At 42.0% G+C, this 144,179-nt stretch overlaps 3 protein-coding genes across 15 annotated transcripts; 2 read left to right on the top strand and 1 right to left on the bottom strand.

Moving 5' to 3' along the window:
- The first annotated feature begins 20,775 nt into the window (after window positions 1-20,775).
- Window positions 20,776-22,522, top strand: HSFX4 (heat shock transcription factor family, X-linked member 4). The gene is made up of 2 exons (XM_024240448.2): window positions 20,776-21,359; window positions 21,829-22,522. Exons 1-2 carry the CDS (start codon window positions 20,877-20,879, stop codon window positions 22,402-22,404), a joined length of 1,059 nt encoding a protein of 352 aa, XP_024096216.2. The 5' UTR covers window positions 20,776-20,876; the 3' UTR covers window positions 22,405-22,522.
- A 3,074-nt stretch (window positions 22,523-25,596) lies between these two features.
- EOLA2 (endothelium and lymphocyte associated ASCH domain 2) lies at window positions 25,597-35,204 on the bottom strand. Of its 2 annotated transcripts, XM_063720986.1 has the most exons (6): window positions 34,599-35,204; window positions 33,820-33,884; window positions 30,747-30,942; window positions 30,381-30,507; window positions 29,995-30,276; window positions 25,597-29,135 (listed from the first exon to the last, which is right to left on the bottom strand). In XM_063720986.1, the coding sequence occupies exons 5-6, from the start codon at window positions 30,245-30,247 to the stop codon at window positions 28,912-28,914; spliced, it is 477 nt and encodes a 158-aa protein (XP_063577056.1). In that variant the 5' UTR covers window positions 30,248-30,276; window positions 30,381-30,507; window positions 30,747-30,942; window positions 33,820-33,884; window positions 34,599-35,204; the 3' UTR covers window positions 25,597-28,911.
- Window positions 35,205-35,422: 218 nt separating this feature from the next.
- LOC129053094 (uncharacterized) lies at window positions 35,423-102,762 on the top strand. 12 transcript variants are annotated; one of them, XM_054545185.1, is made up of 6 exons: window positions 35,423-35,498; window positions 37,339-37,520; window positions 38,073-38,130; window positions 42,207-57,267; window positions 58,899-59,032; window positions 88,873-102,762. In XM_054545185.1, the coding sequence occupies exons 2-4, from the start codon at window positions 37,393-37,395 to the stop codon at window positions 42,663-42,665; spliced, it is 645 nt and encodes a 214-aa protein (XP_054401160.1). In that variant the 5' UTR covers window positions 35,423-35,498; window positions 37,339-37,392; the 3' UTR covers window positions 42,666-57,267; window positions 58,899-59,032; window positions 88,873-102,762. The 12 variants fall into 12 exon arrangements, with proteins under 12 accessions (XP_054401160.1, XP_054401159.1, XP_054401161.1 ...); XM_054545184.2 differs by lacking the exon at window positions 35,423-35,498 and adding an exon at window positions 36,152-36,248; XM_054545186.1 differs by lacking the exons at window positions 35,423-35,498; window positions 58,899-59,032; window positions 88,873-102,762 and adding an exon at window positions 40,363-40,402 and having other exon boundaries at window positions 36,553-37,520; window positions 42,132-42,218.
- Window positions 102,763-144,179: the final 41,417 nt, after the last annotated feature.

Genomic DNA, 144,179 nt, shown 5'->3' on the forward strand with positions numbered 1-144,179 from the left:
CCCACAATCTCTGGCAACTACCTTTCTACTTTGTTTTTATGAATCTGACCACTCTAAGTACCTCATGTAAGTGGAATCATACAGTACTTTTTTGTGACTGACTTTTTTCATTTAGCCTAATGTCCTCAAGGGTCATGTGTGTTGTATTCTATGCCACAGTTACCTACCCTTTTAAGGCTAAATAATATCACTGTGTGTGTGTGTGTGTGTGTGTGTGTGTGTGTGTGTGTGTGTATACATATATATACCCTGCAGTTTGAGAATTGTGCATATACATACATATATATCACATTTTTAAATTCATTTTTTAATCAATGGACACATGGGTTGCATCTACATTTTAGCTATTGTGAATACGACTGCCATAAATATGGATATACAAATATCTCCTTGAGAGTGTTCTTTCGGTAATCCTGGGTATATACTCAGAAGTGAAATTGCTGACTCATATGGTAATTCTATTTTATATTTTGTAAAAAATCACATATTGTTTTTCACAACAGTTATATCATTTTACATTTCAACAACACAAAAGTTCCAGTATCTCTACATCCCTGCCAATACTTGTTATTTCCTGGCTTGTTCTTGTTCAATAGTGGCCCCTTCTAGGCCCTAGGTCCTGGATGACATTTCTAGACACAACCTGTGCCAGAAGGGAATCTGCTGCCTTGAAGGGAAGTATCCAGTCCAGGCAGACTCTATCAGCTGCTAACCAAAGATCCCTTTGTCTCTGAATAACCAGCAGTGATTCCCAGGTAGTATGCCATGGGCCTTACATGAGACTCTGAGACATGCTGGCTTCAGGTGACACCCAGCACATTGCCAACTGTGGGAGTTATGGTAAGAGACTCCTTATGCTTGAGGAAAGCAAAGGGAAAAGGGGACTTTCACTTGCACCTTAGGTACCAGCTCAGCCACAGTGAGGTAGAGCACCAAGCATGCTCTTTGGGTCCCTAGTTCCAGGTCTTGGCACTTGGATGGCATTTTGGGGCCTGCCCTGGGCCAGAGGTGGAGCCACTGCCCTGAAGGGTACGTTCCAGACATGGCAGAATTCACCACAAGCTGACTAAAGAGCCACTGGGCCTAAGTGAGCATCAATGGTAGCCTGTCAGTACTCCCGTGGGCCTATAGAAGTGGTGGCCATGGGATGAGGCTCCTCTGCCTATGGAAAAGGGAGAGATCAGGTAGGACTGTATCTCATGGTTTGATGGCCAGTTCATCCACAGCAGAGGAGAATGCAAGGCAGACTTCTGAGGTTTTTTACTCTAGCCCCTAGGTCCTGGACGGCATTGCTGGACCTGCCTGGGGCCTGGGGGAGCTCACTGCCCTAACGGGAAGGATGCAAGCCTGGTCTGCTTCACCACCTGCTGATTGTAGAGCCCTGGGGCCTTGAGTGAATTTAGGTGGTAGCCAGGTAGTGATTACAGTGGGCCTTGAGCAAGACTCTGTGCTGTGCTAGCTTCAATTCTGGCCTAAAACAGCCAAATGGGTGCTTGTGTCACCTCAACCCCAGCCCTAGGCAGCTCAGCAGATACAGAGAGAGACTCTGTTTGAGAGAAAGGAAGAGAACAAGAGTCTCTGCTTGGTAATCCAATGAATTCTTGCAGATCTTATCCAAAACCACCTAGGTGTGGTACCTCTATGAGTCTGCAAGAACCACAGCATTACTGTGCTTGGGGTGGCCCCTAATGCAGAAACAGCTTAGATTACAACACCCAAGTCATTCTAAATACCTGGAAAGCCTTCCCAAGAAGGAGGGGTATAAATAAGCCCAGACTGTGAAGAATACAATACCTAACTCTTCGATGTCTAAACACAGGCAAACATCAATGAGCATCAAGATCATCCAGGAAAATACGACCTCAGCTAATTACCTAAAAAGTCTCCCAGTAAAAATAGCCCAGAACTCACTGGCTTCATTGCTGAATTCTACCAAACATTTAAAGGAGACCTAGCAGGAGTATGAGACCAGCCTGGCCAACATAGCAAAACCTCATCTCTATTAAAATACAAAAATTAGCCAGGTGTGGTGGCGCAGGCCTGTAGTCCCAGCTACTCAGGAGGCTGAGGCAGGAGAATCGCTTGAAACTGGGAGGGAGAGGTTGCAGTGAGCCAAGATCCCACCACTGCACTCCAGCCTCGGCAACAAAGGGCAAAACTCCATCTCTAAATATATATATATATATATATATATATATATATATATATATATATATATAAAATAAAGAAGACCTAGTACCAATCCTGGTCAAACTATTACAAATCAAAAAGTAGGGGAGGAAGGAATACTTCCAAACTCATTCTACAGCCAGTATTACCCTGATACCCAAACCAAAGACACACAAAAATAAGAAAACTACAGGCAAATCTCACTGAAGAATATAGATGCAAAAATCCTCAACAAAATATTAGTAAGCCAAATTCAACAACACATTAAAAAGGTCATTCATTATGACCAAGTGAGATTTACCCCAGGGGTGCAAGAAATAGTTTAGCATATACAACTAAATCAATGTGATGTATTATATCAACAGAATGAAAGACAAAAACCACATAATCATTTCAACTGCTGCTGAAAAACCATTTCACAAAATTCAACATCCCGTCATGATTTAAAAAAACACCCCTCAAAAGGTGGAGGTTGCAGTGAGCCAAGATCGCACCACTGCACTCCAGCCTGGCGACAGAGCAAGACTCCGTCTCAAAAAACAAACAAACAAACAAACAAACAAACTCAAAAATCTGGGTATTGAAGAAACATGCCTCAACAAAATAAAAGCCACGTATGACAGACTCACAGTCGGTATCATACTAAATGGAGAAAAACTGAAAGCTTTTCCTCTAAGATCTGCAGTATGACAAGGATGCCCACTTTCACCAGTGTTATTCGGCATATCACTGGAAGTCCTAGCTAGAGCAATCAGACAAGAAGAAATAAAGGGCATCTAAGTGGTAAAAGAAGAAGTCAAATTATCCTTGTTTGCAGATGATACAAACTTATATTTGGAAAAATCAAAAGACTCCACCAAAAAACTATTAGAATTGATAAATTCAGTAAATTGCAGGATACTAAATCAACATACAAAACTTAGTAGCATTTTTATATAACAGTAAATAATCTGAAAAAGAAATCAAGAATGTAATCCTTGATTACAAGAGCTACAAATAAAATAAAATAACTAGAAATTCACTTAACCAAAGAAGTGAGATTTCTACAATGAAAACTATAAAACACTGATGTAAGAAATTGAAGAGGACACCAAAAAAATAGGAAGATATTCTATGTTTATGGATTGGAGGAATCAATATTGTTAAATGTCCATACTATTCAAAGCTATCTATAGATTAAATGCAATCTCAATCAACATACCAATAATATCTTCACATAAATATAGAAAAAAATCCTAAAATTTATATAGAATCACAAAAGACCCAGAATAGCCAAAGCTATCCTACTAATAAAGAACAAAACTGGATTAATCACATTACCCAATTTCAAATTATACTGTAGAGCTACAGTAACCTAAATAGCATGGCACTGGCATAAAAACAGACACATAGATGAATGTAACAGAAAACAAAACCTAGAACTAAATCTATACATCTACAGTCAACTCATTTTTGACAAAGGTGGCAAGAAGATACATTGGAGAAAACAGTCTTTTCAATAAATGTCTGCTGGGAAAACTGGATATCCATATGCAGAAAAATGAAACTAGACCTCTATTTCTTGCCATATATAAAAATCAAATCAAAATGAATTAAAAACTTAAATCTAAGACCTCAAACTATGAAAAGACTAAAAACATTGGGGGAAACTCTCCAGCACATCAATCTGGGCAAAGATTTCTTGAGTAATCTTTGCAAGCACAGGCATGGGCAACCTAAGAAAAAATGGATAAATGGGATCACATCAAGTAAAAAGTGTTCTTCACAGCAAAGGAAAAAAATCAACAAAGTAAAGAGACAACCCACAGAATATATCTGTAAACTATTCATCTCATAAGGGATTAATAACCAGAATATATATGGAGCTCAAACAATTCTATAGGAAAAAGTGTAATAATCCAATTCAAAATGAGTAAAAGATCTGAAGTTTGAATAGATATTTCTCAAAAGAAGACATACAAGTTGCTAATAGTATATGAAAAGGTGCCCAACATCACTGATATCAGAGAAATACAAATCAAAACTACAATGAGATATCATCTCATGCCAGTTAAAATGACATTCATCCAAATGCTGGTGAGGATGTGGAGAAAATGGAACACTGTTGGTGGGAATGTAAATTAGTACAACCACTATGGGAAAGTTTGGAGGTTCTGCAAAAAACTAAAAATAGAGCTATCATATGATCCAGCAATCTCATTGGTTGGTATATACCCAAAAGGAAGAAATCATTATATTGAAGGAGATATCTGCACTCCCATGTTTATTGTAGCACTATTCCCAATAGATAAGATTTGGAAGCAACCTAAATGTCCATCAATGATAGACTGGGTTAAGAAAATGTGGTACATACACACTATGGAATACTATGCAGCCATAAAAAAGGGTGAGTTCATGTCCTTTGCAGGGACATGGATGAGGCTGGAAACCATCATTCTCAGCAAACTAACACAAGAACAGAAAACCAAACACCACATGTTCTCACTCATAAGTGGGAGTTGAATGATGAGAACACATAGACACAGGGAGGGGAACATCACACACCGGGGCCCGTCAGGGGGTAGGGGGCTAGGGGAGGGATAGCATTAGGATAAATTCCTAATGTAGATGACGGGTTGATGGGTGCAGCAAACCACCATGGCACGTGCATACCTATGTAACAAACCTGCACGTTCTGCACATGTATCCCAGAACTTAAAGTATAATAAAAAAAAAAAAAAGAAAAGAAAATGTGGCACATATACACAATGGAGTACTATGCAGCCCTAAAAACTAATGAGACCCTGTCATTTGCTACAACATGGATGGTACTGGAGGACATTATGTTTAGTGAAATAAGTCAGGTACAGAAAGACAAACTTTGCATGTTCTCACTTATTTGTGGGAGGTAAAAATAAAAACAATTGAACTCATGGAGATAGAGAGTATCAGGATGCTTACCAGAGGCTGGGAAGGGTAGTTGGGGGTGGAAGGGGGAAGTGAGCATGATTAATGGATACAAGAAATAGAAAGAATAAGATCTAGTATTTGATAGCACAACAGAGTGACTATAGTAAAACATGATTTAATTGTACATTTTAAAATAACTAAGAGTATAATTGGATTATTTATAACACAAACAGTAAATGCCTGAGGTGGTGAATATTCCATTTACCCTGATGTGATTATTACATGTTGCATGCCTGTATCAAAATATCTCATGTAATCCATAAATATATACACCTACTATGGGTACTATGTGTCCATAAAACATAAAATAAATGAAAAATTGTCAATTTGAAACAACTGTGTATCTCAAACTTCATTTAAGAAGTCTCTAGGGAAACCCAAGATGACAGGGGCAGACCAAAAAAAAAGGAAACCAGAAGAAAGTTCAACCTCCAACACCTCTAGCTTCACAAAACAGCTCTGCCATATGCTGAGTCTGTTTCTGATACTCATTCTTTCCAACCTATGTTATTTTTCTTTTACTATGCCTTGTAATTTTGTTGTTGTTGAAAACCAGACATCTGGAGGTCTCTCCATTCAAGATGCAGACTTCATCCAGTCCCCTGGGTCTGGTCTGGTACACCATGCCCCACTCTGTGCCTTGTGTCTCTATATCCAGAGGCTCTCTTTTCAGTTTCTCTGAAGGATGCCGTCCTGCTTCTTGCTAATAGGACTGACAATTGGGGGACTCTGTCCCTTACATAGACTCACATAACTCCCTTGTTTTCAGCCTGCACTTCTTGCTCACCTTCTGCAGTAGCTGGTGCCTTGGGTTCCTGAGCCTTTCTTCAGACACTTGGTTTGACCTTTCCTGCCACTGTCCTCTGCTTGTACAACAGAGTTCTGAGTTACAAATGTCTTCTGGTGTTGTCCAAAATTGAGTTGTGATTCTGGTTCTCATTCTCTTGTGGTTTGGGGGTGAATTCAGTAGAAGAAGGCAGAAATATCTTGCCTTCATAAATCTGGAAGTTTTCTTGAAGTGCCTAGCTGCCTGGAAGATAGCCTCCATGGAGTGATTTTGCAATGAGACTGAATTATATAAAAATACCTTCATAATTTTAAAATTACAGTACCATTATTTTAAATATATAACTATCTAAACCTATGAAGAGAATGATTTGGTTTTATAAACATTGACAAAATGTGGGCTTTCTTAAAAAAGTTTTTTGTTTTAGTATGTTATTATCAAAGCTAGGTGATTTTACCTTTGGATTGAGGAAGATCACTTTTGAGACCCCATCCTAAGAAAAATAATTCAAGACAAGCACTAAATGAAATTGATCACTACAATGTTAAATATAATTGTGAAAAATGGGATGATCTAGATGTCTAATGAGAAGAAAACTGATATGTGAATATACTGGAATGGTCTGTTCAATATGGAAAATACATCATTGTACTAAGTGAAAGAAGCTTAATGCAAAGTTGACTTCATGCTCTGGTTATAAGTGTGTACAATACCCATTATTATCTTTGTTTTGCAAATTCTTCATCCATAAAATGAGATAGTAAAATAACTATCTTACATAATCGTCATGGGAATGAAAGGAAACGATGCTCCTAAAGTTTTTAGCTTGTGCCTTGCACACAGTAAATGTACAATCAATGCTAGCTACTACTACTGCTGTTACACAATGCAATGGTATATGTGTAAAGGTTGTGGGACTATGTGTGTTCCATTACCATTTTTTAATATTACTTGTTCAATAAAAAAAAATCAACACACAAAACATTACCTCCATAAAGAAACATTTCTATTATTTTTTAAAAACATATAATGTACTGGGTAAATGGAATTGAGGAAAATAGGCCTTTACAGTGATAGTTTATTTTTATTTGACTAAGAGTTAGACTGTGTTTACTGTTTTGTGGAGCTAGAGGCATCAGAGGTTGAACTTTCTTCTGGTTTCCTTTTTTTTGGTCTGCCCCTGTCATCTTGGGTTTCCCCAGAGACTTTTTAAATGAAGTTTGAGATGCACAGTTGTTTCAGTGCCATTCTGCTATTATACAGGAGCCCTCCTGACGTAGTGGTAAGGCGTGGAGCAGAGGAAGTGTTCTACACACCTATGAGTAGGCCTCAGTCTTTTTGTTAGCCTGTGCCCCTTGCTGTGACCTGCACAAGTGCTTTTCATTTCCTCCTTGCAATCCTTCCAGGGTTTTTGGATGAAATTTCTTATTAGAGAATAGGAATCACTGCCTGGAGTGTTTATGTGCCTGCCCAGCTGTGGTTGATGCTGCCGCCACAGGTTACAGATTCAGGACAGAGGCTGGCCTGGAGGCAGAGCAAGCAAGATAAAAAGGTTCTGTCCCTCATTATCTGTATGCTGTAAAGGCCTGTCTTCCTAGCTGTTGGTCAGTAAAGAAAAATCTTTCTCATAGATCTCTTCCTGTCCACACCTCATGTGCAGTTCTCATATTTGGGCTGCCTTTGTCTCTAGGCTTGGAGATAGAAGAGGAAAACATGGTACAGGAATTGCACCACCACACTGCTCTTACTGCAAATTCTGGTTTCTTTCCCCAATGTTCTTGTTACCATTTACCTTTTAGAAATCTAAACTTTTTGTTTTAGAACAGAGTTGGATTTAGAGAAAAGCTGCATAGATAGGACTGAGGGTTTCCTTCACAAAATGGGTGGAACAATAGACTCTATCTCAAAGGGGAGTGGTGAGGATTAAATTAGATGTTTAAAAAGCATTGAGAACAGGACTTGAGACCTAAGAAACATTCAAACAAGCTTGTCCATTATGATTCTTCCCAGCAGTGTCCTGATCTGCAACCTCCTGGAGTGGGAGATGGATGGGCTGGATGGGTGTGTCAGGGTCCCAGAAATGGACCAAATGGGGGATCCCAAACCACTGAATCAGGTCTAGTAGCTCACTAGGAGAACTCATAGGACTCATGATATAGTCCTACCCACGACAACAACTTACTACAGTGAAAGGATACCAAGCACAATTAGCAAAGGGAAAGGGTGCACAGGGAGAAGTGCAGGAGACCAGACACAAGTTTCCAGAGTCATCTCATCTCCCAGTAGGGTCACACAGAATGCACTTAATTCCCCCACAACAAGTTGTGACCACACATGTAACATGTTGCCAACCAGTGGAGCTCAGTAAAACCCATGAGTTGAACTTGGGCTGGTCACACGAGTAGTTCTTCCTGGCATGAACCAAAATTCCAGACTCCCAGGAGGAAAGCAGTGTGCAGCTTTTTGTTTGCATATACAGTTTAGGTATAAGGAGCCACTCTTGTCAGTTCTGAGGAAAGTGGAATCCCTCCCAAATCCAAGTCCTCAGAATCCAGCCAATGGACAACATTGAAAGATGCAGGCTTTCTAAGGAGAGCAATGAGGCCTGCTGTGTGAGCTCTTTTCTGCATAGCGCACCCCATTAGCCAAGGGATATTATAGGATATTATCAGTAGGACCTGACACACCAGGGTGACACTGAGCTGCATACAGATGTCACTTATGCCTGTTAGGGGTCCTGGACTGAAAAAATTATCAACTCCATTAACCACACAGGTCTATCTTAGAGAGCCATGTGGATTGTCTTAAATTTCAGTACTAATCTGTTCTTTTTACCTGGCTGAGGGCATCAATTCAGGTAAAACACAGCTCTGGCCAGCAAGTTGGAGCTGACCTGAAAGCCATCCAGAGCTGAGGCAGTGTCATGACAGGCAAGGGACACACAGGATGTACGATGCCAAAGGGCACACATGGTCCCCTTTCAAACGCCGAGTGTACCATAGTTTCAGCACCCCAAGAGGGTGTACTGAAGTCAGTCAACACACGTTAACAGGGCCTCACCACGGCCTCCCACTGTGGCACCTTCTGCCAGTCACAGGGTTTCCAGTACAGGACAAATAATCCAGTTCCAACCATGGTTTCAGTTGCAGACAGTTTGGCTTGTCCATGACCGGTGCAGAGGACACCTACAGGTGCTCTCAGGGAACATGGAGAAGCCAGGGCCTCTCCCTCTGTCCCCTGCTCAGCAGCGTCAGGTGTTGTCGTGGGTGCAGCATCAGTTTGGAGTCACAGAACTTGCAGCAGCTTGCAAAGGAGGCATGGAGAGTTTTCCTTCAGCAAGAGGAGAAAGCTTCCAGGAACAGTTCTGCAACATCAAGATCACAATGCCCTCCTCACACCTCCCAAAATGTCTTGTTATATTTTTCCTCCATCCTTATAAAATCAGCATGGCCCACTCAGTAATAAAAGCTTTACACTGCTTCAATCATCCCCTACCCTCCCCCAGGCCTTCTCACCTGGCAGGGCTGTATGTCACAGAGACAAAAACATTTTCATGGAAAAATGCTGTCATAAAACAAGATGTGAATGGAAAGACCCATCATGTTTAGGAAGCAGTCAGGACAAAATCCTAGAATTCCAAAAGATTCCAAAATGGGTTTTATATACCCCTTTGCATCCTGCTCATTTATGCAGTGAACAGTGGAGAACAACAATTTTTAAAAATCCATCCCTTCCTGGGCCCAGCTGCATTTGATAATCCCACTGCCTGGAGTGTGGACCAGGAGGGAGAGGAAGGACATGAAGTAGAGTCAGGCTGTCACTGTCCCAAAGTGCAACTGGTGTGGATTGTTGGACACAAGTCACCACCAGTGGACATCCCAGAGAGGGGGTCTGAGACTGATCTGTCATGAGTGGGTGGAGGTATCACAGTCCCTATGGGGTGCCCTCTTCCGATGTGCAGCTTTCGCCAGACATCACCAGTTAGAAGTGCAACCTGTCTGCATCAGAAATGCAGTGCCCACGAGCAGCTCAACTCCAGCTTGCCCCATCCGAGAACAAGCCCTTCATCATGGGTATCTGAAACAGATGCAGATGGTCCAGGGCATCATCCAGAATGTGATAGTTTTGAACCCCTGAACAGGGTTGTCCAAAACCTACCACAGTCCCAGAGTCAAAGACCCGTTCAGTGCATTGACCTATCACTGCTTTCATTTTTCTTTCTTTCTTTTTTTTTTTTTTTTTTGAGACAGAGTCTCGCTCTTGTCACCCAGGCTGGAGTGCAGTGGCGCAATCTCGGGTCACTGCAACCTCCGCCTCCCAGGTTCCAGCAATTCTCCTGCCTCAGCCTCCTGAGTAGCTAGCTGGGATTACAGGCGCATGCCGGCACGCTCGGCTAATCTTTTGTATTTTAGTAGAGACGGGGTTTCACCATGTTGCCCAGGCTGGTCTCGAACTCCTGAGCTCAGGCAATCCACCTGCCTCGGGAGCACAAAGTGCTGGGATTACAGGTGTGAGCCACTGTGCCCAGCCCCTATGTCTGCTTTCTATTCAGCACAGCTTGTGGTGAGTCTGAAACAGCCCAGAGGGGATAGTTTCGAGTTTCAGCAGAGTCTAGATCAGCCTATTGAGACTTGTGAATTCAAGATTCCAAAAGAGTCAGAGAGTTTTCTGTAGCCACAGGAAAGCTGAAATGCCTGCTAGACCAGACAGCAGCAGCATTCCAGGACCCCTTGAGAAGCCCACCTGGTGTACTTTCCTAAGGCCTTTTGGCCTTCTCAGTCTTACAGCTCAAACAGACCTACTCAAATCATGTACCTCAGCTCAATCCTCAGCCTCTAAGGATCAAACATGAGTTGACAAGAGCTCACTGCAAACTGTTTGGTATTAGGGGGTTAATCAAGGAAAACAGTATGACCACCAGTGGCAGTATCACACAAGGAGCTTTACTGAGTTGTGCTTGGACAAGGTTGGAGGAGAGCGCATATCCTCAGAGCAGAAATCTGTCCGGAGTTTATGGGGCTGGGGTCGACATCAGAAGGGGAGGAAAGCACAGAACTACTGGGTGAGATGGGAGTTGGAAAAGGGGCTTATGGGTCTAGGGGATGTTGCTTAGCAACTAGGCAGAGCGGCTTGGGAATCTCCTAACCACAAGGCTGTATCTTATCTGTGGTTAGTAGATTTGGGGTGAGTTTTATCAGGGTATGGAAGCTAGGAAGGCTTTCAATGCCTAACGATCTGCTTGGCTGAGCTATGTTGAAAACAAGTTGGATGTGTGAAAATCTGAGTTTTGTGTTGGTGGGCTTTGGAACCAGCAGGTCTCAGTGTGGTGGAGAAAAGCAATAGAGAAACGTCAACAGTGCTGCAGGAAAGCTGACACGCTGCAGAGCCCTTTGACAGCAACATACCAAGTACAAACAACAGGCAAGGCTTTCCTCCAGCCTAGGGGTTATACATGCAGGTAACCTCTGATCCATTTAGAACACCTGAAAGGTGCTTTTAAAATCTCTGAAGATGTTATCTCCACCTGGAGAATGCCTCTCTTTTCCACGTGGATTTCCTTTTTTTCCAGGGATTCTAGTAGGTGAGAATTATCACCTGAAACATTTTCTAGTTTCCATGCTTGAAAAGTTTGCAGGGCGCAGTGGCTCACGCCTGTAATCCCAACACTTTGGAAGGCCGAGGCAGGTGGATCACAAGGTCAGGAGTTCAAGACTAGCCTGGGCAACATGGTGAAACCCCATCTCTACTAAAAATACAAAAATTAGCTGGGCGTGGTGGCGTATGCCTGTAATCCCAGCTACTCGGGAGGCTGAGGAAGGAGAATTGCTTGAACCCAGGAGGCAGAGGTTACAGTGAGCCGAGATCATGCCACTGTACTCCAGCCTGGGTGATAGAGCGAGACTCTGTCTCCAAAAAACAGAAAAGTTTAACACATACACACACACACACACCCCTAGAGAGAGAGAGAGCATGAGCGAGCAAGCACACAAGCACTAAACAGATATTGATTCAGAAAAATTTTAACACAATTCCTTATAGACCAACTTTCCTACAAAAGGATTTTAACATACTATAGAAAAGAAAACCAGTGGAATGGACAGAGGGAGGGGAACATCACACACTGGGGCCTTTCAGGGAGTGGGGGGTTAGGGGAGGGATAGCATTAGGAGAAATACCTAATGTAGATGACAGGTTGATGGGTGCAGCTAACCACCATGGCACGTGTATACCTATATAACAAACCTGCAAGTTCTGTACACGTATCCCAGAACTTATAGTATAATAATAAAAAAAATAAGAAAAGAAAACCAGTAGAAATCATGAGCATCCAATTGTCACTGTCTACAGCAAGAGAGAAAAGATGGCTGATAACCAAAGCTAGCACAGCCTCCTTTAGAAAGGCTCATTAACCCAAGAGCCTCTGTGAAACAATGTTCAGGGGAGGCCATTGCTATGAACTAGCACCCTTCACTAAGCCCCAGCCAACCACACCAAACTAGAATGGGGTCACTTGTGCTGAGTGTACATAATCATACTGAACTTTCAAGTAGGCCAATTTTCAAAAAACAAATACAAAAATCCCAAAAGATTCAATTTAACTTAAGTCAGCATAATAAGGAAGTTCTCTCTGCTTTAATCCTAGATGGAAAGTAACTTTGAAATGATGTTCATCAGTTTCCTGTTACTATAAAAGAATACCTGAGGCTGGGTAATTTGTCATTAAAATAAGTTTATTTTGGCTTATGGTTCTGCAGGCTGTATGGGAAGCATAGTGTCACAATCTGCTTCTTGTGAGGGCTCAGGAAGCTTCCAATTATGGCAGAAGGCAAAGGGGGAGACAGTGTATCACATGGTGAGAGAGGAAGCAAGAAAGAAAGGGAGGAGTTTCCAAGCTCTTTTAAACAACCACGTATTAGTCTGTTTTCATACTGCTATAAAGAACTGCCTGAGACTGGGTAATTTATAAGGAAAAGAGGTTTAATTGATTCACAGTTCAGCATGGCTGGGGAGGCCTATGGAAATTTACAATCATGGTGGAAGGTGAAGGGGAAGCAAGGCATCTTCTTCACAAGGTGGCAGGAAGGAGAAGTGCTGAGCAAAGGGGGAAGAGCCCCTTATAAAAACCTCATATCTTGTGAGAACTCACTATCACGAGAACAGCATGGGGGAAACTGCCCCCATGATTTAATTACCTCCACTGGGTCTCTCCCTTGACATGTGGGGATTATGAGGATTACAATTCAAGATGAGATTTGGGTGAGGACACAAAGCCTAACCACATCATTCTGTCCCTGGTCCCTCCCAAATCTCATGTCCTCACATTTCAAAACCAATCATGCCTTCCCAACTATCCCCCAAAGTCTTAACTAATTTCAGCATTAACTCAAAAGTCCAAGTCCAAAGTCTCATCTGAGACATGCCAAGTCCCTTCCACCTATGAGGCTGTAAAATCAAACACAAGTTAGTTACTTCCAAAATACAATGGACGTACAGGCATTGGGTAAATGCTTCCATTCCAAAAGGGAGAAATTGGCCAAAATAAGGGTCTACAGGCCCCTGCAATTCCAAAATCCAACAGGGCAGTCATTAAATCTTAAAGCTCTGAAATGATCTCCTTTGACTCCATGTCTCATATCCAGGTCATGCTGATGCAAGAGGTGGACTCCCACAGTCTTGGGCAGCTCCTCCCTCTGTAGCTTTGAAGAGTACAGTACCCCTCCCAGCTGCTTTCCCAGGCTGGCGTTGAGTGTCTGCAGCTTTTCTAGGTGCACAGTACAAGCTGTCAATGGATCTACCATTCTGGGGTCTGGAGGATGGTGGCCCTCTCCTGATAGCTCCACTAGGCAGTGCCTCAGTGGGGACTCTGTGAGGGCTCCAACCCCACATTTCTCTTCCTCACTGACCTAGCAGAGGTACTCCATGAAGGCTCCACCCCTGCACCACATCTCTGCCTGGACATCCAGACGTTTCCATATATCCTCTGAAATATAGGTGGAGGTTCCCAAACCTCAATTCTTGTCATCTGCGCACCTGCAGGACCAACACCACATGGAATCTGCCAAGCCTTGGGGCTTGCAACCTCTGAAGCAATGGCCTGAGCTGTACCTTGGACCCTTTTAGCCACAGCTGGGATGCAGGATACCAAGTCTCAAGACTGCAAGGCCTTGGGCCTGGCCCATGGAATCACTTTTTCCTCTTAGGCCTCCAGGCCTTTAATGAGAGGGGCTGCCATAAAGACCTCTGACATGCCCTGGAGACATTTTCCCCATTGTCCTGGTGATTAACATTTGGCTCCTCTTTACTTACACAAATTTCTGCAGCCGACTTGAATTTCTTCTAATAAAATGGGTTTTTCTTTCCTAATTCATCGTCAGGCTGCAAATTTTCCAAACTTTTATGCTCTGCTTCCCTTTTAAACATAAGTCCCAATTCCAGGCCGGGTGTGGTGGCTCATGCCTGTAATCCCAGCACTTTGGGAGGCCGAGGTGGGCAGATCACGAGGTCAGGAGATCGAGACCATCCTGGCTAACACGGTGAAACCGCATCTCTACTAAAAATACAAAAAATTAGCTGGGCACGATGGCAGACGCCTGTAGTCCCAGCTACTCAGGAGGCTGAGGCAAGAGAATGGCGTGAACCTGGGAGGTGGAGCTTGCAGTGAGCAGAGATAGCACCACTGCAGTCCAGCCTGGGCGAAAGAGTGAGACTCCGTCTCAAAAAAAAAAAAAAATAAATTAAAAAAATAAATAAACATAAGTTCCGATTCCAAACCATATCTTTGCGAATGCAGAAAACTGAATGCTTTTAAGAGCACCAAGTCACATCTTGAACATTTTGATGCTTAGAAATTTCTTCCACCAGATATCCTAAATCATCTCTTCCAAGTTCAAAGTTACACAGATCTCTAGATCGGGGCAAAATGCCATCAGTCTCTTTGTTAAAGGATAGCAAAAGTCAACTTTATTCCAGTTCCCAACAAGTTCCTATCTCCATCTGAGACCACCTCAGCCTGAACTTCATTGTCCATATCACTATCAGCATTTTGGTCAAATTCAACAAGAGTCTAGGAAGTTCCAAAGTTTCCCAAATCTTCCTATTTTTTCTGAGCCCTCCAAACTGTTTCAATCTCTGCCTGTTATCCAGTTCCAAAGTCGCTTCCACATTTTTGGATATCTTTATAGCAGCACCTCCCTCTCCATGGTATCAAATTACTGTATTAGTCTATTCTCATGCTGCTTTGAAGAAATACCTGAGACTGTGTAATTTATAAAGAAAAGAGGTTTAATTGACTCACAGTTCTGTATGGCTGGGGAGGCCTCAGGAAACCTACAATCATGGTAGAAGTCGCCTCTTCTCTTCACAGGGCAGCAAGAGAGAGAATGAGTGCAAGCAGGGAAAATGCCAGACACTTATAAAACCATCAGATCTTGTGAGACTCACTCACTATCATGAGAACAGCATGGGGGAAACTGCCACCATGATGCCATTACCTCCACCTGGTCCCACCCTCGACACATGAGAATTATGAGGATTACAATTCAAGGTGAGATTTGGGTGAGGACACAGGGCCACCCCCATGACCCAAACACCTCCCAATAGGCCCACCTCCAACATTGGAGGTCACATTTTAACATGAGATTTGGAGGGGACACAACATCAAAACTGTATTATTTTGCCCCTGGCCCTCCAAATCTCATGTTCTTCTCACACTGCAAAACACAATCATCCCTTCCCAATAGTCCCTCAAAAGCCTCATCTCATTTCAGTATCTACTCAAACTTCCAAAATCTCTTCTGAGACTCGAGGCATTTTCCTTCTGCCTGTGAGCTTGTAAGATCAAAAACAAGTTATTTAATTCCAGGATACAATGGTGATACAGGCATTGGGTAAATATTCTCATTCCAAAAGGGAGAAATCAGCCAAAATAAAGGGACAACAGGCCCCAGGTAAGTCTGAATCCCAGCAGGGCCGTCATTAAATTTTAAAGTTCCAAAATAATGTCCTTTGACTCCATGTCCTGCATCCAGGGCACACTGGTGCAAGGGGTGGGCTGCCAAGGCCTTGGTCATCTCTGCCCCTTGGCTTTGCTGGGGGCAGCCCCCACGGCTGCTCTCATGAGCTAGAGTTGAGTGCCCATGGCTTTTTCAGTCTCAGGGAACAAGATGCTGGTGGTTCTTCCAGTATCAGCCCCCTTCTCAAAGTTCTACTCAGCAGTACCCCAGTTGGGACTCCATGTAGGGGCTCCAACCCCATATTTCCCTGGGTCACTATCCTAGAAAAGTCTGTCTGCAGGGGATCTGCCCCTGCAGCATGCTTCTACCTGGGCACTCAGCCCTTCCAACATATCCTCTGAAATCTAGTGGAAGCTGCCAAGCCTCTTTCGTGCTTACATTCTGTGCTTCTGCAGACTTTACACCATGGGGAAGCCACCAAGGCTTACAGCTTGTGCCCTTTAAGGCAGTAGCCTGAGCTGTGCCTTGGGCCCTTTAAGCCATGGCTGGAGCAGGAGGGATGTGGGGAGCAGTGCCCGAAGACTATATAGGGCAGCAGGGCCCCAGACTTGACCTCCCCAAGCCATTCATTCCCCCTAGCCCACTGGGCCTGTGATGGGAGAGGCTGCCTAGAAGATTTCTGAAATGCCTTCAAGGTTTTTTTTCCCATTGTCTTAGATATTAGCACCTGGCTCCCTTTCAGTCATGTAAATCTCTCTAGCAAGTGGTTCCTCAGCAGTCCACTTGTATTCATCCTCAAAAATGCCCTTTCCTTCCTTACATCATGGCCAGGCTGCAAATTTTCCAAACTTTTATGTTCTGCTTCCCTTTTAATTATAAATTCCAACTGTAAGTCATCCCTTTGCTCCCACATCTGAGAATATGCTGTCAGAAGCAACCATGCCACATCTTGAATGCTTTGCTGCTTAGAAATCTCTTCAACCAGATACCCTAAGTCATCACTCTTAAGTTCAAACTTCCACAGATCCCCAGGGCGTGGACACAATGCAGCCAAGTTATTTGCTAAAGTATAACAAGGGTGAACTTGCTCCAGTTCCAATAAATTCCTCATTTCCATCTGAGACCTCATCATTCTGGCATTCACTGTCTATATTTCTATCATCATTTTGGTCAAAACTACTTCACAAGTCTCTAAGAAGTTTGAAACATCCCTTCATCTTCCTGTCTTCTTCTGAGATCTCCAAACTCTTCCAACCCCTGCCACTACCCAGTTCCAAAGCTGCTTCCACATCTTCAGATATCGTTATAAGCAACACCCAATTCCTGAACGAGTTTTACATGTTAGTCAGTTTTGCATTGCTATAAAGGAATACCTTAGTCTGGGTAATTTGTAAGGAAAATATTTATTTTGGCTCACAGTTTTGCAGGCTGTACAAGAATCATGGTGCCAGCATCTGCTTCTGGTGAGGGCTCAGGAAGCTTCCAATCATGAGAGAAGGCAAAAGGGGAATCTGTGTATCACATGGGAAGGGAGAACAAGGAGCTGCCAGGCTTTTTTAAACAACCAAATCTCATGTGAACTTACAGAGTGAGAAGTCACTCATTACCATGAGGACAGCACCAACCCATTCATGAGAGACACACCCCCATGACCCAAACACCTCCCACTAAGCCCACCTCCAACAATAAAGGTCACATTTCAGATGAGATTTGGAGGGACAAAACAGCCAAACTACATCAATGACTAGTCTCTTTGTTTTCTGTTTTTGTTTTCTCCAACAATTTTCTACGTACAATGCCCACCTCTTCTGCTCAGATCATTGGAACATTTATTCTACTTGAGTGAGGTTGTGAGTCTGAGAGTTTGACCAGGTGGGCCTATTCTGGCCCTGTTGCTTCCTCACTGTGGAATCTGCACCATGGCTCAATCCCTGAATGGCGTAGGTTGGCTCATTGGAGAGATGGGCTAATTCCTAACACTCATCTGAGAGACGGTTGTGTACAGTAAATGACACAGACCAGCGGAGTGCTTAGCAAAGTAGCGTGACATAGGAGCTCACAATAACTGTCCTATCATCACTATTCTAATGCAGAGTCATGCCCAAGGATGCTAAACCCCACTCAGCTACTTATGACACAGAACTTTCTTCACTCCAACTTGTATGTATTGAAGGTCACATTCACACCATCATCTTGGCCATACTCAAGGACCTCCTAGTCCAGAGGGGAGACAGCCCATCAACATGCCCAACTTCACAGGTACTCAGGATCTACCCAACCAATGTTGGACAGCTGTGCTGTGCTGGGCCAGCCCCTGGGAACAAGCCTTGCCAGGTGACCTCATGGAGTGACCTGGACCCTGACACACTGAGTGGCTTCTGGGTGGAAGGGCGTTTCTGTAGGAAGGGCAGCACAAGCACCAACACCAGCAAGGAAGTTCACAGTGTGCTCAGAAAACAGCACCGGGGGAACCAGAGTTTGAGAGTTGTCTTACCCAGGACCCAGCACCAAACAAATGCTGAGTGAAGGAGGGTTAAGGGCAGATGGCATGGCAGATGCCTAAGTGTGTAAGAAAGAGGAGCCCAGTGGCTAACAAGGCTGGGAAAGGAAGGCCTGGGAAGTATGAGGTGTTGGTGCCTAAGCAACTGATAAGTTCCAAGCCACAGTTTAGAAAGACCCCCCCAAGATGGGATGAACCAACTGCACGGACACATCCTGGAGCTCAGAAGAGAGACCAGTAAGGAAGAAGCTCCTGGGAAGCCAGTGAGAGGATGAGGGAGGCCCTGGAGGAATATGTGGCAGGCAAGGCCTACACAGTGAGTCTTGCCTCATGGCTAACTCCAGGTGTTAGGACCCCATAGTCAAGAGCTCAGCACTGTTCTCCATCACTGCACAGCTACATAGAAGTGGCAGTGAGTCAGGACTGAGACCACTTTCTATGGGGCCACTGGTCCTCATGCCTGAGTTAGCTGTGCTCTGCTTGGGTTGCCTGACTATGGTGATTCTATTCATAAAGTGGCAACACAGAGAGGCCTTCGGTGCATGAAGAAGATGACTAATATTTTCCTCAAAGGTGCTTGCAGGTGGCAGGTCCTCATAAAGACCTTCGGTATAGGACTGAGCATGCTTAGCAGAAGGAGGCTGGCTTTCCCCCCATGCCTCTCTTTCACTAGACTCAAGTCAGTGCCCTAAGTATTTCCTCCAGGTGACAAGAGGGGTTTGGTTTCTTAGACTTGTAATCCCAGTGAGCATTCTGTGACTTTTAAAACAAAGAATGGTTGCTAATGGTCCTACAGAAGTCACATGACATAGTGTTACCTAATCAAATCAATACTGGCTCTGTGCTGAAAGCCAGCATATGGTTTCCCTAGTCATTTTCTTCATGACTGTTCCCCTCCCACCCAATGGCCAGAGACTTTTATATAAGGAATCAGCAGAGTTCATAAGGTCACAAAGGCCACAACAAAATGTCATTCTTAGTCTTAAGAATTCCCTCAAGTACTTTGTTATGTAAGTAAAGATGTTTGCTATGTAACTGAAAACTCTAGGATCCTCCTTTAGAGATGTCACCAATGGCCTCCATTTTAATATTTAGCCTCAGAGTGCACGTGCCTGGAGGTTACACTGAGTTGGACAAGACCTTTGTAAACCTGTTTAAAAAGCGTGATGACCATGAAACAAGCCTGCATCCAGGTGTGGGGGGCACTATGAATGATTAGAGAACCCTGAGACTGAAAGGCACCTTGGGAGAGCCTCTTCCAACCCTGCTCGTGGTCAGGGCTGACCCTCAAAGAGGGCAAAGGGTGCTACTCAGTGGGATGAGGACCCAGGGTCCTTTCAGCCTAGGGCCTTTCCACTGTATCACTCCATCTCTTTATACAGAGTGAATATTAAGAACAAAGTTGGCTACAATGCCTAGAGAAAATATATCACCAAAAAGACTGTTGTATCCTCTCATCTGTGGTTGAAGATGACTTTCATTCGGGTTTTCTCTGTCCTCCTGACCATCCCTCATCACACACCCAAACTTTCATCTATTTTCAAATATACAATAATGGGCAGTTTTGTGTTGGATTACACGAAGTGAGCATGTCTTGGGCAATGAGAACAGTACCTACAGGCAAGAATAGAAACAAAGGTAATCTCCTGTTGTGATCTGCAAGAGGGTGAGATGCAGGGGCAAGCAGAGCTCCACAGGAGACTCCAAAGCACAGCTGAAGATGTGGCCATCCAGCCACAAATGGTGCTCTGGGTAACACAGTGGTAGAGGAGTGAGGGGAGTGCTCTCACCATGCTCAGGCACAGCACCACTCTGGGGACAACTTGACCAAGTGGAATAAGAAACACTTTATCTGGGCCCACTGGAGCACACCCAACCAATCATTAGGAGTACTTGGAAGGGACCAAGGCAGGAAGGAGATGGGGAGGCTGGAAAATGGGGTGCTACCAATCCAGAATAGGCCAGTCTGGTAGGGACCACCATCTCCTGGAAGGCACAGTCACCTGTGAGGGGCCCATCTGACTCAGGTAGTCTTGGTGAAACCCAAGCTAGAGCTAATTGGTGGCTGGCCCTTGAGCAAATAAGAGAGACTGGCAACAGACCTCCCCTGTCTTTAGGGTTGGGAGTAGCCATAGAGCCATGGTTTCTCAGCTCATCTGGGGCAGGCCCTATGACACAACGTGACTGTCAGAAGATGGGAGACTTTTCTGGGAACTTGAACAATACCTGTTTATACTTTTATAAAAAGGAGACGCTGAAGGCCATGCCACCTGTCTACTCCCCCAACACCTGGCCACGGCCCCCCCCCCTCCAGATTGGCTGAGAGCCACCTTTGTGACACCGTGTGACAAATACGGCAGACGATGAGTTAAGCTGCTGGTTGCCCCGATACCGAGACTCTAGAATTTTGTGGACAGTATTTATTGGGCACACCTACTCTGACTGAAGTCATTTTGGACTTGCTAGGATAGTGATAAGGGCCTTGGGTACAAAATGCTCCTGATTCTGGTGTAGCTCCATGGCGAGTCAGAACACTGAACAGGAATATGAAGCCAAGCTGGCCCCATCTGTTGGTGGAAAGCCGACAAGCGGGGGCCCATCTGGTTCTTCACCTGATCCAAATCCAGATTCCAGCGAGGTTTTGTACAGGCACGAGGACCAAGCCATGAGCCAAGATCCAGGCTCCCAAGACAACTCACCACCAGAAGACCGAAACCAACACGTGGCCAACGTGGAAGACAACCACAACCTTTTTAGGCTCTCCTTCCCAGGAAAGCTTTGGATGATTGTGGAGGAAGACACATTGAAGTCTGTGAGCTGGAATGATGATGGAGACGCCATGATCATCGAGAAGGATCTCTTCCAGAGGGAGGTTCTTCAACGGAGAGGTGGAGAGAGGATCTTCGAAAGAGACAGCTTGAAGAGTTTCATTCGCCAGCTGAACCTCTATGGATTCTGCAAAACATGCCCAAGCAACTCTCCAGGAAAGAAGAAAATGATAGTAAAGTAGAAAGCATTTCTGTAATCCCTTTTCTCTTTTTCTCAAACATATCTTCATAGGACACCAATATAAATAATATACTGTAAGAGCTTAAGTGTCAAAGATAGCATTTGAAAATGTGAAATATTGTTTATTGAAAGATGAAAAGTATAGAACTTAAAAAGTATGGATTTGGATATTAAACTACAACCCCCTCAGAGCTAATGTAAGCATCATATTATGCAGACCTGCATATTACCTCTACGGGGTTGCAGTTTAATATCAAAATCCATGCTATTTATATATTACTGCCTTGACCTATGAATCGTTTATCTTTAGTCAGGTCATGCTGTAGAGCATAACCACACTTGCTGCCACTTAAAACATTCTTTTCTCCATTGTAAAACAAGACCATCATTTTGGGGGTGGTGGGCACGAAAGGAATGAATAATTTATCCCAGAATTACTAAAATGTTTCATTTTGTTTCAGATCTACCACAACTCCAATTTTCAGAGAGACATGCCCAGGCTACTTGAGAATATCCAGATTAAAGATGATCTCAGAAACACTGCTCAGCAAGAAACCCGTATCCCAGCTCCAAAGAGGAAGAAGCTGGTAGCTACAAGACGCTCCCCACGAATTCATCACAATAATGCCATGAAAGAATCCAACAATATTCAGCGACCCAGTAGCACCCAGTCCTTCATGTCCCCTGGTATGTGTTCCATGAACAGTATCACTCGGCATCCCCTGGGAAGTGGGCCCCCTCAGGGGCCAAATGACCCAAGTGGGGAGGGCACCTCTGAGGATGTCACATTTGCATCTTCGACTACTGCACAGGGGAACTTCACGGGGATGGAAAGCACAGGGGAAGTGCCTAGGACCCTGGTTTACCCAGATTATGATTGTGTAATGTCTTTGTATAATTCCCATTACTCTATTCTGTCGGTTGCCATCTCGGTCACGTCTCTAAATGAGCTCCCTGATGAGGAGGAGGAGGAAGGCCCCTCAGACTACAAGTGTGTACGCTGTGAACACGTTGGGGACAATCCTCCAAGCCCGTGAACTCACAGGCCACTGATGACTGATAAAAGTTGCCATTTTCTAGTGAGAAACACATTTTTGGTCCTAATAAGAAAAAAAAACAAAATTCTATGAGATAAATAAACAATTTAAATGAGAATCACAAGTCTGTGCTCTTTCTAACCTACTATCCTATACACATCTCATTGGTACAAGCCAGGGGAGGCTGAAAATCCTGTCCAAGAAAGGCTTTGGTCCCCATTATCCTCATTCATTCGGAGAAGCAGCATTTTCACACACTCAGCAGAGGATGTTGCTAGGGAACGTTGAGGCCAAGCCCAGGAAGATGCGGTCCCCTGAGTCTGGCCTGCTGGTCAGGAGACAGAACAGCCTTGCTCCTGATCCTGGCAGTATCACCTTATGTGATTCCTGTATCTTTAAACAGGAGATTCTATCCTCATGGGTCCCTTCCAACGTTGCCAGGAAGTGTCTGATCACTTCCTTATCAATAGCAGCTCAGCATCCCTAGCCTAGCATCCAGGGGCCTCCAGAGGCCCATCTCAAAGTCAGGCCACCCCATCTGCCAAGGGATGTACGACCACTATAACATCCTGGCTCAGAAGAGAAAGGCCACTGCAGTCAACGCCTGGGGGAAAAAGCCCATCATCCTCATAGATAATAACCACTAGAAACTTTGCTAAGAAATTACTGAAAAAAAAATTACTAAAATATGAAACAACACTAATCAGTTTTCAAAGTTAACCTCACTCTACCAGAGCTGTATTTTGGATGTATTGCTAGGATAGGAAGTAGCTGTGTGATGCAGGTGACATACATGCTTCAGAAACTGACAGACACTTTCATAACAGAGCAAGAGTAACCTGAAAGGACAGACAGCTGCTCTAAGTCTGAGGTCCTCTTTATCCTGGATGAGTTAGTCCATCAATGGCTGCTTACTATCAGGTCCCACACTTTCCATGTTTCCTGGATGTTAGTCACACATTTGATGACTTTTGACCAGAACAAAGACAGGGGAAAACACACTGTTGCAGGACTTTTCCTTAGTTCAGCTAAAGATGGGGTCCTTATCACACAGCCACAAAAATTTAGGCTCACAGATGATTTCAAGGGTGGGTAAGGCAGAGTTTTATCAGGTGAAAAGGAAAAAAAGGGGGAACAGGGACCCTCCCCAAAGCCAGAGTCCTTGCTGGTATGCTTCCCGCCTCACAGATTGAATCCAAGGTTCCACCCAGGAAGAGGAGGAGCCAGGATCTTCCCCATGGCAAATGGAGTGAACTTCTGTGGCTCCACCCCAGTGTGCACTCCTCCCAGTGCACAGGCTGGTTGGAGTTTCTCTGGGGAGCCCCTCCCACCTGGCTGTCTCATTCTTTCCTCTAAAGAAGTCCATCTAACTTCCATTAGAATAAGAATAAGGACAAGGTCTGATCTTCACTGCTTCCTGCTGACAGGGACCACTGTTTTGGAAAAATGGCAGTCAGAGCTCCTTCAGAAGCCAATCTAAGCATTCCCAGGAGAAAGGGCCATCGTCAGGGGCTCCAGTTGCATGAGCATTTGGAGTTTGATGGCTTGAAGTCAAGAAGAGACAAACCATGTTATTGGAAAACATGCATCAGAATGAAACAAGGGGAGTGTTAAGGACAGCTACAAAATCCTGAGGCCTTTTACCAGTTTGCACAGGGAGAGGGAGGCCAAAAGCTTGACTGGGAAAAAATACTTTACCCTTTTGCTAGCATGTTGGGCTTCTGGGTTCCCTTCCGCTGAGCCCAATCCTGAGCCAACCAGCTAAAGGTTCAGGAAATTAACTCTTTCCAGTTTGGAGGATGTATCTAAGGGGAGTGTCCCATAGTATGGAGGCACAATTACCTATCTGTGAAGAGAGAACAGAGGAGAAAGGAAAAAAGGTGTTTTTCAAAGGAGCCCCAGGAGTTCAGGATACATTAGAAAGGGGTACAGACTGTAGATGAATGGCTACTCATCTAGAAAGAGGGGAGCAGGCGTCCTTGGTTCCCTTCTCTTCCAAGCAGATACCCAGGGTACGTGAGGGAGAGAGGGAAGAGCGTTCTCGTTCCCTCTTCCATCCTTGCCTCCCAGAGTCCTGGCAACCTTGGCAGGTGCTTCCATGGGTGCCAAGGTGGCTTGTACTCGTGAAGCAAGGGGGCTTACGGGGTAGGAATCATCTACTCTTACCCACGTACACCCTGATGTCAGAAGCTTTAGATTCCTTAGACCTCATTTATGCCATGGATGCTAACATGGCCTTTGAAGCTTGCTTAATTGGCAGGAATCAGCCACGATCACCTGTGCTGTGCCTTTTAAATTCCATTATCATCTGCCTCTGGATTCCTCAGATCCAGTTTTCCTTCCTAGGGCTTTGACCCGAAGCTTGGAATTGAGTTTGGGACAACAATGTGTCTCAGGGGGGACTGCATGGACTCCTTATCATAAGCTGAATGCTAAGGTGAAGCTGTGGAACTGAATCCTCCGAGGGACAGAAACAGATGTCCTGGGATACACCCAGACAACTGGTGGCTACAGTTATGCTTGTAGAGTTTGGGTGCACGGTGCTTGCTTTGGTTAGCTCCCCTGGTTTTACTTTCCCAAAAGGCGACCTCTGAGAGATAGGCATCCTATTTATTCCATCCTCTGGCAGGATTTGCAGGATATTTCCTCAGAAGTAGGATATTGATCCAGAGTTTTACATTACCCATCCCTTTTGTTCTTTCTGAACTGCAGCCAGAGATTGCTGGTTGGTTCACAGGCAAAAGCAGGGTTAGTCTAAACTGTAGGTAAACACCTAAAAACAACTAATGAGTTTAGGATTTAATGACAAACATGTAAGTTTTAAAACATAATTTATCTCTCTCCAGTCCTCAATTTTTGTTAAAAAAACAAATCATAGGACTGAGTGGTTTGCAAAATAGACTTTAGTCTTATACTTGGCCTGATTATTTGCATAAAGTGCAGCAAGTATTTCTACATAGGCCTTTTGGATTGGTTTTGATAGAACTCTGTTCTACAAGGAATCTTAGATAAGACCTTTTAAAGCCCAGCCCAGCCATGGGTTTCTATCCTCAAATACCGGCGAGTTGGGTGATCCTCTCCTCTTACGGTCCCAAGATAAACTTGGAGGTCCTGGACCTGTTAGAAAGTGACATTCTCTACTGACCATAGGTCAGGAATCCTGTACAAGGACTGCACAGACAAGGGTACGAGGCCAGTTTCCCCACTCGGCTTTTATTGGCTTTGCAAGTCGAAATTGACTCCTTAAAGTGAAGCATACCCTTCCAGTCAAAGCCTTGGTAAAATTATCAGTTTTTCCAATTGCATCCTGTTGCAAAAGAAAAATGGATTCTTATTGCACTGATGCAAACAACTATATTGCCATACGTTAAGAATATTCACAGATAGTTTCCAAATTCTACAGGAACCAGACAGAGAGAAACAAACATGCTCCAAATTTTGCTCACCAGAATATACCTTGCTTAATTATTAAAGGCCATAAATAGTTCAAAATAAGTTTCTTTGACTCTGAAAAGCAAAACAAGGATCAACAATATTCCAAGTAAAAGTCAAAAAGGTTGCTTCAGCTTTCTGAGTTCAGTCCATTTAGTTCCTGTTTTGCTTCAATTCATGAACATTTCAGCTATTTATGAGTCCTGTACATTTTTCTTTATTCCAATGTCACAATCTCCAAAGTTATCAGACAGAAGCCTGTATTTGAGAGCACCTGTCAAAGTTCTATATCTTATCATAAGCCATCTTTTGAAAAGGATTAAAACAAGACAACAATTGTCTGTGAATAGCAAAATGTCCAGGATAATTACAGTTAGAAACATAATTGACAAAGAAGTTTGGTTATCTCTGTGGTTTACAATAACATAACAACCTTAATTATGATTGACAGCATATACTTAGACATTAGAATTTTAGAAATCCCATACACTTTTGGAACATATATTAGCATTATTCATAAAAATATAACCTAAAGAAGACTGAACATCATTTTGGCAATCCCATGTACCTAAACATGTCAAATAATCCTGTTTACCTCTTTTCTGGATGCTTCAGGGGCCCTCTGAAGTATCCGAAAAGCCAAGTGTCAGTAAAGACAATTTTGAAATTGAAGTTTGATTTTGCAAAGGCTGTTAAACATATTTAAAGCACTTGATATTATGAAATAGAATTCCAGATTACCATGTTATTTATGTTGCCAAAATGACTCAGAAATTTTAAAGCAAAAACCTTTTAAAATCTTTTACAAATTTTGCCAAAGAGCAAATTAGCACCTTAAGAAAACCTTGTTTTTATTTCAATGATTTACAGAAAAACCATGTAATACCTTTCTTGAATTTAGTCAGTATGTTCACACAGAGAACCTCTTCTGTAAGATTAATTTCCATAATATTTCCTCCACTTGTTTGAACCTTCCGCTTTATCTTATCTAATTTAAAACAATCCTTTAACCCTAGGCAAAAATTTACATTTCCGTGCCTTCTTATAACCTTTCACTAAAAAACACATTTTACTATTTTTACATATCTTGCATGTACATCTATTTTTCAGTAGTTTCATTTACATGTTATAATGCTAACTCCTAGCAATTTTCAACTCTAATGTAAAACCTGTTGTTTTAATTGCATGCTAGGTGCCGCCAAGGTTTACCTTCTTAATTAAGAGCGTGGTTAGTTCCATATATCTCCAGGCCCTACCAATTGTGAAGCAGGCAAGACAGTTCTCAAAACACAAAAAGTAGTTTATAACCTTAAAGCATTTAGCAAACCTTGCATCTGACCTGCATAATTTAGTTCACCTATTTACATTTTAATGACACCTGCATTTTACCAATAATCTTTAAGACTATTTTTATTTCTCAAACATTAAAAACATGTGAACTGAAAGGTACCACAGCTTTTATCTTCCCTTTAAAAAATATTTGATCCAAACACTTGTCTTTCTTTAGGCCAAATTAGAGCTCTTTTTACAGATATCTCACTCACACATATATAACTACACAGACAGGCAGGAAAAACCCAGTCCCTGGGTGGGGTTAAGAGACAGGGCTAGGAAAATATGCAGATATCAAAAAAGAAAGGAACCCATTCCCTAAAGCAGGGTTGCTAAACAAAGTCTTGCCACCTGAGTTACAAGCCATGCCCCCAGGATGTAAAACAAAACAATAAGACGGAGGGTTGCAAGGAAGTTTGCTACCAACCATACAGGCAAGCAAAGCGCACCAGATTGTGTACAATTTAACACATCCTTTTTCACAATTAAAGCTTTACAGAGAATATAAACAAGGATCCTTATCATCCCTAGCCTAGCAAAACATCTTCTAAAGGCCGTGCGGGGCGGGGCGGGGGGTGCCGGTTGTGGGGGAAGATGGACCTTTAAAAGCTAACTGCTCACGGTGTGGAGAAGAGGGAAAAAAATGCTTAAAAATGCCGGGAAGAACCTCTTATTCTTATGCAACTGGTTCCTCCACCAGGAGAAAAGCTTAATTACTGTCCAACAGAGTTAAACTCCTTGGCTTGGGAAGAAGACTCCAGCAGCTCACGGCATGGACTGCCAGTCAGCCACCCAGGGCGCCTTGAGCCATGTGTCCCAGCCCTGGCAGGGAGGGGAGGGCGGTGGGGAGCCGCTGCTGGCCAGTCCATCCCCCTCAAAAAACGAAAAGGCCATAAAGACTAAGGCCGACCTTCCCAACGCCTGGCAGCAACAGGGGTGGGGGCATGGTTTCCCACAAGCTCAGAAATCTGAGGATGGAAAGGTTTAGATGCACAACAGTGAGAGGTTTTGAGCCCCAATGTTGCACACCAAACATGCTGCAGGACTTTTCCTTAGTTCAGCTCAAGATGGGTCCTTATCACACGGCCACAAAAATTTAGGCTCACAGACGATTTGAAGGGTGAGGCAAGGTTTTATGAGTGAAAAGGAAAAAAGGGGAAACAGGGACCGTCCAAAGAGCCAGAGTCCCTGCTGGTGCACTTCCTGCCTCACAGACTGAATCCAAGATTCCATCCAGGAAGAGGAGGGGCCAGGCTCCTCCCCACTGCAAGTAGAGTGAACTTCTGGGGCTCCACCCCAGTGCACGTTCCTCCCAGTGTATAGGCTGGTTGGAGTTTCTCTGGGGAACCTCTCCCACCTGGATGTCTCAATAGAACGGGGCCTCAAACACTAACCTGTCATCTACAACACGTTTATTAGTACAATCTAGAAACTAGCAGGACCAAATTAGAAGCAATGCCGAGACATTTACTGGCAGCTTTTCCTTCTACCCTAAGGTCAAAGTACTTGAGACATTGCCTGTGTGTCTAAAAAGGCATCACACAAGGAAAGCCCCACCCCCTACTTCCTTCATCTGAGCAAAGAAACCTGTTTACATGCACAGTGCTTAGTGGGTGGGATTCTCCAAAGCAGTGGAAATTCAGATTTAACCTAATGTATATAGGTCTGCGTCATGCTGGCGAATTGAAGGTGTCATGATTTAGCTGGTTTCTCTGGAACTTTCCTTTCAGGAGCCCACACTTGTCACACTTCATGCCCCAAAGGGATCAGGTGCTCTGGGATGTCTACCTGGAATACATCCCTGCCTCCTTTCCTAGGTATGGGCTCCAGTAACCACCTGGGGTTTGAAATCACTGTCAGGTACTTCTGCTTCAGGTTGGTCAGTACAGCTTGATTTTCTAGTTCCACAACCTCATCGGGAGTTAAGTCTTCGGGGCATTGCAAAGTTTCCCCAATATCAACGAGTCCTGTACACAAAGAGAGATACACATGAATGCCTTTCACTTCCATAGCCCAAGGCCTGCCCATGTGACAACAAGGTTACTCAAAGTCACAATCAATAGAGAGTAAGCCGGCATCAGCAAAATGACAAGAAGGGAGTCGAGTCCTTCTTCCGTAGCTTTGATAACAAACCAAACCCGATACAGGAAATCCTGGGAGAGGCAGGGGGAGGGCTCCAGAAAGGCAGAGGAGAGGGCCTTGTCCTCAATGAAGCCACACAAGAGGCAGGTCCAAGACAGACTTCTGAGGGCAGTGGTTGCAGACTGGAAGGGCACCAGCCACTGCCTGGGAAGCTACAGGTGATGCCTGAACAGGTCACCAGGGGACAGGTGCTGATGTCGGGCCTCAGTCACCTAGAGGTTAGGGGACTTGCCCAGGGTGCTGTGAGTGGTGGGGCTGGGGCAGGTTCATGAAGCCAGGCAGGCAGCCCAACTCTAGAGGTCACCTGACCCACTCGGCGGGCTGGGCTGCTTTTCATGGTCTCTGCCACACATGTGCACGCATACACGTATGCACAAACACACACACACACAAGCCAAACACCACAAACACCATGTGCACATGGACCTGACCAGGCTTCTCACTGAGATCAGAAATAGGAACTGAGGCCCAGAGCGGAGAAATGATTTACCAGAGCTCGTGGAAGCTAGGTATGCCAACCCCTAGCCCAAGGCCCTTGCTGTCCCTTTGAAGGTGTGTTGCCAAAAGGAATTGTGTTATACACACCAATCAGTTCAGACGACAACAGAAGCCCCCAAACTCCCAAGCAAGATCTTGGGTGGCAGCTCTAGGCGTTGTCCGCGCATTTGGTACGTTGTCACTTACCCGCTATCACTCCTCGACCAAACTTTTCCCCTTCCCTGAGCAAGGCCTGAATCTGAGCAGGAGTCATCCCGAACCTCTCCACCAGCAGCTCCCACCAGGCATCGCCTTCCCAGTCCCTGTGAGCAATGTGGATGGCGATGGTACAGTTCCGCTGGCTGCTCAGCAGGGGACGCCAGCGTGTCTCCACAGTCTTGACTCCATTTAAGACAAAGCCAGCATAAGGCTGCCGGAAGGAGAGGCAGCCAAACTTCATCTTCGCAGGCGCCCTGGGCCTCCTGTGGCCTGCAGAAGCACAGAAGCGCATCATACGCCAGCCCTCCAAGCTCACCTGCAGTGGCCTGACCTTCCCCCCACCGTGTCTCTCAGATGGCCTAAATCGCACTGACCTTGATGGTCTGCTGCTTCCGTCTGTCACTGATGTCCAGCACCACAGCAGGCTCAAGGGAACGGGCTGGGATTCGGCTGACTCAGCCCATGGAGTCTTTGGGGTGGTCCGGAGTAGGACGGGGACAGCTAGAGGAAGGCACAGGCAGGATAGCATGTGGTCAGTGCTATGGCAGAGGTCAACGAGCCCTAGAGCAACACAGAGGACAGAGGGCCCCCTCGGCCTAGCCAGAGTGGAGAGTCGGGGCTGGTGTTAGCCCTCTTCCAGCACAGAGGGACAGTCCCATGCTCTGCTTCTCTTCTCTTTCCCCTGCTGTGCCCTGCCAATACTCTCAGTGCCCTGGCCCTGCCGCCACCAAGGCACTGACCTTCCCGGCTCCTACTCCAGGGCTGCTGAACACACATCGTTGATATTCAATCTCAGCTCTGTCCTCAGGATGCACCGTGACCTCAGATGGCCCTCAGTCAGACATCTCCTCTCCACCCCTCTGGGTGCCACCTTCCTCAAGCCCCTTTCCCCACCACTGCTCTCCACTGTCAGCAGACGCCCCGTCCCGATCTGAGCTGAGAAAACAAGAATGATAATCAGAACAACTGGCAACCCCCAACACATGCCTTCACGTGCCAGCCTCTGGGATGGCATGATCCTCGGATCATCAAATTCAAACTTCAAGTAACCCAGCAGGGTCAGTGGTACTGTGAAGGCCCACTCTATGGCTGAGGAGAATGAGGCACCAGCCCACAGTCACATGGGCTCTGACTTCCCACAACTCTTGCCCAGCCTCCTGCGTGTGTGGCTTGGGAGAGGGTCCCCTCCTCCTGCATGGAGGACAGCCCTGTGCCTCGGAAGGAGCCCTGGGCTTGAAGCCAGAGCCTCAGCCCAGTCACAGACTCTTGAGATGCCTCAGTTTCCACATGGCTGTGAGGATGGGAGACAAGGCACCAAGAGCACTCAGCTCAGTACTTGGCACCTAACAGAACAGTCAGAAATAGTGGCTGCCCTCACCCATCACCGTCGTCATGATGATCATCAGGCCTGTGGCCCTGCCCCCGGCCCTGAACTCCACCCTTGAGCCGCCCCCCTCCACTCTGGTTAGTATCTCTCTGTCCTTCCTTTCCGCACATAAACTCGACCTCTAGTACGTCCTGTGATTTTAAGAAAATATACCCACCCTCACGAGACAAAGCCCTGATAGGGCCAAAGCTGCCTGGTATTCACTCCTTTCCCAATCTGTAGTGCAGCCTTCTGAGCACCAGATCTCCTGCTCTTCTCCTGCCTCTGGGGTGAGCTGCCCCAGCCAAGCCGGTTGCCTGCTGTGCTCTGGACCCTGCTCCTCTGGCTCACTCCGGGCCCTGGATGCCACCAGCCACCATCTATGTTTGCTCAGCATCCCTACTCTGAGCACACACGCGCCTCCCGCTCTGCCTCCCTTCTCTTCAACCCTGAACAGCCGAGACCTCAGAAGAGCTGTCTACATGCACAGCATCTACTTCCTCTCTGAACCTTCTGCCCCCACCCCCACCTTTCTCCCTTTATTCCCCACCCCCCCACCCACTCCACTGACTGACCTATCCCCACAAGCACCCATGGCCGGCCTCATGCCAGTCCTGTCTTCATCTTAGTCCATACTCAGCAGCCCCAGCATGGCTGGGCACACTCCTTCCCTCCTTCTGGGACCCCCACGTTGCTCACCGTCCTGCTCTGAATCACGTGGTGCAGGCCACCCCCCGTCAGACTCAGCCTTAGGTGGACAGGCCTGTACACACTCAGGACCCCAACCACCACCACCAAGTCCACCTCCCTTCCACCTCTGTGAGTGGCATCACCAGCTACACAGTGTTCCTGCCCCAGACCTAGCTGCTCTCTGCCCTCCCTCTCTTTCCCACATCTGCGGCCCACATCCCGTGGCACTGTGTCCAAAACCGAAACTGAATCCGATCCCTCTCCATAATCTCTATGGCCACAATCCCAATCCAATGCCCTAAAACCCCCTGCCTTCTGAAGAAGTCTCCTGATAGCACCCCCACCCCCACCTCAGCACTTGTCCTCTGCACTCTTGTGACCACACTGCCATCGGAACGATCTTGGTACAGGGACAATGAGATTATGTCACTCCTCTACTGAAACCTTTCAAGGGCTCCCTGCCCCAACTAGCACGGAATCTACACTTCCTCTCAGGGCACTCAAGGTCCCTCCTGATCTGGCTTCCCACCCCAGCCACGTCCTCTCCTCTCCCCTTTATTCACCACCCTGCAGCCACACAGGCCTTCCATCCCCTGAGGGAACATGCCAAGCTTGTTTCTACCTCAGGGCCTTTGTCAGTTGTGATGGGTTGCATTGTGTCCTTTTAAAATGCGTATGTTGAAGTCCTAAACCCCAGCACCTCAAAATGTGGCCTTATATATAAAAACAGACTCATTACAGAGGCAATCAAGTGAGACTGAAGCCATTAGGGTGGACCTGCATCCAATGTGGCTGGCATCATTATGAAAAGGGGGATTTCAGAGACAGTCATGCACACAGGGAGAACACCATGAGAAGATAAACGCAGAGATAAGGGAGATGCTTCTACAAGCCAATGAGTGCCAATGATTGCCAGCCAGCCGCCCACAGCTAAGAGAAAGGGGCAGACTAGATTGTCTTTCACAGCCCACAGAAAAAATGAACCTGGCCAACACTTTTGATTTCAGACTTCCATCCTCCAGAACTGTGAGACAATGATTGTCTGTTGTTTAAGCCAGCCCCTTTATGGTCTTTTGTTTCAGCCATCTTGGCAAACTACTGTTCTCAACACATCTCCACAGGATAGGGCATGAGTTTTCCATCTAACAGCGCATCAAGCCCATTCTTTCCACCTGATAATCTTCATCTACCTTGTTTTTCACTGCCTGTGTGATATCCCATTGTTGGTCGTCTCATAATTTGCCTGATCATTCCTCCACTGACGGAGAGTTACAAGTTGCTTACCAGTTTTGCCACTAAAAATGACATTACCTCTAACATTCGCTGTGTGAAGACATGCTGAAGGAAATGCCTCGGCCGCCTGGCACGCCCATCTAAGATGCTGATATCTGCCAGCAAATGACTTTCCAGAAAGACTCACCCGTGTACCCTCCACCAACCCATCCATGGCGCCATTTCCTCACACACTTGTGGCCCCTGAGCATCATTATTCTTCTGATGGGTGACAAAAGACCACCAGGTTCCTTGGTTCCGGATTACTTCTGACAGAGGCTGAATGTCCCCCACAGGGCCTGGCCACTTCCATCGGGATATGTGGCTACAGTAAATGCCTCTTTTCTGCTGCCCAGTTTCTTAGCCAACCCTTTTCTCATCATCACCACAAAATCAGAAGAAACGCGGACTGTGTGTGTGTGTGGAATCCCCAGCAGGAACTGATGTAACTGAAAAGGCAAGAAGGGGGTTGAGTCCCCTCCTACCTGGTGCTGCAGAGTACCGGCTTTACGGCCAGAAAAGGAAACACTCTTCCACTTAGCTTCTTTACCTGCACAACAAGGAAGATAAAGAGGAAAGGTCATCAAGTGCAAGCCAGCAAAGCTGGTTAATGGCCCTAGGACGGTCTTCTACTCAGCAGGCATTGGAAACCAAGAAGAGCTGGGAGGGCCGGTCCTAAGAGTAACACATGTGCACCTCACTCACGGTTTGGTTCTGCTAATCAGAGCGGTGGGACCCTCCGCACCTGTGTGGGTCACAGGGTGCACCAGCCCGCAGGGCAGAAAATCATTTCAGCAAGTTGAGTCACATTCCTACAGCTGAGCACGCTCCATCCGAGGGGAGAAAAATGCCACTTCCCCTCCCATTGTCATCTGGCGAGGATTTGGGGGACCTAAATCCCATTGCCCACTGCTTAATTCTGGTTAGGTCATGCTGAGCACGGGGCCACAGGCCAGAGAGCTATGCACCGCCCGGCCTGGGGTCCAGGCGAGCTTACAGCACAGGGGCCAAGCGGGAGGCAGGGAAGACCGGGCCGAGGTGGGGCCGCCGTGTGTGGAGCAGCACTTGCAGACGCACGTCGCGGGTACATGCGCTTAGAAGGAGGGGGCCGAGACCCTGGCGAGAGCAGGGGACACGAAAGGGCGATTCGGGCGCGCCCCGCACGGGTTCCCTGCCCCAAACCCAGGGGAACGAAACCCCAGCCCGCAGGTACCGTCCGCAAGAGGGCCGAGCACACGGGCTCCGGCATCAGGGGCCCTGGTACCTTTCAGCCGCAGCCGGTCTCACGGTCTCCGGACCCTGAGAGTCGTGGGCGTTCAGGGCCGACTCTGGCTTTTGGCCTCAGGGAAGAACAGTCCTCCGCCTCCTCGCGACCCAGCGAGGCCACCGGAGCCAGCGAGACGTGGGCCGCGGTGAGAAGAGAGAGCGCCCGGTTCGTGTCAGGGCTGCAAGGTAGCTGCCGCTTACTCCGAGAAACCGGTGGCCAGTGACAGGTGCTAGCAGTCCGTAACTCTTCCGCTTTCATGCACCTCCCGTCGTCCCCTTCATGAAGAACGTACGTGCGCGCGTAATCACGCAGTGCGTACACCGCGCACGTACGCAGGAGGCACGTACTCAGCCATGCCTATACACCGCCAAATCGCTAGGAAGCCACGTATTCACGAAGCCACGCAGTGATGTCATCACGCATGTACGCACGCACTGGCCGCGAGGAGACGCTGTTCATTACCGGATCCTGTCGCGCGCCAGCCAACCAGGACAAGGGCAGGGGAGCTCGAGACCAGCAGCCTGGACCAAGAACCGGAAGGAGGAAAAGGAACCGGAGGGAGGAAGAGGAGGGGCGGGACGAGGCCACCAAGCAGGATTTTTAAGCCCAGAGCTTCGAGACCAGCAGGAAGGAGCTGGGAGAAACCACTGCGGAGGGGTCGGGGGCGGGGCTGAGAGGAGGAGGGTGGAGCTGGGGGAGGGGAAGGGCGGGAGTGAGGAAACCGCTGGGGCGGGGTTAGGAGCGGGGGGGGGACTTGAGGGGGTGGGGCGGGGACTTGTGGGTGGGGCGGGGCTGAGAGAAGCCATTGGGGGCGTGGCTATGGGAGATGTGGGCTAGGAGAGGCTGCAGGAGGCGCTCGCGAACTCCTGAGAACCAGCGCGGGGAGGGAGGGGGCTGGTGAGAGGAGGAAGGTGGGGCTGAAAGAAACCAGTGGGGAGGGGTTGGGGGCGGGGCTTTGGAAGCTGGTGCTGGTGAAGCAGGGCGGGGCTCGTGGTGGGGCGGGGCTGAGGGAACCGCCAGGGAGAGGCTGGGGGGCGGGGCTTTGAAAACAGCCATTGGAGAAGCGGGCCTGGGGGCGGGGCAGGGACGAGGGGAACCTCTGGGGTGGGGTTGGGGTTTGGACGCAGCCACAGGAGAAGTAGGGCGGGGCTCAGAAAAGGGTTGGACGTGGCTGAGAGAAACCGCTGATGGGGGTGCTGGGGGCGGGGCTTTGGAAGCACCCGCAGGAGAAACGGAGGAGATGGGGAGAGGCGGGGCTCGGCGCGGGGCAGGGCTGAGAGAAACCGCTGGAGTGGGGCTGGGGGCGGGGCTTCGGAGGCGGCCGCGGGAGAAGCAGGGCGGGGTTCGGGGCAGGGCGGGTCTGAACGAAACCCCTGGAGAGGGGCTGGGGGCGGGGTCTTTTAAACAACCGCGGGAGGAGTGGGGCGGGGCGGAGCTGAGAGAAACCGCTGAGGATGGGCTGGGGGCGGGGCCTTGGAAGGAGCCGCTGGAGGGGCGGGGTGGGGCGGTGCTGAGAGAAACCACTGGGGGGGGGGTCTGGGGTCGGGGCTTTGGAATCAGCCGTGTGAGGAGCAGAGCGGGTTAGTGGGAGAACTGAGCGAGGAACAGCTGCGGGAGGACTCCGCGGACTCTTGAGAACCAGCTTGGGTGAGCGGCGGCTTGGGGAGGTGTAGGGTGGAATCAAGAGAAAGCTGTGTGAGAGGGCCTGGTGCACAGCTCAGCTGCAGGGTAGAGCTGAGGGAAAGCTGGGCGTTCCTGGAGGAGGAGCAGGGCGGGGCTGTGGCAAAGCTCTGTGGGAGCAGATGGGGCGGGGCTGCGGGAAAGCTGGAGAAGGAGGAGCCAAGCTGCACCAAGGCTGGCGGGTGCGAATGGCGGGGGAGGAGCTAGTGCAGAGCTGGAGAAAAGAGCTGAAAGGTTGTTGGGGTGGGTAGAGGGGTAGGAGAAGCGGGACGGGGCTAGAGGAGGCGGAGCTGGGAGCGGTGATGAAAGGGTAGCAGGGCGGGGCAGTGGGAAAGAGCTGTGGGAGGAGGAGCTGGGGGTAAGAAGTTGGCTGCAGCGGGGACTGGGTCAGAGCTTCTGGAGGAGCCGCCTGCAAGAGGAGGGCGTAGTTGTGGGAGAGAGCTGGCGGCGGAACAGCTGGGGCGGAGCTGCTGGAGGAGGAGCTGGGGGCGGAACTGTGGGAGGAACAGCTGGGGTGGAGCTGTGGGCGGAGCAGTTTGGGCGAAGCTGCAAGAAGAGAAGTTGGGGACGGACTTGCAGGAGGAAAAGCTAGGGGTGGAGATGCTGGTGGAGCTGAGCCGAACTGGGGGTGGAGCTGAGGCCCTTCTGTGATGCACCCTTAGGCAAGACTCCAAACTTGCCCGCAGGGACCTCACTGCACCTCCAGTGGCTACCCCCAGAGGGCACGGAAGCAGCAAGAACGGCGGGAACACTTGCCTGGCGTCCATGCAGCTCTAGGCTGAGTCTTGCAGGGCTGAGCCCCCCAGGCCTGCTCTCCTGTGTCCTAGCCACTCTGTCAGTGCCTGCCAGTGGGGTCCAGAGGGACCGTCTTTTTAACCCTTCTTTTGCAGGTGATGAGAAACATCCCCAGTCTTAATGTCTTGCCTCCTCCGACCTAAGTCGCCCAGCACACAGCCCAACTTCCCTGGCAAACTTGCTTTTCAAACTCTCTCTCAGTCACGGGCTCAGGTTCTGTAGTGCTGCCATGCTTTACTCCTCTGTCCTTCCCCTTATCTAGTCTCCCGCAATGACTTCATAACCAAGTTCTGGGTCCCTGCCTCTGGAGTGCCTGATGAGACAAAACGGCTCCTCGTCCTGCATCCCCGCTGCTACTTCAGAATTCAGGCCTCGTGGTCTGGAGCCTGCACTGTTCCATGAGCCTCCTGACCAACCTGGAGGCCTCTGTCTTTCTTCCCTCAGGTCTGTCGTCCACGTTCCATCGGCTCAGTTTCTAAGTCACAAATCTGTCCCTAGCAATCCTCTAGTGAAAACGCTGCCGGGCCTTCTCAGGTTTAAGTCCTAACAGTTCAGGGAGTCAGCTCAGCTCTCCCCACCCTTAAGCCGAACACTCTCTGGGTTCACGCTGTGCTGTTTAGTCACTGGTCCCCACCAGCCTGCTGTTCCAGGTCTCCTTGCTTTGCACAGGCGGTTCCCATGGCCTTGTCCTGGTGCGTTCCTGGCCTCCTTCAGGGCACAACTTTAACGTCACTTTCACAGCCCCACCCCAAGTATTAGGGACTTTCATCTCCAGCTCTGATAGCATTTTGTACCTCCCCCGTCCCCACCCCACGTTAGGCTCTTGCAACCCAGGGTGGTAATTGCTCTGTAAGAGTCTGTGGCTGCGGCAGGGTCTCTTGAGTTCCTTGAAGGCAAGGCCGGTGTCTTACTCATTTCTGAAACTGGGTGCCCAGGGCACAGTATCCGCTTAGTAAGCGTTGAATGAGCAAAGGGCTGCTTTCTTGTTTTTTCTAGTGAGATGTGCCTACTTCTCCCTGGAGAAGCTGGAGGAAGCAGGAATGCTGGAGATGAGGTGAGGAGGAGAGGGTCCCTCTTTATGGGATGTGGGCCGTAGGGCTGCAGGGGACCTTCAGATCACCAGTTCCAATTCCTATGCATGTTAGCATCCCCTCCTGGGTTCCTTCCCCCCAAGAATGGTTGCCAGCTTCTGCCGAACACCCCAGAACCTGCTGGGAGTGGTTTCAAATCATGAGTGAGGATCCCCGGGATGGTGGGTTGCCGTTGCTCCTCCCGTGGCGTCTTGTTTGAAGAACTAGAACTCGCATAATGAGCTGGATAGTCACCATGTGGCTGCTAGCAGGGAAGCCCGTGGTGGCCACATAAGGGCTCCCTTTTCCAACTCTCCCAGCTGCTCCTCACTCTCACTCCTGGGTGTGCTGGGCAGTGGGGTGCAATGCGCACGTAGGTGCACACTCTCCCTGGGCGGCAACGAGCAGCAGAGGTCTGATCTGTGGTCGGGTGAGGAGAGGAAGTCCAAGTAAAGCAGCTGCAGCGGTGAGTGGGCCTAGGAGGAATGGCGTCACCAGGCCAGGTAGGGATGCGGGTGGTGTTCGGCTAACCCTGAGAAAGGGACCAGAATGCTCCTGAGTCTTGATTTTCATTCCCAATAGCAGGTCAGCACCAAACCCAAAAACGCTCTGATTTCTGCCTTCCACGCCACACTCTCTTCACCTGCTGCCTCCTCACTCCTCTCATTAACAATGTCCTGGCAGGAACAAGACTTTTCCCTCCCTCCCTTCTCGTCTCTTAGCAGGTCAGGTCGGCCTTCATCTCCCCAGACCCGTCCTGCTCCTGGCTTCCCCTGTGGGGCCCTCCCTGGATGCTCTGGAGTCCCGGGCAGTAGTCAGCCAACTGCAGGCATGCGGGGCCTTCTCGGGTTCCTTGCTGTGCTCCCATGAAACCGCTGTGCCTGGCTGCACCCCACTAGCACACACTCAACTGACCCCCACTCCTGGGGCCAGAGGTGTGTCTCCTCAAGTTCTGCTTGCTTCTTCAGGCCTTGCTTGCATGCCTGTCGTGCCACACATCATATCTCTTTTAGGAAGTCCTTGCCGTTTCTGAAGATCCTTTGCAGCTGACTGTATCCTCTGCCTGCCTCCCCCAGTATACTGCCTCCTTCCTGAAACCACAGCCCCCGCTCAGGTCTTCCTTCCTTCCTCATCACCAGGGAGCCCCCTGCAGAGCTCCCTGTCCATCCCGGTGGCCTTCTGAGCCTTGCCTCCCCTCCCTTCCCCTCCCCTCCCTTTCCCTCTTCTCCCTTCCCCTCTTCTCCCTTCCCCTCTCCCCCGTTCCCTACCCTACCCTACCCTGCCCCCCCCACCCCCTGCCCCCACCCTGCCTTCTCCTGCTCTGTCCTCTCCCTCCATAGCAGGCTAGCCTCCCTGGCTGGAGCTGTCCCCTGGGAATTTGCCGTCACCTTCCCTCTCAGTGCTCAGCATCCCTGGCTGCGCAGTCCCTCTCTTCCACCCACATGCTCCCCTAGGGAATCATTCTTTTTGCTCAGTGTAATTTCCGTGCGACTCCTCCTGTTTTCTGAGCCTGTCACCCCCTTCCTCTTTCCTTGCCTCCCCACTGACACTTTCCAGAGTGCAGCCACCTCCCCTCGCTGTGCTTTTTTGACTCTGAGGCCCAGGAGGAAGTTGCCCTCCTCTGGAGAGGGTTCACTTTTGATCCTGCCTAGTGTTCCGGGACATGGCCAGTCTGGGACCGCTTTGACCCTGATTCATGGTTTCCCTTCAGATGCTTTTTGGTCAGCCTGCTTTCCTCGTCTAGGAAATGGCTTTTGCCCATTTTTCTTTTTCTTTCTTTTCTTTTTCTTTTTTTTTTTTTTTTAGACGGAGTTTCGCTCTTGTTGCCCAGGCTGGCGCAATCTCGGCTCACCACAACCTCCGCCTTCTGGGCTCAAGCGATTCTCCTTCCTCAGCCTCCCGAGTGCTGGGATTACAGGTATGCGCCACCACGCCTGGCTAAGTTTGTATTTTTAGTAGAGATGGGGTTTCTCCTTGTTGGTCGGACTGGTCTCGAACTTCGACCTCAGGTGATCCACCCGCCTCGGCCTCCCAAAGTGCTGGAATTACAGACGTAAGCCACCATGCCTAGCTTGCCCATTTTTCTAGTGAGTCACTTGCCTTGTTGGTATGGAGTTGTAGGAGCTCTTTCTGAATTCTGCCTCTAACCCCATGTTGGCTTTTTGTATTTCAGAGGCCTCGTCTGCTCAGGGGCTTGTTCTTCTGTCTCTTTGCAGGGCTGTTTTGGACTCAGTATTCACCTAAGCACTCCAAATTGTAAGTAACCCCGGAGGTCATGGAGTGTCCCACTGCCCCTCCATCTGGAGGCTGTGACCCCTCCCCCAAGGAGGAGGTGCTCGAATGTGTCCAGTGCCCTGCCCATTAGATTAGAGAGGGTTCCCTTCTTTGCTCTCTTGCACTCATTTGTCCGCCTTTTAGCTTTCCTTTTCTGCCCTGACTCTCACAGGGTCGTGTGAATGTGCGATGTAGCAGGAGGAGAGAGGTAAAGTGGAGGAATAGGAGCTGGAGGGGAGGAGTAGAGAAGAAAAGTGGAGAAGGAGGAGGAAGAGAGGGAGTGGGTTGAAGGAGGGAAGGAGGAGGAGAAGGGGAGGAGGAGGAGATGAGACCAAGGAGAAGAGGTGAAGGAGGAGAGGAGGACACAGAAAAGAGAAGAAAGAGGAGAGGAGGAGACGAAGAAGAGGAAGAGGACTAGAAAAGCAAGTAAGGAGGAGGAGCGGGGAGTAGGAGGAGAGGAGAAGAACAGAAGGAGAAGGAGAGGCAGATGTGGAGGAGAGGAGGCGGAGCACAGAGGGGATGAGAAAGAGGAGGAGAAAAGGAGAGGAGAGGGATGAGGGGGGAGGAGGAAGAGAAAAGAACAGGAGAAGGAGAAGAGGAGGAGTAAGAGAAAAGAGGAAAAGGAGAGAAGGAGGGGGGAGGACAGGGAGGAAGGGAGAAGGAGAGAAATAGCAGGAGGAGGGAGGAAAGGGGGAGAGGTGTAGGAGGAAGAGAGGACGAGAGGAGGAGCAGAGGAGGAGGAGAAGGAGAGGAAGAGGAGGAGATTTGGAGGAAGAGGCGAGGTGGAAGAAGAAAGGAGGAGGCGGAGAAGAGGAGAAAGCGGAGAGGAGGAGGCAGAAGAAAGGAGGACTAAGAGGAGAGGACGAGGAGGAAGAAGAGGAGTAGAATAAGAGGAGCAGAGGAAAAGGAGGAGGGAGTGGGGGAGGAGTGGAGAGGAGAGGAGGAGGAATAGAGTTGGAGGAGGTGGAAGAGAAGAGGAGAAGGAGGAGAGGAAGAGAGAAGGAAATGAGAAGGAGAAAAGTAGGAGGAAGAAGAGAGAAAGAGGAGAGAAAGAGGAGAGGATGAGGAGGAGGGGAGGAGAAGGAGAGCAGGAGGTGGGAGGAGGAAGAGAGTAAGAGGAGGAAATGAGGAGGAAGAAAGAAGGACAGGAGGGGGAGAGGAGGAAGAGAGAATTAGGAGGGGAGGAAGAGGGGAGGAGAGGAGGAGAAGGAAACGAGGAGGAGGAGGAGGCTGCACCATCCTTATCAGGTTCCAGTTCTCGGTGCGCCCCATTCTGCAAGACACTCTCCTGTGGTCAGCCCTGGCCTGCAGAGGATTCCCGCGCTGGATCTCTGAGGGATGCTGGCGCCCTCTCTCCAGCACATTCCTGGTGCCCTTGCTGACGCATGTGTCCTCTGGGCCCTCACCTGAAACTTGATCCTCCGGGGTGTCTTCTGGCCTCACCTCTTCTGGCCAGTTCCAGCAAGCTCACTTTGCTTAGCCTTTGAATCCCTTCCTTCACTGTCTGCCGTGACAATTCGGGCCTTTCACCGTCACTCAGGCCTGGACCATCACTGTTGGCCATCCCATGCCATCAACAGGTTTGCCCCATCCGTTCGGCTCCCTACTGGGGCATTCAGTTGTGTTGAGCAGCAGAGTGTCTCCAAGTCCCTTATCTAGCCTTTGTTTTCAGCCCCCACTGGTTGAGCTGCATCCGGATCCCATCCCACAGGGACCCCCCCGGCCACTGCAGGTGCATGCTGATCCTGCAGCTCCTCAAGGGTGTCATCGCTTTCCCCCTTCCCAGACCCAGCACACCCTTCCTGCACGGCGCTGTGCTGCACCTTCACTCTGGTCACGGGTCTGGCAGTCGGCTCACCAATTCCTCCTACTTTCCTGGGACTCGCCGGCTTTTAGCACTGCAATTCACTCAGCAAACTGGGACTGTTGGTCACCCTACCTGGCAGCCAGTGATAAGGTGAGGGCCACTCCTGGGAGGGAGGACACCTGTGGGGAAAATTCTTGTGTTATTTATTTCTCCTTCGGGATAGGGTGCCTGCAGCGCTTCATGGGAGGGGGTGGGCTGATGCTGCGGGCTCAGAAGTTTCAAGGGCATCTGGGGAGACCAGATATTCAGACACCTTCTCCTAGATGTGCCTGTTCCATGTATCAGGGACGCAGGTTTTTCCAACAGGGCTTGTGTCATTGGCATGACAGACCTGCCTTGGCTGAGCGTTCATCTGTCTTTGGAGTTCAGCCACCTTAGCAAGTCCTGGGTTTGTTCTTCAGACTTTGCTGCTCGCCCATTGCCTGGATCGGGGGCTACTTTGTAAACCACCAGGAAGACTCCAGTGTTTCTGCTTAATTTTTAGATGTTTGTTCATTGCTCTTGGCCTCTCATTAATCCCCTGTGGGTCATCCAGGAAACATACTCACCACTGTCTGTTCTCTGAGTTTTCATTTCCAGGCATCCGCCCTGCCTGGATCTCCTCACCTGCCAGGAACTTCCTCTCCACAAGCCGGCCATCCCACCAAAGGTCTGGCAACTAGCCTGCCATCTTGTGCCTGGAGCCGCCTGCGTGCCACCTACCCCCGAAGATGGGAACCTTGTTGCCAGTTGGGCAGATGCAGGGCAATCCTGTACCAAGCCCCCATTTTACCACTTGCTTTCTCAGACCACTCTGGAACCCACTGTCTCAGATTATGTCCTCCAGGAAGCAGACCGTGAGAGGGAGTTGGCAGGGCCAAAGGTTTACTGGGGCTAACTAACACTCAGGAAAGGGATAGGAAGGAAACAGGGCTGGAGAGCAGGTTGAGCCCGACCTGACAGTCTCGAGCAGCCCAATAGGGAGGTGTGGAGCAAGGGTTGCCCACTAGAGGGGCCTGCATTGGGCACGGGTGGTGGGGTCCACATGGTACCTGGCACATAGGCTGTGCAATCCGTGTTAACTGACTGGATGAATTAATGCCCGGAAAAGGCGCCCTGGAGAATGGGTGCCTGCTGAGCACAATAGGGAAGGGCCCAGCATCTGCCTTGGCATAGGCAGAAGTGTGCTGTGCCCTGCAACAGGCCACCCGAGAGCTGCTTTGATCTTGTGTGTGCATTAGACAACTGCCAGGGGCATGAAGGGGATGTGCTTCCAGGGCATTTGCTGGCAGGGCGTCTCGTGATCTCTCGGTATTGGTGTGAGCACAGCCTGGCAGGAGAGGGCAGATCTCAGTGCAAAGTATGTCAAAAAGCAGATGGAAGCCAGGCCCCCTCCTGAAAGAGGCTGCTTGAAGGTAGGTGCACACTCATGTCTTTGTTACTTGTAAGGGGGCATCTTACAAGCAAGAGGAGTTAGGTGAATGTGAAGAGGAAGGAACTGCTCACTCTGGGCAGGGGGCTGGGGGAGGCTTCGTAGAGGAGGGGCTGTTTGAGCTGGGCCTTGAAGGTCGAAAGGGTTTTGTTAGATGGGAAACGGGGGAAGGACAGCCTGAAAGGGTTAGGTACATTCAGGGAGCCCAGAGAAGGTTCGTGGCTGGAGCAGACGCGTTCGTAGAGTGAAGTCATGGGAGAAGAGGCTGGGAAACTAGATTGGGTCCAACTCATAAAGGAACACTGAAGGAGTGTGGGCTGCACGCTGGGTGCAGCAGGTGAGTTTCCTCCCTTGGGTTTCACTGTCAGCATTTTTAAAAGGCAAACTGGTTCTCTTCCTGAGAAGAATTCATTGATTCACTCGTGGCCAGTAAGTCATCTGGGCCAGAGGTTGGTGGGGAGATGATAGGGGTGCAAGTGTCATCTTCAATCACAGCATAACTGCCCTTGCTGTCTTACCTCTCATTTAGATATTTCAATGCTTGCTCAGGTCCCCTGCGTCCTCCTCCCTTCTCCCTTCCCAGCCATACTACTTATGGGGTGACTTTCTCTTTGTAAAATGACCGTTAGTCTTATCAAATTAATCCCAAAGTAATACCATCAATTTCCCCCTAAAATACCAACAAGACCCCTGCTTGAAACTGCTTGTACATTAGGGACAGAGAAGAGTCCATGAGAATCAACATTTTCTGAGGACTCCAACTGTGTGCGGAGAGAGAGTTCCCCTGCTGGTGCCTCCTCTGTAGTAAAGCAAAGGTAACATTCCTGCAAGGCTTTGAAGCTTACAGCGTGCTTGCCCTTAGATTCTTGTGTTGTGTTCTGGGTCAGCAGGAATGCCTCTCCCGGTCCTTTTTCTCATTCTAATGTGACACTGAATTCTTCGCGGGCTCCTGGGACCACATTATCATTCTCTTTGCTTGAGAGATGAGGACACTGAAATTCAGAGAGGGGAAGTGATTTGCCTCAGCTTGTACTGTAAGTGATCAAGGCAGGACTCAACCAGTCTTTTTGACCCTGACTATGGTGATTTGATCTGTACACCAAAGATGTTGGTGGAATGGTGGAATATGGTAACTAGAAGGCCCTTTCTAGCTCAGGACACATTTGATGCTGTGACTGTTTGGGAGTTCAGTCCTGACCAATTTAAGAGGTTGTGTTTCTTAGCTGTCTCTGGCTCCTGGTTTGCCCAGTTTAATTCTGTGCCTGCCCAGCAAAACTTCTCTCTGTCTGTGGTCCAAGAAGCCTGACATCTGTGAACTAGTCCTCCTCCTGTCCACTCAATATCGACAGAATCTCATGGTATGTCCTCCTGGCTCAGCCATGGAATAAAGCCAGCTCTGTTGTTTTTGTCCTTGTGTTGTGCCCCAGCTTAGGAAGAATAACTCTTCAGGCTGCCTCTCCCATGCTAGGTCACATGCAGGTCACACATTCCCAGGTAAATTTTGCACTTTGTTTATCTGGAATTTGTCTTAATTTCCTTGTCCTTGTTTCTGATTGTGTACTCTCTTCCCTTGTGTCTCATTATCTGGGCCTTATGTCTTTTCTCATGGTTTCTCTTCTGTAAGTCTGTAGACCCGATGCAAGTACACAGTGAAGTGAATGAAGTTTAAGATAAAGCTTCAGTGTCTCTTGCTTGAACAGCCCTGGAAGGAGCCCTAGCATTGTGGTCCTACAGTTGTATGGTTTGGAAAATCTACAAAAGATATTTTAACCACAGTTGGTTCAGGGAATCTTTCTTTCCACTATGCTGTCTCTATCCCTCTTGCCTGTGTGTTGGGTAGCAATGCAATGACCATGGTCATATTGAGAATTCAACTGAGGGGACATTAAGTTTAGGATATATTTTTGAGATATCTTTCAGGAGTCCACAAGCAATTCCATATATTTCCCAGTTATTGCCAGCTGCCCTTTATTGGAATAGCTTGCAGGAATACTTCTGCTTACTGTGCTGATGCATCCAGTGTTAGGACAAGAGGGGTGAGGCTGGAGGGTACATTGTAATGTCACTGTGACTTGCAGCACTTGGCATCAGGGGTATGTTGGCAGTGGAGGAGAACCAAGATTCACAATGTACAGCACCAGAAGCTAGTCTGTGGAAAAATCTTCTAGTCATCAATCAGATGTGTAAAATTGTAAGTGAAGGATTCCATTTTCATTGAAAAGCAAAAGTGCTCTCTTGTCAGGCATATACCCAGCATGCAGTGTACGCAATTGTAAATACAAGATACATTTATTTGCACATTTGGAAGGGGGTTTTGTAAAATGGCATTTTTCAGAATTCCTGTGATTGTAGGCCATGGACCTATAGAAGGACTAGAAACATTGAGTAGTATGCAGAAGAGTTTTGCTGGGCAGGTACAGAATTAAACTGCGCAAACCAGGAGCCAGAGACAGTTAAGAAACACAACCTCTTAAATTGGTCAGGACTGAATTCCCAAACAGTCACAGCATCAAATGTGTCCTGAGCTAGAAAGGGCACAGTCACAGTTCCTGTGACTGCTACCCTTAGAAAGACCTGCTTGGAAGTTACGCTCCCTGCTGGCATGTGGAAACTTGACTCTCAGAATTTCCCTAGTCAACAGTTAACTGATAAGATGGCTCACTTTGCCTTGACTGTTGATACAAAAAACGTAGTTGATGCTGAATACCTGCTTTCCTTCTGGGAGTCTGGAATTTTGGTGCATGCTAGGCAGAGGATGTCTCTGTTACCAAACCCCAGTGTAAAGTGTGGGCAATGAGTCTGGGCTTCTCTGGCCAGAAACATCACATGTGCCACTGCATATTTGTTGCCGAGAGAAGCACGTGCTCTGTGTGGCCCCTCATGGGAGGGAGAGAGCATAAGGAAGTCTGTGCATGGGCTCCTCCAAACTTTGCCTGTGTCTTTTCTGCTTGTGATCTGACTGTGTGCCGTAACTACATTGCCGTAATAAATCTTAGTTGTGATTATAACTATATGCTGAATCCTGTGTTTCCAACTATAACAAACAAGAAAAGCAGGAATAACATACTACAGAAGTGCATGAGGCAGTTAAGTACTAAAGATAAGTAGGTATTTATGTTATTTTTTTCTAAATTTTCAGATGTTTCTAACATTCGTCAACGTTTTCAAATGTGTGTTCTTTTGTTTTTTTTTTCTCATTTTAAATATTTGCTTTTGTTCCCAATTTTATACTGGTAATTTTGCATTCTTATACTTAAAGAAGGCCCCAAATGTTACAAGCTTCAAGCCCCACAAAACCTGGATCTGTCTCTGTCTTGGATCCAAGACTTGCTCCCTCATGTCGGTTTTCCTATTGTCACTTCATATTACACAGATGGGGAAATTAAAGCCAAGAGAGGGGAAGCTAACCTTACTTGGCAAAACTGGGACAGGATCCAGTTCTTCCAATTCCCAGTTTAATGAATGCTCTTTCCCACTATTCTGTAAAGTTTTTTGATAACTTGTCTGTAAATATCGGTCATGGTACATTGTCCACTGGGTGGCACTCAAGAGATTGAAATTCGAGTTCCTTCTCTTTGAGTAGATAGGTAATCTTGAACAGATTTTCCCAGTTTGTAAAATAAAGGGGCTGGATTTAATGCTCTTTACAGACCTTTCTGTCTCAGATATTCCCTGAGTTTTTCATTCTAGAAATGCTGGAATCATATATTTGTAATTGAAACTAGTAATCTTCTTGTTCTTGAGTCTTCTTCATCTCTAAAATGGACATAAAATACATACGTCTCGTGGTTGTTGTGAAGCCCCTGGCACTGTTCATGGTAGAGCAGGTGATCAAAAGTTGCTTGCATCCTTCTGTCCAATTGGGAACAAAAGCTTTCATGTATAATTCTCACTCCTCTCCCTTGGAATCAGACAATCTTATCAGAAAACCTGAAGATTTTTTTCAATCAATTTAGAAGTTTATTTTGCCAAGGCTAAGGACATGCCTGTGACACTGCCTAAGGAGGTCCTGGTGACATGCCCAAGGTGGTCAGGCCACAGTTTGGTTTTTAGGGAGATATAAGACATCAACTGATATATGTGAGATGTACATTGGTTTGGTCTGGAAAAGCAGGACAAATGGAAGTTGGAGGACTTCCAGGTCATAGGCAGGTTCAGAAATTTTCTGACTGGTATTAATAATTGGTTGAGTTATTATCTAAAGACCTGGAATCATTAGAAGGGAATGTCTGGTTTACGATAAGGAGTTGTGGAGACCACAGTTTTATCATGCAGATGAAACCTCCAGGTAGCAGGCTTCAGAGAGAATAGATTGTAAATGTTTCTTATTAGACTTAAAGAGTCTATTCTATCAGTCTTAAGGACTGTGTTCATGTTGATGGTAATGAGGCATGTCCAACTCCCCCTTCCTCATCATGTCCTGAACTAGTTTTTCAGGTTAACTTTGGAATGCCCTTGGCCAAGAGGAGGGGTCCATTCAGATGGTTGGGGAGCTTAGAATTTTATTTTTGGTTTACATTCTTTCCTTCTGGCCAGGATTTGCCAGAGGCAACATCAATGGACAAACTTTTATTTTGTCCCATAGCATTGTGGAGGTGGTTTAGCTGCCTGCCCCAGGTCCATCCTGTCCCTTGGTAGGACCTCTATGGCCAAGAGACTTACAGCCAAAAGACTTATAGACAGTTTAAATGTTCTAGGCCAGACAGGAATGGACGTGGACAGGCATTTATTACTCCTTAACAATTTTGAAGTAATGTAAAAGCCAACAAACAGAAAGTAAAAGGTGAGGTTACAAAATTGGCTTATCTATCTTTAACTTCTATGCGTTGAGCTACTGTAATCTTGGTTTTAGTTACAGACTTACAGCAATTGGCTATATAAGCAAACCTAAATTTTAAAAAGAAAAGAAAATGAAGCATACATTTAAAAGTTTTTAAACTTTTTTTTTTGAAACAGAGTTTCACTTTGTCACTCAGGCTGGAGTGCAGTGATATGATCATAGCTTTCTGCAGCCTTGACCTCCTGGGCTCAAGTGATCCTCCCACCTCCGCCTCCTTAGTAGCTAGGACCACAGGCATGCACCAGCACACCCAGCAAATTAAAAAATTTTTTTTTTAAAGATGAGGTCTCACTGTGTTGCCCAGGCTGGTCTGAAATTCCTGGCCTCAAGCAATCCTCCTGCCTCAGCCTCCCAAAGTGCTGAGATTACAGGCATGAGCTACCATGCCTGGCCTAAAACATTTTTAATGGAAGTATAATTTGCAAACAGGAAACATGCCCAAATATTAAGTGAATGCATTGATGAACATTCACAACTTAACAAGATAGCCAGCACTTAAATCACAAAATAGAACACCGCTGGGACCTCTTTGTAATACCCTCCAAGTCACTACTTCTGCCCAAAGGTAATCGCTATTTTGTAACATTTTTTATTACTTTATATAAATGGGATCATACACTATGTAATCTTATTACTGTCTGGATTTTTATATTAAATATTGCTTGTGAGACTCATCCATGTTGTCATGTGAACAATACTTTATTCTCATTGCCATACACTATTCCATTTTTATCAGTATATCATGATTTATTTACCCATTCTGCTATTTGTACATACTGGAATTGTTCCCAGGTTTTTGTAATACAAACAAAGCTGCTATGAACATGCTTGGATTTACTTTCTTTGGTGAATATGTATTACTGTTATGTATATGTCTAGAGGTAAAATTGATGATTTATGGGATATGCATATGTTTAATTTTAGCAGATATTGAAAAACAGATTTCTAAAGCGGCTGTAGCAATTTATATTACCACCAGCAATGTGTGAGTTCCATTTGCTCTCCATCCTTGACAGCACATGTTGTCACGTAGGTGGGTATGCAGGGGGATCCTTTTTTGGCATGTTTACTTATTTTTTTACACAGTGCAAACTGGTGTGGTGTACCGTTTTATGGCTTTTGCCTAATGCCATCACTACAGTTAAGTTACCAAACGATTCCATCACCTCAGAAATTGCTTTGTACCGCCTCTTAGCATTCAACCCCTTCTCCATTCTCAACCCTGGCAGCCACTGATCTAATTTCCATTCCCATAGTTTTCCAGATTATCAAAGAAACAGAATGATATGGTTGTAACCTTTTGAATGTAGCTTCTTTCAGGTAGCAAAATGCTTTTGAGGTTTAACTATGTTGTTGTGTTTTCAGTAGTTCATTCCTTTGTGTGTGTGTAATAGTCTCGCTCTCTTGCCCAGGCTGGAGTGCAGTGGTATGATCTCAGCCCACTGCAACCCCTGCCTCCCAAGTTCAAGGGATTCTCATGCCTCAACCTCCCAAGTAGCTGGAACTACAGGCGTGCACCACTGCACCTGGCTAATTTTTATATTTTTAGTAGAGACAAGGTTTTGCCATGTTGACCAGGCTAGTCTCGAACTCCTGGCCTCAAGTGATCCACCTGCCTCTGCCTCCCAAAGTGCTGGGATGACAGGCGTGAGCCGCTGCACCCAGTCAAGGAGTTCATTGCTTTTTATTGCTGGGTCATATTCCATTGTATAGATGTATCACATTTTGTTTATGAGTCCTATAGTTGAGGGATATTTGGTTTGTTTCCATTTTTTCTCTATTATGGATACATTGTTAAAAACATTTGTGTACAGGGTTTGTATGAACATAGTTTTTATTTCTTTTGAGTAGATAGGAGTGGGATTTCTGGGTTACTTGATAAATTGCTGGGTTATAGTTCTTTTTGAGAACTTGTCAAACTTTTTGCAGAGTGGCTGTACCATTTTGCATTCCCACTAGCAGGGCTTGAGAGTTCCCAGTTGTTCCACATTCTTGCTAGCACCTGGTACTGCTAGTTTTTCTGTGTATGTTTTTGTTTTGTTTTGCCACTCTAAGGTGTATAGTGGTATCTCTTTCTGGTTATAATTTGCATTTCTCTAATGATTATTAATGTTGAACATCTTTTAACATGCTTATTTGCCATCCATCTAACTTCTGTGGTCAATTTTCTGTTTATATTCTCGTCCATTCAAAATATTGGGTTGCTTGTTTTCTTATGGTTAATTTTAAAAGCTTTATTTGGAAATAATTATAGATTTTAAGGAAGTTGCAAAGAATTGTATTCTCTTCACTCACCCTTCCCCAATGTTAACATCTTGCCTAACTATGGTACAATATTAATTTCAGAAAATTGACATTGGTGCAATCCACAGAGCTTATTCAGATTTTACCAGTTATACATATACTTGTGTGTGTGTGTTTCTATACAGTTTTATCACATGTATAGTTTTGTGTAGCTTCCACGACAATCAACATACAGAACTGTGCCGTCACCACAACGTTCCTCTCATATTACCTCTCCACAGCCTCACCCACTTCCTACTCTACATCCCTTACCCTTATCAACCACTATTTGGTTTACCATCTGTATAATGTTGTTATTCCAAGGATGTTATATACGTGGAAGCATACTATATAGTACGTTTCCTTTTCATATTTGCTTTTTTCCCACTCAGCATAATTCCTGGAGGTTCCTTCAAGTTGTGACATGTATCAATAGTTCATTCCTTTTTATTGCTGGATACTATTTCATAGTATGGATGTACTATAATTTAAGCATTGTCAATTTTGGTAGTTTCCACTTTGAGCTATTCCAAATAAAGTTTCTGTGAACATTCATATACAAGTTTCTACATTAACATAAGTTTTCACTTCTCTGGGGTGAATGCCCAAGAGTGCCATTGCTGGGTCATTTGGTAAATCTGTTTTTTTTTTTTTGAGATGGAGTCTTGTTCTGTCGCCAGGCTGGAGTACTGTGGTGCGTTCTCAGCTCACTGCAACCTCCAACTCCCTGGTTCAAGCGATTCTCCTGCCTCAGCCTCCTGAGTAGCTGGGATTACAGGCATGCGCCACCATGCCCAGCTAATTTTTGTATTTTTAGTAGTGACAGGGTTTCACCATGTTGGCCAGGATGGTCTTGAACTCCTGACCTCATAATCTGCCTGCCTCGGCCTCCTAAAGTGCTGGGATTACAGGCGTGAGCCACTGTGCCTGGCCAATCCATTTTTAGTGTTTAAAGAAACTGCAAACCACCATGGCACATGTATACCTGTATAACTAACCTGCACATTCTGCACATGTACCCCAGAACTTAAAGTATAATAAATAATAATACTAATAATTTTTTTTTAAAAACTGCCAAACTATTTTCCAGAGTGATTGTGCAATTTTACATTTTGACCAGCGATGTCAGTGATCCATTTGCTCCACATCTTCATTAGCATTTGGTGTTGTCACAGTGTTTTATTTTAGCCACTTTGATAGGTTTCTAGCAATATCTCATTGTGGTTTTAATTTGCATTTTCTTGAGGGCTAATGATATTGAACATCTTTTCATGTGCTTATTTGGCATCCGTGTATCCTTTTCAGTTAAATGTCTTTTGCCTCTTTTCTAATTGGATTTTTTTTTTAATGTTGAGTTTTGAGAGTTCTTTATATATTCCAGATATAAGTCCTTTGTGGGATATATAATTTGCAAATGTTTCTCTCAGTCTGTAATTTGTTTTTTTTCATCTCCTTGAAAGAGTTTTTCACAGAGCAAAGTTTTTAAATTTGATGAGGTATAATTTTCAATTTTTACTTTTATGGGTCATGCTTTTGATACCAAGTGTAAGAACTGTTCACCTAATCTTATGTCTGAAGATTTTCTCTTGTGTTTTTTTGAAAAGTTTTACATTTTTACGTTTCACACTGTGTTCCATTTTGAGTTAAAGTTTGAAGTTTAAGTCAAGGTTCATTTTTCTTTTTCTTTCTTCCTCCCGCCCCATGTACATCCAGTTGCTTCAACACTACTTGTTGAAAAAGCTCTGCCTCTTCCTTTGAATTGGTTTTGCACCTTTGTCAAAAATCAATTGGGCATCTTTGTGTGGATCTATTTCTGTCTCTGATATTCTTTTTCTCTTTTAAGAGTCAGGGTCTCACTCCATGCGCAGGCTGGAGTGCAGTGATGCAATCATGGCTCACTCCTGGGCTTAAGCAATTCTCCTGCCTCAGCCTTCTGAGTAGCTGGGACTACAGGTGTTCGCCACCATATGCAGCTTTTTTATTATTATTATTATTTGTAGAGACAGAGTCTCACTCTGTTGCCCAGGCTAGTCTCAAACTCCTGGCCTCAAGTGATCCTTCCACCTTGGCCTCCCAAAGTATATGTTTGCTATTCTGTTCTATTGTTCTATGTGTCTATACCTCCTTCAGTACCATACTGTGTGGATCATTATTACTGTTGAATTTTGAGGGTTTTTTTTTTTTATTCTGGATACAAGTCCTTCTTCAGATTTATGATTTGCAAATATTCTTTTCCAGTCTGTGGTAAGTCTTTTTATTCTCTTAAGAGTGCCCTTTACAAATATCTTTCTTTTATTAATTTCCAATATCGCCTGATAACATACTTTTTTTTTTTTTTTTTTAGACACAGTCTCACTCTGTCACCCAGGCTGGAGTGCAGTGATGTGATCTTGGCTCACTGCAACCTCTGTCTCCCAGGGTCAAGCGATTCTCATGCCTCAGCCTCCCAAGTAGCTGGAATCACAGGCATGCACCAGCATGCCCAGCTAATTTTTGTATTTTTAGTGGAGACAGGGTTTCTCCGTGTTGGCCAGGCTGGTCTCGAACTCCTGACCTCAAGCAATCTGCCCGCCTTGGCCTCCCAAAATGCTGGGATTACAGACGTGAGCTACTACGCCCAGCTCCTGAGAATATACTTTTAATGATTTCAGTTCTTTTACATTTGTTGAGTTTTTTTTATGGCCCACAGCATGGTTGATCTCTATGAACATTCCATGTGCTGCTGAAAAACATGCATTAGATGTAGTTTTAAAAATGTGTATCAGTTAAGTCAAGGTGAATAGTAGTGCTGTTTAAGTAATTTATGTCATCACTAATTTTCTGCCTACATTTTCTTTCAGTTACTAAGAGAGAAGTGTTAAAGTTTCCCATTATAATTGTGTATTTGTCATTTTATTTTTTCAGTAATGTCACAGTTTGTCTAATGTATTTTTAAGCTCTGTTAAGTACATGCACGTTTATAATTTTTATATCTAATTGGAGAATTGACCTCTTTATTATTGTGTAATATCTCAATTTCTGACAATATTCTTTGTTCTGAAGTTTACTTTGTCTGATATTACTATAGCTACTTCTGCGTAATATTTTACTTCTAGTAATATTTTAGATCAGATAATTTATTTCTTTTTAGCACTCTTGATTTGTTTGTGAAGATTTATGTTTCCATCTAATATATTCCTTCGGTATAAAAAAACCTCTTCAAGATTTCTTGTAGTGTAGGAATACTGGCTAGGATTTCCATCACTATTTTTGTTTTCCTGAGAAAGTCCTTATTTCTCCCTCATTTTAAAAATCAGCCTTATGGTGATAAAATTTACATACCATAAATTCACCCTTTTAAGTATACAATTCAGTAACTTTCAGTGAATTTACAGTTATGTAACCACTAACATAATCTACTCTTAAAACATTGCCATCATCTCTGAAGATCCTTCATGCCAATTTGTAGTCAGTCATCTTCCTATCCCCAATCCTGGCAACCACTAATTTACTTTTTGTTATTGTAGATTTCCTGTCTTTGGAATTTCCTATAAATAGAATCATACAATATCTAGTCTTTTGTATCTGGCTTCTTTCACTTAGCATAATGTTTTTGAGGCTCATCAGTGTTGTAGCATATATCAGTATTTTGTTCCTTTGTTTTGCTGGCTAGTATTTCATTGTATGGATGTATCATATTTTGTTTATCTGTTTAATAGTTGATAAACATTTGGATTGTTTTCACTTTTTGGCTGTTGTGAATAATTCAGTCATGAGCATAGTTACAAGTCTTTGTGTGGACATAGGTTTTCATTTTATTTATTGCCTAGGTGTTGAATTGCTGGTTCACGTGGGAAATTTATATTTAGCATTTGAAAGAATTAATGGCCAAACTGTTTTCCACAGTGGCTCCATCAGTTAATATTCACACCAGCAATGTCATCTTCTTTATTTTTTATTTTATTATTATTATTATTTCAATTGTTTTTTGGGGAACAGGTGGTATTTGGTTACATGGAAAAGTTCTTTCATGGTGATTTCTGAAATTTTGGTGCACCCATCATATGAGCAGTGTACACTGTACCCAATGTGTAGTCTTTTATCCCTCACCCCCCTCCCACCCTTACCCATGAGTCCTGAGTCCATTATATCATTCTTAAGCCTTTGTGTCCTCATAGCTTAGCTCCCACTTATAAGTGAGAACATATGTTTGGTTTTTCATTCCTGAGTTACTCACTTAGAATAATGGTCTCCAACTCCATGCAGGTTGCTGAAAATGCCATTATTTCATTCCTTTTTATGGCCAAATCATATTCCATGGTATATGTGGGAGATAGATAGATATATATGTATATATCTATTTATCTATCTCACATTTTCTTTATTCACTCGTTAGTTGATGGGCATTTAGGCTGGTTCCATATTTTTGCAGTTGCAAATTGTGCTGCTGTGAACATGCATGTACAAGTGTCTTTTTCATATAATGACTTCTTTACCTCTGGGTAGATACCCAGTAGTGATTGCTGGATCAAATGGTAGATCTACTTTTAGTGCTTTAAGGAGTCTCCATACTGTTTTCTGTAGTGGTTATAGTAGTTTAAATTCCCACCAGCAGTGTAAAAGTGTTCCCTTTTCACCACATCCACACCAACATCTATTATTTTTTAATTTTTAAATTATGGCCATTCTTGCAGGAATCGTGTGTGGTTTTGCCTGGCTTATGATCTGGGGAACTTGCAGCCTCCTGTTAGTATGTCTAGTTAGCTCTGAGAAGTGGCTTGGTTTAATCTAGACCTCCTTCTCTAAACATGTAGAAATTCCTAGGGAAAATGAAGTGTTGTTCTATCACTCCAAGGTTTCTTTGGGGTCTTTTAAGGGATAGGTTCCTCTTCTGAAAGCTCAAAGTCACCTGTGATTCTGGGTAAGAGCAGGAGTAGGTTAACCTAAGCAGTTGCTCAGTAGGTTTATGCCTTTAATCCCAGCACTTTGGGAGGTCAAGGCAGGCACTCCTGATCACTTGAGGTCAGGAGTTCGCGACCAGCCTGGCCAACATGATGAAACCCCCATCTCTACTAAAAATATAAAAAATATAAAAATATAAAAATATAAAAATTAGCCGGACGTGGTGGCAGTTGCCTGTAATCCCAGCTACTCGGGAGGCTGAGGCAGGAGAATCGCTTGAACTCGGGAGGTGGAGGTTACAGTGAGCCAAGATTGAGCCACTGCACTCCAGCCTGGGCAACAGAGTGAGACTCTGTCTCAAAAGAAAAAAAAAAAACAAAAAGCACAAAGGACTGTTCAATACTTTCACATTAGCTAAGAACTAATTTATGCTAACTTCTTTTTTATATGCAAAAGATAGTCATAGGATCTTAATAAGTTGTGTAATCATGTTATTTGAGATTGTATACTATATGTAGCTTATGTCACATTAGTTATTTTCACCTAAGGATACCTTAACATTAGGCCTACAGAAAATTTGTTCTCTGCAAAAGGCTACAACAAGTGATCTCTAGAGGTGTTTTCTGACTCTCAAATCTCTAACTCTTGGATTCTGCCTCATCCAGAAAGGTTTGGGTTACCAAAGCAAAGTACCGTAAAGTGGATTACTTGAAAACAACAGAAATTTATTTCTCATAGTTTTGGAGGCTGGAAGTCTTAGATCTGGGTGCTAGTATGAGTTCTGGTGAGGACCCTCTTTGGGGTTGCAGATGGCCATCTTCTTGCTGTGTTCTCACACAGAAGAAAGAGAGTGAGCTAGCTCTCTGGCCTCTTTTTATAAGGGTACTTATCTCATTTATGATGGTCCCACCCTCATGATCTAATCACCTTCCAAAGGACCCTTTTCCTAATACCATCACCCTAGGGGTCAGGATTTCAACATATAAATTTTGCGGGGACACATTCAGTCCATAACAGATTCTTCCCTGTTATTATTTTAGAATGACATGGACTCTTTCCCAATCCATTTGGGTTAGGATTCTTATCCAGCCTGGAGGCAGAGCAGTACCCTGTATGGCCTATCACATTCCCTTTGGCCTGGGTCTCTGCTTACTTGTAGAACTCTTATAATTATTGTCTAATGCTGGGATTCTCCAGAGTGCTGCTTGGAGAAATTTAGCCTCTTAGAGACAGTTGCAATGAAAGAATTCTATCAAAAAGAATTCACTGAATTGTGATCACAAACAAAATAACTTTGTGGGGATAAAATGTACTCCAACAAGGGAGGCTTATGTTTGTTTTTCAGCCTCTCCTCCCAGTGCTGCACTTCTAATCTCTCTGCAGAAAGAAACATTTCAACAGAGAACCCAGTGGAAAGTATGACATTATCTTCTCAGAGTCCTGAACTCCCATCCCTACCTCAGAAGAGACTCCTCTGTTCACAGAAGCTAAAGGCAGTTCCTTCCCAATGGCAACTATGTTTGGATGTTGGATCTACGCTTTCTCAAGTACTGTGATCTTCAAATGTAAGTTTAGTAACATAAATATCTTTTTGCAGCCTGAAAGAATTTTATGTCTCTGTGTTATCAGGTAATGTTACAGTATCTCATATTTTGCTGGTAACATTTAGAATGTTAATCTAATAAGGAGATTTTAGAGTTATAGTTAAATTTCTTTATCTGGGTTAGATGGGAATACTTTACTCTGGGGAAAGCAAAGTTCTTTCTATAAGCTTGGGTTCTCATAATATATAGACTGGGAAACTTGGGAAAGAGTAGGAGTATCATTAGTTTCATTTTATAGGTGGGAATAACAAAGTATGGAGAGACAAACCTATTTGCCAAAATAGTTATTCTCAACTCCTTGTTTTGGGAATTCTAGAGTGTTTCATAGGATTTCAAAGTACCTCACAAAATTGTTCTAAATTTCTCAAAGCCAAATTCATTTTAATTAACTTTAATTTTTTTTTGAAAAGTTACAGCATTCTTGGGGGTAGGATAGGTACATTTTATAAAAACAATACAAACAATTGTTTTACTTAGAACCAGTGAAATGTCAAAACTCCAAAAATGTTTGGGAACACTGGATTAGTCAGTAGCATAACAAGCAATAAAACAACCCAGGTCAGGTGCAGAGAGGTATAAACTCTTGTCTCATCCTCCATGGATCTGTATTTTCAAAGGCAGAGTCTTGTGTGACTGCATGTCTGAGGATATGTCTCTTCTGGACAGGGTTTTTACAGTACTTGAGAATGATCCTAACAACCTTTTGGGGTGACTCAATTTTTTTCACTGCTAGAGAGGTAAAACAAATATTGATACAGTCGAACAGTGAGAAATTGAGTTTGGCTGGAACACAGGCTCCTAATGGTAGAATTATGAGCCTGTGCTAGGCTGTGTGGGTTTGGCCAAATTGGGTCAAGTGAAAACAGAAAGATCAGTTAGAAACTTGCAACAGTTTCGATAAAAGATGTTATGGCGGTTGTCCAACTTTATTGTGAACTCTCTTATTGTACTAGTGTTTAAAAGCAGATAAGCTGTTACCTCTTGAATCCCACAGGCTGTCTAGTTATACTGGTCAGGATCTCTTCCAGCTCAATTTTTAAAAAATCCTTTGCTTTGACTTCCAAAGGCACCTGTTAAGAGTGGACTTCTCAAGCTGTGTAAAGTACTTTTGGCATAATCAAGTCTATGTTGTTCCATGAAGCTCTAAGTCCAGAGTAACTGTCTTTAGTTGATCATATTGAAAGCAAGAACATCATTTCAAACAAACCAAGTCTGAGATATTTAACCCACATGTGCTTTCAGACCTGGTATGTATGAGCTTGAGCAGTGAAGCCTTATTCCATTTTGATGTTATAAAAAAATGGAGGGATTTCCCTGCACTCAGTTTCACAGTCACTATCTGACATATTTGAAGAGGGAAAGATAAGGGCTGTGTTCTTTTGATCTGAATTTTTCTGTTCTTAAAAGTTTTTTTTTCTAAGAACACTAGTCAGTACCTGGAGACACTCCAACATATTTAAAGAATTAATTTGCTTTAATGAAAAAAGTTGTTTCTTTAAACATTTAAATAATTACTTTTTCTTCAGTGAAAAATTAGTTTGCTTTAATGAAAAAAAGGTTTTTTTCATAACTTTCATTACATGAACCTTTAGCAAAGGAGATTTCTCCCATTATATACTTCTTATGATCAACAAATTCCATCATCTCCCCACTAAGAGAAAGTACTCCAAGATGATAGAATGATTTTAAAGTTATGGGACTACAACAGCATCCACAGGAACCTTGAGTAAGTACCATGAACCCTGACCCTCAGTGTTAATTTGTAAGCCTTTGGCAGTGAGATGGAATGTCTTCCTTCAGTTTGAAACAAAGGAAACCTATTGCATCACAGGTAAATTTGTATATTGATGCTATATTGACTTTGTAGCTGCCATGCCTTCATACGGACACCTCATCCAGCCCCCACTGTTCCACTTATTGTGATGGTTTGTATATCTTTATTTCAAAGAAGATCTGTTTGAACCATGTTTAATTTCTTCTTTGACCTGCTTTCATCACTGCCCATGCCTACCCTGGTGGCATTCTCATCCATGAGACTACCACATCCATGCCACTAGGTGGCATTCTCATCCATGAGACTACTGCACCACTGCGCACGTCAAGAAGTAGCCAAGCCATGGGCTGGGTTGTGCTTTTCCTGAGAGGATGAAAGGCTTCATGGATACATGCTAGTATCTATGTTCCTCTATTCCCAAGTCAGGCACCAAGATGATGTTTCATACCTGCCTGCCTTTCAAAGTCTCATAAATGTTCATTGAATATCCACTCTATGCAAGGCACTAGGGTAGTCACAGAGGCAAGGTTTGAGCTAAACTACAGGCCCTGCCCTCCAGGAGCTCCTTGTCTCATGGCAGGGTGCAAAAGCCAGAATAGAGGGCCATGGCATGGGAGAGAACTCTGCCGACTGGGAGTTCTGAAGGGTTAGGGGTCCATGAGCCTGATTTATCGGGCTGTTGCCATAGGATTAGGGGCTCCCTGGCATACAGTGAATGGAGAGACTGGCATCGCTTTGTTATTTCACTGAGAGGGCACCAATGTTCAGCCTCTGAGACCAGGGGTGGAAAGCAGTGGCCATGAATGTTCCCTCCCATTCCGGGGACTGACTGGGCTCCTCCCACAGTCTCAGACACAGAGGAAGAAGTGTACTCACACTGCCCCAACACCAGTGAGTGGAAATATTTATGGGTCTCTTATTTGGTTTTAATTTTTATTTTTCAAAAATTAAAAAAAAAAATCACACTCACAAAATTAACCATTACCCACATTCCTACCAACAAGAAGTAACCATTCTTAACCTTGTAATATGTTGGTTTCCAGATTTATGTTTATGCTTTAAAAAATTATGCAGACAACATATTAGTACATTGCCCCTTTTCTCATTTGTTTTAATCCATGTTCTTCCCATTTATACAGGAGCAATTCTTGCATTCAGTTATGGGATACTATAAATGCCTAGTATAATGGCAGCAGAGAGAATTACTATGGTTGTATACCTTTTCTTGTTCCTTGCTCCTCAAATGCCTAGAGTTTAAAATCTATTGTGGGAATTTGTGAAATGCAGAACGGTGAAAACAAACAAATTACCAGTGGTTCTTTGGCTTCGGGAGAACTGTAATTGATGTTCATTTTGGTATATTTCCCTCCAGTATTTTTTCCATATAGTTTTATTTTTAAAAATTATACCCCATATATATATACATACTAACTACTCACAAAGTTAAAAATTAAAAAAATTAAAAATGTATAAAATAAAAGAAAAAATTAGCCTCATTTTGTATTTACTATTTTATAATCTGCCTTTTTGCTTAATTTTCTTTGTCATTATATGTTCTTCTACCTCATGATTTTTAATAACTGCCTAGTATTCCATTGTATAGCCATAGTTATTTCATACTTTATAATTGCTATTGCTAGACATTTAGTTGGTTTCCTTTTTTTGCTTTTATAATAATGTGTGTTCCTATACATAAATCTTGTAAATGTCTGATTTTAAAGATAAATTTCTAGCAGCGAAACTTCTTAGTTAAGAATATATGCATTAAAATACACTCTTATTATATTTTTCTTTACCAAAGTAATATATGTTTATTATAGAACATGTACAAAATCACAGATATACAAAAAAAGACAGCATATAAGTTACTTGTATTCTCCCCACTCAGAGACAGCCACTATTAACATTTTATTGTAACCATCCAGCCTTCTTTTCTCTGTATTCTACATGCTCTTTCATAAGCTTTTTTTACTGAATGTATTCAGAATACCTAAGTCCATTGTTCTTTTTTACCTTCACTGGTTACATGGCATTTCATTGAATGAACAAACCAGAATTTATTTGATGAATCTTCTAATGCTGGACATTTCAGTTACTTTCTGTTTTTCTGTACTATAAACAATACAGAGGTAAGTAGTGTGTGATTATACCTTTCCAAGTCCTTGACTGTTCCCTGTGAAGAAATTCCTAGACGTGCAACTGTGTTTCACCTGTATGTTAATTTTTAAGGCTTTTCATGGGTATTGCTAAATGTTCCTATAACAATTTTTATCTTAGAGGCAGAATATTGGTATATCCTTTTTTTTCCAAATTCTTGATATTACTATTTTGCCAATTTGACTACAAAGAATTGATTATCATATTTTAAAATTAACATTTATTTAATTACAAGTAAAACTGAACTATTTTTTTCTTTTTTGCCCAATTTTATGTTTTGGTATAGGTTTTTCCTTGTTTATTAATAGATTTAAAAAATAAATTTAAAATATTAATTTCTTGTCTTTTGTTCAGGTTTTCTCCTTCAACTGATTGTTGTGATGAGTTATATGTCTAGACTTCCTAATAGTAAATTGCACTCCTGAAATAATCCCTCCTTGCTCATAATGTCTTGCCAGATTTGGCTTGCTGGCATTTCATTTAGGATTTTTGCATCTATATTCCTAAGTGACATTAGTCTTCAGTTTTCTTTCTCTGTGTATTTGTGTGGGTGTTCGTCAGGTTTTGTGATCAGGATAACTTTAATTTTATAAAATGAATGGGCTTATTCCTTCTTTTACTTTATAATGAAAACCACTTTTAGAGCATGGAAATTACCTGTTCTTTGTAAATTAAAAAGAACTTGCTCATAAAGCTGTCTGGGCACTGTAACAATCATCAGAGGAAAATTTGTAACACCCTATTTTTCCTCATGTTTTCTACTTCTTTGTGATTCCAGTTAGCTAATTTTCCTAGAAAATTGTCCTTTTTATTGAGATTTTCAAACTCGTTACCATTTTTACAGTTTTATTGAGATATGCATACAAGTCACCCATTTAAAGTGATTTTTAGTGTATTCATAGAGTTCTAGACCATCACCACAACCACCACAATAAATTTTATAACATTTTGAAAACCCCAGAAAGAAACCCCATACCCATTAGCAGTCACCCTCTATTTCCCCTTAATTCCCCCCACTAGTCCTAGATAACCACTAATCTACTTTCTATCTCCATATAATTCCCCTATTCTGGACCTTTCATATAAATGGAACCACACACTATATGGTCTTTTATGGCTGCCTTCTTTCACTTAGTGTAACATTTTCAGGGTTCATCCATATTGTAGCATGTAGCACTTTATTCTCTCTCTTTTTTAAGTTTTCGTTTTTAATTAACAGACTACTTTTTAGAGCAGTTTTAAGTTTACAGAAAATTGAGCAGATAGTACAGAGAATTCCCTTATACTGCCCTCCTCTCCACTCCTGACCATAGTTTTGCCCACAAACATCTTGCATTGGTGTGGTATATTTGTCATAATCGATGAATTGATATTGACACATTATGATTAACTAAAGTCCGTACATTTGGGTTCATTCTTTGTGTTGTACAGTTTTATGGGTTTTGACAAATGTCTAATGTCATATGTCTACCATTACAGTATCATACAGAGTAGTTTTGATGAAAAGGTAAAACACAGGAGACTTTTAGGGCAGTCTTTCCCTCCTCCCTGTGAACACCTACCAACCACTGATCTTTTGATTTGTCTTTCCCAGAATGTTATATAATTGGAATCATACAGCATGTAATCTTTTCAGAGAGGCTTCTATCACTAAGTAATATGCATGTAAGCTTCTTCCCTGTCTTTCTTTGGCTTAATGGCTCATTTCTTTTTATGGCTAAGTAATATTCTATTGTATGGATTTACCACAGTTTATCCATTCACCTTTTAAAGAACATCTTGGTTACTTCCAATTTGGGGCAATTATGGATAAAGCTGCTTCAGTCATTTGTGTACAGGTTTTTGTGGGCACATGTTTTCACCTGATTTAGGTAAATACCAGTGAGGATAGACTGTTTATCTTTGTAAGAAACTGCCAAACTGGCTTCCAAAGTGGCTTTGTCATTTTGCATTCTGACCAGCAATGTATAAGAGTTCCTGTTGCTTTACATCCTCGCCATCACTTGGTGTTGTAAGTTGTTTGGACTTTTGTCATTCTAATAGGTTTGTACTGGTAGTTCATGGTTTTAATTTGCAATTCTCTGATAACATATGATGTTGAGCATCTTTTTACGTGCTTATTTGCCATCCATACATTTTCTTTGATGCGATGTCTGTTTAGATATTTTTCCCATTTTTAAATTGATTGTTTTCTTTTTGTGTATAGTGGATACAAATCCTTTATCAGATATGTGTTTTGAAAATGTTTCTCACACTCTATGGATTCTGTTTTCATTCTCTTAACAGTACCTTTCACAGAGCATAAGGTTTTTGGTTTAATTTTACTAAAGTCCAATTTCTTTTTATGGCTAATATTCCATCATATGGATATACCACATTTTGTTTATTCATTTATCACTTGATGGACACTTGAGTTACTTCCTTTTGTAAATAATGTTGTTATGAACATTTGGTAGAAGTTTTTTTTTTTTTTTTTGAAACGGCGTTTTGCCCTTGTTGCCCAGGCTGGAGTGTAATCTCCACGATTCTCCTGCCTCAGCCTCCCAAGTAGCTGGGATTACAGGCATGTGCCACCACGCCTGGCTAATTTTGTATTTTTAGTAGAGACGGGGTTTCTCCATGTTGGTCAGGCTGGTCTCGAACTCCCGACCAAGGCGATCCACCTGCCTCGGCCTCCCAAAGTGCTGGTATTACAGGCGTGAGCCACCGTGCCCGGCCTGGTAGAAGTTTTTATGTGAATATATGTTGTCATTTCTCTCTTGAGTAGATACCCAGCAGTAGAATTGCTGAGTCATATGATAACTCAATGTTTAACTCTAAGAAACTGAACAACTTTTCCAAAGCGGCTGTACCATTTTATATTGCCATGCCTCCTACATTGCTAGTGGCATTTTACGTTGTCACTAGCAGTGTGGACAGGTTCCGTTTTCTCCATATCCTCACCAATGCTTGTTATCATCAGTATTTTTTGTTATAGCCATTGTAGTGGGTGTGAACTGGTGTCTCATTATGATTGACTTGCGTTTCCATAATGACTCATGACATTGAACATATTTTCATGTGCTTATTGACCATTTGTATATCTTCTTTGCCTCTTCACTTTTGATATTCTTTTCCATGGAAATTTCATGGATTTCACTAAAATCTTTGTGCAGATGATTTCCAATATTTACTTCCAACTTTGACCTTTCTCCTGAGATTGTCGCAGTTTCCCATCTGTTTCTTAGCCATTAATGCCCTAATTGAAGAATCAGTGTGTCACAACTGAAATTCATCATCTTTCCTCCCAATCAATTTATTCTTCCTCTGTGTTCCTTATTTCTGTTAATCATAGATTAACTAATCTTCTAATGATTAGACTATTCTTCTAATCATCCAGACTTTCAATTTGGCATCATATTTACATGTAAGAGAAATGAGATAGGAAAGAATCAATTTGTTGCCAAGTTCCACATTACTTTCGTAATATTTTGCATATGTTTTCTCTTTACTTTGTATTCTCTCCTTCCTGGTCTCTATCCTCTTCTGACTTTTTTGATCCCTTACTCTTCTGGTTCTTCTGTCTTTGATCGTTTTATATCTGGTTATTCTTATCTGCCCCTTAAATTACCTATCTGCATGATCTCAGCTCACTGCAACCTCTGCCTCCTGGGCTCAAGTGATCCTCCCACCTCAGCCTCCTGAGTAGCCAGTACCATAGGTGCACACCACCATGCCCGGCTAAAGGGTTTCACCATGTTGCCTAGGCTTGTCTTGAGCTTCTGAACTCCTGAGCTCAAACCATCCACCTGCCTTGGCCTTCCAGAGTGCTAGGATTATAGGCATGAGCCACTGTGTCCAACCGTCCACAATCTTTTACAAATCAATGTATACCTTCCTTCTTGGCTATTTGTATGTAGTCTTAAGATATGAATTATCACTTACATTATTTTGGATATTCTGGATATATATGTATATTTTGGATATACATAACTCCCAAATAAATATTTCTAGCCTTGGAATATTCTGAGAACTTCAGACACATATATCAAACTATCTGTAGGACAGATGTCCAACTGGATAGATGGACATTTGTAGAATAGATGTGCAATTGGATACATGTCCAAACTTAACTCTCCCTACCTTAGCTGCCCCCAAACTTGTTCCTCTTCTCATATTTCCAGTCAATGGCAAGACCATCCATCTGGGTTCTCAGGACATACATCTGATCATCATTCCTCCTTTCTCCCTCTCCCCTAAAGCCAAATATTCACCAAGCCAGTACTATTCTAAAACTCTCTTTAATATTCTGTCTTTATCCCCATGCTGCTTCTTTGTCCAGGCTTTTATCATCTCTCATTTAGACTATTTCAATGACTTTCAATCTTGCCTTTCTGTCTAGTCTCTTACCATGCCCCCCAGCCTGCTTCATGCAGTCTACTGACACAAAGTGAATTTCTAAATTGAAAACTTAGTCATGCCCTTTCACTGCAAAGAACAAATCAAAATAAGAACAGGTACAACAATATTTACTGTTGCCCTGGTGGCTGCTTACTTTTCTAAAGGATATAGTTTAAGCTCTTTAGCCTGTCATATTGTACTGCTCCCTACTTACTTCTTCAGCTTTGTCTCTTGTCACTCCAGAAATATTCTTCTGTCTTTTAATGTGTTCCCTCTGCTCAGATGCTTCTTCCTGCCTTCTTTACTTAGTGAACCACCATTTGAGATTTCTTGGAGGTACACACGATCACATGGCTGGAGTCCAAAAGGGATGGTCGATAAGAACCGGCTTCAGTGAATGTGGATTTACATACTTTCTGGGAGCTCTGTATGTAAAGGAAATGCTTCCAGCCCTTCCTCGCTTGGCTTTTGGCATATAATTTCTGATGGCTCTCCTGCTTTAGTAGTCACTTTTGGAGCAATGAGAGATCAGATTCCTTTACTGGCCTGGGAATGATGTCACATGGTGTTATTGATAGAAGCCTGCAGAGCTTGGGATTCTGAGAAGCAATCTTCAGACTAGAACTTACCCCAAGAGACTGAGCAACTCTATGGTAGAGGGTGAGAGCCTCGAACAGGCCCAATAACCTCTAGTCCAAGGACTTTGGGAAGTTTTATGGTCCCTTCTAGGCCTACAGGATACAAGCACTCAGGGATAGCAGTGTTTTTGGGTAAAGAACAGTGCAGGGCTATGGGCTCAAATTCCTGAGGGCAAACAAATCAATTTGGCTCCCCTCAGCTCTGTGGGACTAAACTTTAAAACTGCCCCTGAGAGTGACCTCCCCAGGATAATCTCAGGGTACTCAGTACTCACCTGAGTAGACGGGCCCCAGGAAGACCTGGATGAGTCTTTGGAAGTCAGCTTTTTAGCTCAGTTTTGCCTGCTCCACCAGGATCCACACCGTTTACTATGGAAATCTGAGTACAAGTTAGGGCAGATGTCAGTGAGGAGAAGGATTGGAGCTCAGTGACCTTTCCTCAGTAGTGCTTACTTGTGAAGCCTGTGTCCTTAGGAAATTAGCGCTGCCTCTGCCAGAGTGGCTTTTTACTGTGTTATGCTTTCCCAGAGTGCACTTCCAGTCTCGTTTAGGCCAGTGTAGTTCCTGTTAAGTGGCTGTGAAAAAAATGTTTTCTGAAAGGAATTCGGAGGAAAGATACCTTATTCCAGTGAACAGTTTGCAAACTCAGGAGACACAGCCTTTTGTATAAAAGGAAGTTATGTTTCAGAGAACAAAGAGAGTGTTTGGGTTTTATAGCAAAAGTTTCTACCTGAGTTCCTAATCAGGTTTATTTATGCAAATGAAGGATTGAAATAGGCTTAGTTCTAGTTGGTTGATGCAGCTGAGTTCTGATTGGTAAATACAGCTAAGCCCTAATTGGTTGGTATAGGTGAGCTCTGAAAGTCCCAAAGTTAAAGAGAGGTAGGAGTTTTTGGGAAACTCAGAGTATGTGTGTGATCTCTAGTCAGCAAATGGCTGCCTGGCTGTATTTTAAATTTAGGCGCAGTTAGCCACTTGGGATCCATTTTGAAGGATTGACTCTTTTGGGTTCATATTTGTTCACATGTGGCTTTCTTCCTCTGATACCTTGGTGAGCCTAATGGAGACTAAAGGTTAGTTAACTTTGGCTTTAGGGAATGAAATTATTTCTGGCTGAGACACTAAGCAGAAGCTAAAATTGCAGAAATACCTTTATAATACTATGTGAGAGTTTACAAAAACTCTCACATACATTATTCAATTTATTAAATCTTCACACAAGCTAGTGCCTGTCCCTTAGTAATCACATGTTTAGTGTATGAATGAACATGGAGGTTTTTGTTTTATTTTGCTTTGTAGAGACACAGGGTCTCACTCTTGCCCAGGCAGGAGTGCAGTGGTGCGATCATAGCTCACTGCAGCCTTGAACTTCTGGGCTCAAGTGATCCTAATGCTTCAGCCTCCCAAGTAGCTAGGACTAAAGGCATGCACCATCACTAATGCCTGGCTATTTTTTTTTTTGTAGAGACAGGGTTGCCCGGGCATGTCTTGAACTCCTGGCCTCAAGTGGTCATCCTGCCTTAGCCTCTCAAAGTGCTGGGATTATAGGCATGAGTCACCACACCTGGCCAAACATGGGGATTTATTGTGCCTATTTTACAGTTTGGCGAACTGAGATCTAAGCAGCTGAATTGAGTTTCCTAAAATTCAACTCTACAGTTAGCCAAGTGTGGAGCCTACACTTGAAATTAGATCCATTTCAGGTGAACATTTACTAAGCACCTACTAACTGACAGGTACTTATCAGTGATAAATAAACATGTTCCTTGGTTTTGAGAGCTTGTAGGCTTGTCAAACATATGAGCAAATAATTTCAACACAATATGCTAAGTGTCATGATAGAGAACTTTGTGTGATGCTATGGAGTCATACAGGAGGGGCACCTAATCCAGTCTGATAATGTTGTGAAAGACTACCTGAAGAAGTGACACCTCAGTTAAGTTTTGAAGGTTCATTGGAGATTGGCCAAGGGTAAAGATAACATTCTAGGCTGAGAGATCAGCCCCAGTCAGGGCACAGAGGTGCAAACCAGTATGGTATGTTTTTAGGATTGCTGGAATATTCCTTGCCAAGGGGAAAATGGCAGAAATGATGACTTAGAGAGATAGGCAAGATTCAGATCATTGAGTACGTAGACTTTGCTTTGTACACCATTAGTTCCTACACATTGCTGAATTATTGAAATCATCTGGGGAACTTAGGCATTTTCTTAATTAGCTAGATTTGAGAGTCACATGTGGAGGCAATGAGTGACATAGACTGCCATGTTGCATCACTCTGGTGACAGTCCACATGGAGGCAGGTAGATTTGAAGGGGATGCTACTAGATGCCTAGAGACCATTTTGAAGGTCACTGAATTCATCTAAGAGATATGGTGGACTGTATAAGGCAGTAGCAGTGAGGACAGAGAGGAAGAGGCAGATGCAAAATGGTGAAACTCTTACGATGTTGTGGGGAGGATTGGTGAGGGAGAGAAAAGTGTCTGAGGTAATTCTCCAGGTTTCTGGCATGGCTGTCTGAGTAGATGGTGGTATTTTTGACAAAGTTCAGGAATGAACAGTGGAGATAGAATGTACAAAAAATTGGATAAATTCAGCTTGGAACTTGCTGAATTTGAGGTACTGTGGGACTTCCAGAGGGGAGAGCAGCTATTTTGTTCTGGAACTCAGGATGTGTCTAGGCGGGAAATACAGGTCGAGGCCTCTATGTCTGGGCAGTTTAAACCCAAGTGAATAGTAAGACATCTCTCAGAGAGAATGTGTGGAGAGTGCATCTTCAATAATTCTACCCTCTTTCGACTTCAAGGGCTGTTCCCCTGGGGAAGCAGAAGCAGCGTATTTCTCTCTCTCTCTTTTTAATGTTTGAGGCAACAAGGGATACTGAAAATGCCATAAAAGGTGGAGTTAGAAAACCTGAGTTCAAGCCCTGCTTCTGGCACTTCACCACTCTGCAACCCTCAGTAGTTCCTGAGCCTCTCTTAGCCTCCAGGTCTTCATCTATGAAACAAGGGTAGTAGGAATAACTGCTTCACAGGATTATTAAGATAGTCCAATGAGAACGTGTATGTGGAAAGTGCTGTGTAAAGAACCATAGAAACATCATTTTTTTTGTTGTTGTTTGTTTGTTTTGTTTTTTTCCCCTAGAAACTTGGACCAATATGTGGGAATTACGGGGAGACAGATTTGGTCCAATATAAAGAAAGACTAATACTTTGACTGTTGGATGATGGGAAGAGCTTTGGGAGATGGGAGGCTCTGAGGCTCTGGATATCCTTAAGCAAAAGCCAGGTTTCTGGGCATATGCTGAGGGTTTTGTTGCCAGGGGTTGGGTCGTCCTGCATGACCTCTGAGTTACCTTTCAGGCTCAGATAGAGTTTGAGTTACTAGAACACTTATTTACCTATTTTCTGAAATTTTCTACACTAAGTAGATTTTTTTAAATTGTAAAAGCAATACAAGCGCATGGTCTTTCCCTTTGCCTCTCTTAAAGTACTGGGCATTTTGGATCCTAAGTGGAGACTTGGTTTATATACCCTGAATAATGGGGCAAACTGCCTCATGTCTTACTGCATGAGGCATTTATGGACAGACATTTTCTTAATGTTCTTTAATGAGATCTCTTTAAAATAATAATTTTTTTCTTATTTTCAAGCAGAAATGATATTATAAAAAGCTAACAAAATATTGCCAAGTAGAGGTCTTGATCGAGTATGCTCCAATGAGTAGGTAAAGGTCATTTGAAATCAGCACACTAATTATTTGTATGCAAATGAATGTTAGAGAGCTTGGAAAGAGTTGTTCTCTGAACTGGGTTAAACATCCCCTAAGAGCTCATGTTTATACTCTTAATTTACTCAGAAACCTGTTGTTGCTCTTTCTTTAATTGATAGAGGAAAGGTGAAATATGCCAGCCATGATTGAGTTATCACAAATTTAGAAATGGCATGAATTGAATTATACTTTTCTGTGTTTATTTTATTGCCAATCACTGATGTGACACACATTTGCTAAACAAGTTCTAATTTTCTGGGTAACTTTCCCTACAGAAAGCTTATTTCGCTAAATGAAAGATCTCTACTCATGCCATTTAATGAGGAATTATCTTTATGATTGTTGAGGTGACTTCCTGGCTCTTTGAAAAACATCACAAAAACAATAGCCCCAAATAATAGTAATTTTATACCTAGAAAATATTCTACTAGGAATAAGTTGCTGTAAACCACATAGAGGTGAACAATTTTGAAAAGTCAAGAATTTAGGAAAGTGCATTCAGTCTTAATTATGGTAGAATAAAATTTCATCTTCCTGATGCTTCCATAGGCCCTTCAAGATCTTTGCAAAGCCCTTGGTCAGCTTTTGATTATTTTTTCATTGTATCATATCTATGAAAAAGGTTGCCATTGGGGAAAGCATAAGTAGGTTGTGTTTTGCAATTCCTTCCTGTGGAAGGAAATTGATAGAACCTTCTAGTTGATTTTTTGAAAAAGTAAAGATGTTTAAATACTCTTGCCTTCCCTACCTTACTCCACACTTCTGGTTCTCATCTACAAGAACTAGTGCACCAAGGGAGAGAGTACTCCAACTGTGGTGTCCTGGACTTTGAATCCTGGGATGAGGGGGCAGGGTAGGGTAGAAGATTCAAGAACAGAGGAATTATGGAGGGATGGAAGCTGGGAGGGAGGAAGAAAGAGTGACAATCTAAAAATGAACCAAGGGAGGAGCCAAAGAGCATTGGTCTTGAGCCAGATCACAGGCAGTTGGGTCAGGGTTAGAGGTAACAGTTGTAAGGAACAAGTCTAAGCCAGCCAAACCCTGGTTGAGCCATGGCGTCCGACCTTGTGGGGGGCCCCTCAGTATCTTTCTTAATGTAGCACATTGTTAAACTTTGGTCTGACCCCAGGGGGAGGCTGAGCAGCTCAGTAAGCAGGCCATCCTTTAAAAGCCTGAGTGTCTATTCACTGACAACCCTGTGGATCTTTCTTTGTACCAGTAAATTACCCTATACAACTCATGTCCAGACATTTTATAGCAGTCTCACTTTTGGTGGGGGTGATATAGTGTGCTGGGAAGAGCTCTCCATGGAGGTTGGTGGGAGAGGGGGCAAGAGGCTTGGGTTTTAGCCAGTGCTCTGCCGCTAATTGGCCATGAAACATTAGGTAAGTCATGTAAATGTTTGATGCCTCAGTTTCCCCATATATACAATGAGGATCAAGGAGGCACAGATGTATAGTTCATCTATCAGTTGTGAGTTCTAAAGCATAGAAAAGAATTCTGTGGCTTTGGCATTTGGCTTTTTTGACTTGAGAAAAATAAATATACCCTAAGCACTACATTTGAGTTGAACCTATGAAAACCGTGAGAGTCAAAACTAAACTATAAATAGTAAAATCCTTTCCCCAGCTTCTTCGTTAGAGCCAGGAGTGTTGAAGACAGTCAACTTTTTAGCGTTTGTGGAAATGGCAGGAAGCAAATTGAATAGGGTTGAACAGTTGTGCTCCTTGACCTCTGAGATGCAATATCTTGCATACCAGTACTAAACCAGAGGTTCACTGTGTTCCAGGGACTCTGATGGAGTTGATAGACCCCCTAGTGACGCACATACCACCAGCAAGCTGGATGACCTTCCTCCTTTGCCAAAATCACACATGGCTCATTTGCTGAGGGCTACAGTAAAATTAAGTGCTTCTTCTTGCTTCTTCTGAACTGGCCACCCTGTTGGTCCTGCCAGTGTGAGACAAAAGATGTAAGGGCTACCAGTGGACTTTAAAATGTTAATTTTAAAAATAGCCCTTAATTATTAAAAGTAGCCCTAATTATAGCTTACTATAGGCAGGCCACACATTTCTGAATAGTTTAACAAATGAGGAAATAAGAGTTGATAAGTGCTGATAGATTCATTTGCATGCTTTCCCACACCCAAATGGTAATACTGCAACACCACAGTCTTCAGCCAAATTACGAGCACAACAAATTAACACAATTTGTTAATTTCCTTTTTAATTACACTACGAACAGGAGTATTTCTGTATTTTGGCTTTTTTTGACATAGAGACTTCATCTTAAAAGCAGAAAGACTTTAATATAGCTAAATCTATATCTATAACAAATAAAGCTTGTTTCATTTTCCTTACCCAGCTGGCTAAGATTTATACATTAATTATTCAACCAATGCATCTTAAACATCCTAGTTAAAATACACACTGTTGGCCAGAAATTGTTAAACCTCCAGCATACTTTTGTTTGCCTGTAAGGAATAAATACTTAGACCTGTAAATGGGTAAACTTAATCTTTCCATGTGGTGAGGTCAACAGAACTCATGGTGAACATACAAAGAATAGGGGACTAATTATTATTGAGATTCAGGTAAGTGATTTCTTAGGCATTTTAGCTGTCATGCTGTGGAATAATTGTAAACTCACCAGGAAGGAATTGCAAAACACAACCTACTTATCCTTTCCCCAGTGGCTATATAGAATTTTTTTCTGTCCTGCAGTTTGTGCCAACTCTAATCATTAAAAGGAATGTTATTTTAAGTATTGCTTCCCAATAACAGTGTTTGACAGAAACTCTACAGAACGGTGGCTTTGCCCAGAGTGTGGCTTCAGTATGCTAGTGTGATTTACGCAATCAGAGCTATTGGTAATGGAATGCAGATCTCTGTAGCAATTTTATTTAAAGTTTTGCCTAGTTAATATTACATCCAACTAATGTAACCATCTGTATCCGGCCCCATCAGTGACAACATAAAACTGTTAAACACCATTTCATAGGCATTAAGTGCTTTGGCTTTGGTATAATTTTATGATCATGCCTTATTCTTATTGTAGTACTTCATTACTATCTTTTGTTTTGTTTTGTTTTTGTTTTTGAGACGGAGTCTCATTCTGTAGCCCAGGCTGGAGTGCAGTGGTGCGATCTCAGCTCACTGCAACCTCCACCTCCCAGGTCCTGGTTCGAGCAATTCTCCTGCCTCAGCCTCCCGAGTAGCTGGGATTACAGACACGCACCACCATGCCCAGCTAATTTTTGTATTTTTAGTAGAGATGGGGTTTCACCATGTTGAGCAGACTGGTCTTGAACTCCTGACCTTGTGATCCACCCGCCTCCGCCTCCCAAAGTGCTGGGATTACAGGTGTGAGCCGCCGCGCCCAGCCACTATCATTTAAATGTCAGTAACAGCAGCAGCAAGTATTCTAGGCATAGCACAGAGACCAAGATAATGGGTCTCCCAGCCTTGTGACTAAATTCTTCCTGCCTCTAGGTCTTCACGTAGTCTGTTGCCTTGTCCAGGAATGCCCTTCAAACCTTGGTTTAAAGGCCTTTTCAGATAAGTCTCTCTTTTTCCCCCTAGTATTCTTGATCACTGTACCCATTTGTCTTCTCCATAGTATTTATCACAATTTAAAATTATACTTGTATTTTTTTAAAAAACTTGTTTCCCCCACTAGAATGTAAGCTATACAAGGACAGAGACCATGCCTATATTTTATTTATTATTTTAAAAATTTTTTATTTTTAATTGTAAATTAACAAATTGTAGTTACATATATTTATGGGGTACAAAGTGATGTTATGATTTATGAAGACAATGTGGAATGATTAAATCAAGCTAATTAACATATCCACCACCTCAAATATTAACCCATATATCCTTTTGCCTAGCAAAGTAAGTAGGGACTGTAAATATTTTTTGGGAGGGACTTTAAGTACTTTAATGAATAAATGAGGCAATGTGGTATAATTATAAGGAGGCAGGGGCCCTATATGCTGAGGACTTCCAAGTTAATCTTGTGGTTACATCTGACCTGCCTAGGCCTGTGTGACTTTATACCAGTATAACCAAAGGCTTGCTCGACATTTCTACCCGATGACCCCAGACATCTCACAGTCAACATTCCAACCTATAATCTGTCTTCTTGCCTCTCAAATCTTTTTTCTCCTCAGTCATAACTTGGATAGTGGCATCATCATGTATGCCATCTCCCCCTTCCCTCCTCTGGAACATCAATCAGTGCACAGTCCTGTCAGTTTGTTCTCCTGCATGTCTCTCGCATCTGTCTTTTTCTTTCTACCTCCATTGACGTGGCCTTGGTTCAGGTCCTCATTATCTTATCTCTATCTAGACTACTGCAAATGCTTCTTCCTCCTCCCTGCCTCCCTGATCTTATTCCCTAAAGACCACCTCCCTCCTTCCAAACAGGCAAATGCTGTTCTCTCTCTCTCTGTCTGGATCCAGAAGTCAGTAAGGGCTGCCAATGTGCAGAAGTAGCTGGAACCTTACTAAGATATATTCAAAGATTGCAGAGACATATGATTTCTTCAAGATTAATTTCCTTTTTGTTTTTCTGCTGTGAATCCAATGGAATAAGTTATTAAAATGCTTCAAGCTTCTGAAGGAAAGCACGGAACCATGCCAGCAGGAACAACATAAAGGTTTCCTTTATTTTCCTCTAGCATCTATCTGTGATGGACGATGTGACCATGAATCTTCACTTAAATATGGAATTGTGGAATATCATAAAATCCCAGAGCATCAGGGCTGGGCAAAGCCGGTCTGGATCCTATGTCTGAGGCTGAGAGAAGGGAAGGGCTTTATTTAACATCACAGGGCCAGTTAGCTGCGGAAGGAGGACTCAGACCCAGTTCTCTGTATTACTCAAGTGATCATGAGGCTTCATTTAGATGCATTGTTAAAACATTTGGCAGCTCTGTGACCCATCCCCCAGATGACCGTGGCATGACTTCCTTCATCTGATCATTTTTTGCTTCTCTTAAGCCTGAGTGCTAATCAGTGTGATTAGAAAGAAAGGAACCCATTAGCTGGTTTGCTCCCCAAGTTGAATATTCCAATTAAACCATATTTTTGTGGTTTTGTGTTTCTTTTTATTTTTACCCTTCTCTTTACAATAATAAAAGACAGGAAAAATCCAGGACATAATAAAGTGACATATGCTTCAGTGGTGATTTTCAAATGGGGCACCTTAGAGCACCAGGGCTTTCTTGGAGTTGCCTTGGGGCCTCTTATATGTATCACTCATTGAGGTGCCAAGTGAACAGGGCCCTGGGCTGGTAACCCCCGTTTCAGCCAGACAGCTGTGTTTGTATCTGTTTTATATGGACTTACGCTACCATTGGATTTAAATAGGTGATTCTATGTTGTAAAGGTTTTAAAAATGACTGTGCCTCAGGAATACATTAGCTAGTTTGCTCTCCAAGTTGAATATTCCAATTGAACAATATTTTTGTGGTTTTGTGTTTATTTTTATTTTAACCTTTCTCTTTACAATAATAAAAGACAAGAAAAAATCCAGGCTTGCTCGTGTGGGTTTGGTAATTTGAATATAGATTTTCTGTGACTAGTTAGTGTACCAGTGCCTAAAACTGGGGTTTTGTGGATTCTTGGCTATGTGTTAGTATGGGTGTGTCAGGTCCACATAAAGGGTCCCAACCCTCCTTCTCAGGCCAGGGCGTATGAATGATTGCTTGGTAGGAGGTGTTATTGTTCAGTGTCTGATGCTGACTACCGACACGCAAGGTGGAATGTATTCTTTCTGAGAACCAGACATTGTAGTGGAGTAGTAAAACACCATGTAAATGTCCGTGGAAGGGCGCAGTTGTATTGAACATTGATGACATGTCATTGTGAAGGGTCTCAGGAGGTAGTGTTCCAGTTTCTTGCATGGGAGGTGATCGTGGGAGGGATATATAGGCTTTGAAGCAGGGACAAATTGGACAAATGGTGTCTCCCACTTGACTGTCTTTCTTTGTTGCCCACGGACAGCGTACTTTTAATACTTCTCCTTGGCATGATGAAAGGTAAGGCCACTCCTAACTTTGGTGGCCTGGGGCAAGGGTGCAAAATACAGACTCACTGCAAACTCCCACTTCTCTTCAACCTTCTCGCTCTGTTCCTTCCCCTAAGAGGACTTCCACACATTATGTTTGAGGAGCCTTGCTTCTCAAAGTGTGGACCCCAGTCCGCAGCATCAGCATTACCTGAGAGCTTGTTAGAACTGTGGACTCTCAGGCCCTACTCTAGGCCTGCTGAACCAGAATGTGGATTTTAATAAGATACTAGGTAATTCACATGCACATTAAAGTTTGAGAAGCACTGCCATAGCCCACGTGTTCAAGCTCCAACAACACTGAGTGGAGGGGCAACAGCTGCCCTGTGGCCACCCCTCAGTCCCTCTTCAGGCCTAGGGTTTAGTCCATCCTTAGGAAGACAGAACTAGGAAAGAGGATCACACAGGCTCCAAAGGCAGGCTTGAGGCACATGGGCAGAGGATTTCAAGGTCATGGGTATCCTGAGGATAGCCTCTAAGAGGGAAGCATAGACTTGGGGTTGGCAAGGCCCCTTGGCCCTCTATACCCCTTGCCCTGTGAGGAGTGTGGCTGCAGCAGGGCCATAGTAAGGCCCTGCCAACCATGAGGCCTAGGGCAGGATCTGGTTGTCCCAATCTAAGAGTGATACTGTTGAAAGGTGTCCCAAATATTCAAGGGGATGGAGATTAAGTGGGAGTGATTCATAGCTCCCTGAGGTACTGGCCAGCAGCCAGGGTCTTGGTGGCTCTTTGGAGTGTGCAGAAGTTATGGTGGTGGGACCATTACTGTTTTAAGAGGGAATCAGTGTGAACTGTTGTAAGCAAAGTCTTTGGTAGCTAGAGACATATACATTGACTTATCTGTAGAAGGTATACAGCGAAGGTGCCTCCTGTAGTGCCTAATAACAATTTGATTAGATTAGCTACTAGCGTCCATAGAAGACAGGTGGATGTGGCTGTGGAGGGCTTTGAACAACTTCCTTCAAACGTAAGAAACAGGCCACTTTTCTCAAAGAATTGAGAGTAGTGTCTGATGTGGTTGGGATGGCGTGGCTGTTGGAGGGGCAAAATATGCCATTTTGTGTCCACCACCACCTGTATGATGCCATGGTTGTGGGACAGAGGCAAGTCTGAAATGAAGATCAACAGATTGCTGTCCCAGCTCCCACACCCCACCTCTTCCTCTGTAAAATGGGTCTAACGGTCCTTGTGCTGCCTACCTTGCAGAGGTGTTGGGTGGCTCTGATGAGACAGTAGATGGAAAAGTGCTTTGTAACCTGTCAAGTCCGTGCAGGAGGAAATGATGATCATTCTGCCATTTGTTGTCTTTCCTTTGTGAGTGTGTCTTCACCTGCACTTGAGTTTTAGATTTAGGTTGTCCTCTCCTTAGCACTGCAGCTTTCAGGTCACAGCAACATACAAGATTCTGTGCAAAGCCATATCTGCCCCTCTTCCTGACACCTTCCAGCCTCTTCCATGCAGATACACTGCTGTGATTCTCATTTTTGAGTTCCACAGATTTGGGACGGAGATTTTATATTGGCAAATATTTCTGAAGAGACAAATAATTGCCTCTGGAAAGAGGCTTCTTTTCTCTTCCAAAAATTCATATTTGCTGGTTTAAATTGATGTGACTATTTTTTGGCTAGAACTCTGCAGTATTTCACTGAGCAGTAATTATTCCTTTGGTGTTGCAGGAGTTTTCTGAGAGAAGGGAACTAAATCTAAGAGAGTGAATCCATCTGGTACATATGTTGAAGCTCTCTATGAGGCCACTGACACTGAAATGTTAATGCTAGGTTTCTATAAACTGGTATCATTTAGATATTGATACAATATGAGCTAGTACCCTGGGTCACTGAACCAAAGGCTGAATTCCATTTCCTTATATGGCACTGGATTCCTGCACCAGTGGATTGATGACTCTTGGCAGAGTGCCATGGTAAGATAGACCCTGCATTCCAATCCTGTCACCCGATTGTCAGACTCTGGCTGTCCCAGCCCCGATCAGGAGTAGACACTAAAGGCCAGCAGCTGGCAAACTTAGTGTCTCTCAGTACCTGAAGCATTGGTAGGTAACTAAGCTTGACGGGATAGTAGAAGTACCTACGCATAGTAGGTAATTAATTCTAGATTAGTCTGATACCTTAAGTGTTAAGTGCCCCTGAGAAGAACCCCTGGGGCCCATGGAGACTCACTAATCTGCAGCTTTTCTTTTTACATTATGGTGTGGATGAAACCAGGATGTGTTCCAGGACTGAACTGGTGGCTATCCTGCTTGGGTGGGGATCTGGCATCCAGCCTAGCCATTGCTAGGTTTTTCCCTGGGGTGTTGGACTCTGTTTCTCCACCAAACTGCCAACTAACATTCAATTCAAATAAAACGTCTTAGAAATATGGTGCTGTCACCGTATGTAAGGTGCAAGGTGGCAGCACCATGTTTCCAAGATTAGTATTGCCACTGTGCAAGGTCTTTCCTAGCCAGATTGTTCAGCTTGCATTTATCATGATTTTTTCATCTTTGTAACTTGGATAGCTAGTCAGCCCTCTTAGGGACAACTCTGGGGCTCTCCAAGTTCTGACTCTTCTTGATCTGTGCTCATTCTTCTTTTTCTGCTCTTCTTACATTGAAGTCTTGGAAATCCCAACCATTGCTATAAAAGTTCTGTTGCAAAGAATGGAAAATAGCCTATTTTATCCCGTAGCCCCGTTACACATACATAGGGAGCTATGGACATCTCACTGTTCACTTTGAGTTGAACTTGAAATTCCTGCCTCTCCTCTTCAGGAAGTATTAACCAAAGAAGCCACAAGAGGATTCTAGTGGCTTTCATAGGACATGAATCTAGTGGATTCATAGGACACTAGTCTCCTATGAAATAAAATGCTATCAGATACCAAACAGCTAACTGTCCAGATTTTTCAGCAAAAATTGGCTGCTTTAGTTTTTTGAAATTTTTTTCTCTCTCCTCTGTAGTTCAGTATGATAGACTCTTCAGGGCAAATTGTCAGTGGGAGGAATTCGGAGATGCCATATGTCATCAGTACATGGCTGAGGAGAAGCCAAAAAAGTATTACCGCCGTTTTCCCAAAAAGCTATTAGGGAAGGTTATTGATTGTTTTCCACACACCTTCCACCTTCATCAGAGGGTATTGTGATAACTAAAAAGGTACTTTCATGTATCTCTTAAAAACAGCTTTCTCCTTTTTTGTTTTCTTAATATCCACTGTGCCCAGGTCACTTTACAGAGCTCCAAAGTGATGCTCCTTTCTTTCTCCATAGGATTTGTCCTCGCCTTTCTGGCAAATGGGCTTGAATTGCTACTGCTTCTGTCAGCTGGTGGCTATGTTTACTTCAAGGTCTTTGAGTAGGCCAGACAAGTCCAATTACATAAATCATTATTGACTGCTGTCAACCCCCTGTCCCTCCCTCTTACACTTGTTTTTCTACCCCTACCTCCCTCTGCTTTCTATATAGGATTGGAGATGCCATTTTTTTCCTTCAGACTTTCAACCTTTTTAATAAAAATGGTGCTTAAAGGTACATGTCAGCAGACTTTTGGGTGACCTTTAAAGTAGAGTGGTATTTGGTCTGTACAATAACCCATTCTCTATCATTTATAGATTGTCCACATTATACCTAATTTTAAAATTCTTGATGACATCTATTAGGCTTAAGCCCTTAAACTAGTTCATGAGGGTACAAGGGTGTTGTAGCATTAATGCCCTGTAGGTGAAGTGAATGTTGGTATTTGATCTTTTAGTTGGTACCTGGACCATCCTTCAGTGGGGCTTTCCCGCTTTTCCCCTTTCCCCTTTTGTGTTGTTGGATTAAGGTATATTTCATTTATTCTTATTCTGTGTTCTTTTCAACATAAGCATCACAGACCCATTAATTAAGAACAGCTGGCTATATTCTCCTGCCACATTTCTAATTTCTCAGTGCCCAGTTGACAAACAGAATCCTATCTAGAGCAAAGTCATTTGTTCCAGGCTCAGAACACATAGAGGGCCCAGAACCATACGTTGCACTTTTGTTTCAGAGTTAGAAGTCTCCCATGGGCTTTTCTTCCAGTCACACTAAAGTAGTATTTGCAGAAATGAAGTTTCTTTGGGTCTTGTTTTGTTTTTGTTTTTGAAGATGGAATCTAAGATCATCTCAGTTTAGTTCTTTGCCTTTTTGTTGTTGTTGTTCTTGAGCTCATATATGGGGTATGTAGGCCTTTTGGCCATTCGAAGCATTGCAGGGAGTGGTATGTTTTAGTTGGTGCATTTGTTACTGTAAGAAATCAGCAAATGGTTTGTGGTGCCTTTTAAGATTTATTTAGCACATATTTTTCCTATGGGTTAGGTGCTGAGCTGGATGCTGGGGATGCACAGATGAGAAAGGCACAGCCCCTGTTCTCGGATTGTCTCACAGTCTAGTAGGAGAGAGAGAGACACATCAACAGCTAACTCTAATACCTAACGATCTGGATAGAAAATTTCAGGTCAGGGCACTGGCATGAACAGAGATTGAGAACAGATAAATGCATGGTTTGTTCAGGGAATCACTTATATAGTAATATGGATATTGGCAGAAAATGACTAGAGACAAGATGGAAAGGTAGATTCAGGTCAGATTTTGAAGACTTGAGATTTTTAGCTTTTAGAAGATTATGTTGGTATCCCTTGAACTCAAGATGTTGGGTCCAAGGTAATGATTCTGTCTACATTCTTAGAACTTTTTTGTAGAGTAGCAGGAGGTAGAAGAAAAAGTTATTGAAGCTGAAATAGTGATCCTTAGCCTTAGGGACAGTGTGTGTCAGAGGTTTGAGCATCCAGCATGGCTTGTGGCCAGAGCTTTGCGTCAGTCTGAGATGTATGTGATGTATCTTTAGCTTAGGGGAAGAGAGAGGACTTGATTTTTGAGGAAGGCTTGGGAAGCAGGGATAGAAGAGCTGGATAGTTTTGCTGCTCCCCAGCCAGAAATTTATAGTTTGATTTCATTATTACCTTGAAATATTGTGATGTCCCAGAACACACAGCCATTCATATTTAAAAGTAAGCATGGCAACCTCACATCTGATTCGGATATAAAGGACTGATTTGGCTTATTTATATGATTTCAATTCACAGGCAGCCATAATCAAGTGCTTACTAGGCTTGTAAGAGCAGCCAGAGGTCAGACCATTTAGGAACACACTGGGGATGATAGGAGCTATTGGTTACAGTGCACCCTCATCCAGGCACATGTATCATTACCCTCTGGCCCATAGCCACAAGTATATCCTTGTCCCCAACCCACCATCTTCCAAATGCACACTATGATTATAACAGGGAGCATGGTTGGATTGATGTGGCAGTCCACATGGAAACACAGATTTTGCCAGAGGTCCTATTTGCTGATGTTGTTTCACCGTCACCGTGGGCTGTCATTCATGTTGCTTCATATCTATGTTGCTTTGCTGTAAGATGCATGGGTCTTTCATAGACTGCTCTTCCTCTTTTGCTATTGGGGTGTGAAAGGTATTGCTCCTTTAAAAAAGTGCAGCAGGGCTGGGCGCTGTGGCTCACACCTGTAATCCCAGCACTTTGGGAGGCCAAGGTTGGTGGATTACCTGAGGTCAGGAGTTCAAGACCAGCCTGGCCAACATGGTGAAACCCCGTCCCCACTAAAAATACAAAAAATTAGCTGGGCATGGTGGCGGGCACCTGTAATCTCAGCTACTCGGGAGGCTGAGGCAGGAGAATCGCTTGAACCCGGGAGGCGGAGGTTGCAGTGAGCCAAGATCACGCCGTTGCATTCCAGACTGGGCAACAAGAGCGAAACTCTGTCTTAAAAAAAAAAAGATAGTACAGCATAAATCCTTCCAAACATGAGTAGAGAAACTCTCTAAGGAAGAAAAATCTCTGGATGGAGGTGCCAGGGTCTACTTGGGCAGGTGTTCTATTGTGACATAGCTGTCTTTTTTCTGCTTAGCCCTTGGAGAAATGTGTGTTTTCTTGGATTCAATGTAATTTTTAAAAATAATACAATCTCCAAGTCCTTCTCACAAACTGGTTCTAAAGTATCCCTAATTACTTAGTATAAAAAATGTCTTGATTTATCCATTTCTACTGTTTTTAGCATTGCTGTTTGGGGAATGATGATCCTGGAGGATAAAGTTCTACGAAATATCTAGAGTTAATGTTTAATCGAAAGGAACCTGTCTTAAAGGTCAAGAGATAGTTGAGTTCCTCTATTAAAAACAATGAAGGCTAGACCCTGTCTTCTCCATTAGGAATCCTGAGCACTGGTGAGGAAATTCATACTAAAACCTTGCTGCTACCAATATCTTATTCCTTATACTGGATCTCCAGTAAAATGTGCATATATATATGGGTTTAAAATTATTTTTATCAATGTAATAATATGAATAATTTTTGTAATCAGGCTTGTAGTAACATCAACAAAACCAATCAGGCCGGTACTGCTTCCTCCCAATCCTGCTCCTCTTGCTTTTGGTACTTACCTTCATATTTTATGTAATATGCTTATGCTGCCATTACTTGATTCATTATTTTAGATATTGTGTGTTTACTTCTTGTGATGATAGATGAGAGGCTGGCTGTCTCATAGTCCCTATCAGTGAGGCATGGCTGGTCTGTGCTGCATAACAAGACATTCCTAGTTATCAGGGGCTTTGCAGAACAGAAGTTTATTTCTTGCTCATGCTACACATTCAACTTAAGTGGGCAGGGGGCCTCTGGCTCATGTTGGTCACTGAAGGATGGACATGGGATGATGGAGGCTCCATCTCAACACCTGATCACATGATCTATGAAATGGGCGAATAAAGAGGTAATTGCCTGCTGCCTCTCAAAACTTCTTCCCAGGTATGATATAAATTAATTTTACTCACATTTTATTGGTCAAAGCAAGCCACATGACTATACTTAATCTGAAAAGAGGCCTGGAAGTACAACCCTACCATGTGCCTGGGAAGAGATGCTCTGGAATATTTGTGAACAGCCCTAATGATGACCATACAGCCTCTCCATTTTCTTTCCCCCATTACTCCAATATAAGTAAATCATGTATTTTTTCAAAATTGGTATTCAGTGTTTGTTATTATAGCTTTGCATTTATGTCCAGTGCCAAGCCAAGCAATGCATTATGCTTTTACTTCCTTTTTTGAATAATATTTTATTTTCCCCAGAGTCAATAATTGCCTAATTTCTTATTTGCTTAGTTTTCTTTTTATTAATTTCTTATTTTCTGCACAACATTCATCAGATTTATCAAGTAGTCCTCAGTGTTATTTTTTGAACACTGAAATATATCAGATAACCTACCAATTTTATTTTTTCCTGGAGTCTTCCAGCCTCCCGCTTCAGCCTTGGCTCTCTGGGCCTGCTGTACAGGAATCATCCTGCCTTTGCCAGTTTCCTGTATTAGGACCCTAGTTTTTGGGTCTTTTGTCTCCTTTTTAAAAATTATTTGCTTACTTGTTTTGCTGGAGCACATGCTTTAATAGCTTCCTAAATAAAGGTTTATGACGAATTGTATTAGTCAGCTTTTTAGTAGGTTATGCCGTGGTGCAAATGATTCCAAAATCCCAATGGCTTGTACAAGATTTCTTTCTTACTGGTATCCTGTGTCTTTCATGGGTTAGCAGTAGTTCTAGCCAGGTCTTTTTCATTCTGGCACCTAGGTTAAGGGAGCAGCCCCTGTCTAGGAGAAGCAGTTCTCATGGCAGAGGAAAAATAGCACTGATTGAATCAGTGTTGGCTGTCAAAGCTGCTGCTCTGAAGTGGTACACATCACTTCTGTTCACATGTCATTGGAAAATCAAGTCTTATGGCCAAGCTTGATGTCAATAAGCCTGGAAAATAAAAATAATCCTTCCACAGGTAAAATTATATTTTTGCCAAAGGAAATAAATAGCTGTGTTGCATATAAAATTATGAATTGGTTTTTCGCAGAATTTTGAAGGCATTGCTCCATTGTCTCCTCGTTTTCAGTGTTGTTATTTAAAAGGCTGATGCCAATCTAGTTCTGGTATAAGAGTCTTCCATATAAGCATTGTTTTTTTCCTTTGCTCTGAAACCTTTTAGGTTCTTTTTTTTTTTAGCCCTTGTAATTCAGACATATTTTGACAGTGTGACTTGGTATAGATCTTTATGCATTCATTTTACTGATCCTTCCTTAGGAGCTTCAAATGTGGAAATTTATGTCCTTATTTTTCTTACATTATGACTTCAATAATTTTCTCCCCTTCGTTTTTTCTTTCTGAAATTTCAATTATTTGGATATTAGACCTCCCATATTGTTCCTCTGCTTTTCTTATCTTTTCCTCTCTTGGTCTTTATGTTCTTCTTTTTGGGAGATTTTCTTATTTTAATCCTTTTACTTTTTTGCAGTTTGATTATCATATTTTCAGTGTCCTTAAATTCCTTTGTTTTCTGTGTCTTCCTTTTTGTAGTATCCTGCTTATGCTTATGGATATAAATTTTCTCTTATCTCTGAGGATATTAATTATAGTTTTAAGTTTTCTTCTGTTATTGTATCATCTCTGTTTTCTCTGTTTGTTTGTTTTGACTTCTCTCATATTGGAAGAGTTCCTCAAATGTTTTGTGATCCTTAGCTGTCTATTCATATTAAAGAGTGGAACTCTCTTGTTTCCTGGGGGCAAAGGGAGAGGATAAAATAGTTACCTGGGTAGCTGCATGCTGAAAAGTATATATGGGAGCCTGCTGCTCCATATACAGAGTTTTAATTCCTGTTTTCCTGTGTCTTATCCCAATTTCTGTGGTACTTGGTATTTCTAAACCCTTAAGCCTTCCCAGGATTCAATGGGGACTAATTGTTTCACTTTTTATTGGCATGTCTTTCTGCAAGCACTTAGGTTCTAACTTGCTTTTCCTTTACTCTCTGAAATAAATATTCATTCTTCCAATCATTTCCTGTCTTCGAAACATTTATGGATAATTCTTGTCCACTAATGTCTCCTTCCCTGTTTTCTTAGTCTGTGTGGACTTAACGCCTCTTTCTCTCTTTCTCCTCTCTCTCTCTCTCTCTCTCACTCACACACACACACACTTTTTATTTGCATTGTTTTAATTCCATTAATGAGACTTCAGGAGGGAGAGAGATAATCATGTATTATCAGTCTGCCATGTTTAACCAGAAGTCAAGCTGTGGTAGAATTTTTTAAATGTAGTTTTCTTTACCTCATGCTAAACTGAGCATGGCCTTAAAATCTACCCCTGGTCTTTGAAATAAAACTAGCATTATACTTGGCTAGATGACATGCTTTCACCACCAAATTTTAAAGACAAAACTTGAATGTTGATGGAAATTAAAATGTGTTTAGCACTTTCTGACACTACGCATGGTAAATAAATAAATGAATGAATCAGTAAAAAGAAAGGAAAGTCACTATAATGGATACTCTTGAGTTTCCCACTCCAGCTGCACTCTACCCTTCCTTACCCTGCTCTGGGCCCCTGGAGACTGACTTCTATGGGCTGCATCAACCAGGCTCCCTTGTCCTCTAGCTTCCAGTTAGGTTTGACAATGGGAGGTATGTGGGGGAGGGAGAAAGGATCAGAGGGTTGAGAGGAAAGCCAGATCTTGGTATTTACTTCTCCAGCTTCTTCTCTGCCAGGTCACATTTGGCAGTGGCTGTGTTCCACTATTTCATGCCATAGCTTGTGTTGGGTTGTCCCTCTCTGACAGCCTCAGCTTTTACCAGGTTCTGGTAACCATTACTCTCCTTCTCACTTCAGGTCTAGAGATGGTAGTGGTTTCTTCCTGCTACTGATCCAGGACCAATGCACCATACCTTATAGGTTCCCTTAACCCTGCCCCTACCTTCAGTTACACCTTTTGAATGTGCTCTGTTTCCTGCCAAGACCCTGCTTGATACAAATGTTATGGTAGCACTGTCTCATTATCATCCATGTATTCTTGAACAACATACTCCACATCGTGGGCCTCAGTTTCCATATCTGAAAAGTACTAAGGTGGCAATAGGTGGTCTGATCTGTCATGTAAGAACCCCTTCCTGTTCTGACATCTCTGGTTTTATATGATGCAGGCAGTGGTCAATAGCCAGCTCTAGCTCTAGTTCTCTTGTATAGACTTTGTGGACCATTGTGGATAATTCTGAGTGGTGGATGATCACAAAACAATTTCTTCCTGTCTTTGGGAGGCAGTTTGCTGGAGCAAAAGGATTATAGGCTTTGGAGTCAGACCAGAGTTCAAATTTGAGTGTACTACTTTCTTACTATATGACCTTTAATCCATTACTAAACCTCTCTAAGTCTCACACTCTTCATCTTAAGATTAGGGTATATGATGGACACTGCTAGTTACCTATCCTAACCGTTTTGTTTTCCCTTGCTAAAAGAATACTATTTTCCGTTACATATGTAGCTGAACATTTAGTTGGATGTTTTGATACATGCAGTTTGCATAGACATAACTAGTATTTACTACCATCTGATTCTCTCCTTCTGAAAGCATGAAAGACTAATTTCCAAGCTTCCTATAGTTAGGTGGGACCATATGATTAGGTCTGGCCAATGAGCTGTGAGGGAAAATTACCTGTGACACTTTGGGGCTGAAGTAGAAAAAAGCAAGTGTGCAATCTCCGTGTGCTCTCTTACCCCTGCTGAGGCAATGGGGAACAATCTCCATGGTGGAACCGCCATCAATCAAGGGTCCCTAAGTGACTATATGGAACATAGGCACTCATCAACTTGCAATCAACATGTAGCATGAGTGAGAAGTAAACCATTGTTGTGTTAGGCCATTGGGGTTTTGTGGTTGATTTGTCAGCTAATCCACAGCTGAAAAGCATCCCTACAGTTATAGGACATTATCTTTCTTGTAGGGTTGTATGGATCAGACTTTGTAGATTTGATTCCTAGCTCTGTTATCTATTAACTTGTACGTCCTTGGTCAAGTTACTTAACCTTTCTGTGCCTTGGTTTCCTCATCTGTAGAATGAGGTTAATAATACCTTTTTCCTCATGAGGTCAGTGTGAGTACTAAGGAAATTAATATACAGGAAGCACTTAAAACAAGGCCTGGCAGGTAGCAAGTGCTATGCAGTATTTTCTGTCAGAGATCATGTATTTCAGAGTGTCAAATACAGTGTCTGACTCTCACCAACAACTTAATGCTTTATTACCTTTATTGCTGTCATAAGGGTTAGAATGATCCATGTAAAGTCTTCACATATGGTGGCCACTTAACACAATGTCACTATTATTTGATGACTGATTTTTTTACTTAATTCTAGATATATGCCCCTCATTTTTTAGTTCTCTTAATCATTGACCTCTAAGATTTCCTTCACAACATGGGAGGTAGTTAAGTGTGTGGATTTCCAAGAGTAGTTCTGAATACGAAGTTAAGAAGATGTTGAAATGGCAGCAAAGCCTTAATTTAACAGCGAAGGCATTCATCAAAAGTGTTGTTATCCATAAGTTTGAAACCAAGGCGACCCACAGAGAAGCTACACTTGTAAAAATGAGCCTTGGATAATGAGTATTTCATTATATTTGCCATTTAGAGCCCTTACACACTGTCTGTCCATGCTCTTCATTTTGCAGATGAGAAAACTTAAGCCTAGAGAAGGGAAAGGAATAGTCTAGGATAACACAGTCAGTTAACAGCACAAGCAGAACTAGAGCCCAAATACACTGATTCTTGATCTGTATCTATATTTTGCATCTGTAAAGCTATACAATATTGCCTTCTAGTACTTGAATAAGAAAGTCATTGGCTTTTCGTCTCAAAACTCTCAAAAGCTTAGCAGAAACTCAGAGATGTGGTTTTGGAGGAACCAGAGGAATTCAGGTGAGCAGTGTAAGGTAGAAAAAGCCAGGTTTGGTCTTGTAACATTTGTGCCATTTGAAAACTGTTGTCAGACAACTGCAACCCTAGACTCAATGTGAAAATTAAAGTAACTTTGCTTTTATGTGCTGTCCTTTGCAGAGCTCATCATCCATTTTGTTGGTGCCGTTTTGCTCATGTCTTTGAATACATCAAAAGTGGCTTGATTTTCTCTTTCCTTTGCTGTCTGTTCACTGGCTGCAAGAGTGTCCTGTCCATTCCAAATTTTGGATGGGCTGCCCAGAATCACCACAGACTTTGCTTCTTAGCCAGCTAGAGGAAGGCAGAAATGAAAGAGCCCTGCCAGTGTGTTTCCTTTCTGTAAGTTTCCTTGGACACAAACACAGGAGCAGAGTTTCTATGGAGCAGCTGGTCTCCCCATTTTGGATTTTGCTGAGGCAGGTAGTTGAACTCTTTGAGGAAGTCTGGGTTTTCTCTGTCTTGGGAAATTACTGATAACATCAGAGCCAGAAGGAGGTGAGTAAAATGGAAAAGAAAATTCATAAGAGTGGTGCCAAGATTCAGATTTCCAACCCCACCCAATTCTTCCCCAGCTCTCCTTTCAGCTGCTACTTGCTTCCCAGGAAGCAACAAACAATAGGCTACTGATTGAATTTAGGTCTGAACTTCATACAATTAAAGGTGAGGCAAGTAAAACATAGTTACATTTAGAATCAAAGTCTCCGTGTTTCCATCAGGAGGCACAGTCTGTATGTGTACTTTAGAAAGTGGGTCTGGTTCTGAAGCCAAACTTGAAAGCCCATTCATTTTGGTAATTATTTTCTTTTTTAAAGCAAGAATAATCTTTATTCCTTGGAAACTAATTTATAAAATTGTTATCAATAAGATGAAAAGATTCATGGTAATTATTTTCTTGTTCATAGTTTCTTGCTGGCTTTTTTTTTTGAATTAATCACTTCCAGGAAAGTGCAGAGGTCTTAACAGTGAAGAGAAGGAAAAGCATATTAATTGTAGCTGGACTGGGTCTAGATCATGAAAGCTGGAATATCCTGAGATCTGGGACAAAGGGACAGCCATTGGGCAGCTGTACTTTATGGTAGGCAACATAGCACAAAGATTCAGTTGTTTCTTTTTTACCCCCTCCAGGACAATTTAAATGTCTACTCTGGTTAGTTTCTGAGAGTAGGTACCATGTTACTTAAAAAAACTCTACTCATTGTATATGAATTTGTATCAACAGGTAACAACTGCCACTTGGAAGTCATCTTTATCTTTCTCTGATGTCCCTTTTTCGTATCCTTCTCTCTAGTACTGATTCCTTCAGTCAGTGAATTTATGCTGCAAGTTGACTACATGCCAGGCACAATACCAGCACCATTGATATAATGTTGACTAAGACAGTGTTCCACTTGCTTATTGCTGTGTGATAAACCACCCTCAAAACTTAGTTGCTGAATGTAAAAACCATTTTACTGTAAAAACCATTGTACTATAGCTCACAATTCAGAAATTCAGGCAGGGCTCAAGATCTTGGTGATTCTTCTGATCAACACGGATTACCCAGTGACATTCAGCTGGTAAATGCGCTGGTATGGTAACCTCCTCTCTGTATCCCCCTCTCCAGTTTCACTCACATGTCTGTCTGGTGCTTTGGCAAGGATGGCAGGAAGGCTAGGCTCAGCTGGCCCTGTCAACCAGAGAACCTACACATGGCCTCAACAGCATGATGACCTCAGGGTGGTTGGACTTCTTATGTGTCAGCTCAGGGCCCCAAGGGCTAGTGTTCCAGCGATCCAAGTGGAAAATGCACAGCCTTTTATGACTCAGCCTCTAGAGTCCCAAAATGTCACTTCCACTGCATTCTCTTGGTCAAGTAAGTCACTGAGGACCAACCCAGATTCAAGGGGAAGGTAATCAGATTCTGCCTCTCAATGAAAGAAATAGCAGAGACTTGATGGACAACTTTAACGTGTCACAGACAGCCAGAGCTGCTTGATGAGATTATATGCCAGTGGAACAAGAAGCAGACTGGTCAGCAAATAGTCCAGGGGCAGAGGCTACCTTGAAGAAGTGACTAGAAAGCCTATTGAGTAGTATAGTGAATACCGTTTGAGGACTACGCTGCTGAGAGTCTGAGGTTGCTACGTTGTGCTCTCTTGGAGGATTCCTGTGATGCCCACCACCTCCTGCTCAGCATTACGTATCATACTAGAACAACAACCAACTCTGCTGGCAAACACACATGCACAGGACACAGTGCGTAGTCTTGTCTCTACACACAGCTGCTGCTTTCATTCGGATTGGTTAAAATCTAATTGTTTGAATGAATTCAGGGGTTGCTAAGTGATTAGTACTTATTTAGGCTAGTTCAGTCAGAACTGGCAATTGGCATTGTTGTTCCATCTGCTGAGGCTGTTCCCCCTCTTCTTCCTCTTGCTAACGCTACTCATTCTTTTGAATTCAGTATGAGGAGCCCCTTCTTCCTGGAAAAAAACTTTTTGACCACCCTCATCCCAATTTAATTTAGATGCCTTCCTCTGGACTCCCTAGCACCACCCAAGAAATGTACTGTTAATCCAGCAGACATATCTGCAACAGGAATGTCAGCTATTGACCAGGTTCTTGCTGAGAGAGCTACAGATACTGGGGTGATTCAGACTGATACAGTCGCTCCCTACACAAGTAAATCTCCCAGTCTGGTGGTGAAGGCAGATATCAAACGAATCGTTACAAATGTATCGAATGTTCCTAATAATGCCTGGCTCAGAGTCACATGGGTAGTGATAGGGACTGTGCCATCTTTTCTGTTGTTGTCATGGTGCCTGGCATATAATACCATATCAGTAAATGTTTTTTATGTGCATGAATGAATTTTGGTGGTATATTTATTGAACATGTGGATAAAGTTATGTCAGTAGAATGTCATTTATCTTTTTATTAGAGCCCTTCTAAGATTTTACCAGGCTGGGCCGTGATGCCTTCCATTAAGAAACAGTGGATTGGGGTGGAGGGAGGGAGAGCATTAGGAAAAATAGCTGATGCATGCGGGGCTTAATACCTAGGTGTTGTGTTGATAAATGCAGCAAACCACCATAGCACACTTTTACGTGTGTAACAAACCTGTACATCCTGCACATGTACCCTGGAACTTAAAAATTAAAATAAAAAATAAAAGAAACATTGGAGACAGGGCCTACATCTGGATCCAGTCGATCCTTTTTGCTGCCAGCCAGGTTATGCCAGCCTCCTCTCATCCCTTGGTCAGTCTGATATCTGGGGGGCTGCAAAGTGGCACCTCACATATCAAGTTTTGACCTTCTTCTCTGTTAACCTTTGACTTTAGCTATCATGACCCTATCGATAGATGAACCTGTTTCCTGCTGCCCATCATATCCTATCCTTTGGAATAATTTGTGGCAGTACTTGACTAGGGCTCTTCTGACCTAGACCTGTCCTGAGCAGACACATGTTGCCCTCTACCATGTTCTGGGGAACCTAGCTGGCAGCTACCTTGATCCTTCCTGGTTGACTTGCCTTCCAATGTTGGCTTTTCCCCAATATGATTTCCAGATCCCAAGGTTGTTGGTTAGTTTTTTGTTTTGTTTTGTTTTTGTTTTTGTTTTTTTTAGACAAGGTCTCTGTTACCCAGGCTGGAGTACAGTGGTGCCATCACAGCTCACTGCAGCCTCATCTCCTGGGTTCAAGCAATCCTCCCACCTCAGCCACCCAAGTAATTGGGACTAGAGGCATGTACTACTATGCCTGGATAACTTTCTTATTTTTTGTTAACACAGAATCTCTATGTTGCTCAGGCTGTTCTCAAACTCCTGGGCTCAAGCAATCCTCCTGCCTTGGCCACTCAAAGTGCTGGGATTACAGATATGAGCCACCGTGCCCAGTAATCCCAAGTTTTTAGAACAACAACAAAAAAGTATAGTCCTTGGAACTAGACATAATTGATTTTGAAAGGACTTCTGTATTTGCTAGCTTTATCATTCTGAGCCTAATTTTCTCATCTGCAAAAATGGGGATAAAAATCATGACATCACAGGGTTATTTTAAGTGTAGTACCTACCATGTAATTGCTGAGAAAGTGGTAGTTCCCTCCCATATGCCATCTCAATGTATTGACTTTTGTATTCAAAGAAGACATTATTGATTACTTTCTCTCCAGTACATTATTTACTTTAGGGTACTTTTCCTAGATGGGGATAGTGGCTTGCTTCCAGGGCTGGCCTTGACCACACCGTTATCAGAGCTTCTGGACTCCAATGACATGACTACCTGGCTCCCTCACTTGGAGAATCTGGGTCCCATGGCTTCTGGCACAATGACTTCACTATAGCTGCAGTTCTACCTTTTCCCTCCAACCGTGGCTCAGTGCCAGGATAGAAGGAAAATGCAAAAGAGTTTGGCAATATTTCAGAGAGGAGACTTTTAGCAGAAGTTATAGCTTTGCTGTCCTGGGCAGTGTTATGAAGGCACTTTCCCACACACTCCTCTGGATCCTACCTTCATCTGCCACCTTTACTCCTTGTTCTTTCTTCTAAGAGGATACAGTAGTATATTTGGGTGGCTTGTGACATGACAATATCTCTTATTTTAACCTCCCATAGCATTTAAGCATTTATTGTCTGTAAATTTTTAATTATGTTTTTCTCTCTGTGAATTTCATGTATGATTAAAGTATGCTAGTCATAAATCATTCAAGATAACACTAAGCTCTTCAATGGCAAGGGTTATGAATGAATAGCCCAGGGCCTGAACACAACTTGAGAACTGCTATTTTTTTTTTTTTTTTTTTTTTTTGAGACAGAGTCTCGCTCTGTTGCCCAGGCTGGAGTGCAGTGGCGTGATCTCGGCTCACTGCAAGCTCCACCTCCCGGGTTCACGCTGTTCTGCCTCAGCCCTCCTGAGTAGCTGGGACTACAGGCGCCCACCACCACGCCCGGCTAATTTTTTGTATTTTTTTTAGTAGAGATGGGGTTTCACCGTGTTGGCCAGGATAGTCTCGATCTTCTGACTTCGTGATCCGCCCGCCTCGGCCTCCCAAAGTGCTGGGATTACAGGCATGAGCTACCGCGCCCGGACCGAGAACTGCTATTTTAGGGCATAGGATGAAAAGAGAAGTAAATGAAGAAAAGTGAGGAGAAGAAACAGCAAAATGGAATGTTAAAGAACCCTGATGAGGAGAGTTTAGGAGAGACGGACAACAGGATGTAAGCTTCAGGATATTTTGGAGGGTTTTGGGCATATTTCATTTACAGGGTCATAAGGGTAGTGAAGTTGGAATCCAGCACTGTTCTCATCAGTGTCAAGGAAGGCAGGACCAGCTTTCTCTTTATGTAAACCCTCAAATTTTAATGGGCACTAGAATCCACAATCCTGGGCCTTACCTACAGAGATCCTGTTTCAATATATAGGACCAGGAACTCTGTATTTTAACAAACATCACAGGTGATCATGATGCTGGTGGTTCCAAAAGAAACATGGGTCTCCGGTTAACAAAGTAGTCCAAGGTTGTATTGGTAGTTCGACAGCCCTATCATGTCTTGTGATCAGCTAAAGTCCCTAAGTCACAAAGTCAGAATGATAGAAGGACCCTTAGTGGGATGACCTACCAACGCAACTCAGTGGGGGCACTGTATTAGTTCGTTCTCACACTGCTATGAAGACATACCTGAGATTGCGTGATTTATAAAGAAATGTTTAATTGGCTTATGGTTCTGCAGGCTGTACAGGCTTCTGCTTCTAGGGAGGCCTCATGAAACTTACAATCATGGCAGAAGGCGAAGGGGAAGCAAGCACATCTTCACATGGCCAGCAGGAGTTGGGTGAGGTGCTACACATGTTTAAACAAACAGTGCTAGGAGGATGGTGCTAACCCATTACAAACTGCCCCCATGATCCAATCACCTCCCACCAGGCCCTTCCTGTAACACTGGGGATTACAATTCAACATGAGATTTGGGTGGGGGCACAGAGCCAAACCATATCAGGCACTATTGGAATTTTAGGTGGGACCATGCTTCCTTGCAGGGGACTGTTTGTCCTGTGCAATGCAAGACGTGTAGTACACTTTGTTCCCACCAACTAGATTCCAGTAGCACCCCTCAGTCATTCTGATGACCAAAAAACCCCCAACCCATATATTTCCTCATTCCTCCTAAGGGGACAGTACCATCCCCACTGAGAACCACTGCCAGTATAATCCCTTCATTTTATGTGGGAGGGAAATGGGTCTCAGAGCAGGGGGAGGAATTCTTCAAAGTCTCTCAGTGAGCTCTTTTTGAAGTAATATACTCTCAAGTCTGTTATTCTTCATCCTGTATTTCTGTAACTAAGTTTGGGAACCTAAATGCAGGCTTGCCTCCCCAGTTGGATGGTCAGCTTTATTAGAAAAGATAGAGACAATCATCTTACTAGGTCCCTGTTGTCTCTGACAGCATCAAGTATCATGCTGGCTACACACAGGCACCTCCCAGATACTCACTGAACTGAATTGAACCACAAAACTCTGTGGAGCTCCTTGAAGATGAACAAGATTCAGAACCCTCCTAGGCAGTAAGTCTTCTTTCAGGAGGGACCGAATTGTTTGTTTAGACTGCACTTTGAAGAGAAACATTAACTCATTAGCATATTCTTGGTACATCAAGAACATTCATCTGGACCCTGAGCCCTGCTAGAGTGTACATGCCAGGAGGGCAGGGAATGTTGCCTTTCTTCATTGTTTATTTTCAGCTCCTAGACTGGTGCCTGGTACATAGGGAGACACTCAGTAAATATTTATGTATGAAGAAATGGCTCCACCTTACAATAAAAGATTGTTTACTTTCTTCAGACAAGTATAAAATAAGCAAATGTTTTCAAGGATTATTATGTCCTTGGTGAAAAGTAAAAAGTAAATATGAGTTAAAAGAATATAAGTACCTTGTATTTGCAAAGAAGATTTCTAAAATTCAAAGGCTTTTCTCATCTATGAAGGAAAAGGTAGAGAAATGTGCCCTTTTTGAACCTACAGTGACAGATGCTGATGGCTAGACTAATGTCCTCAGAGAGAGGCTGCTGGTGCTGTTGCTCAGCGCACCATCCCTTCCTCTGACCTGTTCAGCACTGTCAAGAGTGACATGGAGAGACCACTGATGGCCTGTGAGGAGATTCACAGATGGGGGAGCTGGGCAGCCAAGTGAAGGCATTGGCTCACACAGTCATTGGCTGTCAGAAAGTAACAGTAAACCAAACCCAAGATGATGAAATGTAACAGGGAAATGTGGGTTTCAAACCCCAATGAACCACGCAAGAGTGATCTGCTTTAATAGCACCAGGTAGGAAGAAGCCTTCAAGGTTTCAATTGATAGAAAGACCAACAGTACCTAACAGGTTGATGTTGCTGCTCCAAAAGACTGATGTGACCTCAAACCACCTTATTGAAGGCTAGTGCCTAGAGTACAAGAAGCAGTGGTCCATACCTGCACACACCTGTTCTGTTTACTTCTTACTTGTGTTCCTGTCATACAAGGCACCTAGACAAATGAGAGTCCATTCAGAAAGTTACCAGGATGTGGATGACTTTGTAACCTGGTTGTATAGAGAACAGTGGAAATAACTGGAGATAATTTACTTTAATATTATGAGAGGAGTCTGGGGACCATTATAGTAACTCGCAAAGATTTGAAGGGTTGACATGTAGGGCAAATAACAGTCTGGTTCTGTAATCTCCTGAGAACAGAATCAGCACTAACAGATTGAAATGCCTGCAAGTCAGATTATTGGCTCAACACAAGGGAAAACTTTCTAATGACTATGCTATCCAAGATTTCGGTGGGCTAGTTCATTTGGTAGTGAGTTCCTTGTCACTGGAAGAGTTCAAGTAGTGAACTGACCACTTACCTGGCAGGGAAGCCATAGAGGGGGTTTAAACATCTGATGAGACTGAACTTTATGACTTTTAACATTTCATTCAAGCCTGAACACAAGCCTCTTCAAGTTTGGGTTTTGTATTTTCAAGGTGATAAGTGAATCTGATTCAATATATATGAATATTATGTCTGTCACCAAAGTAAGGTGGAGTTATCATTTGGGACGTAAGTGACCATCACTCTTTAAATGCCTATCATTGTATAGGTTTTAGAAAATTTCATCAAATCTCTTATAAGAACACATGCTTAATGTGCACTAAGAAACCTGATTATCAAAGCAGTCCCTCTACCAAGAAAACCCCCTGCCCTCCCTAGCTCACCTTCTACCCAGCCAGGTATTTTCATTTTTATCTGTGGGTGTCTAGATCAGGTTTGCTCAGGACTAATTCACAGCAAGGTGAGAAGCAAACTAATACAGGTACCTGTGATTTGGACAGCACTGCTCTCAGGGTCAGGGTCAAGATCAAGGGCCTTACTTTGTTCTCTGGCCTGTCTTGTTTGCTTAGGTCAGGACAGTCTTGCTTATTTTCTGGCTGTTGAGCATCTTGTGCTGTTCCTTCAACATTTTCACTCTTCACAGTTACTAACTTGTCTTCTTTTGATAGGTTCTTTTTTTTGTTAAGGTAAGACCTACGTGATAAAAATGCAAATAAAACAGAAATATATTCAGTGGAATGTAAGGCCCGCCTGTCCTAACTAATCCTGTGTTCCTTAGTTCCCTCCTCCAGAGGCAGCTGCTATCATTACCTTCTTTCAGATCCTTCCATAGTGAGTCTGTGCAGACATAAGCACTATATAGATATCTGTATGGTCTTAAAGCCTCCCATCTGGCTCTGCCCACCAGTTTGTGTGATCTTTTGCTCATCCCAAGCTCCTACAATAGCTCATTTATTTGGAGCCAACCTTCTCTGCTAACCTGTCTGGGCTTCACTATTTTCTACTGCTCACCTGCTCTCATACTGCCACTCTGACTTGGTAAGACCTTAATCTGGGACAGGGAGAAGTAGAAATCATCATTTAGGAAGAGTAAAGCATTTCTAGTTTCTATTTCCATTCCATATTTTCTAGCCCTGTAAAATTAAATTATGCCTGTTCATCTGCTACTGACTCACTATATTCCACAAGCAAGCAATTTGCATTTTTCTTCACAGCAGCATCTTTTTCCTCAGGATGCTGTGGCAACTAATGTTTTAAGATTCTAAGAAAAAGTCATAATAATAAAACCTTTCCATCCTAGGCATCTAAAAATTGAATTGTGACCAAAGCATAAAGAAATATTATTAAAGAAGCTAAACAGTTTACAAACCCAGCAATGCCATGTTGAAGATTAAACCTTGTAGGTTGGGAATTCATTTAGGGCACATTTGCATTCTGTGTTTTTAGATGTGGCTACATGCACAAGTCACCTAACACATCACCACAGAATACAATGTGTCAAAGTATTTAGAATATGAGAGCATTACACAGATAAGGGAGCAGTTTTTATCTGGGAAGGTGAGAAAAGGGAGTGAGGCAGTAAATTGGCCCATAGAATTTTAGAGTTCGAAGGGGCCTCAAAGATGAGCTGGTAGTGTAGGCTAAGTACCTTTGGCTGCATCACTACCAAGTGGTTGTCTAGCCTATGGTTTGAGTACCTCCACTGACAGAGTGCTGGTTATATCTCAAGGCAGCTTATTTCATCAGGCTGCCCTATTAGAAAGCTTTTCTTTACGCCATACCAAAATCTATTTTCTACTGCTTGTTCCTAGATTAAACTTCTTGGGGCTACACAGCCACACCAAATTCTTTGCAAGTGTTAAAGCTCTTTATATATGTAAAAGCAGTTTTCAAGTACTCCTGTCTAGAGTAAGCATTTAAAATTCCTTCAGTGGACATCAAATGACATTGTTTCCCACCCATCCATCATCTGTGTGGGCACAAAACCTTCACCTATGGAGTAAAATGTGTCAGTTGCTTCTCTTGTGTCTTGTTTTTGGCCTAAGTAAGTTCAATGAGATAACCACGAATTAAAAGAATCTTGGAAAGGAATCAAATATGGAAGTATTTGAGAATGAGATAATAAAGGCAAGTCTGGTCATACAATTTCAGAAGCTTATGCCTTTAATCAGTTAGGCTAATAGTGAGGCCGTGAGCATAGACATCAGAAAACTAGGGATAACCCTCACCATGATCTGCAGAATGAAGATGTTAGGAAACCATAGACTCTGTGATAGGAAAGTCCTTTAGCAATCAGCTAATGAAACTCCATCATTTTATAGATGGGGAGACCTGAGATTTGAAGAGGCCAAGAGACATGCACAATGTCTCACAGCTACATTGGCAGAGCAAACACTAATTAATCCGTGTCTTTTGATTTCCAATTCGGTGCTTTTCTGTATGTGTTTTCTTAACTTGGGACACAAGCAACAGCCAGATAGTAAAGGATATCCTTTTATCACCTTCTCTCCAGTCACTGTTAACCAATTGTATTTCACTCCAAAATATATTTCAAAAGTTACAGAGTTACATAAGAATGCTCTTGAGATTCTTGGACTGATCTCCAAAGCATCCCTGCCTTATTCACCAAAAACTTAGCAGTTTGTGTCTTTTTGAGTTTTGAATTAATGTGAGCATCAGTGAGGATAAGTCCCCATTACTGTGAGGAGTTTGTACAATGAGCGTCTAATAACATGGATACCACAAGGGAGTATTGATAAGACATTTGGGAATAAGAAAGGAAATATTGGCCAATAATGCATATTATTGCGTGATAAAACCCTGATGTCATATAATCATGTTATGGCAACATCATTCTAAACAGAAACTCAAAATCGCTGAATTCCTCTGGACGTGTGTGCAATGTACATGGGTCTTCACGTGTACATTGGAAATGCACATTAAAGTGGAAATGGGGAGCTGTTGCTGGGATTCCAGGATATTGGAGACAGACAAGGTATTCACCTTGCAGGCACTTCATGGATATTTTTAATTTGAAAAACAAGGACAATCCCAATGTCTAGATTTCCCATTTATGTAGCCCCCCAAAAGATTTCAGTAGCAGACCTCCTATGAGTCTAGGTCCTTCTCAAGCTGAGGGTTCTCAGGTAGAAATTATATTGATTGAGATGAGCCGTTGGCCTTATTTGAGAATGACCCAAGTCTGGTTTTGTCAGACTTGGGTCATTCTATTTAAATTCAGGTATAGACCCTATTTTCTAGACCCCATTTTCTAGAAAATCTGTGCCAACAAAACTTTGAAAATTTGAAGACAAAATTAACATTTGAGAGAAAGGATTATAGAAAACCTGCTAAATGCCTTTTTAAAAATGGGCCCAGCCCTACTTTCCAATCCTATAATATAGCATGCCATCATGTATCTATGCCATAATTTATACTGTATTGATTTTATTGTCACAACTTTGGAAATACTCTGTCATGTGTATTTATGATGGCCCATAAATGTTTGGAATAACATTTAGAGACCAAGTCACTATTTGGAGTCAAGGAAATAGAGGGCTGTGTAGACAGATTAGAGCCCATTAATGGACCCAGTGTGTAGACCTAAGAAACCTGCCTAAGATAACTTCTCTTGAAAATTGGGTAAAAGAAGCCCTTAAATAATTGTAGCACAAAATGGAAAGCTGTGAGCTGTGTAGCCCAAAGTGATGACTCTATTTGAAAGCCCTTATTTTTTCATGTCCAGGAATCCTCAAATGGTATGTTTGTAAAAGGAATTGACAAAAGCATGCAGCTATACGAGGCAGCAAGATTCTCTGGATGAGCAGATCACAGCCTTCACGTATTAGCATGTCCTGAACATGTAACTCCCAGTTATAGATCTGGAGTTATTTGCATCATCAATTCAATACTTTGGGACTTAGGGCTCCAGTTGTGTTGGTGCCAGATGGAGAATTAATATGTTGTCTAACTCAGACTAGTTAAGGGGTTTTGCTCCTTGGAGGGAGTGGGAGAGAATGGGACTGTTTTGCTCTCATTTTCCTCATCCTGCATTAGAAACAAAGCAAAAAGTTGGCTGGAATCAGTATTAGCGTTGCCCACAGCTGCTGAACTCTGATTTAACCAGATGCCATAGCTATAGCAACGGGGAAATATTGAAATTTTGAAATTAACATGCTACTGAAAGTTGCTAAATATATCACGCTTTGTGGAGGGGTTCATATTGTAGGTATTTCCATTATTTCTCAAATGACAAAGTAAGTCAGGCTTTAGACAGAAAGTTAATTTATTATATATGGTGGTTGCTGAAGTCTCCCCTACTTGATCTATATCTATAAATGTGTTTTTTGAAACCAAATGAGATAAATCAGCTTGATTGTCCAAGGCATAGATGGAAATTGGGGCTGTCATAAAGCCGTCTTCAGATGCATGTGGGTGTCAGAATATTCACCTTTGGGGTTTAGTGGAAAGAACCTCAGGCTAGGAGTCAGGAAACCTAAGTCTCAGCCTCTATGATTAAATTATTAGGTGATCTTGGGCAGATCTCAGGTTCCCCATTTTTTAAATGCCAGGTGTTGAACTCTTCTGCCTTCCAATTCTAGGATTCTGGAATAGTTAGGGTTCTATTTCCCCCGGCTGTGGCTCTGGGGGTTACTTACTGACATCCTGTGAAATAAGAAAGAGAGACCCACATCCCAGGATCCCTGGATCAGAGTGGTGGGTGACATGTAAAGAGAACTGTGTTTTCCCCCTACAGGCTTTTCCCTGGATAGGAAAGTGTTTTCTCCACTCAACAAACCCTATAATGGGCCTGTTGGCTTCATGCTCCTTCAGTCCTCCTTTCCCCACAACTGGGCCTATGTGACTCCCAGAATGAGGCCCTGCACCTTACTCCGCTCTACCTAGCAAGGCTCTGAGGCCCTACCTTGTACTCAGGAGAGATCTGAAGGATCCAGAGTCTTAAAAGCAGGTCATGGATGCAGTACGGCTGCAAGTTGTTCTTGGACTCTTCCCCTCAGTCCTAATAAATAGATTCTTGCCACCTTCCTGTGACTGGCACACCTTGCCTTCTCTTCCATATCCAGGAGCTCATTATCTGTCTACTACCTACTTTCTTTAATTATTAGAGAGCCTGTTCCCTACCTTGGCTTTGTACTTGGTGTCTTTTTCCACTGAGGACTGAAATTCTGTTGTCCTTTTCAGTCTTCCTGGGGTCTGTGCTTGTCCACTGCCAGAATTCTCTGGGATCACTCATCTGCCTGTCCATGGAGATATTTGTCTAAGGCTTGTGTCCAAGACTCCACAATGCCTCATAGCCTACTAGCTAGCATAGCCTTTTGTTGCTTACTGTTGATCCTCAGTGAGGCTGCTGGCCTGCCTTGCCTGGACCTCTGCCTGCTGCTTATTACCAGACCCTCTTAAGGTGTGCTTCATCTGCTCTGTGGGGACATTGCCCTCTAACTCATGTCTGGGCCTACACAACACAAGATTATTAGTCTCTACTTCTCATCTCTTATTGGAGACCCTAACCTCAAAGCCATCACGGGCCTGCCTAGTCTCTATGTTTTAGATTTCCCCAGGCTGGTCTATTCTAGTCCCAGCCAAGTTTCAGTTATAACTTACAAAGACTATATGGGCAGTCCTTGGGCCAGGTTGCCCTGCCAGGGCCAGGTTTGTGGGCCCATCCCTTGAGATGAAAGCTACTGTGTCTGGTTTCTCAGTCACTATGCACCAGTTAATGAACAACCTTGTAAAACTTTACTTTTGATGACCTTGTAGGCTAAATTCAAGTTAATATTCTGAGATGGATGATGAAGGAGAATTTTTGTGTCTTTGTAGCCTACAGTAGGTAGAGGGATGCTGTTGGGAATTTTTGAGCCACCCTGAGAAAATTAGGTGAAAGGTGAGAAATGCCTTTGTGATCATTTTGGAAGCTAAGTTGCGTATGAATCTAAGGTGGCATTGTTAGTAGTAGTAGTACTTAGTCTAGTAGTATTCAGCTCCTTGCCAAGGTGCTTCTGGCTTAATGAAATGACCCAGAGCTTCAGCCCCATAGCAGGGTCACGTGTATTGGCTAGCTACATGTCCTTGTGTTGAGGACTTACACTTTTTGAACCTCAGTTTTCTTATATGTCAAGTGAGGCTTTGTGGATGATATCTTTATAAGCTTTCAGGCAATGTCAAGGAATACCAGTTAGTGGGTAGTGGATGTGAAAGTGTTTTAAGAACTGTAATGCATCATACAGGTTATCTAGTCTTCCTTCCCGGATGGATGGAGTTTACAGACATGGGACTTCTTTCCCAGTATTGGTGGACAGGGAAGATTTGGATCAACATCCTGAGGTCAGAGTGAAGGCAAACAGCTTGACATGGAGCTAGATGAGACCAGCGAGACAGTACACAAAGCCAAGTACTTTGGGGCCAGCAGAGCTAATGCATGAGGAAGTTTGAAGGAGAGGAATTTCCTGAGTGGAGAGGAATTTCCTGACCTAGAGTACAGGGGCTACTGGCTTCTTTTTGTTTGGTGCCTGCTGTTGCTTGTCTAGTAGCTTAGAATCAAGTAATTCTGGAAGCAGTTAAAGGGTAGAAGAAGAGCAGACTGAATGTATGGGACTATTCTTATAAGATATGACAGGATTTAGGGACCAGGCAAAGGGTACAAAGCCAGTATCAGCTAGTCCAAGATAAACCCAGTTCAAAGGAGAAGAGTAAATGACCTAGATGAGCAGCAAAGGCAGACCATATTTGGACACTAGTAATGGTGAATTTTATGTGTCAACTTGACTAGCTTATGGTGCCCAGTTGTTTGGTCAAATACTAGTCTAGATATTGCTGTTCAGGGATTTTTTAAGATGAGATTAACATTTAAATCAGTAAACTTTGAGTAAAGCATTACCCTCCATAATGTGGGTGGGCCTCATCCAATTCATTGAAAGCTTTGAGATTAAAAAAAAAAAAATGGGGGTTTCCCAAAGAAGAAAACATTTGGCCTCAAGGCCGTAACATGGAAACCCTGCCTGAGTTTCTAGGCTGCTTGACCAGCCATGCAAATTTTGGATTCCAGACTGTAACATCACTTCTTACCCGGGTTTCTAGCCTGTCTGCATGTGCAGACTTACCATCTCCCACAGTCATCTGAACTAGTTCCTTAAAATCTCTCTCTCTCCCTCTCTCTCTCTCTCCATACGCAGACACACACACACCAACGCATGCAAGCGCACGTGCACTATGATTGGAATGTTGTTTGTCCCCTTCAAAACTCATGTTGAAATTTGATTACCATTGTGACAATATTTAGGAAGTGGGGCCTTTGAGAGGTGATTGGATCGACAGGGCTCTGCCCTCATGAGTGGATTAATGCTGTTGAATAGGAGTGAGTATGTTATAAAAGGGCAAGTTTGGCCCCCTTTTGCTCTCTCCCTCTCAGCTCTTTTCCTCTTCTGCCATGTGAGGAATAGTGTTTCTCCCTCTGGAGGATGTAGCATTCAAGAAGCCGTCTTGGAAGTGGAGACAGCTTTGACTCGATGCCAAATCAGCTGGTACCATGATCATGGACTTCCAGCTTCCAGAACTGTGGAAAACATATTTCTGTTGTTTATAAATTACCCAGTCTGTGGTATTCTGTTAGAACAGCACAAAATGAACTAAGACAATGTGTGTGTGTGTTTATGTGTGTGCATGCACATGTATGAGCGTGTGCATGTGTGTGAGTGTGTGTATCTCCTATTTGTTCTGTCTGGATAACCATGACCGAAACAGATATCATGACGATAGCAATGCGGCTTTGAGCAGAGACAGTTGCAGGATTATGGAGAGCCTTGAGTGAGCTGTCATTATGAGTTCTTTCACCCCAATAGTCATAAAATATTGAGCAATATTTGAGTAATAATAATTAATTATTACTGTGTCTACTAAGTGAGCATGTATTGTGCCATAGAGGTTGGTTGGCACAATTTCTATTGACTCAGATTTCTGAGATGCTAATCCAGAGCCTGAGTGGAAGTCTCTCATCTTCCTGTCAGAGAAGTTTTACTCTCCTGAAGAGAGCACCAAAAGCTGGGTATCCTCCATCAGGGAGTGGGGATCTGACTAGAAAAGGCCTCCAGCTCTGTCAGGTTAATACTGGGATCAAGAAGGACTTTTTATATTAATGGAGTCAATGCCATTGAAAGTTAGCATTCATTTAGTCCACTTCTTCATTGTATACATAGGGAGAGTGAACCTGAGAGAAGAGAAGCCACCTTTATAGGCCACACAGCAAGTTGGTGGCACAGCCAGGCCTCACACTCACATCTCCCGACAATAAGTAAGGTAGAGAAGAAAGGAGAAGGAAAGAGATAAAGGTTGTTTGCTAGAAGAGAAGTCTGGATTCCGGTTGTGCTTTTTCTATGAGCCATTTGGTGAGTAATTGTCCCAAAGTTTGGAAGTGTCCTAGTTTTCACAACTGGATAGAATGGAGGGAAAAGAGAAAAGCTTGAAAAGTAAAGTGAAATAACATAGACAACATATTTATAAGGGCCCCTAACTGCTAAATTACAAAATTGAAAATGATCTATATAGTTTTCATTGACTAGTAAATCTGCTTTCTGGTGGACTTCTCTAGTGGCAACAAGGCTACTGCACTCAGTCTGACCACCTTGACCAAAGGCCAAGTTCGCCCTTGTTAAAATAAAGGTACACCGTGCTTGCTGTGGGGCCAGGCTTCCTTATTTCTCTCCTATATTTGTTCAGGAATTTGGTTCTGTCCCATGAGGATACTAAATTGAATTGATCAATGAAAATGGCATCTGTGCTTGTTTGTTTTAACTTGACTTTGATAGCTTCATCCATTAAACTTTCAATGAAGTTGTAATTTCTTTAAAAAAAAAAACCCTAAATTTAAAAACATGCTGGCAGTTCATAATTACCTTGGTATATATCAAGATGAATCAGTGAATGTGACTCTCTTTCCTTTGCATTTAGTATTGTTGCTTTGTGCCTGTATTTTCTATTTAGGATTTATTAGTGTAAATCCCCCTGATACATCATTGAAAGCATTAGGATTTATGTAGTGTTAAATCCATATCAGGATTTATATGGAATTAAGTCCAATCTAAGAGACGGTGGATAACCTAGTGGGGTTTTGTACCCATAATTTCTACCGCTCTTTGTGGAAAAGCATTTCGCTACAAACTTTCATATTTGGGAAAGCAGTGTTCTGCAAATGGCACCTATTATTACCAATGTGGAGCGTTTTACTGCACTTTCCATGTAGTCCCTGGGCTCCTCACTGAGAAGCATCCTCATGGCAAAGCATCTTTCATGGCCACGAGGAGGACATTAACCTCTTCTCTGCTCCTTCCCTGTTTGGAGCACAGCACAGCTTTGATTAACTCTTTAAAGAGCCTTCTGTTTACACCCTCTCACAGATCTGCAGACAGTATTTGCAAAGCACATTGCAATTTTTGACAGCAGGCACCACTGGGGTGGGGAAGATACTTGTCAGCTTTTTCCTTTGGTGACTTTCCGTCCATTTTTTTTTATCTTTTGAGGGAATGAAAACTGTTCCAGGTTGGTGCTTGCTATTCTCCCCTTTTATTTCTTTTCTCTTCTTTGTATATGCTTTTCCCCCATCCCATATACCAACTGATGGGGTGATTGAGTGACTTTCATCCATTCAGTCAAGTATTTACTGAGTCCTACTTCATGCAAAGTACTGTACAGTGTACTGAGTTTTTAGAGTTATTTCTTTCTGGGGTTGTTGTCCCTTTTTAAATTATAAAAATAATACATATGGTAAAAATGCACAGTACAAACGGATATAAAATGAAAAGAAGATCCTCTTCCACATCAAGCTCCTAGTTTCACTCCTTTGTATAACATCAATAACGATTTCTTACATATCCTTGTAAAAATTTTCTATATGTATATAAGTGTGTATGTAATGTATACATTCATATATATATGTACACATAGGTAACATACACACATTTACTTATATATGCTTTCTTAGAAAACGCAGACTGGAGCATGGTAAACACAGTTTTGTACATCCACTTCCATGTTGTATCAGGCCATTTGCTTTGCTACAAAGAAATACCTGAGGCTGGGTAATTTATAAAGAAAAGAGGTTTAATTGGCTCATGGCTCTACAGGTTGTACAGGAAGTTTGGTGCTGGCATCTGCTTCTTATGAAGCCCTCAGAAAGCTTACAATCATGTGGAAAGCGAAGGTGGAGCAGGCACATCATATGGTGAGAGAGAGAACAAGAGACGGAGGAGGTCCCAGACTCTTAAAAAAACAGATCTCATGTGCACTCAAAGTGACAACTCACTTATCACCAAGGTGATGATGCTAAGCAGCTAAAGGGGCTGACCAGTCACCTCTCACCAGGTCCCACCTCCAACATTAGGAATCACATTTCAACATGCGATTTGGAGAGGACATACATTGAAACCATGTCACGTGTGTATCTTTCCATGCTTTCCATGTCAGCACATGCAGTCTTGCTGACTCCCTTAAAGGCTACATGGTTGAAATGTAACTTTAGGAAAACCCTGAGGTTTTGATAAGTTTTATATAGAGGGCACTGAATTTGATTTTGAATGTATAAATTCAGTGTTCATTTGCTGTCTTCAGCTTTCTTTTACTTTTTCTCTATATTGAGGGCACTACCCAGTTATGCATTCTGACACTTGAAGAATTCTGGCAGCTTGCAAATGCTCCATGGAGATGAAAATTAACTTGATTGGTTTTCCTTCCTGAACACCATGTGTCCACTCTGGCCTTGGGAAACTCTCAAAGTGGGTTTCAAACCAGGCTTTAGAGTTTGTCCCAATACTTTCTAATAGTTTATTTTATCCTTTTCATAAGTTTTCTCCTACAGCTTCAGTCCATATTTTCTGGTCTGGCCTTATCAACTGTAAAGTTCTTGTTTATTTGGGACTTGAGGTCAGTGACTTCTGACATCACTAGCTTTCATTCTAGCTCACTCTTATTTAGGCATTTACTATATGCATAATTTCCTTTAATCCTCATGACAAACCCATGAGGGAGGTGCAGTAATTATCTCCAAAGTGACAGATGAGGCACAGGAAGGCTAAGGACATTGTCTGCGGTCACACAGCTGGTAGATGGAAGAACTAGAATTTGAACCCAGGTTTATCTGACCCTAAAAAATATGCTCTTAATCAGTATATATACTGCCTCCCTTAAATCAGTATTTCTAGCTTTTCTGTGAGCCTGCGATTCTCTAGTGGCAAGCCACAATAATAGCCACGCCCTGAACATACACTGCATGCCAGACTCCATACCAGAGGGTGGAGCTGAGTTTTCTCATGCTGGAACAGCATTTTCTTACAAGCTAAACCATGGGAGAGATCTTGGGTGGGAAGAAGCACTTCCTGCTTATAATACAAGCCAAAAAGAGATTCCCACAGTATGAAGCCCACAGTTTTTCCTGTGTAATGACATTATGAAGACCTCAGGCAGAATCTCCAGCTATTGTGCATTTTTGTTTAATACATTTATACTGTAAATTAGTTAGAGATATGGACTTGCAACCCCTACTTTGACCCAAAACACCAAGACACAAAAGGGAATGGTTTTTTATTTTATTTTCCTGATCAGAGCTCTCTAGTTTCCTTATCAATGTTGCTCACCCTGGGTGTTGCCTCTTTGAATTCAGATTTGTGTGAATGGGGTTTTCTAAGAGAAACCTTGGTAACCAAGAGACAGTTTCTGTCTCTGCCTTCTTCTGGTGGACTCCAATCCTGGCTCTCCAGTTGCCTTGCCTTCATGTTTTAGGGATTCAGAATCAGGATGTGATCATGGCCCAATCACAGAATTGAACATTTCTAAGTTCTTCAGTATCCAAAAGGAAGGGCATTTCAGATGTTAGGTAACTGTCCTTTATTCACTGTCTGATAGAAATTTAATGGTTACAAAGGGGTTTGTTTTTAGGTTTTTAGTTTTATTATTTTTAGTTTATTTCCAGCACTGGAAAATAAGCCTGAAAATCTGGAAAGGGAAAGGCCAAACCAATCGCAGTTGCCCTGGAATTGTGGGGGCATTCCCAATAATAAATGTCTAGATGGGGTGTTTATTCCAGTTCCAATCCAATCCAATTCAATGAATATTTGTTGAATGCCTGCTGTGAAGAAGATAAAGAATGAGTAAGACATGGCTCTCACTCTCCAGGAGTTCACACTGTAATGGGAAATTGACATGTGCACTGTTAATTCTCATACAAAGAAGGCAATAATAAAGGTCTATACAGAAGTTTAAACAAGGTGTTAAGGGAATATTGGAGGAGTAAAAAATTATGTCGAATTAGAGTATCTGGGAGGATGCTGTTTGAAAGAAGGTGGTTTTGAGATTTGTCTTAAAGGGGTGATGAGATTATTATAGGAAGACATTGAGGTGAAAGGTAGTTTAGGTTGAAGAACCACACACTCTGCAGGTGTGCAGTGCCAGGGAACGCATGGCAATTAGTCTGGTAAGGTGGAGAGCAGCATGGCATACAGCTGGAGAGGTAAGTCCGACCCAGTTTATGAAGAGCCTTGAATACTAGACTAACAGTTTGGACTTGCTCTGTAGGTTAAGGGGACTCTTGAATACCTACCCCTCAAAATCACAAAGGAGTCTGTTTCCTGTCATCATAGCACTTGGTTCTTTCTCAGTAGCCCCTTTTACAGACAAATTCCTTCTAGTTACATTTGTACTCATTTGGTGAAGATTGTCTATGGGAAATACTTGACTTTAAAAAACGTGACACATAGTTTGATGTAAACGTCTCTGATATATCAATAATGTATTTTATTCATTTCTCTCCCCAATTGTGTATGTAACTATATATACTTTGTATAATCATTGACTATGATTACAGTCTGTGTTGATATAACCTAAGAGTGGTTATGCATGATCTGGGTGGTATTGCATCTGGAATTTATCCTACTCTGTAACATGTTCCATTGAGCTTACACCAAACCAGTCTAGCTATGCCATCAGATTTCTCTTTACCAGCTCTATTTATGGTCTTTCTCTGACATTCCTATAAGAATGTCAGGTTAAATTATATCAGATGCTTCTCTCTCCAAGATATGTTAACTTTACTCCATCCTCTTTCACCATTCAGCTTGTCATTCTATTGTGAATAGGAATTAGCTTCGTTTGGCATGATTTGTGTTTGAAGAATCTGTATTGACTACTGTTTATCACTTGGGTTTCCCCTAGATACTCATAAATGACTGCCTTAATAATTGTCCTCACAGCTTACCAGATATTGAAATTAAATTTATGAGTTTAATTCCCTGAGTTCCCTGGGGACTTTTTTTTTTTTTTTAAAGAAAAATGGAACACAGCAGTTTCATGACTCACAACAACTCTTCCATAATAACCAATGTGATAAAAACATTTTTTCAGGGAAACAAATTTCAGTTTTAGCCTTCCAAATGATTATTACGAAAATTAACAACTAGTAAAAAAATTAAAATACTAAAAGACATCCTATATCCTCTCAAACTATTTATTTATTGTACTCATACATATTCTTAAGTGCCATAAAATATGCCTAGAAATCATTAATCCACTAGTATGTAGTCCTTACTTGGTGCTGGCAACTGAAAATTTGGTCTTTTTATATACAAATTGTTACACACATGAAAAATAATAATGGCACTTTTTATAGGTTATTTCATAAGTACTCTTGGTTGGACATATGCTAAAGTATTGTTACAGGTTGCTGAGGCAACCCGCCTGCTACAGTTGTGGTTAACTCTACAATTTACTGATAATGCTGACCTGAGACTTGAGTCTTATCTTCACTGAATGCAGTACAGGTGTATTGTAGGTAGGCTGTAGGTGGACCATAGCTATCTCTAAATCTTTACAGAAGATTTTGAATGTGGCTTTTGTTGCATAGAGAATAAATAAAATAAAATAAATCTCTACAGAGGACTGGCAAGAGATTGGTGCATATTTAATAGCAAACAGTGGGATGCTTTGAAAGGGATGGATAACATAGAACATTGAACAGCAAGAGCTTTAGTGGGGTTTAGGTTTTAGTAGTTGTCCAGCCAAGACTCTGCCTATTACTGAAGCTAGGGATATGTGGAGTGACCAGTTTACATCAGTCATAGTAGAGAAGTAATTGCTTTTATCTGACTAAAGCAGTCTGGACCCAGTCAACAACATGCTGATGCTACAGTCCCTATTCTTGATGTTTTATTGGAAAGTGGTAAGACTTCTTTTTCTCTCTGAGCTGGTACCACCCATTTGCAGTGGTATGTTCTAGAAGCAAATCATATTTCAGAGCTCTTTGGTTGTGTAATTTTTTTCAATAGGCATGATGAGTATTCTGGAAGCTGTATCATGGTGCCTTTTGCTTGGCTGTGCATCATCACTATAATGCATAGGTTTTTTACTTGTTTGTGTGATTGTTTTTATTCCAAAGACTGCCATCCAGGGCCATGCAGCAAACAAGCAATAGGGAAATATCCCACTTTGCAATCCTATTTTGAGATGATATTTAGGATGAGAGAACATGCATTAGTTACCTACCAGCTTGACAGGAATGGATTTCCAAATCTGACACACCATAGCCTGAATTCTCACCAGTTTGCTCCTGGAAAGGCCAGCTCATGGTAAGCTCCTTAGAGTTTGTTAGTAGTGGGGAAGCCTTGAGTTTCGGGAGAACGTGTTTGGATGGCATTTTAAGAAGCCATTCCATTTTTGGTAGAGTAGAAAAAGTCTGCATCTGAGTCTGTAGTACAGTCTGTTCTCTGGATGAACACAATGTCTCTCTCACATTTTTCTGATATTTATTCTGCAAATCAGCAGCATGAGCCCCTGCCACTCTTCTAAATAAGCTTCCAGGCGTTACCTGCATGCTGTGTTCCTGTGGTGGGATGGCAGTAATCTCTGCTAAGATAAACGGGAGCTTCTGTGGATAAAGCGTAAATGCAGTGAAGTGTGTGTGGCTGGAAGATTTAATGCCTCTACAGGTAATTTTTTTAGAGGGGGATCTGGCATTTAATCAAATCCAGAGTCATTATGTAAATTTAATCACCTTGCAACACACTAGTAATTTTATTATCTCCTTTTCATTTGACAGTGCTTAGATACAAGTTGAGCTTGGAATTCCAGAGGTAGAGCACTGCTGATTGGAGGCATATTAAGTAAAATGTACTGTGGGAATGAGATAAAACCTTTATTCTTGCCAATGATTGTCATTCTTATATGTATTCAGGTGTCCAACAAAGGATTTTAGAATAAAGTGTGCCTTTAAAGTTTCCCACCTTTCTTAAAGCTCCCAATGAATTGCAAAGGGCCTGTTTGGAATGGACTGTATTAAATCTACTTCAAATGAAAACCTTTACACTGAGTGAAATATGGTTCAACAGTCCTTAACACAAGGCCTTTACACTTGTGTAGCCCATTTTGGTTTGGCCTATCTTGTCACTAGAATGCTGTCTGAGCTTGGATTATTTATGCCCTAAGATTTACTTAAAATTGAAGGCAGTATTTCCATTCATCAACACTGGTTTTGATAGATGTTTAAAAGGTGCGTGAGGTTGATGATCCTGAATACACAAATTATTGATCACCACATCAAGTTGGATTTCCCTAAAGGTGTATGGCTTTTTGACCTTGTGATTTATGCTAATGATTATGTCTTAATAAAAGTAATAAAGCTAAATACTTTATACGTGATCTAAGGAGTGAGATTAGAAAGGAAGCAAGAGGAGAGACATACTGTGTTGAACTGTCCTTGCTAAGGCAGAAGAAATGGCATTTTATGGTGTTTTTTTCTTTCCTTCACTTCTCTGTTTTACTTCTTCCACTTTTTATCTCTTAATTTGAAAGAAACTCTTTGGAATATCTCTTCTCCTGCAGACAAAGACACCATGAGCTCCCCCATCCATACCCTAGAACATGTAGGCCCTTGGTCAACCATAGAGTCTTTCCTTTAATCGGGTGATATCTCTCCTTTTGTACCTTGTAGGCATGGAAGCCAATGACTTGGGCAAATGCCCCTAATTCAGGATCAACTCAGATGACCAGGTTTCCCCTACCTAGAGTGCTACTTATTGCAGTGAAAACTTTTCTTCTTTCCAAAAACCTTTAATTAAACCTTTAATAACTCCCTGACTCATAACATGGCTTCATAATGGGACATCAAAATGGTATAATCTAGGATTAAGATTTAAGTACCTTACTATCTAGTTTCCCATTGAGCTGAGTATCTGTTCTCTGTTTACCACTCATGCCTCAATTTTCTCATTCTAAAATGGAAGTAATGATCACTACCTACCTCCAAGGGTTGATGTAGGATTCAGTGAGGCATTTGATGTGAAAGTATCCAACACTCAGTTTGGCATAGAGTATATGTTCAGTGAAGGCAAGTGGAATTTGAGTGATCTTGTGAGTGCTAAGAGGTTATAATCCAGGGTTGGTATGCAACCCTAATAATGGGGCTACCATGCACAATCAGAGTGAGGGTCTGAGTCAAATGAGGATAATTGGGCTCTGGCTTTGGTGTCTCCTTTTGTGGGTTGCAGCTGATAAAATAAGTCCTCTTTTGTCACAGCATCATACAAAAGTAGGTTCACACATGTACACTCACTCTCTCACACACACACACACACACACACACACGTAGTTTGGGTGAGAGAGTATATCAAATAATCTCACAGTAGAGAGATGATGAGATTGCTGTTAAGGGATGTCCTAATTTGGGTAAAACTTGTGTGACTTTAGGAAATGGACTTATAACCCTCTCTCTGTTTCTTTCTTTCTCTCTCTCTCTCTCTCTCTCATCTATCCATTCATCCAACCATCTGTCCATTCATTCAAGAAGCACTTATGAAATATACCCATCACTATATTTCTATCACCATTACTGAGTAGCGATGATAGAAAGATTGATACTTTTCCTTTCCTTAAAGAGCTTGTACTCTTGTTGGAGAGAGGGACAAGCAAACAGTTATAAAACACTATTAATCCATTTGGGCTACTATAACAACATACCTTAGACTGGAAAATTTATAAATATCATAAATTTATCACCAACAGTTCTTGAGGCTTGAAAGTCCAAAAATTGAGGTGCCAGCAGGTTCAGTTGTCTAGTGAAGGCTCTCTCCTTCATAGATGGTCCCTTCTTGCTGCATATTCACACGGTGAAAAGGGCAAGAGGCTAATAAACTCTCTGAGCACTCTTTATAAGAGCACTAATCCCATTCATGAGGATCCACCCTCATGACCTAATCACCTCCTAAAAGTCCCATCTCTTAATATTATTGCTTTGGGGATTAGGTATCAACATGAATTTGGGAGTGACACAAACATTCAGACCACAGCAAATACTATTTCAAAGTGACAAAAGCATGCAGAGGGTATCATGGGAATAAAGAGAAGGTTCCTTTCCCAGCCTGGAGTGGAAATGAATGGTCAGGGAAGATTTCAGGAAGAGGTGATGCTTGGGCTAAGTCCTAAAGGGTAAAGAGGTGTTTACATAGTAACAAGTGGCGGGGACCGTTGGAAGAGTGTGTTTAAGCTGAGGGCAAACCCTCAGGAATTGCTCTGCAGTTTCTATACTGTCCAATACTGGTAAGAGTTCTGATCAGATTTGACAGCCATACATGAAATGTAGACTCAGTGTTTGTTTGTAGCCCACCAGATGTGTTGAGAACACTGTGGATAAGTGCATATTTTAGTGCTTCTGTAAAGCCCTAGAAAGTAAATATTTTAGGCTTTGAAGGCCATGAGGTCTCTTTTGCAACTATGCAACTATGCAGTGCTATCTCATCACAGATTTAATTTGCATTTTTCTAATAGTTGACAACGTTGAAAATATCATGTGCTTATTTGCTATCTACACATCTTTGTTGAAATGTCTGTTGATGTATTTTCCCCATTTTCTAAGTGGACTTTTTTCTTACTATTGAGTTTTGGGAGTTCTTTATTATATTCTAGATAAAAGGCCTTTGTAAGATATGTGATTTGAAAATATTTTCTTCTAGTCTGTAGCTAGTCTTTTCATTCTCTTAACAGTGTATTTCACTGAACAAAACTTTTTAATTTTGATAAAATCCAATTTATCAACTTCTGTTTTTATGGATCATGCTTTCGATGTCATATCCAAGTACTCTTCAAGTAACTCAAGGTCAGGAAAATTTTCTCCTATTTTTTTCTAAACATTTTATTGTTTTATGTTATATGTTTAGATCTATAATCCACCTTGAGTAAATTTTTGTATAAGGTGTAAGGTTAGGTCGATGTTATTTTTTTTTCATACTGTTATACAATGATTTCAGCACCGTTTGTTGAAAAAACATATCATTTCTCCATTGAAATGCTTTTGCATTATTATCAACAATGAGTTGGCCATGTTTATGTGAGCCAATTTTTAGACTCTGTTTTCCTTTTTTATTGATCTATGTGTCCTTCTCTTTGACAATACCACACCATCTTGATTACTGTGTATATACAGTAAGTCTTAAAATCAGATAATGTTATTTCTACAGTTTTATTCTTTTTCTTTAAAATTGTTTTTAGCTCTTTTAGTTCCTTTGCTTTTTATATAAATTTAACATTCCACTTATCTGTAAATACAAAAAGTTCTATGGGATATTGATTAGAATTGCATTAAATTATGCTGTTTCTTTCAGTCCATAAGCATGGTATAACTATTTAAATCTTCTTTGATTTCTTTCATCAGGGTTTTATGGTTCTCAGGATGCAGAGTCTGTACATATTTTGTTACACTTATACCTAAGTATTTAAATTTGTTTTGAGCTATTATAAATTTTATATATATAAATATATTTAAATTTTGGTTTTCAGTGGTGCATTGCTAGTATATAGAAATATGCTTGATTTTTGTGTGTTGGCTTGTATTCCATCACCTTGATAGTACTCACTTATTTTTAGGAGTTTTTATGTAGACTTCTTGAGATTTTCTGTGTAGATAGTCATGTTGTTTACAAACAGAGTTTTCTTTCTTTTTTTCTGATATCTGTGCCTTTTATTGATTGATTTTTGCCTTATTGCATTGGCTAAGACTTCCATAGTGATGTGGAATAGGTGGTAAGAGTGGATGTCTTGTATTGCTACCAGTCTTCAGGAGAAAACATTTAGATTTTCACCATTAAGTATGATGTTATCTGTAGGTTTTTTGGAGATGTTCTTTATCAAGTTGAGAAAAGTTTACTTCTATTTCTAGTTTGTTGAGATTTATTTTTAATAATTAATGGATGTTGGCTTTTGTCAAGTGATTTTTCTATATCAATTGATAGAATTATGTGGCTTTTTTAGATATAACCAGTTATATCAATTGAATTATTCTATTATTGAAGAAACCCTACAATCTTTTGATAAACCCCACTTGATTGTGGTGTCAGAAAGGGCCTGTGATAAATCTCCAGATATGTACTCATTTTATTTCTCTTTGCCCTGTAATGTAAATGCAGTTATACTGGTATCATAAAGGTACATTTGGGTACTAGGGAAAGGTCAGAGAGAGAATGCTGAGAGGTGGAAGGCATTCTGCCTGAATGAGGAGCCAAGGAAGGCAATGGAAGCTAGGGGAGGGAAGGTAAGAACTGATCCGTGAGCAAGCCAAAAGTGAGCCAATCCATCAGGCTACAACCATTGAGCGAGTGCCTGCTATGTGCCGAGCAGTTGACACAGGCTAAAAGGTTCTAAAAAGAGTCAAGATTGGATAACAAAGAAAGAAGGCCCTTGAGGAGCTTGATCATGCTGGGGGCTAGAGGTGAGAGGGTTTGTATATTCTAGTTCTGGAATTTGGCTGATGAGCACTGGACCCAGGACCCAGGTGGCTGCCTGGAGCAGCCTGAGGTCCTTTCTCGGCCTGCTGGTAGGTAAAATAAATGAGAGGAGAAGAGTCTGGGAAAGGTGGCCTCTGTGGCTTATCTGGCACCTGCAATTTGATTAGATGTATATAACCTGTGTCTTAAAATCCCTCGCATTGGGCATAGCAGGCCAACATGCAACCAGCAGGCACTGAGATAGGACCATGGGCTCTGAGAGGGAGAGATAATTAGAGATTTTCTTCAAAACTGAGGACTTGACTTTCCTGCTTACTTACTGTGATCACTATAATACCACTGCCTTAGGCAATGATACCCAGTTTGATCTCCTCTCAGATACTGTTAGGTCAGTGTCTCCATCCATTATTTTCTGTGGAAGCTCTGGCAGCCTGAGAGTTTGAGCAAAACCAACCTGACCACTGATTTTTTAGTATCTAGCTTGGTATTCTCAACCATGATTGCACATTAGGATTGCCAGAGACAGAACCAGCTTAATAGACATGTGACCAGTGCATTTACACAGGACCCCATGCTCAGAAGGGAGGGCCATGCTGGGAGATTAATGTTCTGTGGTTTCCATTTGAAACTTAATGATTTTTATCTTTTTTATCTTCAAACCTGTGTTTTGTAAGTGAAGTGTAATGAGGCAATGAAGCATGTACTGGGGGCTTGAAATCTTGATTCACATATGGGTCTACCTCCTACCAACTCCCCACATCTCCAGGATGGGTTTTTGGCCACCACTCCCTTGATTTCTGGTGCCCTTGGCCTTACCTGGGCCCCCCTTTCTCATCCTTGTTCATCCATCCCCAGCAGGAGACTGGATGTTGGGAGAGTCAGGATCAGATGCATGCACCTTGCAGCCCCTCTAGGGAGGGCATGACATCGATCATCTCTGCTCCAGTCTCACAGCACCAGGCACATTCAGTGGGAAACACAGTGGCAGCAAGCCTCTTGTCTATCCCTGATTTAGGTACCTAAGTGTACCCTGGTAAAGAGGTTGTAATATCCTTGGGGGATGCCTGTCTTCTGTGGGAGGGGATGGTGGGCCCATGGGAAGAGAGATGCCAAAGCTCCATTTCCTTACCTTCTGATAAGGCACAGCATGTCAGTCTGATGGCTGGTGAAAGGGAGGACCCAATAGTTGTCAGGCCCAATCACACACCCAAGACACAAGTCATTGGGTGGGGCTCCTGGGTGCCTGCAAGGGTCTACCCTCAGCCCATGAATATCCCCATGCCCCAGAGAGTATCGTTTGGGCCTGCTTCATGTCTGGAGAGACCCTCTCTTTCTCCTTTCAACCTTCCTGAATCTGACTTGCATTAGTCTCTTCCAGCCAGCTCAAGGCACCTTCCAGAGATGAAGTATGAAATACAAATTGTACAATGTTGGTGATTCTGCATAGGAGGTAAATGCTCTGATATTTTAAGATATCATTGTGTCGTACGATATAAAGATGAACACTAAAATGTCTATTAATGATTTAAAATTTTACTTTTTCTTTACTTAGAGTGACATTGAATAGCAAAGAGGAAACACCATGACAGGTTGAATGAGAAACCACGGAAGAAAGGAAAACATCTTTATATTTTAGTATCTTTAAAGACACTTTTTCTCTGTTTTTTGAACAAGGCACACCACATTTTCATTTTGCACTGGGCCCCACAAATTACGTATCCAGTCTTGTCTGGGGGTATATTTAAAATATATGGATATATCCAAATTAATTGGCATTGGATAGGGCTCTAGGCATCTGCATTTTTAAAGGCATTCCAGAGAATCTGTTGTAGAAAGAAAGTAGAAATAAGCAAAGATCGAAAGCTAGAATAAACCCTGTGGTACTAGATTAGCGTCAGAGAGATCAATATGAAAAACCAGTAAATATGTCTGTCTGTCTATCTGTAAAGATAAGTAGATACAGAAATGAATGTTGATATGGTGTTGTCATAGTCTGTTCAGGCTACTATAACAGAGTACCTTAGACTGGGTAATTTATAAACAATAGAAATACATTGCTCACAGTTCTAGAGTCTGGGAGGTCCATGATCAAAGGGCCAGCAGATTCTGTGTCTCGTGAGGGTTCTTTGCTTCATAGATGGTGGAAGGGGTAAGGAGCTAAGAAGCTCCTTTAGACCTCTTTTATAAGGCCACTAATCCCATTCTTGAGGTTTCTGCCCTTATCACTTAATCACTTCCCAAAAGGACCTACCTCTTAATACCGACACATTAGGAATAAGATTTCAACATAAATTTTGGAGGGACACAAATATTCAGACCATAGCAGATGTATTCATGGATATATATCTATGTGTATATGTATGTGTATATAGTTGTCCCTCCATATCCATAGGTTCTACATTCGTGGGTTCAAGCAACTGTGGATTAAAGTATTTGGGAAAAAAAAAACAATAAAAAATAACAATATAACAATAAAAAACATACAAAGGAAAAACAATATGCTCTAACAACTATTGACATAGCATTTACATTATATTAGGTACTATAAGTAATCTGGAGAGGATTTAAAGTATACAAGGGGATGTGTGTAATTTACATGCAAATGCTACACCATTTAATATAAGGAACTTGAGCATTCATGGTATCCAACATGGATTTTGGTATCCACAGGGAGTTCTGGAAGCAATCCTCTGTGGATACCGAAGGTTGACTGTATTTCATAGCTCTGTCCACTGAGAGGGCCTAGAAGCAGCAACACTGAAGTAGAATTAAGCTTACCTAGAACTACATCTTGTTTCCTAAATACCATTCTCAATTAAAAAGAATTAGACCTTCTTAGAGAAATAGCTAATGAGAGAATACACCACAGTAATAATTTCAGAGGACAAGATATTTACATAGCTACAAACTATTAGCTCCCAAATTTGTATTAATTACTATGGTGGTTTTAATATGTGTCCACAAATTATTTGATACTCCTCCCTACAGGTGGTAGAGATTAATTCCCCTTCATTGAGTGTGAGCTGGACTTTCTATCTCAGTTCTAATAAAGTATGAAAAGGAAATTTAGTAGTTTTACCATTTACTATTTATATTTTCTATTTAATATATAAGTAGGTTGAAAGTAAAAAGATATATCACACAAATATTCAAAGGAAAGTGGGAATGGCTGTATTAACATTAGGTAAATAGACGTAAGAACAAAGAAAATTACTAAGGTAGAAGGGGTCATTAAATAATGATTAAATGGTCAGTAACCAAGAAGACAGCAATCCTAAATGGGTATGTGCCAAACAACAGAGCTGCAAAATATGTGAAGCAAAATTCAATAGAATTGAAAACAGACAAATTCACAATTATAGTTGGAGTCTTCAGACTCCTCTCTCAACAACTTACAGAACAATTAGAAAGTCAGCAAAGATATAAAAGAACACAACAACTCTATCAACCAACAGAATCTAGTGTTTATAAAAACCTCCACCTCACAACAGCAGAATATACATTTTTTTCAAGCATCCATGGAACATATACCAAGATAAACTATATACTAGACCATAGAGCAGCTTCAAGAAGTTTAGAAGAAATCAACAGAAAGATACCAGGAAAATATCCAAACACTTGGAAACAAAGCAGCACACTTCTCAATAATCCATGGAGCAAAAAATAAATTAATCAGTGTGAAAATAAAAATACAACGTATCAAAATTTGTGGGACACAGCTAAAAATATTGAGAGGAAAACAAATAGCAGTAAATGCTTGTATCAGAAAAAGTGAAAGATACACTAAGATCAGAAACAAGGCAAGGATAGCTGCTCTCATCACTCTTATTCAATGTAGTATAGTACTAGAAATTCTAGCCAGTATAATAAAGCAAGAAAAAGAAATAATAAGCACTTGAATTGGAAAAGACAAAATAAAGCCCTCCCAATTTGCAGGTGGCATGATTGTCTATGTAGAAAATCCCAAAGAATCTACAATAAAACTTCTAGAGTTAATAATTGAGTTTAGTAAGGTTGCAAGACACAATGTCAACCCACAGAAATCAACTACATTTTCAAATACTGTGAACACATCAAAACCAAAATTCAAAACACAATACCATTTACGATTGCTACAAAAAAAATGAAATACTTGGGTATAAACTTAACAAAATGTAACAAAACATGTAGAGGAGATATGTATGCCAAAAATTACAAAATGCTGATGAAAGAAATCAAGAAGACTTAACATTAATGGAGAGAAATACTGTGTTTGTGGATTGGAAGTCTCAACCCAGTAAAGTTGTCAAATCTGCCCCAAATTGATCTACAGGTTTAATGCAATTTTAATCAAAATTTCAACAAAGTTTATTTGTAGGTAAACTTATTCTAAAATTTGTATGATGCCCCTCTTTATTCTTGATAATCTTCCTTGTTCTGAATTCTGCTTTGTCTGAAATTAATATAGATACTCCAGTTTTCTTTTATGTTAGACTGGTATATCTTTCTCCATCTCTGTACTTTTATATAAGTCTTTATATTGAAAGTAGATTTCTTGGAGAAAAGATATAGGTGTGTCTTGTTTGATTTTTTTTATCCCCTCTGTTTTAATTGATGCCTTTAGGTCACTCAAATTTAAAGTTATTATTGATATATTAATATGGATTACATTTGTAACTATTTTCTATTTATTGTATTTTCATTTTCATATCCCAACTCTTTTGTCTGCCTTCTTTGTTTTTAATTGATATTTTATATAATTCTATCTCTTTTCTTACAATATCAATTATACTTCTTTTAAATTTTTTAGTGGTTGCCCTACAGTTTAAAATATACATTGCTAACTATGAGTCTACCTTCAAATAACACTGTAACACTTTACGTATAGTGCAGGTGCCCCATAACAGAGTATTATCAAATCTTCCCTCCAATCCTCTGTGACATTGCTATTTATTTCACTTATCCATATGCTATAATCAACCAATACATTGTTGCTATTGTTACTTTAAACAGTTATCTTTGGGCTGGGCATGGTGGCTCATGCCTGTAATCCCAGCACTTTGGGATGCCGAGGCGGGCGGACCACCTGAGGTCTGAAGTTTGAGACCAGCCTGACCAACATGGAGAAACCCCGTCTCTTCTAAAAGTACAAAATTAGCTGGGTGTGGTGGCGGCAACCTGTAATCTCAGCTACTTGGGAGGCTGAGGCAGGAGAATCGCTTGAACCTGGTAGATGGAAGTTGCAGTGAACAGAGATTGTGCTATCGCATTCCAGGCTGGGCAACAAGAGCAAAACTCCGTCTCAAAAAAAAAAAAAAAAAAAAAGGTGTTCTTTTAGATCAGCTAAGAATTAGAAAAATAAATAAAAGATTTTATCTTACCTTCATATATTCCTTCTCCAACAGTCTACACTCATCCTTTCTTTCTGTAGAACTGAGTTTCTGATCACTATAACCTTTTCCCCCTAAAGAACTCCTTTTAACATTTCTTGCAGGACCAGTTGGTTTTCATTTCTGTCAATTTTTGTTTTGTTTTTCTGAGAAAACTGTTTCACTTTCATTTCTGAAGGATACTTTCACTGGATATAGAATTGTGGGTTGGTGGTTTTTTTTTCTTTCAACACTAAATATTTCACTCTACTGCCTTTTTTGCATGTTTCCTTGAGAAGCCTGATGTAATTCTTATCCTTATTCCTTTATAAGTTGTTTTCTCTCTCTCTCTTGTCTTTCAAGGTTTTTCTCCTTTGGTTTTCTGCAGTTTTGCTAGAGGGGACTGGAATAGGTAGGAGCAATGCCCTTCCCCAGCTCAGATAAAGCCCTAGAAAAATCTTTTCCCCTGTAAAGTTGTCCTATGTTAAGGGGAAGGCATATTTCACAATGATTATTTTTTAGTCTTGCTGACAGACCCACAAGATAATTTTACTCAGATCTTTACTGTAAGAACTTGTTGGATTTTTTTGAAGGTAAAGACAACAAAATGTTGGGAAAACCCTATGCCTGCAGTCCTCAATTTGTCATTCTCATAGTAGTCTACACTCAGCCTCCAGCAATTTGTTAAAATTACCAGTTTTGGTACTCCTAGTTTGTGACTCCAGTGACTCTGGTCCAAGCAAGCAAATTGCAGCTATGTCTCTCTGGATGTTCCTGACTCTCTAGATTTCAGGGTGGTGGTTTGCCCTACAACCTCATTTGTCTGAAGGATTCATGAAAAGTTATTGATTTTAAGTTTGTCCAGCTTCTTCTTGTAAGGATGGGAGTGATGATTTCCACGATCTTGTCAGAACTTAAATCAGAATAATATTCCAAAATTTATATGAAAAGACACAGGTCCTAGAATAACTAGAACAATTTTGAAAAAGAGTAATGAAGTTGGAGGAATCGGTCTACCTAACATTAAGGCTAACTATATAACTATGGTAACCAAGACCATGCAGTATTGCCAGATGGGTTAGATATATAGGTCAATGGAACAGAATAGAGAACCCAGAAATAGACCCACATAAATATTCCCAACTGAATTTTAACAAAGATGCAAAGGTGATTCAATGAAGGAAGGATAGACTTTTCAACAAATGGTGCTGTGTTGGAACAACTGGATATTCATAGGCAAAACAAACAAAAGTTCAATTTAAGCCTTATACCTTATGTAGGCATTTACTCAAAATGGATCATGTAAGTTTGTAAAACATAAAACTAAACATATTTTAGAAAACTGGAGAAAATCTTCCAGATCTAAGGCTAGGCAACAGATTCTTAGACTTGACATCAAAAGCATGATCCATAAAAGGAAAAAGTAATTGATAAATTGGAACTCATCAAAGTTAAAAACTTTCTGTGGAAGTTTTTATGGAAGATCCTTTTAAATATGAAAATACAAGCTATAAACTGGAAGAAAGTATTTGTAAATCATATCCAACAAAGAATATATAAATAAGTCTCAAAACTCAATAGAATAAAAAAAATAAGCAACAGACAGCAACACACATTTCACTGAAGAAGATATACAGATGACAAATAGGCACGTGAAAAGTTGTTCAATCAGCATCACCATTAAAGAAATATGTTATCCTATTAGAAAAGCAACAAACAGCAACAGACATTTCACTGAAGAAGATATACAGATGACAAATAGGCACATGAAAATTGTTCAATCAGCATCACCATTAAAGGAATATAAGTTAATACTATAATGTGATATTACTATATCTCCATGCATGGATCTTTCCACATTGCTTATGGGTGATAGTATGACCACTCTGGAAAATGGCTTAGTAGTTTCTTACAAAACTAATAATACACCTACTATACTATTCAGCAATCATATTACTGGGTGTGTATCTCAGAGAAATGAAAACATACATCCATACAAAAACCTGTACATGAATGTTCATAGCAGAGCTGTTTTCAATGATCGAAAAACAGAAACAACCCAGGTGTTTGGTTAATAGGTGAATGGTTAAAAAAATTATGGTACATCCATACCATGGAATACTACTCAGTGATTAAAAAAAAAAAAAGAATGAACTACTGATATATACAACTTGGATGGATCTCATTGGCATTATGCTGAATGAAAAAAGGCAGTCTCAAAAGGTCACTGTTAGGTTCCAGGTAGGTGGGACGTGGCTTTATTCAGCAGTTTCTTCACACTGTCGGTGCTGCATTTATGCACCTCACAGACAATAATGGCTCAGAGCCAGGTGATGAGCCCTCCCACGTTATGGCTACATAGCTGTGATTATATAATGCATGGGATTGTGCGCCTGTGCTCCAATCCCACTGTGTCATACTGTGCAGGATGTGTACCTCAGCCTATACTTGACTGTAGTGCAGCCATTGTCCTTACAGTCACATACTGTAAGGACAGTATGTGATTCCATTTATATAATATTCTCAAAAATGATAAAAAGATGGAGAACTGATTGGTGCTGCACAAAGGTTAGGAGTGTTGGTGAGGGGAGTTGTGACTATAAAGAGGTGGCATAAGGAAGATATTTGTGGTGATGGAATAGTTCCATTTCTGGATTGCAGTGGTGGTTACAAGAATACAGACGTGATTAAATGGCATAGAATTTCACATATGCTTTGCACCAATGCCAATTTCCTGATGTTGGTATAGTACTATAGTTACATAAGATGTATCCATTGGAAAAAATTGAGTGAGGGTTTCACAGGACCTCTCTGCATTACATTTACAACTTCATCTGATTCTACAATTATATCGATAAAATACTTCTTAAAGTAGCTTACAGTGGAGAAACCTGGCAGAAATCTCCTTAACTAAGGAATCAAGACTTAACATCACTGGTAAGTTTATGTTCATATCTTGAACCCCTTATACTGTGTGATAAGAAATCCACTTCACCTCTGTGCTATCCTTCCCCAAAGTATATAATCCCAGTCTAATTATGAGAAAACATTACACAAACCCAAATTGGGGGATATTCTACAAAGTACTTGACCATTTATCTTTAAAATTATTGAGATCATGAAAAACAAGGAAACATTAATAAATTTCCATAGATTGGAAGCAAATAAGAAGATATGATGACTAAATGTGACATAATATTCTGGATTGCATCCTGGAACATGAAAAGGACATTAATGGGAAAACTGGTGAGCTACATTACACAAAATAACTGATCAGTGCTCTTCAAGGTGTCAAGATTACGAAAGACATAAAAGAATGGATGAACTGCCATAGATTGGAGGAGACAATGCAATGTGAAATCCTGAATTTGACCCTGAACAGAAAATGCAATGTAGTGGAGAAACTGGTAAAATGCAAATAAAATCTAGTTTAGTTAATCATATTGTACCAAAGTTCATTTCTTAGTTTCGATAACTCTGTGATGGTTATATAAGATGTTGACATGAAGAATGCTGGATGAAGTGTGTGCAGCAACTGTTTGCTGTTTTTGCAACTTTTCTGTAATTTTAAAATTATTTCAAAATAAACTTTTAAAGAAAGCCTCCTGGGAGATTCTAATGTGTAGCCAGAGCTGAGAACCACTGCTACCTCATCCATTTGGTCCTGCCTCATGGGTTTCCACTATACTCTCCTACTCCCTAGTCTGCCTTTCCTCCATCAAAATTGCTGTGTTCTGAAGGGATGTTTTCAACTGGCTGCTGGCCTAAATAGGATGAGACAAAAATTAAAATGTTTCTACCAATATCCCAGTGGGAAACTAATTCCAAAGCTAATAGCATATGGGCACTATCCTATCTACTCTAGCCAGGTGTCATTGTACGGTAAGAATTTCCACCTCAGATATTCATTCCTTTTCATAAAGCATCATTACATCATCATTTTTCAAGCAGCACTTCTGGATGTTGGCAGATGAATTCAGTAAGAATTATGGGTCATGCGAACTGGTGTATCAGGGCTTTTTCTGTAACACCACAAAACAGTGGGCTTCTATGGAGGAGAGAGCTAAATTTGTCTAGCATCTCCTACAATCCATTTTAACTCTCTAGACAGGAAAGGAAAGCCCTTGCTTTGAGGCAGGAGGCTGGTTTTGCAGGTAGTTAGAGCCAGGTACTTAAAGACAGCGAGAAGAAAGGATGGCCTTAGAGAGTGATGTCCTGGTCGTAAGGAACTGCCCTAGGTAGAGATAGTCCACATCTTGAATAGCAAACTCCTGTTGCTATGACAGCTTCCAAGAGCATACTTGTCTCATCAGAGCCTGGGGCTTATTCAGTTGGCTCCACCCTCTTCCTGGAGTGCACTGTTTATTAAAAGGGCCCTGCCCTTTATTTTACTAGGATTAGTCATTATGGGTTAGTGAATGCCCTTTTTCTCCCTCCACTTCAGCTTTTCATCTGCATCCTAGAAGCAAGGGCCATGTCTTTGGGCCTGCTGAGAGTCCTTCAAGAGAGAAAATTAAGAACAGCTAGGGGTAGGCACAATGCCTTCATATGCCTCTAGCAAAAAGGGCAGCTCAGATACTCCAAGAAGGAGAGAAAAATAATGAGAGTTGGCGAAACGGGCTGAGACATGGGAACTGTGCAAAGGCTGATTACTGGATAAGATTAGGCTCAGGGCAAAAGTGCTTACTGAGGTATTGGAACTCTTAGTTAGGACTTATTAATCTAGTGTTTAGCACCTGGAGTCTATAGCCTTAACAGCTAAAACTAAACTGGGACAGACTGGTGAAAGCTGTGAAAATGCCCTGAGGCAGCTTATAGTTAAGAATAAGATTAACAAGAAAATGATTAAAGACTGAGCTTTACTGCACAGTAAGTTACAAATTGGACACTTTGCATACAGACTTTCATCTTTTCCCTGTTGTTCTGTGTGGGATTGCATGGTTTACATGTAAAATAAATTTATTTATTTTTTGGTTTGTTTAAAGAAATAGATTTCTATACGTAAAATATTGATGTTTATTTGGAGTAGTATATCCTTATGAAACTAAATGATAAACTTATAGAGTGTGAAGGGATGTTAGAGCTGACATACTTTGACACTAAACATTGTATTTTTAAGTTTAAATAGCAATATCTCACAATATTTAGTGCTGTTGTCTAATTCAAGAAACTACACACAGAACTGATACTTCAAGCTATGCAACCACAGCAGTAACAACCACAGTGATGCCTTATCTTATTTGCAAGATTGTCTCTTTAATGGGTGAATGAACCTTTGGAAGGATGAATGTATGACCTAAACCTAATAGAATGAGAGTAGGATCACTGACATTAGTCTGAGAAATCTGTTTTGAAGTTATAACCAAAGTGGTCTCCTCAGTCAAAAAACTGCAGTAAGTATTCCCTTTCCTGTGTCCAAGTGTTCTTATTGTTCAGGGGAGGGATAGCATTAGGAGATACACCTAATGTAAATGACGAGTTAATGGGTGCAGCACACCAACATGGCACATGTATACATATGTAACAAACCTGCACGTTGTGCACATGTACCCTAGAACTTAAAGTATAATAAAAAAAGGAAAACAAACACTAATTAACATTTCAATAAATAATACTGCTCTAAAAAAAAAACTGCCATAAGTATTAATAAATAACCTTAGAAGTTACTGAGCATCGGTCTTCTTAACATATCTTTTTAGGAGTGCAGCTACCCCAAAAGAAAGACAACAATCTTAATATACTAGACAAAGCAGAATGAATGAACTAATCAAAACAGTGATTGAAAACAAACTAGAATATCATTGAAAAGTTAAGAGACAATGTTGGTAACTTGAAGCAGGAATAGGCAGTTACAAACAAACAACATCATTCAGAAATAGCAGCTATGAAAATATAAGTTGAAATAACTTGATGGGGGGGGGTAAAAACAACAGATACAGATGAAGAATGAATTAATGACATGGAATACTAGATTGAACAACTTTCCCAGAAGTCATCAGAAGGGGATAAATAGTTGGGAAATATAGGAAAAATACTGTAGAGGAAAAATACTTTAGAAGGAGAAATGTCAAATCAGTTTAATAAGAGTACCAGAAAGAGAGAGGGAGAAGAGTATGTGGAGGGGATGTAAGTATTTGAAGAAACAAAGACCAAGAATTCTCCAATCTTAGGGGAGTATGGATGATCTCAGTTTAAAAAGATTCAGAGTTTGCCAACCAGGATTTATGAGACAAAGCGTATATCTAGACACATAGTAGTAAAATTTTAAAAAAGAAGCCTTCCCAGGAAGAAAAAGCAGATTACCTACAAAGGAACAAAATCATATTGGCACCTTAGTACTCAAAAGCAACCCAGATAGAAGAAAACAGTGGAATGTTAATTTTCAGTATTGAGGGAAAAAACTTAGAATCTAGAATTTTATACCCAGCTAAGTATCATTTAAATGTAAGAATGAAATATTCTAAGGCATTCAAGGCCTCAAAAAGTTTGCCACAAAGACTGTCTTTGAAATAAGTTCAATGAAAGAGAATTTATAATAAATATGAGTGAGTTGACTTCCCCAGTCTCCTCTTGCAAATGTTCCTTTAATTTCTCAGATCCGTCAACCTTCCTCTTACTGTGGCAACATCTCCAGGATAGAGTTCTTTTGAGGGAGCCAGTCTGGAGTTTTTAGGCTATTCTGTAAGAATCTCAAGTGGCTAATTTTTGCTTTTATTACAACCTTATCTTTCCTGCTAAGCTTATAAACTACCTGAGGACACAATATTATTCATTTCTGTATTGCCAGTAGTACCTTTCTCAAGGTTTTGCACATGGGAGGTATTTATTAAATGTCTGTGCCAGAAAGGAAGAGAGGAAAAGAGGAAGGGAGGAAGTTATAGGCCAGAAGATGAAGCTAGGGTTGCTTCCATTCAAGAGAATGGTTGTTCTCTCTGGTTTTTGTGCACAGAGGATTAAGTGACATCCCAGTGTGTGTCAATATTGTGCACTTCAGCAGATCATCTCCTGTGTTAAGTCTGACTCTGAGTGACTTGAAGATAATTGAGCATTATTCGTTTCACCATCAAAATATTAAAAGCAGCTTAGTTTGAATCCACTTGAATTAATCATTTACTTGGTTCTCCATGACACTTAAGCTCCCTCTGAGTCATTCATGATGGAAAATTATATGCTTGCATGCCAGTAAACATTCCCAGGCCAGGAAAAAGAAGGGAAAGTAATCCACAAGGGGTTCTAGGGTTGTTTTTTCGAGGGGCATTTTTCAGTGCATCTCCACAGAGTTGGTGATGCAGAGATTCTTCCCTCTTCAGTGAGACAGTACTTTTTGCTTATCTGTGGTTCTGTAACAAGTGCCCACTGAGGCTGTATGGGTGATGCACACCTTTCAGCATCCAAACTCTGAGACCTGTCTTGTATTGGACCCCTTTGCTTTCCAGGGAAGAGGTGGGTAGGTAGTTAGTGTTCCACACTTACTTTCCCTTGACATTATTTGTTGATATTTGGAGGCAGGCAGAACAAGAGACATCAAGGTTGATAGGTGCATCAGAGTTAGGTCTTTTCCCTTCTGTAAACAAATGCCATCTTTTCCATTCATCTAAAAAGTATTTGTAGATGTTTAAGATGCTTGCCTGTGAACTATTTTCAGACTCTTCGTAGTTATTTTGTTGCTAATCCCAAAGAAAACGGGCTGGGCAGAGCAGAAAATGGCAGTGGCAGGTCGCCAAAACAAATATATGACACATGCATATCCTGGAGGCCAACATTATCACATCAGCAAATGCCAGCAGAGAGTTCTTCCTCACCATTATCTCCTCCATGTTTTCTCACCACCAATTCAGTTTTTGGTCATGTGTTTTTATAATAACATTGAGTTGAGGGTGTTAGCAGCAATTTTGACATATGGAATTAATTGAATTATTTCTCAGGTATTTGGAATTCTTACTTAAAATTCCAGAAAATCATGTAACATTTGGGCACCACATGGATTTAATTCAGTATATAGTCATGAAGCATCTGCTCAGTGCAAGGTCAGTCCTGGGCAGTGCCTAGGTACACTTATCAGTGTGAAGGAAGTGCCAAGGGTAGAGTACAAATGAATTGGAGGTTCAAAGCAGGGATAGGATATCCTGGTGGAACAAAAGGAAAGACTTCTTGAAAAGGTAGCCTTGGGGACTAGACATAAACAACAGATATAATTTCTACAGGCAGAGGCATGTTAGGAGGCAGGAACAACTTGAGCAAAAGTAACAAGGTAGGAGATCATAGGATCCATTTAGGGCTAGTAATAGTCCCTATATATTGAGTCATCACTCTGTGCCATGCATCGTATTAAGTGTTTTACATGCATTCTCTTATTTAATTGCCACAGCAGTCTGATTTGTTATAGGTAGTATCATTCCGACCTTATAAATTAGGAGAATAAAGCTCAGAACAATTATGTAACTTGGTCACCTGCTAAGAGATGGCAGAACAGGAATTCAAACCAAGTCTGTCAGACTCCAAAGCCTAGCTTTTTAGCCACTGAGCTTTATGACTCAGAAATAAACGTGACTGGGAAGAAAGGGTAGGATCATGCTGTGAAGAGCTTTAGGCTTTAGATGCTAAGCGAAGGATCCTGAACTTAAAAGTGCCAGATTGTGAAATAAAAGGGAAAGGAGTTTTCCTGTAACAGGAAATGAATAGTCAATAAGAGGTCAACAGGTTAGAGACCAATGACCAGGTCCAAAACTTCTCTTTTTTCTTCATTTGTTTTGTACCTTCCTGGGAGGAGAATGGGTTGAGTAGGAAAGAAACCTCCCTGTTCCTCTTAGAGCTTTTGTATAGAATTTCCACTTCTTGGGGGTCCTTTTTGTTTTGTTCAATTCCTCGCTATTGTGCATGGTCTTACCTCTGAGGAGGGAAGGTCAGAATCTGAACTTCTGTGGCCAACTAGAAAATTGAATTGCTTAAATTTCAGTTCCTATTGCATTATATTGAGTAACTAAAGCCCCTGTTATCTTTTTAATTTTTGATTAGTTTTGGTATTTTATGTAGCTTCTTCTCAGTCACAAAAAGATAATTCATTAATTGTCCATGGATATAATCATCCTCTTCAATCTTGTCTAGAAACTGGAAGGCCCTGTTGCCCTCACCTGTAGTTAGCACCTCTCTTACCAACCTTGATGTGGGATCCTGAAGGAGCAAGTTCTTGGAGTCTTGCCTTCTGACTGACCCTGGTGCTTCCCCATGTGGCCCTGCATGTTGTGGCATGGTGTTCCCCCTCCCTTTGGAATTGTCAGTGACAAACTATCTTTTCTCTCTCTCTTTCTCTCTTCTCTTTTTTTTTTTTTTTTTTGAGACAGCCTCACTCGGTTGTCCAGGCTGAAGTGCAATGGAGCAGTCTCGGCTCACTGCAACCTCCGCCTCCCGGGTTCAAGTGATTCTCCTGCCTCAGCCTCCCGAGTAGCTGGGATTACAGGCATGTGCCACCACACCTGGCTAGTTTTGTATTTTTAGTAGAGATGGGGTTTCACCATGTTGGCCAGGCTGGTCTCGAACTACTGACCTCAAGTGATCTGCCTGCCTCGGCCTCCCAAAGTGCTGGGATTACAAGCGTGACCCACCACGCCTGGCCACAAGCTATCTTTTCAATGACAGATGTCTCCTGATCTTTGGCCTCACACCACCTGAATAATAAACCTACATTTTAAAACAGCAGTCCCTAATCTTTTTGGCACCAGGGACTAGTTTTGTGGAAAACAATTTTTCCATGGACCAAAAGCGGGGACTGGGGAGATAGTTTCAGGATGAAACTGATCCACCTCAGATCATCAGGCATTGGATTCTCATAAGGAGCCCGCAACCTAGATCTCTTGTATGTGCAGTTCACAGTAGGGTTTGCATTCCTATGAGAATCTAATGCTGCCACTGATCTTGCCTGCTGCTCGCCTCCTGCTGTGTGGCCAGTTCCTAACAGGCCACGGACTGGTATTGGTCCATGGCCTGGGGGTTGGGAACCCCTGTTTTAAAAGACCAAAAACTCTGTCAATGCAATCAACCAAATCTAGAGGGTGGGGAATTCTGCAGGAAAAATGGCCTGATTTTTTACTAACTGAACTGCTTAAAATATAACTTTTATTGTTATTGCAAATTTGCTTTCTTTGATTAATAGTGAGACTGAAATTTGTATATTTGTTTAGCAGTTATATTTCTTCTTGTGAGGAAGTGAATTGAGTATTCCTGCCCGTTATCCATTTACTCAGAATGTATTTTAAAGCAAACTGGATCAAAATGTTTCATGGACTTAAATGTAAAATATAAACTATAAAACTTTTTAGAGGAAAACATAGGAAAAAATTTCAGATCTAGGGTTTGGTGAAGAATTCTTAGACTTGATACCCAAAGCATGATCTATAAAAGGAAATGTTTGTAAATTAGAGCTCTTAAAAAAAGTTTTACAAAATTAAAAGTTAAAAAATTTTGCTCTATGAAAGACCCTGTTAAGGGAATAAATGACAAGTTACAGACAGGGAGAAAGTATTTGTGAATCACATATCCAACAAATGACTCATATCTGGGATATACAAAGAATCTCACAACTCAACAGGAAAAAAATCCAATTAAGAGATGAGCAAAAGACATGAAGAGACATTTCACCAAATAGGATTCACAGATGGCAAATAATTACGTGAAAAGATGTTCAATATCATTAGGCATCAGAGAATGCAAATTACCATAATGAGATGTGGCTACATGCCTATTAGAATATCTAAAATGAAAAATAGTGATAACACCAAATGCTGGTGAAGATGTGGAGAAACTCAATCTCTCATGTATTGTTTGTGGGAATTTAATATGGTACAACCACTCTGAAAGAAAGTATGGAAATTTTTAAAAAACTGAGCATGCAATTACCATAAAACCTAGGAATTTCACTCCTGGACATTCATTCTAGATAAGTGAAAACTCATGTGCACATAAAAATATGTACACAAATGTTCATAGCATGTTTTTTGTTTTGTTTTGTTTTTGAGGCAGAGTTTCACTCTTGTTGCCCAGGCTGGAGTGCAATGGCATGATCTTGGCTCACTGCAACCTCCACCTCCCGGGTTCAAGTGATTCTCCTGCCTCAGCCTCCCGAGTAGCTGGGATTACAGGCACCTGCCATCATGCCCGGCTAATATTTTGTATTTTTAGTATAGACGAGGTTTCACCATATTGGCCAGGCTGGTCTCGAACTCCTGACCTCAGATGAGCTGCCCACCTTGGCCTCCCAAAGTGCTGGGATTACAGGCATGAGCCACCATGCCCGGCTCGTTCATAGCAGTTTTATTCATAATAACCCTAAACTGGAAACAACCCAAATGTCCTCAAATGGGGGAATGGATAAACAAACTCTAGTACATCCATACCATGGACTACTACTTGACAAATCTTGCATGGATATTAAAGATTTGATGTTTAGTGAAAAAAGGCAACTTCAAAAGGTCAATACCGTATGATTCCAATTATATAACTCTCTTGAAATGATAAAACACAGTGATAGAGAATAGTTGTTGCCAGGGGACAGGAACAAGGATGAAGAGTGGGTGTGATTATAAAGGAGATAAAGTTGTAGCATGAGGGAATGCCTTTGTGGTGGTGCAAGCAGTGTTTTGATTGTGATGTTTATTGTGTGAATCTACACATGTGATAATATTGCACAGGACTATACCTCACTCACACACATGAATGCATTTAAATACTGGTGAAAACTGAAAAGCTCTGTAATTTAGTTAATTGTATTTTCCTATAGTCACCTGCGATGCATCATTAGGGAAAGCCAGGGGAAGCATTCAGTGGATTCTGTAAACTATTTTTGCAACCTCCTGTAAGTCTATAATTATTTCAAAAGAAAAAGCTTCAAAAGCAATGCTAGAATTTTAATTGGAATAGCATTGAATTACCCGTTAATTTGAGGGTCACTGACACCTTTACAATGTTAAGTCTTCCCAGGTTCATTCTATTTGTTGCCTTTAAAAATGTTTTTCATTTATCCAAATAACACTTTCATCAACCAAGATAAGGTAAAATAATTTAATGTTAACCTACTTCAAGTTTAAAGCAAATAATTATTTGAAAGCATTTTACTCCAAATTCTTTGCATGACATAAAAGTTCTTAGCTTTTTAGATATTCATTTTTACAGTGGTTTTTAGTGTGTGCTCTCTGAATTAGTAGTATGCATATCTCTAACTTTTCAGTCTAAGTAAAGAAAATAAGGTTTTGTATAACATGTAGAAAACTTATAACATTAGAGGTCAATGTAACCACTCCCTATCCTTTTCTCTATGGTTGTCAAATGTATTCCATCTACATATGAAGCCTACAAGTAAATGCCATAATTTTTGGTCTAAGGAATCCTATGTATTTGAAGAAATTAAGAGGAACGAAATGGCTTTTTAAATATTTACCCAGATATTTCTAATTTCTGCTTTATTTTTTAAATTAATATATGCATTTCCATCTGGATTCATCTTCCTTCAGCTTGGCGAAGAACTTCCTTTTGTCAAGAAGTCAAGCAGTATCCAGGCAGCATTGGCTTAGATGAAGCTAATTGCTTAGTGAAGCTAATAGGATCACTTGTCTAGCTGCTAGGTCAGCTTGTCACATTTTCATAGATTCAGCCAGTAAGGAAAAACAAGCCCAGATAGATTCAGTTTATTACTTAGAGAGTAACAGCAAGATCAACATGGCATTAGCTGCCCGTATCCATAGTCCAACAGGATTACACTGAACCAGAGGAACCAGATGACATGAATAACAGGTTGCTCTGACACTGAGAAACCAGCTCTAAACTATAGCCAAACATGTTTATACAGTTGTGTCATAAGGGAGTGAGACAAGGTGGAAAGTTCTGTGCTCACCGACATTAGGGAGATGGATGAAAAACAGCCTTGGGATGGTTCCTCACCAGGCTGTTTATATTCCCTTGCTCCAAGAGGAATTGCATGGTGTTCTCCAAAGACCCAGGTCAGATTATGGTAAAACCTTGCCTAAGTGGCCCATATGGAGACTAAAATGATCATTGGGGCACCATGCGGTAGAGCTGTTCTCCTACAACTTTAGCATTTCTTGTGGTTCAGGTTTGCTGGCAAAGAATTTTTCTTTCCTTATTCTTTAACAATTTCACGATTTTATCTTTTTAATTTTAAATTTTTGTGGGTATATAGTAGTTGTATATATTTATGGGGTGCATAGGCTAGTTTGGTACAGCCATACAATGCATAATAACCACACCAGGGCAAAGGAAACAAACAGTCAACAAAGTAAAGAGACAACCCATACAGTGGGAGAAAATATTTGCAAACTATCCCTCTGACAAGGGATTAATAACAATATTTTTTAGAATTTTGTTGTATCTCAAAGTATCTTTGTTTTGCCTTCATTCTTAAAAAAATATTTTTGCTGAGTATAGAATGCTGGGTTGACTTTAAAAAAATATTTTAATTTTTGTAGGTACAGAGTAGGTGTATATATTTATGGGGTACATAAGATGTTTTGTATGTAATAATCACATCATGTAGAATGGGGTATCCATCCCCTCAAGCGTTTATCACTTGTGTTACAAACAATCCAGCTATACTCTTCGTTATTTTTAAATGTAGAGTTAATTTATTATTGATTATAGTCACCGTCCTGTGCTATCAAATACTAGGTCTTACTCATTCTTTCAAACCATTTTCTTGTTCCCACTAACCATCCCCACTTCCCACCCACCCTTTTACTACCCTTCCCAGCCTCTGCTAACCATCCTTTTTCTCTCTGTCTCTGTGAGTTCCATTGTTTTGATTTTTAGATCACACTAGTAAGTGAGAACATGTGATGTTTGTCTTTCTGTGCCTGGCTTATTTCATTTAGCATAATGATCTCAAGTTTCATCCATGTTGTTGCAAATGACGAGATCTTGTTCTTTCTTATGGCTGCATAGTACTCCATTGTGTGTAAGTGCCACATTTTCTTTATCCATTCATCTGTTGATGAACACTTAGGTTGCTTCCAAATTTTCGCTATTGTGAACAGTGCTACAACAAACATGGGAGTGCCGATCTACTGATTTTCTTTCTTTTAGTTATATACCCAGCAGTAGGATTGCTGGAAAATATGGTAGCTGTATTTTTAGTTTTTTGAAAACCTCCAAACTGTTTGCCATAGTGGTTGTGCTAATTTATATTCCCATCAACAGTGTACGAGGGTTCCCTTTTCTCTACATCCTCACCAGTATTTGCTATTGCCTGTCTTCTGGATATAAGCCATTTTAACTGGGGTGAGATGATACCTCATTGAAGTTTTTATTTGCATTTCTCTGCTGACCAGTGGTGTTGAGCATCTTTTCATATGCCTGTTTGCCATTTGTATGTCTTTATTTGAAAAATGCCTATTCAGGTCTTTTGCCCGTTTATTAATCAGGTTAATAGATATTTTCCTATAGAGTTATTTGGGCTTCTTATATATTCTGGTTATTAATCCCTTGTCAAATGGGTACTTTGTAGATATTTTCTCCCATTCTGGGGGTTGCCTCTTCACTTTGTTGATTGTTTTCTTTGCTGTGCAGAAGCTTTTAAAACTTGATGTAATCCCATTTGTCCGTTTTTGCTTTGGTTGCCTGTGCTTGTGGAGTATTACTCAAGAAATTTTTGCCTAGACCAATGTCCTAGAGAGTTTCCCAGATGTTTTCTTATAGTATTTTATAGTTTGATGTCTTAGATTTAAGTCTCTAATCCATTTTTATTTGATTTTTGTATATGGTGATTTGATTTTGATTTGATTTTTGTAGGGGTCTAGTGTCATTCTCCTGTATGGAAAACCAGTTTTCCAGCACCATTTATTGAAAAGACTGTGTTTTCACTAACATATGTTCTTGGCACCTTCATGAAAAATGAGTTTACTGTAGATGTGTGGACTTGTTTCTGGTTTCTCTATTCTGTTCCATTGGTCTATGTGTCTGCGTTTATAACATACCATGCTGTTTTGGTTACTATTGCTCTGTGGTATAATTTGAAGTCAGGTAATGTAATTCCTTCAGTTTTGTTCTTTTTGCTTAGGATAGCTTTGGCTATTCTGGGTCTTGTGTTGTTCCACATAAATTTTAAGATTTTTTTCTACTTATTGTTAGTGTTTTTATAGGAATTGCATTGAATGTGTAGGTTGCTTTGAGTAGTATAGATATTTTATTTTATTTTATTTATTTATTTTTTTAGATGGAGTCTTGCTGTGTAGCCCAGGCTGGATTGCAGTGGCACAATCTCAGCTCACTGCAAGCTCCGCCTCCTGGGTTCATGCCATTCTCCTGCCTCAGCCTCCCAAGTAGCTAGGACTACAGTTGCCCACTATCACACCCGGCTAATTTTTTGTATTTTTAGTAGAGACAGGGTTTCACCGTGTTAACCAGGATGGTCTCTATTTCCTGACCTCATGATCTGCCCACCTCAGCCTCCCAAAGTGCTGGGATTACAGGCGTGAGCCACCACACCCGGCCAATATAGACATTTTAACAATATTGATTCTTTAAATCAATGAACATGAAGTACCTTTACATTTTTTTGGTATCCTCAATTTCTTTCATCAGTGTTTTATACTTTTCATTATAGAGATCTTTCACTTCTTTGGTTAAGTTAATTTGTAGGTATTTAGTTTTATTTGTGGCTATTAAAAATGGGATTACTCTCTTGATTTCTTTTTCAAATTGTTCACTGTTGGCATATAGAAATGCTATTGGTTTTTGTATGTTGCTTTTGATTTAGTGTCCTGCAACTTTACTGAATTTGTTTAACAGTTCTAATAGTTTTCTGGTTTATCTAAGCTGAATCTGCTTTAAAGGGGCTTAGATACAGCTTAGATCACAACACACAAGTCCTTTCAAAGTCCGCTGTCTCTGGGCCCAGTTCAGCACTAGGATTCTCCTAGGAGTTGCTGCTGTTTTGGCTTAGACTGCCTTTCAAGTTTATTTAGAGACACAGAGCCCTTTAACCTGTGGTTGCGAGACTAGCAGGAACTCAAGTTCTGACCACTGGGACTGCTGATTCCCCTCTGGCTAGGGCTGGCTTAAATGTTCCCTCCATTCAGCTGAGTTTGGTCTGGTTTTGTTTTCTGTTATAGGGCAGCACTGAGTTCAATGCCTAACAGTTGCTGCAATCCTGCTCTCCATGACACACAGGAACACTCTCCGAACCACACTGCCACTGCTGGGAGATGAGGGAGGGGTGGCATTGGTGATTCAAGACTTTTTCCTACCTCTTCAGTGCCTCCTTTAGGAATATGAAGTTAAAACCAGGTGCTGTGTGTGCTCACCTGATTTTGGTTCTTGTGAAGGTGCTTTTTTGGTGTGTAGATAGTTGTTAAATTCGTGCCCTCGCAGATGAACAATCAGGTGTTAAATTCGTGTCCTCGCAGATGAACAATCAGGAGAGACTTATATTCCACCACCTTGTTCTTTCCCAAGTCCAGGTTGGCTTCTTTTTCTTATCACTTTGAAGATGTTGGTCTTCTCTCTTTTGGCCTCCATCATTTCTGATGTCAGTAATTGAGTCATTTTTCCTCCTGTGTGTGTAAAATGTTGTTATTTTCTGGCTGTTTTTTTGATTTTCTCATTATATTTGGTTTTCAGCAGTTTGAGTATATTCCAAGACTTTGTTTTCTGTCCTCTTGGGATTTGCTGAGCCTCTGGAATCTTTAAATTTAGGGAAATTTAAACCATTATACATGCAATTTTTTTCTATCCCATTCTCCTCCTCCTCCTTTCCTTCTAGAACTCTAACTTCATGTACGTTACACCTTTGGATATTGTCCCACACATTCCTGAGGCTTTGTTCATTTTTTCTCGTATTTTTTTATCTTTGTTCTCTGTATATCTATAGGAACGCATGATTTCAAAAGTTTCATCTTAAGTTTACTGAAACTTCCCTCTTTTATTTCCGTTCTGCTGTTAAGCCTATTCAGTGATTTTTTAAAGTTAGATATTGTATTTTCCAATTGTATAATTTTCATTTTTTATGGTTTATATTTCTCTGCTGTGATTTTCTATCTTTTCATTTATCGTGAAAATACTTTCTTTTACTCCTTTGAGCATAATTCTACTAGTTGCCTTAAATTTATTGTCTGCTAATTCTAACATCTGAATCATCTTAGGTTTTCTCTTTGTTGATTGTATTATCTCTTGGAATGGATCACAATTTCCTAGTTCTTCATATATTGAGTAACCTTGGATTGTATTCTGAGTCTTTTGAATATTATATTATGGAGACTCTGGGTTCTGTGTCTAAAAAATACTGATTTTATTGTTTTAGCAGATAGTTAACTTGGTTAGACTGAAACTAAATTCTGTCTCTTGTGGTAGCTAAAATGTTAGTTCAGTGCTTTTATCTTTAGTCTGTCCCATGTATTTGTGGTTCAGGGGCCAACTGAGACTTGGATAGTTTGTATATACAGGAATTAGTGCTCCTTCTATCTTGCCCTTTCTCTCCTTTACAGGATTCTCCCCACAACTGTCCAGTGGCTCAGTTTGTCCCAAGCTCTGTTCTTTAGTTCTTCCTATCAGAATGATTGTCAGTTTATTCTTAGTGTGCTAGCCACTTGGCAGCTTTGGCTTGCCCTCAGTCTAAAAGCTGTAAAAATAGGTTGCTCATGTTATGCCATACCTTTATTCAAATGTCAACTCCTTTTAAGACTGTGTCTGCTTCTGTTCACTTTCCAGTCTCTTCATATCATTGTTTCTTTATATTTTGTTCAGTGTTTAAAATTGCTGTTTTCAGGAGGATTGCAATCAGTAGGAGTTTATTCAGTCATATCAGAAGCAGAAGCAATGATCCTGCTAAATTTTGATTTCACTCCTAGCAGCTTATCTTTAATGTGGTATTCTGTCCTAGAAAGGAATCTTGACAAGTCATTTTTGAGAGCTCATAGTGGCTAGATTCCTACAGCCTCTTTAGTCCTTCTTGCCATAGGCCTTTTGTACTCACTTAGTACTGGAGAGTGGACAACCTCCACCAGTTCTAGCTGCTATTCTCAATTGTTCCACTGTGCTTTTCAGTGAATACTCATTAGCTGTTTTTCCTTGTGAACTCCTATTCCACTAGGGTTTTGGCTGTCTTGCATTGTAATGTGTAACTATGGGGAGCAACTAAAACTTAAGCCTTGCCTAGTGCCCCTCCCAACCCAATAAGTTTGATAGTGGGGAGCTATGTTGCTGGGGAGAGAGCCTCTAGCATAACAAATGGTAACTCAGCCTTGGCATTACTTTCTTTCAGAAGAATCCTCTGTAGTTGTAGTTCTCTAGTTTTCAGGGTGTCAAGATACAGGTGGAAGTGGGGAAAAAAACTCTTAAAGTCTGGCCAATCCACATGCAGTTGATATCTAGTACCCATCATCTCAGCCAGCCCTGAGTTCACACCTAGTGGGTACTAGTCTACTGTTTAAATGTCTCCCAGTGGCAAAGCAGGGAAAAGAATGGTGTTCTCAGGGTAGTAAGTAGAGAAAATGGGCACATTAAAAATTTTTTTTCTTACCTTAACTCCTGTCCATTGTTCTTGGCCCTCTTCTTTTCTAGGCTGCCTTTTCCCTAATTTACCCTACTCAGATTCCTGACCTATCCACAGGCTCTTCTGTTTTTCCAGTGGTTTCCTCATCATTTTTTAGCTATTTGGTAGAAATATCCATTTCTGGATTATGTGACATGGCCAGGGTTTGGTTCTGGAGAGAGGACTAGTTGTAATTTTGCAATTTTGATAAGAACTGGCATAACTGCTTCTATCTATAAAAAAATGAAATTACCTAAAATTCTGTAGATATGTATTTCAGGACATTTCAGGACATTGGAACTTAAAAAGGAGAGATTCCTGAACCCTAGAAGACCCTTGATAATTTCAAACAATGGTAACAATGAAGAATAATTAATTGATCATCAGCTTTGGATTCTTACCCAGTTAATGACATAGACATATTACCACCAGGGGTACAGATGTAAAATACATCTTTACAGACATAAGATCTAATGGCATAGGAGATAATTTTCATTTTTGTAAAATGTCTCATCAATAGGCTGCAAAATAATGAATGATTTTTTTCTGTGGCATTACTGACCAGACATTGGGTCAGGGTTGTAATATTTGTTATCTAATAAAACTAAAAATATCTGATTAATTATTTTTTCCTTTGCTTATGGGCTTTACTTATAGTCTGATGAAAGTAAGTTATAATTTATAGTTCCTAAGGAGATTAGGATGATAGAAAGTTTGAATGAAAAAAGCCATATCAAATTACTCTAGTTCTTAATTTTGCCAGAGCCATTAAAACCCAATTAGATACACACCAAATTCCTGTTTATTAGAAGTCGGCATAGTTATGGGAGCACTTTTAACTACATGCGGTCTTTTGCAAAAAGGCATTGCATCATTTTAATAACAAGCACGTTTTCCATGAATATACTCATTCACATCAACAAAACAGCTTCAACCATTTACAATCCAGTGATTTGAACTGTTTAAGCAAATAAGTGTATGAGCCATTAGCCAGCTTCTTTCCTTCTTATATCTCCTCTCTCATTATTACTCCATCCCCACCCCCATGCCTGTTGAAGCACTATTCATGTCCTCCAGGAGCAGCTCAAATAGTATCAAGCCCAATCATTCCTCCACAAGACAAAATTGATTGCTTCCTTTCTTATTCTTCTCCCTGTCTCTAATGCCAAGTGCAGAACGTGGCCTGTAGTAAATATGTTGAGTGAATGCAGTAAGAGTAAAACCAACTGTGAAATGGTACCATTTTGGGAGACTGGCCGTGAAGATGGTGCTTTCAGAAAGGCCTTTCTCCTCTACTGCCAAGACCGAAGCAAGCATGTTAAGACAGACTACTTACCCAAGACTCGCTATGGCTGTTTCTAATAGGAGCAGAGAAAACCAAGAGATATGGCATTTACTGAGCCCACAAACACTGCTATTAACTTGCTTGTGCTTGGGGGAGTAGGGCAAGGTACTCCTGATTTGTGTGCTTGACAAGGGCATGCCACGGACATAGAGTCAGGCCTCTTCCATCAATCATATGCTTCTGTAGCCACCATTGTGCAATAGCATAGGAGTGGATAATCACCGTGTTTTGATGATTTTTCGAAGGTGGAATGAAGAGTGGTATTAGAATCTAAGGTGTTGATTTTCTTCTATAGGAAACATCCCCTCCTTTTCCATCAGAAACTCTTCAAAATTCGAAACCTTTTAAATTAGAAGTTATTGGAGATCCCTTTCTAGTTACATTGACAAATGAGTTATTTACCTCTGCCCTCTCCTTATTATGTATTTCATTTGAGGTAAACACAATGCTTATTTAACTTTTGCATCCTCAGATTAACTGCAAGTGGAACAACCTAATACATTTCCCCAACATTGGAGTTTGAATTTTTTTTTTTTGGATATATATGATTTTATATTTTCTCAACATTAAACTCAAGGAAAGTCACTGTTTTATCTCTTTTATCTTACTCAGACCATGGCGGAAAATAAACTCATTAATTTTTGTTGTAAAGGAGAGGAGAAGCTGGTGCATGTCAATTAAGTGAAGTTTATTTAAAAGATCTTATACATATAATTAATCTATCCTAAAATATGATCTTTCTGTATTGCATTGTGCCTTTCTGGATGTCAGTATTATCAAATAAAAATAAGTTCCAATTTAATATGTTAATAGGTGCACTTTAAATATATTTTAAAAATTTCTTTCCAAAGCAATTTAAAGTGTATATAAGGAAAACATAAATAACATATTTGACAACTTAAATGCTTTTTTATGCAAATTCTAATATCTGTTTCAGAAATCATTTCTACAAGAAAATGAAATCTTAAAAGCTCTGCAATACAAATGTGCATTTTATTTAAAAAAAGGAAAACAGAGAAACCAATGAAAAGAAAGAGTTTTTAAGAGCTATTTCAGTGTAAAAACTTAATATATTAATTCTTTCAGAAGTAATTTTTGTTGTAAAGGAAAGGAGGAGCTGGTGCATGTCAATTAAGTGAAATTTATTTAAAAGGTCTCATAAATATTATTAATCTATCCTAAAATATTATCTTTCTGTACTGCATTGTGCCTTTGTGGAGTTTGAATTCTAAGGACAACATTTTTCATTCTCAAATGAAGCTGACTTCAAGAAAGAACAGCAGACCAAGCAGCAATGCTGGCCTCCTCTGTCTTGCAGAGCACTCTTATAACGAAAGGGCTTGTGGAATTTGGCTCCATTTCCTACAGCCATGGGATAAAGGTTGCATGTAAACAATAATATCCTGTGCTGTTTGGGCCTCATTTAACTGTCTTTATTACTTTAGAAGGAACTGCCAAGTGGTGCTGTTTCTCAAAGCTCATGCTTTACATACCAGTGGTACTGTAGGGTCTGCTTCAAAGATGGCACTCCACACCACAAAGCTTGTGGCTGTTGGCACACTTGGTTGTCACCGGGCTTCATGTTGACACATTCCTTCAAGTCACACCAAAGGTGCACTTTCCATGAAGAATGAATCTGGTACACCGAGGGTGGGCCTGTTATTGCAGAAGGCCTTTGCAGTTACCATTTGGGTGTTTTCCTAGAAAGCTATAGCAGCTCTGCACCTAGAATGACTGTGTTTGCTGAATTACAAACAGAGAGGTGATTTTTGCAAAGTAAGCTGTTACATTATTGACAGAGCACTAAGCTGGAGTCGGGAGATCTATGCTGTACTCCCCAGCTGACTAGCTCTTTAGCTCTAGGAGAAACATCCTTGATTTCTCTGGCTTGTTTTCTAACCTTGAAATGATGAGATTATATTAGATAATCTCTAAATTCCTCTCTGGCCTAAATTTGATCAGGCAAATTAAAACAGTAAACAACAAACAGTGAGTCAAGAAACAGAAGTTCCCAATCCAAGCTCTGCTGCTCAGTAATTGTGACTTGAGATAAGTCATTTAACCATTCAGACTCAGGTCTCCATTGCTGGGGAGACCAAAGTCTTCTCTATCTGCCCCACCTGGTGGTTGTGCCTGTTGAATAGGGAAACATCTTTTTCACTCAACACATACTGAACAATTGCTCTGTGGCACCAGCTTGATAGATAGTGAAGAAGCACAGGTTATTAGATTATCTGTTACTACTACTAATATTAACTACAGTTTAGTGATCACTTTCTATTTCCAGGAATGTACATACAATATTACATTTAGTCTTCATTTTATGGAGGAGGAAATTTGAGGTTCAGAGAGGTTTAATAATTTGTTCAGAATCATGTAGCTCTGCAGAGCTGGAGCTGAGATTTGAACCAGCATTCTGTTCTATATTTTAACGGTTAGAAAATATCTCACCTCTGACAAGGAGCTTGTGTTACTATCATTATTTTTCTGGGCCGTAGTGTCTGAATCCCATGACCTAAAATCTGTTGGGGGGCAGGCAGATGAGGGGACTGATCTGGCTTGGGCTGAAGGAGAGATTCTCTTTACAGACACAGCCTGAGGCGGCACAGCCAGAGTAGTAAAAATACCCAAGGGACAGCCCTCAGGTATTTTTCAAGCCCTTCTCTGGCTTGTAGACTTGAAAATAAGTCTACAAGCCAGAGGAAGTCCAAGTGGATTGCCCAAACTGAGGAACCAAAGTCAGCAGTCACTGAGATGACTGGTCGGGTGAGTGCGAAAGAAAGCAAGCCCTGTGAGTCACAGGAAGGTGAGAGTGCTTTGGTACAGTTTCCAAGGCTTGGCATTGTTTGAGACAAATTTTGAAGTGAAGCTCATGGTATGGTATGTGGATAGAGCAACCCCTCTAAAAAGCCATGCAGACGGCAGAAAAAACCCTCAGTTTTCTCACCAGTAGAAGAAAGGGCTCATTGGCTAAATGAGCTCTGAGTGCATCCCTTAGTCAAACATTCTCTGAGCCAGCAGATATGCAGAGCTGGGCTACACCAGGGTTCTGAGCAACAAACAAATGCTCTTGGTAGGCCATTTTTTCTGTATTTGGAACGTGACGCTGAGTTTCTGAGATGCTGGGATTCGCTTTTGGTGTGTCAGGAGCTGCATTGGCAGGTCCCCACCCCCACAAAGCAACCCCTGTTCTGTTGGCCAACACTTCCCAGGGCAGCCCTCCCATCAAGGGAAGTGGGCTTTCTAGCCTTTGGGAGGTTGTGCAACTGCACCTAGTTGCCACAGACACAGCCCAGCTTTTTGTATCTCTGCTTCACTCCTCCAAGACTGCTGCTTCTCAGACCATACTGATGCTTTCTCCTCCTTCCTAGCCTAAAAGAAAATGGTTTGCTTACTCAGTCTTTGGTTTAGAAGTGGCTGTT

This window comes from Pongo abelii, chromosome X (genome assembly GCF_028885655.2).
Source record: "Pongo abelii isolate AG06213 chromosome X, NHGRI_mPonAbe1-v2.0_pri, whole genome shotgun sequence".
NCBI lineage: Eukaryota > Metazoa > Chordata > Mammalia > Primates > Hominidae > Pongo > Pongo abelii.

Excerpts from the sequence above, each read along its gene's own strand:
- EOLA2 (XM_063720986.1), bottom strand. The coding sequence starts at position 30,247 with ATGAAGTTTGGCTGCCTCTCCTTCCGGCAGCCTTATGCTGGCTTTGTC. Across the intron at positions 29,136-29,994 it reads TGGTCGAGGAGTGATAGCGG|GACTCGTTGATATTGGGGAA; the intron begins GTAAGTGACAAC and ends CTTTGTGTACAG.
- LOC129053094 (XM_054545175.1), top strand. The coding sequence starts at position 41,988 with ATGCCATCAACAGGTTTGCCCCATCCGTTCGGCTCCCTACTGGGGCAT.
- HSFX4 (XM_024240448.2), top strand. The coding sequence starts at position 20,877 with ATGGCGAGTCAGAACACTGAACAGGAATATGAAGCCAAGCTGGCCCCA. Across the intron at positions 21,360-21,828 it reads CAGGAAAGAAGAAAATGATA|ATCTACCACAACTCCAATTT; the intron begins GTAAAGTAGAAA and ends ATTTTGTTTCAG.